The following is a 121,896-nucleotide window of genomic DNA, read 5'->3' as shown; positions in this document are numbered from 1 at the left end:
ACTGCGACCTGGCCAAGATAAAGCAAAGCAGTGCGACCAAAACAACATGGAGTTACACATGGGATAAACAAACGTACAGTCAATAACACAATAGAAAAATCTATTTTAATGTGTGTGCAAATGTAGTAAGGTTAGGGAGGTAAGGCAATAAATAGGCCATAGTGGTGAAATAATTACAATTTAGCATTAACACTGGAGTGATAGATGTGCACATGATGATGTGCAAGTAGAGATACTGGGGTGCAAAAGAGCAAAAAAATAACAGTATGGGGATGAGGTAGTTGGGTATGCTATTTACAGATGGGTTGTGTACAGGTACAGTGATGGGTAAGTCTGTTTAATAATACCCTTCCTCGAGCTATTGTCTCATTCACCCATCATAATGACCAACTTTCCTGCCCACCGGTACAGTAAGTTTTTAAATGGAATTGTATTTAACGTCTAGCTTCCCGGGGACTGTTTTTGTGCAAACTATTACAATTGGGAGCAATGCTAGTGTATTTAAAAACACCCGTGTTGCTAAAATCAGCTAATCCAAGACATGTTTTAGTACAACTTCACAACACATGTTCGCTCCTGTCCTTTTTCTTAACCACAAATGAATATCCTCTGACAATTACCAGTTAGTTGAAGTACAAACATGTTTTATAAAACATGTTTATTTTTGTGTGTGGCGTATTGAATAAATATATACACATTACAATTTCAAATATTTTACTGAGTTACAGTTCATATGAGGAAATCAGTCAATTGAAATAAATTCATTAGGCTGTAATCTATGGATTTCACATGGCTGGGAATATAGATATGTGTCTGTTGTTCAGACCCCCCCCCCCCCAAATAAAAATACAAGCATATCACTACACTAGTATTAACATATGCTAACCATGTGTATGTGACCAATGCATTTTTATTATCTGAATTGAAAAGAGGGGCATGGCTCAGAAATCCAGTCAGTATCTGGTGTGACCACCATTTGCCTCATGCAGCGCGACACATCTCCTTTGCATAGAGTTGATCAGGCTGTTGATTGTGGAATGTTGTCCCACTCTTCAATGTATCTGCGAAATATAGTGGCGGGAACTGGAACATGCTGTTTATCCAGAGCGTCCCAAACATGCTCAATGGGTGACATGTCTGGTGAGTATGCAGGGCATGGTAAAACTTTGACATTTTCAGCTTCCAGGAATTGTGTACAGATCCTTGCGACATGGGGCCGTGCTTTATCATGCTGAAATATGAGGTGATGGTGGCGGATGAATGGCGTAACAATGGTCCTCAGGATCTCGTCACGGTATCTATGTGCATTCAAATTGCTATCGACAAAATGCATTTGTGCTCGTCCGTTGCTAATGCCTGCCCATAACATAATCCCATGCCAACATGGGGCACTGTTCACAACGTTGACATCTGTAAACCGCTTGCCAACAAGATGCCAAACACGTGGTCTGCGGTTGTGAGGCTGGTTGGACGTACTGCCAAATTCTCTAAAATGACATTGGAGGCGGCTTATGCTAGAGAAATTAACATTCAATTGCTGCAGTCAGCATGCCAATTGCATGGTCCCTCAAAACTTGAGACATCTGTGGCATTGTGTCGTGACAAAACTGCACATTAATGGCCTTTTATTATCCCCAGCACAAGTTGCACCTGTGTAATGATCATGCTGTTTAATCAGCTTCTTGATATGCCACACCTGTCAGGTGGATGGATTATCTTGGCATTAGGTGGATGCGTTATCTTTGTGCATAGAACATTTCTGGAATATTTTATTTCATCTCATGAAACATGGGCCCAACACTTTACATGTGGCATTTTTATTTTGGTTCAGTGTAGTATTAAACATTTCCCTTCTATTCCTAATTATTGTGTGTACAGTATTTGGCCATTTGCACTTGCAATTAGTTGACATATTGCATATTAATTGAACTAAAATGTGCATGCATAAAGAACAGAAACCATTCAACAGAGGTTATCTTCAAACTGACAATCAGATACCCAGTAATTCTAATTCAGAACTCTTGAAGTTTTAGATAACAGTATATAGGCCCTTGTAGATAGTCCTTGTGTGAGGTGTGAGGTGGCCAAGCCTTCACAGAGCCCCCTTTTGTCTAACCTCGCCCTCTACTCTCTGACAGGACATGACTCAGCGTGAGGGGCGGGGGGCAGCCCTCATAATCGTGGATGTTAGGGTTTTTCACTGGAGGAGTTCTGGACACACACACAGTGAGAGCTGCCCGAGCCAGGAAAGAACAGTACCCTCGGTACGCCGGCCGAGTCTCTCTGCACTCCACCACCGAGTAGAGAAAAGGACAGTCAAATCAGAGCTACATGCTTAAAAACACACTTCCCTAGTAATGCTTCCAGAGCATAGACTGATCTCTATGATGGCTGTGAATGCTTCATTTCATTTACATTTAAGTCATTTAGCAGACGCTCTTATCCAGAGCGACTTACAAATTGGTACTTCTATCCATACTAGTTGATATGAGGCAACAATTAATGTTATTTAAGCTTGAGTTAGCGCCCCCTAGTGTATGATATCCTTCAGCATGTTAGGGCCTGTACACATTGCCACCATCAACCTAAGGCTAGTAAATACAATGGCCGTGGTCGAGAACATCAAATCCATGGTATATTGTTGATTGTTACTGACTTATCTACAAATAATAAAAGAGTAGTTATGATTCAGGGTGATTTGTAGATCAATCAGTCGGTAGTCGTCTGCACTGCCGACTGCAATGTCAAACATGCACAAAGTTTTTCTGTGCACCATGATGTCAGTACCTCTTGGTGGAGCAACAGACCCGTCCTCTCCTGGCAGCACTCCACTCTGAGTTGCAGGCTGGGAGGTGTTACTTCTCAGCCTCAGCCTGGGCTTGGTCCTTGAGGGCTGCCTCCACCTGCAGCAGGGCCTCTGTGGGCCCTCCACCGTCACTGTAGAACTGCCCCCATCAGTCTGCCTGCAGCATATCACAGAGGGAGGACTTGAATCTCACAACTGTCAAAGGATTCTCTGCATATTCTTGTCCTTTTGGGTTAACACATGGTTTTCCAAACTCGGTTCTCGGGTTGTATGCGAGGGCCTTTGAACCTTATTTTCACGTATGTAATGAACTAGCCTGGGTACCCATCTGTTCAATAAGTATCATTGCACTCCACTGCTTGCAAATGCATCACAATTCCATAAGGAGTTGGCAAGACTGCATTAACAGACTGGTACCCAGGCTAGTATTGAGTGCAATAATATCAACTGTGCTAGTATCAATGACAAAAGTTCCTTGGTCAAATGGACCCTTGTATGAAGATACGATGGCCTACAGGCATTGATACCCACCCATAGGCTTGTAGTCCTTGTGATAGAAGGTCAGCCAGTCTTACAGGGACACCACCTGAGCAGAGGTCAGACTGGACACATCATCAGTCACACTGGTATCTGTAAAGTCCCCAGTGACAAAGGCCAGAGATGCAGCAGAAAATGAATTCACAAGTCTGCCAAAATCTGTGTGTATCTTTCGAAGTGTATTTGTTATATAATCTTGTACATGTTTTTATGTACATTTAATGCTTGTTCTCACTGCAGGCCTTAAAGCTCAAATCATTTTTTTAATCCGTTTTGGAATACTAACTGTCCAAAACAGCAAGAGACAAGTAACAAATTGGATTTGCATGTGTTCAGACAGCAGTCAGTTGTCATAGTAACAACGGGTGTGTGCTCAGTGGTGTAGACTGATTGCTGGTGGTGCTCAGGGTTCCTATCACGAAAAGTTATGTTGCAAGCTAAGGTGACAACAATGCCTGCCACGGATGCGTCGCAGTTGCTTTGAATGTTCAAAAATCAGTGTAAGAACATTTTTAAAGCCTTAAAGGATAAGATGATGCAACTTTCAAATGGAGTCCTTTTTGGCTAGCCAATGCAGTCAACTATGTTAGCTAGCTCGGTAGAGAAAATCACCTCTAAAGAAATTATAACCACCGCTAGGTCCATAGTGCTTCATCCCTTTTTCTACATCGAACACCTGTCCTAGGATCAAATCAAAGTGTATTGGTCACATACACATGTTTTGCAGATGTTATTGTGGGTGTAGCGAAATGCTTGTGTTTCTAGCTCCAACAGTGCAGCAATATCTAACAAGTAAGATCTAACAATTAAACATCAATACATACACATTTCAAGTAAAGGAATGGAGTTTAGAATATATACATATTTGGACGAGCAATGTCGGAGCGGCATAGACTAAAATACAGTAGAATATAATATAGTATATAGATATGAAATGAGTTGTGCAAAATATGTAAACATTATAGGATGGACAGGTAAAGGCCCTTGCTGTTCTCTCCGCTGTACAGAGATAACTCCTCTTTGGTTATGCGCTGCACAGGTGGTGCATCGTCAGTGATGTGGGCCCAGTCCTGGTGTAGTAATAGTAAAGATCCTCTCATTGTTCTATCGGTGGTATTAGTATTGCCACTAATACACAAATAAATGAAATGTTAAACCCTAGCATTATGCCGATGCCTTCGCACCTCAGCTATTCCTTGTCATGTGCCGTTACATTTTGTCAATTATTTAAACATGTTTAAAAAATAATCGCCGTTTCTGTATTTTCATTTCCGGGTATGCGTTTAATCCACAGCGCATGCTCACATCAGTGCAGATTTACAAACCATCTGCTTATATAGCTCCCTGGTTTGACTTGGTGTCCGCACGTTCAGCAATGCACGGTATAATAGGGAATATGAGAGATTTGTACTGCAGCTATATCATGAATAGTTGTATATAAGAATAGGCCTACATCAAATATTGTTTTCTATATGCATTTACGCTATTTCATGATCCGGGCCTAGAACGTACACCTCCGCCCATTGGGTCCAAAGTTTCTGATGACGTAGCGAGCGAACTAGTAGGGCACGTACCGAACGTCAATGCGGTAGTGGAACGAAACGGAAGAACACAGGTTGGAAAGGGCTGTGGATTTTTCAATCCCGTTTACAAAACTGTCTCCAAGCGGACCTCTACGAATTTTAGGAAAGCCAGAGGCCGCTATACATCATGGGAAACGCAGAGAGCGGCTGCGGAGGTGGTAGTGGGGACGAGGAGGATGTCGAAGCCGAAAGCCCCGGGTTCGCAGAAGGCAGTCCGGCCTCTGCGGCCACGGGCGTCGGCGTTGCAAACAGTGGAGGCTCTGGTTCTGGAAGGAGTGGAAGGGGATCGAATAACCCTCCAGTGCCGGGCTGCGGACCTCCTACCCCCGGGGTGCTTTTAGAGCAAGTCAAACTGAGGGAGGCGGCGGCCCGCATTAGCGACTCGGGGGTCGCCATTCCTGAGTCGGTCCTGGCCGGGAATGAGGGCGTCCTGGTGCGGTGGCTCGAGGACCGGTTGAGCCGGGGAGAGGAGTCTGTAAATGTGGAACAGTTTTGCGAGATGCTCGAGAGCCGAGACGCTCCGCGAGATGAGTGCGAGGAGGTACAGTATTTCCGCGATAACTACCATAATATAAAGCCCACAATATTTCTTATACCTCAATGTTATCATAGAAAGAGCGAGTGTCCACCATTATGTGATTCACAGCTGAGTGGCTGAAAGTGGTTTGTTTACATTGTAGGCCTGGTTACATGTCCTCTGACTAACCCATGCCAAGCAATAAGTGTGTCACGACACCTCGAGCCATAAAGGGACATTATGTGTTGTCAGACCCTTACGTTTGTCAGTGACCATTGATATTTTGATGCCAAACCTTCCTCTTTTCTGCTCTATCTACAACAAGCGGCATTGTTCTTTTTGTAGAACTTTTAGCTACGTTTTCTGTCACGAGTTGATATACGAATAGGACCTGCTCTGTAATGAATAGCTTTGCCTTTATCTCTGTCAAGGTAGGACATTGTATGCCTGTGGCAGGGAAGGCATGCTTCAGAATGCAATGGAATCCTGACTCAGTAACATCCACAATCCATAGAAACAGTATACCTGTCTGGTTTGACAGAGAGAGATAAAACATTATAGTGTAATCTCATAACAGATTATCAGCATAGGCAGATATCAAATAGCTCCATGTTTTGGTTCTAGGGTCAATGTCACTTTTATCCAGAGCTGACAGTTGTCAGGCCTTTACTAGGAGGATTGTTGTAAAGGCCAGGGGGGTCAAGGCATTGGTAATGTGTCCACCTCAGGTCAGTGTGTCAAAAATATTAGCTTCTCTCCTAACCCCGTCACCCAGGTGACGTCCTAGTGTAGACTGAAGCAGAGGTGAAAAACCTACGAAGTTGAATGTCTATGTCCCTATGAATTTGAGTGTTTTTCTCATGTTTCTCTGTCCCTGCTCTAGGCCTTTGGTCAGTTTGATGCAGAGGGAGATGGAGTGGTGGACGTTGAGAACATGCTGATGGCTCTGAAGAACTCCAATGGGGCCAATCTACAGGGAGAGCTGAGTCACGTGATCAGACAACTCCAGGCATGCACCCTAACCCCAGGTAGGAACAGACCCAATGTGATACTGATGTATGTTATAGGTTAATGGGGAGTTTATATGGTGGTGGGTATTCTGTACATTGTGGAGAGTTGTGACAGGAAGATTGGGGAAAGGATAGGGGCAGAGGGCATAGAGGAGAGAGGGATAGGCAAAGATGTAGTAAAAGGGATGTGTTCACTAACAGCATGATAAATCTTATACGTTTATCTTCTCTCTTTATTTTAGGATTCGTTGACATATTCTCCAAGTCCAAAGACAGGTTGGGAGCGCATGCCTCAAAGATCCTGAAGTTCCTCCACAGGAACCGTATTCCTAGTAGTGCCATTCCTTTCCCTGTTCTAGAGGGATACAACAGCATTTGTACCATGAGGTCTACCGTGGTGCAGGACTTCCTAGAGTTCCTCCTTCAGAAGGAGAAAGGTAAAAGTATTATAAAATATCGATAGAATACAGTCTTGGAACATGAATGTTGTTAAATTAGCACAAGGAGATTGCCTTGTACTAACAATTACACACATCTTCAGATCATGAATGTCATGTAATACTAGTTTACTCTTTATTCACAATGAAACAACACCTCAGTCTGTCTCATTGAGCCTCTCTGGTTCTCCTCTCTCCCTCCTCCCAGACTTAGACATCCAGTACAGGGCAGAGTTGAACCGGGACCCAGAGGTGGATAAAGTGAAGGTGGTCACACAGTGCTACAACTTCATAGAAGCTTCATCCAATGCTGCGGACATCCACAAGATGACCAACGGAGAGACTGTGACCTTCTGGCAGTCAGACGGCAGTGCACGCTCACACTGGATAAGGTGAGAGACAACAGCTAATAAGCATGGCTTTTTAATCAGGGTTAGATCCAAGCGTTCACATACAGTTTGAAAGGGAGCTGTGGCTGCTTTCTAATGTACCTCTGTAGTTTAATTTCTTTAAAAATTTTAAACAGTAAGTAGATATGTAACGTTTTCCTTTTTTGTTCGGCTCCTTTTTTTTATCCAGCTTCTGTGCAATGTTTGATTTGCATGAGGAGTACACTATTATCTTTGAGTTCAAATGTTGTTTGATTTCCTTGTGTCCAGGAAAGTGTCATGTTTAGGGCAATGAGTTTGATCTGATCAAGTCACATTCTCAGGTTAAACTCAGGGCCCTACTTTTAATTTTACCTTATCGTCGTATTTTCAGGTTGAAGATGAAGCCGGACGTGGTGCTGCGTCGCCTGGCCATCGCAGTGGCGTCCAACGACCACAGCTACATGCCCCAGCTGGTGTCGGTGGCTGTGGGCAAGAACCGGCGCTCGCTGCAGGAGATCAAGGATGTCCGCATCCCCTCCAACGTCACAGGTTACGTGGCCCTGCTGGAGAACGCCAACATCACTCACCCCTGTGAGTCAGTCGCTGTCTGCCTGCCTACATGTCTTCTCTGCCTGTCTGCTTGTCTGTCTGGACCTAACTTTTCACCTCTGTGAGTCAGTCACTAGGGCCTTTCACTCCAGAAAAGAATGATGCAGATCGATGTGGGTGCAATCCACCCGGATCATGAGTCTAATGTGAAAGCTCCTACTGTATTACACACTACTCAATTCATCTAGTTCCTCCAGGTAGTCTTTTGGGGAGGCTAGAAGTCTGCTTCTCTGGTTAAGCTTCTGTTTGAAATCGATTCTCCCTGGAATTTGAATACGGTATACATCAGGGATCAGCAAACTTTTTGGCTCAAGGGCCACATCGGGATTTTGAAATTCATTGGTGAAAAATAGCAGTTATTTCAAAACGTATATCCTTGATAATTTCTGCATACTTTCTATCTAGTTTTAGATGTGTTTATTTATTTTATTACTAAATTCATCAGGCCGTAGACCACCCCTGGTGACCGATTAGTGACAGAGTTTTTAGTTTAATATGTTTTTGTTCAGTGTGCCAACTAAAGACATGTACCCTCCGGGATTAGTAAAGTATTTCTGTCCGATCCTATCCTACGCCATTCAAATCATTCCACTCTGTGGCCTCCAGACATCCAGATCAACATCAAGCGGTGCCTGAGTGATGGTTGTGACACGCGGATCCACGGGCTGAAGACCCTGGGCTACCAGATCACCAAGAGTAAAGAGGTGTCTGTGTCTGATGCCTCGGCTATCTGGTACCTGTCACTGCTCACATCCCTGGTCACAGCCTCAATGGAGACCAACCCTGTCCTGGCACAGACTGTCCTACAGAGCACACAGTGAGTACCAACTAGAGACAGGGTTATGGAAGGGTGCTATGTCATGCTTATTTAGGGGTCTGGGCCCATAGCCACAAAGTGTCTCAGAGTAGGAGTGCTGATCTAGGATCAGGTCCCCCCACCTGTCCCTATATATTTTTATTCCTTATGATCTAAAAGGTGAAACTTCTACTCTGAGAGGCTTTGTGGATACGGGCTCTGATGTTATGAATGGGTCTATTGCATGCACATCATTAATGCTAGGAGTTTTTTTCTGACCACTTGACCTAACCAGGAACAACTCCTAGTTGTCATGATTATGAAGATGTTCTACAGTATTTCACTTTTGTCAACAGTAATTGAATGCTTTGACTTGACTTTTTGTTGTGGCACTGTGTCTAAGAGCTTGGTATCTTCTGTTCCCGCCTCATAGAAAAGCCTTAAAGCACATGCCACCACTGTCCTTAACGCCGTCGTCCACTGAGTTCCCCAAGTTCTTCTCCATGAACATCCTTGAGGAGGTGGACGGGTTCCTGCTCAGAATAGCAGAGTAAGTCTATAGTAGTAATAACTATATAATGAGTATGACTGACAATAAAAACATTGAAATGAGAAGAGCTGAATAATTCATAGATCCTGTGATTACACTGACCTCACTATGCTGATAATCTCAGAGCCCAGAGAGACTACTATGCTTACATGATTATGTTGACATTTTGTATTTTACTTATTATGGATCTCCATTAGCTGCTGCCAAGGCAGCAACTACTCTTCCTGGGGTCCAGCAACATCAAGGCAGTTATATACAATTACAAATATTACATAACATTACATTTCATAACACTTTTCACAACACGTTAAGTGTGTTCCCTCAGGCCTCTACCATCACATACTTTATCTACTATACAAAATCCATGTGTATGTGTCTTAGCATGTGTATGAGTGTGTCTGTACAGATATCAGCACATTGATTGAGTGGTGATATTCTCTGTATTACCTTGACTCTTTGAATACTCTCTCACTATCTATTTCTCGCATGTAGACATGCACACATGCACATCCTCTCTCTCTTCTCTCTCCCTCACACACTATCTCACACCCGCTTACTCTTTCTCTCACACACTCTATCTTACGTATATCTCACACCCACTCACCATCTTTCTGTTTGTCTTACACTCAATCACTCTCAACCTCACACCATTTTTTTCCTCTTTCTCTCTTCACCCCCCTGTAGTTGCTGTGTGACCCCTGATGCGGAACTGACCCTGTTAGCCTTTGCCCTGGCCCGGGGCAGTGTGGCTAAGATCCTCCAATCCCTGTCTGGTATCAGTGAGCACCTGGAGGCAGAGTACAGAGCCTCGTCCCTCATCTCCTCCATGGCCTCAGTGAGACTGCGCCTGCTCTACCGCAACGGTAACCTCAACCAACCCCACTTACAGTATCCTTGTCCCAGTCTTCAGCCAACCCCACTTACCTTATCTACTATGTCCCTCATGCAGGTGTTAAGTGGTCATTTTCATCCATACCATTAGGAGTGGAAGCAGTATGGCCGTAGTAGTTGAGACAATGGGCTGCTAACCAGACAATTCTGGCTATAGTGCTGTGATTATGCTTTAGAACAGTGTTTCCAATATGCTGGGCCAGGATCAAGCCTGATTCTTTTTGAATCGCGTGTAGACGCTAGTTCCTGAATAGAAACGTATTTGTGGGACACAAGAAAACTTAAGGGTTGCAGAATTTGAGGATTCTGGATTTTCTGGTTGGAGGATTCTGAATTTATCGTAGATTCCCTCCTGATTCCGGGAATCTTCCAACCAGGATTTCTAGAAAACCTGTGAATTTGGGGAATTTTGCAACCCTAGTTAGATTACAAATGGTTTGCGACCATCGCCTTTAGATATGGCTGTTCTGAAGTGATTGTGTGTCTTGTGCCCTACTCTAGGGAAGAACCTTCAGTTGCACCTGCAGGCCTGTGATGTGAAGGGCAAAGAGGAGAAGTCGGGACCAGAGAACATGCTGACTGAATCCGCCGCCACTGGAGACGGTATAGTTACTGCAGTCTCTCTCTCCTCTGTCTCTTTCTCTCTCTCGTTCACGCTCTCCAAGTATGTGCATGTTTGAGTTTGCATGCTTAATCAGTTGCTCTAATGTTCTGTACAGGGTTTCTTACAGAAAGTGGTAAGAAGAGAGCTAGCGTGATCCTGTCTACAGAAGACCAGAGCAACTTCCAGGTCACTCAGATGAAGATTAAAGTGAGTGTGTGTAGTGTTCAAATCTTGCAATAGTGCATTGGTGTTCACAGCAATGGGGTTCTCATGGAGTATTAAGCATTTTCTATCAGTGTATTTGTGGTATAGTGTGTGTTAGCACTCAAGCAAGGGTTTGCACTTTTGCTCCCTACCATTTGCTGTTTGCTTCAATCTACCTGTGTTTTTCAACAGGTCCGTAAAGGTGCCATTGGAGCAAAGTGTGGCCTGGTGTTTGCCTACAGTGAAGGAGACACCTTTGATGCAGAAAAACACTTCAAGAGGTTTAAGAAGTATGACTCCTGGAACTACAAGGACTACAAGGAGTTTGTGCAAGACAAGTAAGGACCTCCCTGGAGTGGTACCTGTTGAACCCTGATGAACTGCCTATTTATTTTCTTCTGGATTTAACTCGGTAGTAAGTCAGTAGTACAGTAGTCTCATGCACCAGACATCCTACCCATGTTCGTAAGGTTTGGTATAAAACGAGGCCTTGAACTACAGTCAGTATAGTGACCTGTTCCATATGAATGAATTAATGAATGAATGAATGAGACAGTTCCATATGACTGTCTGACCCCTGGTTTGTCATGTGACCTACCTTGCAGTCTGAGGATTCCACTGCAGGCGGAGGATGAGCCCATTGGCTGGTTTGAGCTGGAGGATGACTGGAACGATGTGGAGATCAAACTGCAGACGTGTCGCGTTGCAAAGGTACTCAACACTCTTTCGCGCACTCTATCTCTCATTTCTTTCTAGTTTTACTATTACTCTCTGCCCTGTCCATATTATTGTTTCTCCTTCCTCATTCAACCACTCCTCAATACTCTCTCTCTCTGACACTCAACACCCCTCAATCCCCTGCTCCTCCCTCTCCTCCCCATCTACCAATCAAATAAGAGTATCTATGTGCAGAAATCAGATATTACTATGTGTCCCAATATGTAATGTTAATTGTGTGAATCAATCAATTAGCCTGTTGAGGACAGACGTTCCGCTAGCGGAACGCCTCGCCAAATAGCCAATGGTAGAGCGTGGCGCGAAATACAAATACCTCAAAAATGCTATAACTTCAATTTCTCAAACATATGACTATTTTACACCATTTGAAAGATAAGACTCTCGTTAATCCAACCACATTTTCCGATTTCAAAAAGGCTTTACAGCGAAAGCAAAACATTAGATTATGTCAGGAGCGTACCCAGCCAAAAATAATCACACAGCCATTTTCAAAGCAAGCATATATGTCACAAAAACCCAAACCACAGCTAAATGCAGCACTAACCTTTGATGATCTTCATCAGATGACACTCCTAGGACATTATGTTATACAATAAATGCATGTTTTGTTCAATCAAGTTCATATTTATATCAAAAACCAGCTTTTTACATTAGCATGTGATGTTCAGAACTAGCATACCCACCGCAAACTTCCGGTGAATTTACTAAATTACTCATGATAAACGTTGACAAAATACATAATTATTTTAAGAATTATAGATACAGAACTCCTTTATGCAAACGCTATGTCAGATTTTAAAATAGCTTTTTGGCGAAAGCACATTTTGCAATATTCTGAGTACATAGCTCAGCCATCACAGGCTAGCTATTCAGACACCCGCCAACGTCGGGGCAACCTAAACTCAGAATTACTATTAGAAAAATTGGATTACCTTTGCTGTTCTTCGTCAGAATGCACTCCCAGGACTTCTACTTCAACAACAAATGTTGTTTTGGTTCCAAATAATCCATAGTTATATCCAAATACCTCCGTTTTGTTCGTGCATTCAGGTCACTATCCAAAGGGTAACGCGCAAGCGCATTTCGTGACCAAGAAATTTCAAAATATTCCATTACCGTACTTAGAAGCATGTCAAACGCTGTTTAAAATCAATTTTTATGCTATTTTTCTCGTAAAATAGTGATAATATTCCAACCGGACAACGTTGTATTCATTCAAAGAGGTGAAGAAAAAAATGGCGAGGTCTCATGAACGCGCATCTCTAGTCTCTCTGTCCCCAGGCAGACCACTTACAAACTCTGCTCCTGTTATCTGCCCAGAGACAGGAGACGGTCATTCCACTTTCTGAAGGCTTTAGAGAGCCAATGGAAGCCTTAGAAAGTGTCACGTAACAGCACAGATGCTGTAATTTTGATAGACATGCAACAGAAGGACTTCAAATTGTCAGACAGGCCACTTCCTGCATGGAATCTTCTCAGGTTTTTGCCTGCCATATGAGTTCTGTTATACTCACAGACACCATTCAAACAGTTTTAGAAACTTTAGAGTGTTTTCTATCCAAATCTACTAATTATATGCATATTCTAGTTTCTGGGCAAGAGTAGTAACCAGATTAAATCGGGTACGTTTTTTATCCGGCCGTGAAAATACTGCCCCCTATCCACAACGGGTTTTTAACAGTGTAAGAATAGTCCCACCATTCACATTTATATAACACTCACACTGACAACTGTGAAGTGACTCTCTTCCCCCCCCCTCCCCAGTTCCTGATGGTGAAGTTCCTGTGTGCGCGGCAGGACAGTGCAGAGCGTCTGGGGGTCCAGTCCCTGTCCTTCAGTGGGTACCTGTGTCCCGGGGCCGAGAGGCTGGATGATCTGGACGACCTGAGTCCACAGGGAGATGGCTCAGAGGGGGACATGGTCACTGGACTCACCCTGCTCAAGAAGACCCTCTTCTTCATCCAGCAGCTCACACGAGACATGGTACCCACTGTCAGTAGTTCCCTCAGTCATTACACTGTAAGATTAGATTTATTTTATTATTAAAGTGTTATGCTTAGGGATTTTACGTTGACTGTATTACCACCACACCGGCAGTCACAAGTTATGACCGCAGAAAAATTACATTTGACCCTTGATTCACGATAACTGGTCTTCTCCAAAACTGTGATGCCACTGATAGTCATTAGTAGCCTACCAAACTTGCTAACAGCTAGCGCTCTATTGTCCCTCTAATCATTCTGACATCAATGCAAAAATCAATCGATAATCTAATCAAACACTTCATGAGAGCCCTGGCATTCAGAGTTTGACCGGGATAGGTTCACCTTTTGCACAGCGAGAAACAGCTCCTTGTAGCTGGTTGAATCATGGAATGAAATAAGTGTTCCTATAAGCTCATGTTGCACAACATTTCTATTAGAGGTCGACCAATTATGATTTTTCACCGCCGATACCAATGCCGATTATTGGGGGCCCAAAAACCCCGATGCCGATTAATCTGCCGATTTTTAATAAATAAAAAAAAGTTTAATTTCTTTTTTGTAATAATGACAATTACAACAATACTGAATGAACACTTATTTTAACTTAATATAATGCATCAATAAAATCAATTTAGCCTCAAATAACTAATGAACCATGTTCAATTTGGTTTAAATAATGCAAAAACAAAGTGTTGGAGAAAGTAAAAGTGCAATATGTGCCATGTAAAAAAGCTAACGTTTAAGTTCCTTGCTCAGAACATGAGAACATATGAAAGCTGGTGGTTCCTTTTAACATGAGTCTTCAATATTCCCAGGTAAGATGTTTTAGGATATAGGACTATTTCTCTCTATACGATTTGTATTTCATATACCTTTTGACTATTGGATGTTCTTATAGGCACTTTAGTATTGCCAGTGTAACAGTATAGCTTCCGTCCCTCTCCTTGCTCTTACCTGGGCTTGAACCAGGAACACATCGACAAAAGCCACCCTCGAAGCAGCGTTACCCATGTAGAGCAAGGGGAAACAACTACTCCAAGTCTCAGAGCGAGTGACGTTTGAAACGCTATTAGCACGCACCCGGCTAACTAGCTAGCCATTTCATATCGGTTACACCAGCCTCATCTTGGGAGTTGACAGGCTTGAAGTCATAAACAGCGCAATGCATTGCGAAGGGCTGCTGGAAAAACGCACAAAAGTGCTATTTGGAATGAATGCTTACGAGCCTGCTGCTGCCTACCACCGCTCAGTCAGACTGCTCTATCAAATCATAGACTTAATTATAACATAATAACACACAGAAACACGAGCCTTAGGTTGTTAATATGGTTCAATCCGGAAACTATCATCTCGAAAGCAAAACGTTATTCCTGTTACATTGCACAACCTTCAGTGTTATGTCATAATTATGTAAAATTCTGGCAAATTAGTTCGCAACGAGCCAGGCGGCCCAAACTGCTGCATATACCCTGACTCTGTTTGCAAGACACATTTTCCCTAGTTAAAAGAAATTCATGTTAGCAGGCAATATTAACTAAATATGCAGGTTTAAAAATATATACTTGTGTATTGATTTTAAGAAAGGCATTGATGTTTATGGTTGGAGCAACGTGTACCTAGCGACAGGCTAGATAAACTAGTAATATCATAAACCATGTGTAGTTAACTAGTGATTATGATTGATTGTTTTTTATAAGACAAGTTTAATGCTAGCTAGCAACTTACCTTGGCTTCTTACTGCATTCGCGTAACCTTGTGGAGTGCAATGTAAAGCAGGTAGTTAGAGCGTTGGACTAGTTAACCGTAAGGTTGCAAGATTGAATCCCCGAGCTGACAAGGTAAAAATCTGTCATTCTGCCCCTAAACAAGGCAGTTAACCCACCGTTCCTAGGCCGTCATTGACAATAAGAATGTGTTCTTAACTGACTTGCCTAGTTAAATCGGCGTCCAAAAATACCGATTTCCGATTGTTATGAAACCTTGAAATCGGCCCTAATTAATCGGCCATTCCGATTAATCGGTCGACCTCTAATTTCTATAGACTATGCAATTGTGTAAGATTACGGAGTTTTGATGGGATCCTCCTCTTTTTAATAGAGGCCATCAGCTTTCTATAGGCTTGCTATATTTATATATATTTAACTTCAGAGTAGCCTACCTGGCTGGCATGAAAATTAACCACAGAAAAAGCATCCGCCATTCAAGTGCATACGGATTACATGTCTTTTTTTTCTTTTTTTAATCTGCTCTTTCCATGATAGACTGACCAGGTGAATGGGCAATACAAAATATTTAAGTGGCTGTGAACGGGGTATGGTAGTAGGTGCCAGGCGAACCGGTTTGAGTGTGTCAAGGACTGCAGTGCTCCTGGGTTTTTCACACTCAACAGTTTCCTGTGTGTATCAAGAATGGGCCACCACCAAAAGGACATCCAGCCAACTTGACACAACTGTGGGAAGCATTAGTCAACATGGGCTAGCATCCCTGTGCAACACTTTCAACACCTTGTAGAGTCCATGCCCTGACGAATTGAGGCTGCTCTGAGAGCAAAAGGGGTTCAACTCAATATTAGGAAGGTGTTCCTGATGTTCTGTACACTCAGTGTACAGTGGCAAGAAAAAGTATGTGAACCCTTTGGAATTACCTGGATTTCTGCATAAATTGGTCATAAAATGTGATCTGATCTTCGGTTAAGTCACAACAATAGACAAACAGTCTGCTTAAACTAATACACACACGCATTGATATGTTTTCATGTCTTTATTGAGCACACTGTGTAAATATTCACAGTGCAGGGTGGAAAAAGTATGTGAACCCTTAGAATTAATAATTGGTTGACCCTCCTTTGGCAGCAATAACCTCAACCAAATGTTTTCTGTAGTTGCGGATCAGACATGCACAACGGTCAGGAGGAATTTTGGACCGTTCCTCTTAACAAAACTGTTTCAGTTCAGCAATATTCTTGGGATGTCTGGTGTGAACCGTTTTCTTGAGGTCATGCCACAGCATCTCAAATCGAGTTGAGGTCACCCCAAAAGGTAAATTGTTTTCTGTTGAAGCATTTCTGTTGTTGATTTACTTCTGTGTTTTGGGTCGTTGTCCTGTTGCATAACCAAACTTCTGTTGAGCTTCAATTGGCGAACAGATAGCCTTACTTACACTCCTGCAAGATGTCTTGATAAACTTCCAATTACATTTTTCTGTCGACGATAGCAAGCTGTCCAGGCCCTTAGGCAGCAAAGCAGCCCAAACCATGATGCTCCCTCCGTCATACTTTACAGTTGGGATGAGGTTTTGATGTTGGTGTGCTGTGCCTTTTTCTCTCCACACATATTGTTGTGTGTTCCTTCCAAACATCTCAACTTTAGTTTAATCTGTCCACAGAATATTTTGCCAGTAGCGCTGTGGAACATTCAGGTGCTCTTTTGCGAACTTCAGACGTGCAGCAATGTTTTTTTGGACAGCGGCGGCTTCTTCCATGGTGTCCTCCCATGAACACCATTCTTATTTAGTGTTTTAGTGTTTTACGTAATCTCGTCAGAGATTTTACCATGTTCCAGAGATTTCTGTCAGTCTTTAGCTGACACTCTAGGATTGTTCTTAACCATTGAGCATTTTGCACTGTGCTCTTGCAGTCATCTTTTCAGGACGGCCACTCTTACGGAGAGTAGCAACAGTGCTGAACTTAATCCGTTTATAGACAATTTGTCTTACGGTGGACTGATGAATGTCAAGGCTTTTAGAACTACTTTTGTAGCCCTTTACAGCTTTATGCAAGTCAACAATTTTTAATCTTAGGTCTTCTGAGATCTCGTTTGTTCGAGGAATGGTTCACATCAGGCAATGCTTCTTGTGAATAGTGTTTTTATAGGGCAGGGCAGCTCTAACCAACATCACCTGTCTCATTGATTGGACTCCAGGTTACCTGACTCCAATTAACTTTTGGCAAAGTCATTAGCCTAGGGGTTCACATACTTTTTCCAACCTACACTGTGAATGTTTAAATTATGTATTCAATATAGACAAGAACAATACAATACTTTGTGTGTTATTTGTTTAAGCACACTTTGTCAATTGTTGTGACTTAGATGAAGATCAGATCAAATTTTATGACCACTTTATGCAGAAGTCTAGGTAATTCCAAAGGGTTCACATACTTTTTCTTGCAACTGTATATTATTTAATATATGTAAAGACCAGATTAAATTGAGAATAGTCTGATGGGTGAGAGTATTATCAAGTGCTGGTCAAATTGTGAATGAGAGACTGATGAAGTGTGTGCAGCCTGCTCAAGAAACAGAGCAGAGCGATTGCCTTTCATGCGACTTTTTTCAAATCATTCTTAGTCGCATCATGCAGGCTTAGAATGTATTAAAAATCAAAACATATAGCCTAAGCTTTGTATTACAACTAAAGTTATATAAATAAGTCAATTTGGCATGCAGGAGTACCTGTTTCTTTGTTAACCGCTCAACACAGAATAGCCACACTCCCTCAAATTGTTTGGAGAAAATATCCTTTCTCTTTTATTAACCTATGTTCAATTGTATTGGTTTTACTATAAAATAATACCACTGGAATTATAACTACTATAGCCCACCTCCATATGACATAGCCAGATCAGGGCCTAACATAAGGATGACTCAGAATAGGCTATTCTGTTCTTTTCAAATAGGCAACTTTTTTTTCATGTCATAATGTTTATTTATAAATATTGGATTTTATTGTGATGGTGTAGGCTATATTAAATGTATTTATTATACTTTTTTTAATGTTCTAAAGGTCTGCATCAGTGGCTTGTAGGCTATGCGTGGAAGCCGGAGATGCTAAACGTGTTTGTTAATTGTTGGCGGAAAATGACAGAGATCTGCAGTTAATTGCATGACAATCACTGGCTGTAACAATGTCATGACCGCAACAGTCATAGTCATGCGTCTTTATTGGTGCCCAGCCTAAATGGGCTTATAAGATACTATTTGCTGTAGCAAAATAAAATAATCATTATATTTTCCCACTTATACACTATGTATGTCAGTGTGGTCTGTACATGTTGATTGTCTTTTAAATCCAAGCTCAAGATGGGAGACAAATGAATAAGGCCAATTAAGTGAACTAAACTGAACTTAATTTAAGTCTGTCTGTTCTCAATACAGCTGTTGTATTCGTTTTTAGCTCTCAGATTTTAAGTGGGGTAGACGAATAACATTGCTTTGACAATGATGTTATTTGATGATCATGTTGATTGTCTATGCATCAAATGGCTAGATAAAGACGTGATATATCTCCTCTGTATCTAACTCTGTAGGATGTGTCCCTGTTCAAGCAGAAGTTTCTACTGGATTTCAGTGGCCTCAACCTCATCCTGTTCTGGAGCTTCTACAACAAACTCCGGGAGATGTGAGTACAGAGAGACGTTATACACTAGATATGAGTCATGATTACCTATTCTGTCCATGGCCTTTTCTGTATAGATAAAGTGAACGTTTGTGTTGGTTTAATTATGGCGTGGTCAGTGAATAGGTCACTGTTGCCTTTGACCCCCTCATTGTGGTTCGGGATGAAGACATCTAATCACACGGTCACACATGGGACTGCTGCGTTTGTGGTCCGTGATATCGGAGTATGGTCGGCGTATGACATCTGTCTAACCAACCTTCTGTCGCTCTGTCTTCCCAGTGAGGGAGAGGAGGTGATGAAGAGCAGAGTGCTGGTGCTCCAGCTGCTCCAGAACTGTTTCGCCGTGCTGCCCAGCCCCAGCCCCCTGGAATTCAAGGGCCTAGAGGAGAGCAGGGGGACCGAGGATGGAGCAGTAACCTCAGCATCAGCCACAGCATCCCCGTCCACATCCACCAGTAGCGAGCCAGACTCTGCCAGGGCAGTGTGGGAGCTCTACACCCACCTCTGTCAAAGTAAAGGCCTTGTACATCTATTAGACACACAGTGGTACCGGTGTATCAGTAGTTTCAGTGTTACTTTTCGTAAAATGCAATGTGCTCTTGGAAGCCAAGGTAAAATATAGAAAACGATATAAAAGCTACTGGAGACTGGTATAAAGAGTATTGGAAGTGGAGAAGGTTTAAAGTTGTTGTTGTGTTGAGCAGTAGTAGATGGTCCAGAGGCTGAGGGGACAGTGGACAAAGCCCTGAGGAAGGAGGCAGTGAAAGCCGTTCTGAGCGGAGCAGCCATCTTCTTCCCAGACAAACAAAGCAGAAGAGACAAACTCTTCCACATGATGGTGAGTGACTGGGAAATGGCTCCATCTGCTGCTGACAGACCATTGGCATTGGGGGAACTTTGTGCTGTTTCTGTTGAAGTTGCTGTTAACAGCTATACACAATATTCTCTTTTTTAATTGTTTCAGAAAAACATCACAGAGGAGGATCAGCCAGAGTCTGTGAAGTTGACGTTTGAATCGCTTTGTAATTACTTCAGGTAATAATTTGTACACACACACACACACACACACACACACACATACACACACAATTGGTGAATTAGAGCTCAGTTGTCTTCCCTTTCTCTGCTACAGTGACCAGGATCCCAGTGGCCTTCTCCTGCTCCCTCCTAAAGGAGCTCCTTCAGACTTTGACATCAGCCCCATCCTCAGTGTCATGGAGACCCTGCTACTGGTGGCCACTCGGGAAGTGAGTCGTCATTCCCACCCCACTTCCTTTTTTCTTTCATCTCGTACAGTTATACACAAACTGAGATGACTTTACTTACTTAACCATAATCCCTTTTAGCCCCAGGTGGAGCAAATGGCCTAAACAGTGCACCTGTTTTGGGCAGTTTCCTTGACCTCGTTCCAAACTGTAATGACAATGTTGTGTTAATGTAGGTAATCTCGTCTGTATCTCTCTCTCTCTCTCTCTCTCTCTCTCTCTCTCTCTCTCTCTCTGTCTCTGTCTCTGTCTCTGTCTCTCTGTCTCTCTGTCAGTGTGAGGTGATGATGGTGGATGTCAGTGGCGGGGCCAGCAGGAAGGTGCTACTGTCTCTGTTCTGGGCTCTGCAGGGCAGCCTGCTCTCCTGGTGTTACCTGCAACTCAAAGGAGGGACTGCTGCAGCCCCCACCGCTGCAGACCTGGCCAGAGATATCCTCCTCAAATGTAAGTGTCTCACCAATATGTCTGACTTTCAATATCCCCTTTGTACAGGCTCTCCTAGTTAGTTAGTTGAAGAGGAATAAATGAACAGCATGTCATTGATTTGTTGTTACATAGGACAATGCTGTCAATGGATGCTAGAGTGGGTCAATGAATTAAAGGTCTGATGAACTTTCTTTAACCAAATCAACGTAAATAGCTTTTTACAGTAGGGTCCAAACACTTTTTTTTGCAATTTAACTTGGTTTGGGGAAACTTATACTACCTGCAATAGACTTCCTCATTGCTTGTTCTGCAGTATGGGAGCCACAGATAAACATAAACAAAGGCTCCAAAAGCACCCAAATGCTTCCACGTGGAAATGCAACGCTGAAGTCCATCAAAACGGAATATAACTTTGCGGATAATTTCATGTGTGCAGCATCTAAAGACCTGCTAAGAGCTTTGCAGTTTCTAAAAAATAAATAAAAAATAATAATAATTTAAAAAAACCGTTTGGGGGTATTTTTGGATGTTTATCCGTAGTTCCCATACTGCAGAACAAGCAATGAGGAAGTCTATTGCGGAAAGGTAAAGTTTCTCAAAACCAAGTCAATTCCTCCAAAAAGTGTCTCTAACATGCCATTTTCTTAAACAATAGGGATTTTGGGAGGGAAAAAAAGTGAACCACTCCTTTAATTACACTTTGTGAGGTTGAAGGGCATCTGTAAATGAATTAAATTAGAGATCCACAGCGAATAAATAGTGTCTCTCTTCTCTCTCCCTGTAGATGTGGATCAGTTCCTGGGCAGCACTAAGACAGTGCTGGGAGGCCTGCTGCAGAGATACAGTGGAGCTGAAATCACTGACAAACTCAATGGATCCATCCTGGCCATGGCCACCAGACAGATGGTACACTCACATTGTTTCTATCACTGTGGAAAAACTCCCCTGCCTCTTATCACTTACTGGGTGCTATGTCACTCATTCAATAGTCAGTTCTGTGAATCTGGACATGTAGTAGTGACCCAGTGGTTTGTAAAATCCACCTGTTGCATGTCTGGCCTTTATGTTCTACCTAAACTGAGCTAGCTAACCGTACCATCACACTGAACCAGAGAGATGCTCATGCTAACCTTCTTGTCTGTCAGATGTTAATGCTAATACCAACCCTCTGGGTCTGTCTGTCTCTGTCAGATGATCTTCTTGTTGGAGCTGTGTTTCCTGGACATCCCTCACTGTATTCTGCTCACCAGTTTCTCGTCTCTGGTTGAGCTGCTTAAAAACCTCTCCAGTGAAACGGGAGACATCTTCTCTAAGGTCAGTCAACCTTCATACTACCGTAGAGGACTGGGACTGTTTGATGTCATGAAGAACTGGATGGTTTATGTAAAAGGAACCTAATAAACCCATATGCTGTCTTTGTCTGATTTGATTACGGTTGCAACATTCCGGCAACTGTCCCAATATGAGAGAATATGGAGAAAATCTGGGAATCCTCCAACCAGGATTTCTGGAAAACCACAGAATTTTAGGAAAGTTACTGCAAGTTTGCAACCCTAGATGTGATGTTAATGTGATATGTGTTGTGTCCCTGCCAGGTGGACCTGGAGAGCTGCCAGCAGCCCCAGCAGCCGGTGGTCCTGAGGACCTGGAACATGGAGTCTCCTCATAACTACGAGAACAGCAGACACGAGACCACCATCTTCGCCTGCCCCGGGGCCACTTCCTTCGAGGTGGAGTTTGACGAACGCAGTGAGACAGAGAAGAGGTGAGCGTAAGATCCACACACCATTCTGTCTCTCTTTATCTCTGTTTTTCTCTCTTTTCTTCCTCTCTCTCTATATTCTGTTTTTTTCATTGAAGATTATGCCTTATCAGATACACTTATTCTTAGCATATCTGACCAACTGTTTGCATGCATGTAATTATTTGAATTCCTCTTCATGTGACATAATATCATCAAGAGATTAAGGAAATCTCTTTACATTTCCATTACCTCATGTAGCGTTCTCTTGAATCCTGGCAGATACGACTACCTAGAGTTCACAGACGCCAGAGGAGGGAAGGTCCGCTACGACATGAAGGTCGGGACTGAGAAATGGCCAAAGGTAGGTAACCACAGCTGAGATCAGGGCAGTGGGAAGGTAGGCCCCTAAATGGCAGGTAATCCAAGATAAAGGACCAGCAGGCGGCCAGTACTTTGCAATAAACTTTTAGTGAACAATAAACATAAAATATTTACCAAAGAATACCTATAGGAGCAGCTCAGCATTGTACTTGAGGACGCACGACTGCAGGGCGTTTCGACTGCTAGAGTCTTCCTCAGGCAGCATTGTGGACCGAAGCTGACGTGTCTCTAGAAATAGAGGCGGGGACAAGTGAATGTCACATGACAGGAAAATAAACTATATACAAAACACATATGCTACATTTTCACATCACAAGATGAAAAATGACACACGGGAATATATTCGAAGGAAGAGCGTAAAGAACAGTACAGGCACTGGTGCGTAAAACACGTTCTATAAAAAAGAGACTATAGCGATTATTAAAAACTCAAGATAAACAAGGAAAATCCACAAGGCTATACTAGTCCGTCTATGTATACTAGAAAAATGTTTAGTTCTAGTTGTTTAGTCCGTGGGGAGTAACTGTATATTTTTGTAGTAGGAAACGGTCAAAATCAGCCCCTCTCATTCCTCTGCATTTTCTCTATTGCCCAGAACTTTAGTTCATTGACTGTGTTGGTGCAGGGTAAAGTGGGCTGCTAGAGGGTAGTTGTCATCCTTGCGTCTAATAGAGCTTTTGTGTTCTGTGATCCGTGTTCTCAGTGTGCGTGTGGTCTTCCCGATGTATAGGGCGCTGGATATCCTTGATGACTCCTTCAGAGGAGCAAGTAGTCAGGCTCTTCAGGGTGATTTGCTTGTTGGGTTTTGGATGCGGAAATTGTTTCAGTTTTTGTGATTGTGCGCACCAGGAACAGTGTGCGCAGGTAACCACGGCTACCCGAGACATTACAGAAAGTACTAGGTGTTTACTAAGAAAACACATGGTGAATTGATAATTGGACAGTAATAACCAACGAATTACTTGTCTGTTTCTTTGGCATCTTCTCCCCTGTCTGTGGTAATGACAGTTCTCCATCGTGTTTGCTCCGCAGAAGGTGACGTTTGAGGCTGGACCTCAGCTGCAGTTCCTGTTCCACTCAGACAGCAGCAACAACGAGTGGGGCTATAAGTTCACAGTGACGGCCCACGGCCTGCCTGATATCACCGTGTCCTGGATGTCAGACCTACAGCTCCTGGTGGCCCGACTCATGGGCCGCCTGGCCTCCAGGACCATGGCCCTCAAATCACCCCACGGTGAGAGGGAGGGATGGGGAGAGGGATTTAGAGGGGGTGGAGGGAAGAAGGAAAGGGGTTTAGAGCGCAATGGAGACAGATATATTGAGAGAGAGAGAAATCTCCCCATTTCTGTTCTGTCTCCTAATTCACACTAAGGCCTGCACCCAAAAGTATTACCCTCCCTCGTCCCTGGTATATGTGGTTTTTGATCATATGTGATATGTTGTCATCAGAGATCCGCAGTGTGAAGGAGCTTCCTGCTGGGAAAATGGCCCACGTCCTGTCCTCTCCTCTGTGGAAGCCTGTCTTCAGACACGGACTCATTGAAACTCCCCACGTCCACACAGATGAGGTATGGTGTACGAGCACTGAGTCAGTGTTTATATTTGTATATACCTCTCACTCCATAGCTGAATGCCAATGCATAAATGCATGTCACGTCATATTGTTGCAGCCACAGAATTAAATAGAAAAGTATTTGATTGTATATGTATGGTTACGGCACTTTCTAATATTCTCTCTTGCTCTGTGAATCAGGTGAAGACATGCCAGCCAGGTTGTTCTGATTGTTTCATGAGATTCTGTGACGACTTTGGTCACTGGAACCCGACAGAGGAGCCACTAGACGGCAGGACTCAGTTGATGAAAAGCCTCATGCTGGCCTGCAAGAAGCAGCCAATTAGGAACGAGATAGTTGCGGGGTGGAAGGCTGACATGGCGGTGAATGCCATCTTTGCAGCCATGATTTACCACACGCCAGCCCTTAACCACGCTCTCAGGATCTATGGTAATTGAATAATTGGATTGAGTGATTCATTTAATTTATTTGATCATTACAAAAATGGCACCCTGTTAACCTCAACCCTATTCACGTTTTCTAAAGCAGGATGCCTTTTCACATTTTCACATTCTCCGCATGTGCTACACAAAAACCTTACGCAAAATGTGCTGTGGCATTCGAACATCTCAGTTGCGTTATGTTTCTTTCAGTGAGCATTTCCTTTTAGTCTCAATACTGTTTAACAGACTATCACAGAACTTGATTGATAAATCCATGACTCTGCGAACGACGCAGTATCTGCAGTGAGAAACTGTCAAGGGCTTGAGGTGCTCAACTTCAGATTTTATGCTGGTGTTAAGGCCCCCATTAATCTGAGATTGATCCATTATTTGAAGAATCTCACTCAAATGATGCACAAAAGTATTACAGGTCTGACATCCAGGACACGGTGATATCAGGCAGGCCGTGGGCCGTCACTGTGAACTTATAGCCCCACTCGTTGTTGCTGCTGTCTGAGTGGAACAGGAAATGCAGCTGAGGTCCAGCCTCAAACGTCACCTTGTGTGGAGCAAACAACACGATGGAGAACTGTCATTACCACAGACAGGGGAGAAGATGCCAAAGAAACAGACAAGTAATTCATAGGTTATTACTGTCCAATTATCAATTCACCATGTGTTTTCTTAGTAAACACCTAGTACTTTTCAACATTTTCTTTGTGACACACAGAAGAGTCCTGTCACATGGCTGAAAATACTTTCTTTGTGACGCTTTCAGATCGCAGAGCAGTTCTGTTGCTGGATAAATCTGGAACGGTTGGAATGATATCACTATTATGGACTTTACATTTAAGTGACTTGAGGTTCCTAAACCTAATGACTAACAAGATCTTTCAGATTACAGAGAACAGTTTCTTTGGGCTGCAAAGGTTAGAGACCCTAACGTTGGAAAGTAATCCAATTATAAACATGGAAGATTCTGCATTCATCCATCTCACCTCCCTGAAGAACAGCCAGGGGACAGAGTTATGTCCACGTCATCTTTTGGCTTAACAGGGAGTTGGCGATGACGTGCAAAAATGAAAATGGTGGGCCTTCCGAGTGGCGCAGCGGTCTAAGGCACTGCATCGCAGTGCTTGAGGCGTCACTACAGACCCGGGTTCGATCCTGGGCTGTGTCGCAGACGGACGCGACATTTAGAGTTTTCTTTCCTCTCGACTGAGTTCCTTCCTCCTACATAACTAACTTTATTACAAGAGGAGTATTCAATATTTACAGACCTGGGGTGAAAAAAAGTCATTTTTATTTTACATTTTGTTCCGTGCTATGCTCTTCTATGGATGTTTAGAAAACGTGAAAAGGCGTACTGGTGGCCAGTGAGAATAGGACTCTAATCCCTATCATGGTTGTTATGTGTTCAGCGCTGTTGTTGATATCCACTGTTTTAACTAGATTCACATTTGTTAAATTTGGATAATGAATTGACTTATACGTTCCTTCACCCCCCCCCCCCCCCCCCTTTCTGTACGAGTAGCCAGCCAGGGTGGTCAGGCGAGTCTGAGTGAAGACTTTGTGCAGGTCTTCTCACTGGCTGAGAGCATCAAAACATGGATGGTGAGTGTCTTTTGAATGAGTCATTAAACTCAAATGATCCCTTTTGATTCATTCATTTGCTATACAATTTAATACGACACAATTTAATTATCTTTCTAGTGGAAATGAACCTAGGAACTGCGTACATACACACAGCCACACAGAAGACAAAAGAAAGAATCACAAATAACACACAATCAAAGGCCCCTATCAGTGGTGTGAGTGTGTTGTGTTTTCTTCTGTTGTTTTCAGTTGGAGATGAAGCAGCGGTATCTGGTGGGCAAAATGAATGTCTCGGAGGAGGAGGAGAAGGAGGGCCGCTGTGAAGTAACCATGGATGGTCTCGGTGAGCACTACAACCCTTTTGATTTGTATTTTAAACGTACTGATACAAATATCTTAACTAGAATCATGCATATTTATGAACAAATGCTTCAAATCTTTCCCTTCTGCCACTTCCTTCTCTAGCTGAGATGGTCCTTGGGAAGGCCTATCTTTTGTTGAGATTCCCCCCCAGTGGTGCTTCTTCTCGCTTGGACACCGACTCCTCCAGGGCAGCAGAGGGCAGCGCTGTCCTACAGCCTCGACTCCTCCGCTCCACCTCCATATCAGAGGGGGACTTTCAGCCCAGCACCTCGTTGGTAGCCCATTCCTCCCAGGCAGCAGGCTCTGAGGTGGGGGGCTGTGAGGCAAGGTCTGGAGCTGTGGGCCCAGCGCCTGCACCAGGCTGCCCTCATTCTTTCAGGGTCCATCCCCAAGGTTCGACAGCTTCTGACCCAGGGTCGGGCCCATCCAGCAAGGGACTTCTGGGGTCCACAGAGAGCCTGTCCTACCAGCCAGGGGCAGCAGAGCCTGCCTCCCCATCCACCTTCCCCCGGAAGGCTCCCTCCTTCAGCCGGGGCCGCCTCCGCCTCCTCTCCTTGCGCTCCGTGGAAGAGCCTCGCTCTGCCCCCTCTATCAAGGAACGCTACCCTCTCCTAAAACACATCATCAACTTCATGAAGGACCAGACACTGACTACTGTCAGGTATGTGTCACTGTCATCCACACACTGGAAGGGTTCATTGTTTGGCTTTGTTGATTAGGAAGCAGTGATTTCCTTTAACTCATTTATAGATGTGTTATTATATTGTCGATCTTAAACTGTTAGATTGAACAGAATTGCTCTCTAGATCCAATGTTGTGATTTATGTTTTGCTAAGCCTTTGTTTTTGTGTGTGTATTTATATTTATCTACCTGTGCAGTGTCCGGCAGACGCTGTCCTTGAACAAGGCCCAGGCTCAGAGTGTGTGTAAGGTACTGGAGACGGTGCAGCAGTGTTTACTGTCCCTGGGGAAGCCACACCTCTTCCAGGCCCCCTGCATTCTGTTCTTACAGGAACTGCTGGCCTGCCAGAAAGACTTCACCAGGTCCGTCTGACCCTATCAAGACTGATTTTATAATGTGTAATGTAGCTGTCATAAAGGCTTCATGATTGCATACATAACGGTCTGATTGAGATCCACTGATTTGTATTGATATAATGATCTATTTCCACCTAATATTCCTGTTAAGACACTCATTCAGGGTTTGTTTGTTTGTTTTCCCTGGGCAGTTATTTCTCCCAGTTGTCTGGCAGTGGGCAGGAGCTGAGAGAGAAGGTGAGGCGGTCCTACCATCGACTAGTCCTCATGCTGGTGGAGGCAGTACAAGGCTTCAGCAGTCTCAACGAGAAGTATGTATTCATTAATCCCTGTTCAGTTGAAAATCTCCTGCATAGAGAGACATAACGTGTTATAAGCCTGTGTTATAAGATTTATACTGGTCGGCTGTGTTGCTGTGCCAGTTATTACACAGCGTTTGTGAGTATAGAGAAAGTAAGTGAAACCCATTTTGCTCTCTCCTCCCGTCTCCCATTAAATGTGCTGATTGATAACTAATTTGTGTTCTTCCCTTCCCCTCCCCAGGGTCCTGCTGCCTGCCCTTTCCTGTGTTCAGACATGCCTGCTGCATCTCCTGGACATGAGCTGGGAGGTGCAGGACCTCCCCCTGTTCCTCCAGATTAAACTACCTGACCTCCTCCTCACCATGTCCCAGGAGAACATCAGCGTGCACGACATTGCCATCAGGTACTGCCTGAGGAGAGACAGAGGAATGGTGCCAACTAGTGGTGTGGATTGGTGGCGCTGTTTAGTAGCATTTCACCAAGGGTTCAACTACTCTATCTTCATAATATCTGCCACATAACGTACATTTTTTTTGCATTAGACACAACATTCTTCTTCATGCGATACAAGAGTGAGTGTTGTGGCCTGTAAAAAATATCTATCAGTTTTTATTTGAAGACCATGCTCGTTAGATATTAGCCAGACCAAAAGGGTAGGATATCACCTGAAGGTAACATGCTACCTAAATGTGAGAAAATGGCCGTCTCATCTTTCACCCTGTCTGATTTTGTCCCCAGTCAGTGGACGGAGGAGGATGAGATAGCAGACTACAAGAAGAACCGGGACTGGATGGACGAGTGTGTGGACGGGATGTTTGAGAAGTGGTATGACAAGATTGACGAGGAGGGTTCCATGGAGGACAGGAGAAAGGTAGAGTGGACTCAGACCTTTTTAATCCCTAATACTCAATCCCTAGTCCTTACCCCCTCGGCACTTGTGTAGATCTGAGAGGTTGGATAAAGGGTCGTTCCATTTGATTTCAATCACTTTTTGACCGCTCCGCTTTGGATTTGAACTAAACTTTTTATACGTATTTGGCAATGGTAGATGTTGTCAGAAAGTGACTTTCTGGAACTGAATGACAAAACATTTAAAAGATAAACGGTTGAGTTAGATATAATTTAAAATCCTCGAAACAGGGTTGTCAAACAGGGTGGGTGTCATGTGGGATAAATAAGATGCATGACTAACGTAAATACAGACGGGTCAATTCAATTCCACTAAATTATGCAAATTAACCTATAGACTGATAAGCATGACTGGTCAAATTTAACTGTTAACATCCCTACTGCGTGGTCATGTGCTAAGTTACTTATTTTAGTCAAATAAAAACAGACAACCCCTTCTGCCATAACCTCCCATGATATTTGAGTGAGTCAGTATTTTAAGGCAGCAGCTGATCCTGAAAGACATCCAGGATCTCTGCAGTTTGAATAATTCTTTGGCAAACCTTTACTCAGTCTTCTTCTGAGAACCATCTCCTAATCTCTGATATATTATGTGGTCACTTGTAAAATAGCAAGGGAAAGTTGCCATGTAAATAATACGTTGCTGGTGTACACACTTATCCTGAACAGGGTTCTTTCAGGACCTCAGAGATACAGAATGGCCATGATGAGGAAGTTAGGAATTTAACATAAATGTAAATTCTAATTACAATTTTGTCATTGAAATGCATTGAGGACAATTGGAATTAGAATTTCAGTTTACCTCTTGAATTGAAATGTAATTGACCCCAACCGTGTCCATGATATTGTCCAAAATGCTGAGGTAGTTAACCCCTTCCTGTCCTCAGATGCACATGTTCATAGCTCGTTATTGTGACCTGCTCAACGTGGTGATCTCCTGTGATGGCTGTGAGAGGATGGCCCCCTGGCACCGGTACCGCTGTCTGCAGTGTATGGACATGGACCTGTGCAAGACCTGCTTCCTCAGTGAGTACACACACACTCTCATTGCACATGCGCACACACACACACCCTACCTGTGTAGAGCTGGACCTGAAGTGTCTTGTTTAAGCTTCAACGTGAGAACGTGAAACAGTTGCATCTTTCCTCAAAACCACCTTGACCGTCTGTGTGTATCTAGGTGGTGCCAAACCCGAGGGTCACGAGGACGACCATGAGATGGTGAACATGGAGTATGCGTGTGACCACTGCCAGGGCCTCATTGTGGGCAGCAGGATCAACTGTAATGTCTGTGAAGACTTTGACCTCTGCTTCGGCTGCTACAATGCTAAGAAATACCCCGACAGGTAACATACTAAGACATTTTTGTTTCAGAAACACTTTAGGTAAAAGCGTGTATGAGGTTTTATAATGTCTTGTAATAAGGCTTATTATATGTTATGTCTCTATCTAATCTGTAAAACCTGCTAAAGCTGATACATCTTCCTCAGTAGAATTGACTGTGGTGGTAATGCACAGGTACTGCAACAGCTTACTATCTCTCACCCTGTCTCTTGTTTTTCCTTCATGTCGTCCTCCAGTCACCTCCCGACCCATCGGATCACCGTCTGTCCCATGGTGACCATCAGGATCAGTGACCGCCACCGTCTCATCCAGCCCTACATCCACAATTACTCCTGGCTGCTGTTTGCTGCCTTGGCCCTGTACACCTCAGGTAAATGTGCTCAACTCTTATCCTCTGGCATAAAAAAAGTCAATAGTCTGTCACATAACAATGACAAAATGGGACCAGCACTCAACTTGATGGAGTTGTAATTGTCATTGAAAAGTATTTGTTTCTTTTCTTTACACCTCAGACCTGAGCAGCGAGAGACAGCAGGAGGGGGAGCCTCTGGGGCCAGACACCCTGACCCAGGCCTCCGCCCTGCAGACACGCTGCTCACAGCTCATTACCGAGTGCCTGCTCAAGGGACAGACTGGCAAAGGTAGGCCTCACAGCACCTGCATATCTTATGGGGATGGGGGGAAATTATACAGTTACATATCGCAACTTGTTAGGGTTTCTGTTGAATCATTCCATCCCTGTGTGTGTGCAGGTCTGCGGTCCTCTGCCCTGCTGTCTCTGCTGGCCTCTAATGAGTCAGAGAGTGAGCTGTGTCCTGAGTCACCCTCCCAGGAGCTCAGCATCAACACCACCACAGAAGACACCTCCTCTCTGTCTGGCTCCACCACTGCTATCTGCTCACCACTGCCGTCTAGGGACAAGGTGAGTTACTAGACCCTGGGCTGGAGCCAGGCCTCGGCTTCCATATTGTGTCACTACTCTTCGTAAAATGTCTGTTTTTACCCATATGATTCTGCTTCAAAATCAATTTCCCCCTGCAGCTGTTCACTTCTACTGCTCCAATACACCACCGCACACTGACGATCCTTCTTCTGTTTGTCCATCAGAGTAAAGCCCAGGGGAAGGAGAAAGGGAAGGAGAAGGAGGTGCAGTCTCCCCCTGCTGCCCTGGAGGTGTGCTCCACGTCAGAGGGAGGAGGAGGACAGGTGAAGGGGAAGAAGAAGCTGGTGAAACAGGACACCCTAGACTCGTCCAGCCTCAGCCAGACCCCGTCTCTGTCCAGCGAGGGAACACTCTCTCCTGTGGTCAGAGGTGAGGAGGGAAGGACCAGCCTTGTGCTTTTCTAATCGCCCCCCGCATGGAATTTAGTAGTCGCTTTGAATTCCATTCAATTGAATGCGTGTCAGACCATTGTTAGTTTTCATCACCAATTGGTGAAATGGTACAAGAATGTTGCGCATATCTTATAGCTGAATTGAATGTTGGTTAAGTCATCCTGTCCACCGACCTGTTTGAATGAGTGTGTCAGTCTGTATCATAGCATCCATCCATCCATCTTTGTCCATGACTGTTGCGCCTAGTCTAGTCTGGAGATGAAGCTAAGTTAACCTTTGCCTTCACCTTTGCCTGTTTCCCTGTATCCCCCAGCTCCAGAGTCGGGCTCAGAGACCATCACCTCTCCAACGCCTGAGGACATAGAAGAGATGAGAGAGATGATGAAGGAGAGGGATGAGAAGATGGAGAAGATGGCCAAGGTGCCCATCCAGGAGCATGTGTTTGCAGAGTGCTCCAGAGAGAGGATCCTGGGACTGTTAGCTGCCATGCTGCCTCCAGCCAAACCGGTAAGATGGTTGTACTACAAGAGAGCAGGAGAAGCTAGGAAGTCCATACTGAGTCTATGAAGTGCCTTCAGTTGTATTGTTCTGAATAGCCAAGGGGGCTCAGAGCCAATACACCGTTTTTTAAGTTCAAGCGGTCACTTAAGTTGCCCTATGTAACTACACAGTAATAACTAACAACGGTTACTATGCAACTACATGTTAATGCAATATTGTTACTACAGTTATTACTGTGTAGTTACCGCTGTAACTATTTATCCATTGACATCTGACCTCTTGCATCTCCCCCCTCCCCCAGGGCTCCACCCTTGCTCTGTCCAGCCTGAGCCCCATCCTGCCACAGCTCTTCAGGGTGGTCATCTCCAATGCCGGGTGTCTGAACGAGACCTACCACCTGACCCTGGGTCTGCTGGGGCAGCTGCTGCTGAGGATACCACCCCTGGAGGCGGACGCGGCCGTCAGAGAGGCCCTAGCCGATAAGTACGAGCTGCTCACCCCTGGAGAGGGGGCTGCCTCCGGGGCTGACACACAGGGCTGGAAGACCACCCAGCTACTTTTCAGCCTGGGGGCTGTCTGTCTGGACAGGTAAACAATGGCACCATAGACATGCATTCACTGTTTGTGTTTATATATGAGTTGTAAACCACAGTGAACCGGAGAGTGGAACAGGACATCCAGTAGATCTAGATGTGCGTTCAATGAGGGAAATGGTTTGCAAACGTTAGCTAATGTTGGCTAACATATTCCATTTGTTTTGTGTTACCCACCAACATTCGCTAGCATTAGCAAACAGTATAGCAGGTAGTGTGTGGCGAATGTAAATGTTTGTTTCGGTCTAAACTGAAGCTGTAAATAATCAGGTGGCCATGTAGGATGTCTGTTATATGTACTAGGAATGGCAAGGTCCTAGAATATTGCCACAAAGAAGCCACAGCAATCCTTACAAAAAGGAGTTATTTTGCAGCTCATAGTAACATTTTGGATTGTGCATTCAAATCGTTCAACTGAAATGTTCTAACGCCATTCTTTGTCAAATAGGACATATCTAAAGAGGTTGCTTGACAGTCATTGTTATGATGAAGTCACTAGATATATTTTCTCTCTCTTTTGAAATATAGTCGTATAGGTCTGGACTGGGCGTGTTCGGTGGCTGATATCCTGCGGAGCCTGAACGCCTGTCCCCAGTGGAGTGTTGTCATAGCAGCCTTCACTGACCACTGTGTCCGGCAACTACCACACACGCTCAAACGCACCAACCTCTTCACCCTGCTGGTGCTGGTCGGCTTCCCTGAGGTACTGACTAATTCAGTTACTATTTTTATGGAATAGGTTAGGTAGTTTAGACAGCACACTACAGCTCACTATAGCGTCCACATTCCATTCCCACGGGGGGCAGCAGCAACCTTGTCCAGGTGCTGAGCCTGGTTGATAAGCACATCAGGTGCTGCCAATTAGGGTGATCGTCTGTCAGTGTCCCAGCTTGCAAGCCGTGAGGCTGCTGGTTTTGTTTGTTGGCTATGAGGCATTTTATTAGCCTGTTTTGTAGTTTTCCTGTTTGCATATATTTGTTTCCGTCACCATCTGACCATAATAATCTGCTTGGGCTCGCCGACTCAAAAGAGTCAAGACAATGCTGTCCCCGGACCTAACGTAAGGTTGCTGTCTCCCTGGGCACATGTGCATCCAACACAGTCCTCAAATGCTGATTTCTCACATGAATTCAAAAATGTATTCAGGTTACAGACCAGTTAACTAGGCCTAAGACTCCTAGACATAGCCAAGTGCAACAATATTAGCAGGCTAGTTAATCGGTTTTGTAAGACTTTTGGGATAACATAGGCCAAAACAAACTGCAAATGCATCCAATGAGTTTGTAGTCACAAGCTTCATGTAGTAGTTACGTGAGAGGAATATGGTACCAATGTAGGGTGTAATCATTAGTCCAACAGTTGCAAACATTAGTTTCTATTGGACAAATTCAGGTATGTTTATCCCTGTTTCGTTCCGTTTGCTTCTGTATAAGAAACGTTTTTCAACAGAATCGCCTGATCAAACACAGTTGACTTTCATAGCAGCCACATACAAACAGCATGATCCCTTTGACTTGTATAATTCCTTCTCGCATCTATTCTCCTCTCACCTTTTCCCTTCACTTGTGGACTTCAGTTTACCACACATCAGCTGTCTGTGACCAGGCGCAAAACCTTTCCAAGCCAAACCTTCATCATAATCGCTACACACAGCCTACATTGTTGTCACCCTATTACAGTCATTGTCAACATACCTACTAGAACTAACGCGTTAGCAAACCCGCTACAATCATGCAGTACCGTGTACTGTCAGCAGCAAGCAGTTTAACAGCTACAGCAGGGACCCCCGGTGGCAATAAATTCATAAAACCCAAAGCTTACCTTAACTTGGAAGAGTTCCAGTGTTGGATAGCCATATCCCGCTAAGTAACATAACATTCCTCTCTGTTTGAGTCGAGTGTTTGAGTAGGCTGAACTAGCTTGCTGCATTCGCTAGCTAATTGAAATTGTGAAAAATACAACAAAATACAGCTAACTCAATTGCTTCTCCTTAATTTTTGAAGAATTTCATTTGTTAACTGTTCAACTATCTTTCAACTACTCACCATTTTTTGCACTGTAGTGCTAGCTAGTTGTAGGCTGTAGCTTATGCTTTCAGTACTAGATTCATTCTCTGATCCTTTGATTGGGTGGACAACATGTCAGTTCATGCTGCAAGAACTCTGATAGGTTGGAGGACATCCTCCAGAAATTGTCATAATTACTGTGTAAGTCTATAGAAGGGGGTGAGAATCACGAGCCTCCTAGGTTTTGTATTAAGTCAATGTGCCCAGAGGAGGACGGAAACTAGCTGTCCTCCGGCTACACCATGGTGCTACCCTACAGAGTGCTGTTGAAGCTACTGTAGACCTTCATTGCAAACAGTGTGTTTGAATCAATTATTTGGTGGCTTAAATAAAACTATATATCTCTAAAAAGGATAACTTTTTATGTTTCACTATTCTCATTTTTATTTGGTCCTCCTCTGTGGAGCATCCAATGCTATATACCTACATACTATTGACAATAATTTACTGGAACTCAATCTAGAATCTAATTTTATTCCTTGAATGCTTTGTAAACAACAGGTGTAGACTAACAGTGAAATGCTTACTTACGGGCCCTTCCCAACAATGCAGAGAGAAAGAAACTTGAGAAATTATAGAAAAGTAATAATAAATACACAATGAGTAACAATAACTTTGCTATATACACAGGGTATCAGTACCGAGTCTATGTGCAGGGGTACAAGGTAATTGAATTAGATACGTACATATAACTAGAAATAGAGTGACTAGGCAACAGGATCGATAATAAACAGTAGCAGCAGCAAACAGTGTATTCGGGAAGTATTCAGACCACTTGCCTTTTTCCACATTTAGTTATTCTAAAATGGATTAAATAAAAACAAATCCTCATCAATCTACACACAATACCCCATATTAACAAAGTGAAAACAGGTTTTAGAATTTTTTGCAAATTTCTTAAAAATAAAAAACAGAACTTATTTACACAAGTATTCAGACCCTTTGCTATGAGACTCGAAATTGAGCTCAGGTGCATCCTGTTTCCATTGATCATCCTTGAGATGTTTCTACAACTTGGTTGGAGGCCACCTGTAAATTCAATTGATTGGACATGATTTGGAAAGGCACACAGCTGTCTATGTAAGGTCCCACAGTTTACAGTGCATGTCAGTGCAAAAACCAAGCCGTGAGGTTGAAGGAATTGTCCGTAGAGCTCCGAGACAGGATTGTGTTGAGGGACAGATCTGGGGAAGGGCACCAAATCATTTCTGCAGCATTGTAGGTCCCCAAGAACACAGTGGAAGATGGAAGAAGTTTGGAACCACCAAGAGTCTTCCTAGATCTGGCCGCCCGGCCAAACTGAGCAATCGGGGGAGTAGGACCTTGGTCAGTGAGTGACCAAGAACCAGATGGTCACTCTGACAGAGCTCCTCTGTGGAGATGGTTGTCTTTCTGGAAGGTTCTCCCATCTCTGAGCACTGCACCAATCAGGCCTTTATGGTAGAGTGGCCAGACAGAAGCCACTCCTCAGTAAAAGGCACATGACCGCCTGCTTGGAGTTTGCCAAAAGGCACCTAAAGGAAACTCGGACCATGAGAAACAAGATTCTCTGGTCAGATGAAACCAAGATTGAACTCTTTGGCCTGAATTACCACGTCTCGGGGAAAATTGTCACCATCCCTACGGTGAAGCATGGTGGTGGCAGCATCATGCTGTGGGGATGTTTTTCAGTGGCAGGGACTGGGAGACTAGTCAGGATCGAGGGAAGAACGATGAACGGAGCAAAGTACAGAGCGATCCAGAGTGCTCAGGACCTCAGACTGGGACAAATGTTCACCTTCCAACAGGACAACAACTCTAAGCACACAGCCAAGACAACACAGGATTGGCTTCGGGACAAGTCTCTAAATGTCCTTGAGTGACCAGCCAGAGCCTGGACTTGAACTCGATCTGCAGAGAAGAATGGGAGAAACTCCCCAAATACAGGTGTGCCAAGCTTGTATTGTCATACCCAAGAAGAGTCAAGGCTATAATCGCTGCCAAAGGTCTTCAACAAAGTACTGAGTAAAGGGTCTGAATACTTATGTAAACGTGATATTTCCCAAAACTTCTAAGAACATGTTTTTGCTTTGTAATTATGGGGTATTGTGTGTAGATTGAGGGGGGGCTATTTCATCCTTTTTAGAATAAGGCTGTAATGTAACAAAATGTGGAAAAACTCAAGGGGTCTGAATACTTTCCAAATACACTGTATGTGATGGGTAAACTATTTAATTATTTAGCAGACGTATGGCTTGGGGGTAGAAGCTGTTCAGGGTCCTGTTGGTTCTAGACTTAGTGCATCGGTACTGCTTGCTGTGTGGTGTCAGAGAGAACAGTCTGTGACATGGGTTGGATGGCAGGGAGCTCGGCCCCAGTGATATACTGGGCTGTAAGCAATACCCTCTGTAGCGCCTTGCGGTCAGATGCCAAGTAGTTGCCATACCAATCGGTGAGGCAGCCAGTCAAGATGCTCACAAATGGTGAAGCTGTAGAACTTTTAATGGATCTGAGGGCCCGTGCCAAAGAATTTTCAGCCTCCTGAGGGAGAAAAAGCGTGCCCTCTTCACAACTGTGTTGGCTTGTGTGAACCATGATACCATAGATCTTTTAGTGATGTTGACACCGAGGAACTTGAAGCTCCCGACCCGTGCTCGGACCTCCGGTTCCTGTAGTCCACGATCATCGCGATTGTCTGGCTGACATTGAGGGAGGGATTGTTGTCCTGGTACCACACTGCTAGGTCTCTGACCTCCCTATAGGCTGTCTCAGCGTAGTCAGTGATCAGGCCTACCACCGTTGTCTTCAGCAAACTTGATGATGGTGTTGGTGTCTTCATACTGCATCACTCAACCTGCTGCTGTCTCCTCCAGTAGTCCAACATTCAAGGGGCTTGTAGACCTGCCCTGCACTGTTGTGCCCTCTGTCTGACCCTGGCTGTTTCTGCTATCCTAGGTGCTGTGTATGGGCACCCAGTCAGTGTTCATAGACAATGCCAACGAGCAGCATCATATGATCCTACTCAAGCACTTCACCGAGAAGAACCACGCTGCTGTGGTGGATGTCAAGACCCGCAAGAGAAAGACAGGTGAGAGGACGGACTGTCACAGTTAATTTCTTACATTTTGCTCATGGTGCACATAGTAGAGCTGTATTTTAAACCCTCACACATTTGTGTGTATGTTTTTATGTTTTTATACTGCTGCAACCAAATTGCCCAGCAACGGGGCAATAAAGATTTTCTGAATCTGTATGCCACCCCTCTCCTGTCCTTACAGTGAAGGACTACCAGCTGATCCAGCCGCAGGACTCCAGTGCTACAGGCTCCCACAGCCCAGGGTCCCAGGTCCAGGGCGTAGGTCAGGGTCAGGGACCCCCCCAGGCCCAGCTAACCCGCTACCTCAGTAACTTCACCTCCATCATCAGCCACCTGCTGCAGAGCAGTCAGGACAGCAGCACCCCCGACGCTGTGGAGGCCTCATGGGTCGTCTCACTGGCCCTCAAGGGCCTCTACAACACACTCAAGGTACCTCAGAAACAAAGCCACCTTTTGGTTATCATCACTCAACTTCTACAGTATGTCCCTTTCTCTCTCTTTTTAAATGACATTTTATGTTAATCACCAGTGCTGTGTTTTTCTTCTCAATTTTTCTTCTTTTTATTGAATGTCCATTTCCGTCTTCTAGTGGTTGACCTTGAAGACTTTGTCTAACATTTCCTGTTGTGTTCCTTCCCTGTAGAAGCACGGCGTTGCCGAGGCCCAGGAGGCCATCCAACAATCCGGTCTGACCCAGCTTCTGGTGAGGAAGTGCAGTAAGGGGACAGGCTTCAGTAAGCTGTGGCTGCTCCGAGACCTGGAGATCCTCTCCATAATGCTCTACTCCTCCAAGAGAGAGATCCACAGCATGGCCCAGGGCCAGGACGGGGAGAGGGAGGAGAAGGAGCAAGACAAGGAGCATGACTCGGACCACTCTAGTTGTTGTGCTGATGACCCCGACCCCAACCGGCCTGACCCATTGGAGGGGCTCGACGAAGAGACTAAGATTTGCTTCCAGGTCAGCAGGGATGCCCACATCCTCATTGTACTGTTTTAGTTTTTTTTAAATCCTACTTCTGACACTAATGTATCGAAGGGCAACATCCCCTTGGATCTCCGGTCTCAAACCCGGGTTTCCAGTCTGTAGGCAAACTTGTTAACCACTGCTTTAATAGCACTAAACCACTTGGATGAGAAAGTAACGATCTATCTCTCTCTGAATTGTAACAATCTCTCTGAATTGTGTCTGTTTCAGATTACCCATGATGCCTTAAACGCGCCCCTGCACATCCTGCGCGCCATGTACGAGCTGCAGATGAAGAGAACGGACTCCTTCTTTCTGGAGGTGCAAAAGAGGTGAGAATTAGATCACATTCCTGTCATACATTCTTCCATACAAATCAAATCACAATTGAGTTAAAGTGCATTTAACAGTCACAACACACTTTACAGAAATAAAAAAATATATGCTTCATAAAGAATGTGTTTTGAATACCATTGCACCAATGTCATTTTCATGCCTGACTTGTGTAGCTTTCATCCATCCCAGACAATGTTTTGCTATGACGTTGCGTGGTGGTGGCTGACTTGGTTGACGACCCGCAGGTTTGATGGAGACGTGATAAAGACGGACGAGACGATTAGGACACTGGCTCAGAAGTGGCAGCCCACCAAGAGACCTCGCTCTGAGGAGAGGAGCACCAAGGCTGTGGACACTGACATGATCGTCGTGCCCTGTGTGGTGAGCACTGCATTACATATGACGTAGTTTGAAGAATTGGTGTCAGTAAGATAATAGAACAAGTGGATAAATAACCCACTCCCCTTCCTCTCCCAGTCCAAGCCCAGTCACTGTGAGAAGGCTACGGAGGAGACCACGGTGGTGACTCAAAAGCTGATCACCAACACGGAGACTGACCTCCAGCTGAGCTACGCCAAGCAGCGCCGCACCAAGTCCTCCGCCCTGCTACACAAGGAACTTGACGCACGCAGCAACCGCTCTGTTAGACAGTACCTAGTCAAGGTAGGTGGAGGTGGAGGTCCTGTCTGTCTGGTTCAGTTGGTACTGTAAGAGCATGGCATTAGCTAGCAATGCCAGTGTTATGGGTTCGATTCCTGCAAGGATCACGTTTACTAAACAGGCTTGTATCCCGGACACATATTAAGCCATTGAACATGCTTTTTTAGGCCAGGACCTGTCTTAATCTGTACCTTCTCAAGATGTATGCAGTCACTGTACTGCAAGTGGATTTGGATAAAATGGTCTTCTAAATGATATGATGATATCATTATGTTCAGGTGAACCAGGCCATCGCCACCCTGTATGCCCGCCACGTGCTGGCGTCGCTGCTGGCTGACTGGCCCCAGGGGGCGCCACTGAGTGAGGAGGCTCTGGAGCTAAGTGGGGCATCACACATGGCCTACATCCTGGACATGCTGATGCAGCTGGAAGAGAGACCACTCTGGGAGAGGGTAAGTGTGTGTGTGTGTGTGTGTGTGATGTTTCACACTGGGAGTTATTGAGCTTCCACTCTGGAAATGGGTGAGAGGGGGTGCACAAATTTGTGTGTGAGTGAGTGGTATGGAAGTGTGTAGGGTGTCTACATGTTGATGTGGGTTAACTCATTCCTCTGGTCACCAGATTCTACAGAAAGTGCTGGTTGGCTGCAGCCAGAGCATGCTGGGTAGTTTGTCTCTGACAGCGTGTCAGTTCATGGAGGAGCCTGGCATGGCCGTGCAAGTCAGGGAGTCCAAACACCCCTACGACAACAACACTAATTTTGAGGTAGGTACCACATAGATCTAATTCCCCACTGAGAACTCTTAGCACATCTCACTTTCTACAGGCACACTAGAAAGTCAACAAGTTTCTCAATATAGGATATACAGTTGAAGTTGGAAGTTTAGAAACACTTAGGTAGGAGTCATTAAAACTCGTTTTTCAACCACTCCACAAATTTCTTCATAAATTTCTTAAGGCTAGGGGGGCACTATTTTCACGTCCGGATGAAAAGCGTGCCCAAAGTAAACTGCCAGCTACTCAGGCCCAGAGGCTAGGATATGCATATAATTGGTGGATTTGGATAGAAAACACTCTAAAGTTTCTAAAACGGTTAAAATTATGTCTGTGAGTATAACAGAACTTATTTGGCAGGCGAAACCCTGAGGACAAACCATCCAGGAAAAAAACAATTTGAGGTCACTCTCCTTTCAATGGGTTTTCTATGTGGATCTAGATTTCTAAGGCACTTGCTTGCAGTTCCTATCGCTTCCACTAGATGTCAACAGTCTTTAGATATATGGCTGTTCAGAACGAGGGTCAAGTCAAGTGTACTGTTGTGGTTGGGGCGCGCGACCTGAAAGCTCGCTCCACTTTGTTTTCGTCCTGTATTGAACACAGTTTCTTCTGGCTTAAATTTGATCGATTATTTACGTTTAAAAATACCTAAAGCTGGATTAGGAAAGTTGTTTGAAATGTTTGGATCAAGTTTACAGGTAACTATATTAGATACTTTGTAGTCATGTTGCGTGAGTTGGAACCGGTGTATTTTCTCAATCAAACGCGGCAAATAAATTTACATTTTGGGGCTATAAAGAGAATTTATTGAACAAAAGGACCATTTATGATGTTTATGGGACATATTGGAGTGCCAACAGAAGAAGATCTTCAAAGGTAAGGCATGAATTATTGTTATTTCTGAGTTTTGTGTCGCGCCTGGCGGGTTGAATTATGAATGTCATGTGTTTGTTTGATGGGGTGCTGTCCTCAGATAAAAGCATGATTTGCTTTCGCCGTAAAGCCTTTTTGAAATCTGACACTGTGGCTGGATTAACAAGAAGTTCATCTTTAAACCGAAGTATTACACTTGTATGATTTATGAATTATTATTATGAGTATTTCTGTTTTTGAATTTGGCGCGCTGCTATTTCACTGGATGTTGTCAAATCGCGAAGGTTAACAAACTATAGTTTTGGCAAGTCGGTTAGTAATTTTTTTTTTTTTTCAACAATTGTTTACATTATTTCACTTATAATTCACTGTATGACAATTCCAGTGGGTCAGTAGTTTACATACACTAAGTTGACTGTGCCTTTAAACAGCTTGGAAAATTCCAGAAAATGATCATGGCTTTAGAAGCTTCTGATAGGCCTTGAAATGCATCCACAGGTACACCTCCAATTGACTCAAATGATGTCAATTAGCCTAACTTCAACCTCAGTGCCTCTTTGCTTGACATCATGGGAAAATCAAAAGAAATCATCCAAGGCCTATCGAAATAACCTGAAAGGTCACTCAGCAAGGAAGAAGCCACTGCTCCAAAACCGCCATAAAATAGCCAGACTACGGTTTGCAACTGCACATGGGGACAAAGATCGTACTTTTTGGAGAAATGTCCTCTGGTCTGATGAAACAAGAATAGAACTGTTTGTCCATAATGTCCATCGTTATGTTTGGAGGAAAAAGGGTGAGGTTTGTAAGCTGAAGAACACCATCCCAACCGTGAAGCATGGGGGTTGCAGCGTCATGTTGTGGGGGTGCTTTGCTGCAGGAGGGACTGGTGCACTTCACAAAATAGATGGCATCATGAGGGAGGAAAATTATGTGGATATATTGAAGTGACATCTCAAGACATCAGTCAGGAAGTTAAAGCTTGGTTGCAAATGGGTCTTCCAAATGGACAATGACCCCAAGCATAATTCCAAAGTTGTTGCAAAATGGCTTAAGGACAACAAAGTCAAGGTATTGGAGTGGCCATCACAAAGCCCTGACCTCAATCCTATAGAAAATTTGTGGGCAGAACTGAAGAAGCGTGTGCGAGCAAGGAGGCCTACAAACCTGACTCAGTTACACCAGTTCAGCCAGGAGGAATGGGCCAAAATTCACCCAACTTTATTGTGGGAAGCTTGTGGAAGGCTACCCAAAACATTTGACCCAAGTTAAACAATTTAAAGGCAATGCTACCAAATACTAATTGAGTGTATGTAAACTTCTGACCCACTGGGAATGTGATGAAAGAAATAAAAGCTGAAATAAATCATTCTCTCTACTATTATTCTGACATTTCACATTCTTAAAATGAAGTGGTGATCCTAACTGATTTAAGATAGGGAATCTTTACTCAGATTAAATGTCAGGAATTGTGAAAAACTGAGTTTAAATGTATTTGGCTAAGGTGTATGTAAACTTCCAACTTCAACTGTATATCAGTATCAATGAGCATTTGCAAGAAAATGATACATAACTTCAAATATAAGCATGTGGAAGTGGTTTTCATTCTTTTGATATTAAGATAATTCCACACCAGATATGTACTGTGGCCTACTGGAGGAAGCTTGCGTTGGACTGACTGTTCTGCAGCCGAGCAATGACGTTGTAGAGCTTCTCTCTCTCTCTCTCTCTCTCTCTCTCTGTCTCTGTCTCTGTCTGTAGGACAAGGTGCACATCCCGGGGGCCATCTACCTATCTGTGAAGTTTGACTCCCGCTGTTACACTGAGGAGGGCTGTGATGAACTTATCATGGGCAGCAGCTCTGACTTTCTCCAGGACCTGCACAACTTCAGCGGCTCCCCACAGAAATGGACTGACTTCGAGATCCCTGGTGAGGGGACAGGGGCATGGACAGAGGGGGCTGGGACAGGGACAAAGGGCAGGGAGAGAGAGAGGGGTCTGGAAGAGAGGTGGCGGGGAGACTAGGAGAGGGGCTGGGAGAGGGGGGTCTGGGCGAGGGAGAGTGGACTAGGAGTAAGTATGCCACCCAATTAAGTGAATCGCTTCGGGGTTGGTATTAAAGATGTTTCCACAATGTGGTTTCTATCTACATAGTTTCACCGTGTGTGTGTGTGTGTGTGTGTGTGTGTGTGTGTGTGTGTGTGTGTGTGTGTGTGTGTGTGTGTGTGTGTGTGTGTGTAGTCTCATGATCTGTTGATTACTGATATGTGTTCTGTGTTTTCTCCACAGGGGATACTCTGCACTACAGGTTCATATCAGACATGAGCAACACAGAGTGGGGATACAAATTCACTGTCACCGGGGGACACAGGGGCCGCTTCCAGACAGGTCGGTCTACACACACGCATGTACGCACACTTGCATACACACACTGCAGCGGTATTGGGAGAGTGAGACTGATGAACGAAGTGGGCCGGGGATAGCATCAGCTGAGGACCTGTCACATGTGGTTAAGCTTTTATAATGGGAGTCTAATGCAGCTGACTGAACACAGACACACACAGACACACGAGAAAAAGAGCTACTGAGTGCTCTGTCTGATCATAGAGGGAAATAGAAACTATCCTTTCACGTCTAAATCTCTCTTTGTCTCTTCCTCAAACAGGTTTTGAGATCCTAAAACAAATGTTGGCTGACGACCAAGTGCTCAGCCACCTCCCATTGGCTGACATCTGGGAGTGGCAGGTGGGCGTGGCCTGCCGCCAGACCGGGAACCAAAGACTGAAGGCCATCCACCTGTTGCTCCGCCTCCTGCAGTGTCAATCACAGAGGTGAGACTCCGCCCAGTGTCCCTGTCCCTCGCATCCATCTTGAACGCATACACACACACACACACACACACACACACACACACACACACACACACACTGTATATCCACACAGTATGCACACACACACACCTCATTCTGTCACCTGCTCAAGGCTTTCAGGGACTTCAGGCACTACCTAGCCTAGTTTAGGATCAGGTACGTAAAGTAACAAGCAGGATTCACACTCCCAAACACACGACTCAACCGCACTCTTTGCCTACTAGAACCATAAAGCAAACTTGTCCCAAATATTGGGGTACACTATTATACTTGAAACGTTGGTAAAACCTACTGATTAGCAGCTGAAACCATTTAATCGTTTCCTAGGATGATATTCTGGTGACCCTTTTTGTACCCAATTTCAAGGCTCAGTATGAAGATTACGAACACATCTACATCCTCTGCGTCTGTGTTTCCCCCTAGAGAGAGAATATCCTCTGCGTCTGTGTTTCCCCTAGAGCTAGAGAAAACAGTTTTTACTTAAGAGTATTCCAGAGAAGCCTAATGTCCTGATAGTTGCCATGGAGATGAGGTCACATATCTATTGGAGGATTTGCATATTTTCCATGCCGCTGGCCCCGTCTGGCCGTAGTGACATCACCCTGACAAAATAGAATACACAATGTGTTATAATAATAATAATAATAATAATAATAATAATAATACATGTGATTTAGCAGACGCTTTTATCCAGAGCGACTTCCAGACAGGCGTGTATACGTTTTACGAATGGGTAATCCCAGGAACCGAACCCACTATCCTACAGATGTATGATGTCGTCTAATGGTGACAACTAACGGAGCTTAACTTGACCCAACTTGCAGGTTCACATCTCACTGGAAAAACACTGAACAAGTGTGTGTGTGTGTGTGTGTGTGTGTGTTGGCACTCGTGCGTGTTTGAGTGTGTGCTAGTCTCTAACTCTTATATCTCTGTGTGTGTGTGTGTGTGTAGGGGCTGTGAGCTGACCCTGCTGAGGCCTCTATGGCAGCTGTTCATGACCATGGAGAGTGGTCTGAGTCAGGACCCCACCAGTATCACTGTACTGCTGCCCCTACACAGAGCACTCACTGAGCTCTTCTTCATCGCTGAAGCCAGGGCCATGGTGAGAAGCATACACACACAGACACACTTGCTGCTGTCCAAGGACATAACGTTCTATGACATGAGGGTAGTAAGTAAAAGGTTGTACAGGTTCATACGTAGTTTACTAATACCGAAGGAGCTCGTCCTTTTTTATCAGACATGTCAATGTGAAGAACCAGTTACCAGTCTATGGATAGTGCTGGCACTCTAGTTGTGTTAATGCTCTTCTCAATATATATATGTGTGTGTGTGTGTGTGTGTGTGTGTGTGTGTGTGTTAACATGTGATAATCTGTGTTGTCAGCTAGCCTGCCTGTCTCCACCTAGGAAGGTTAATATAGCACTGTCACATAGCCCTGACCCCTCAGTGTGTTATTCAGCCCACCTGTTCACCTGCTGGGCCCAGTCCAGGCCCAAGGCAGAGAGCAGCAGGTCTGCCATCTGTCACACAACACAGCCCCTGGCACCTGCTACCTGGCTGGCACACCACTATTTATTATCTCTCTAGCTTGATGGTGGAGAGAGAGGGATGGAGCCTGGGAGGGGGAGAGAAAGAAAGAGAGGGGGAGGGAGGGAGGGAGGGAGGGAGGGAGGGGTGAGTGAGTGAGTGAGTGAGTGAGTGAGTGGTGAGTGAGTGAGTGAGTGAGTGAGTGAGTGAGTGAGTGAGTGAGTGAGTGAGTGAGTGAGTGAGTGAGTGAGTGAGTGAGTGAGTGAGTGAGTGAGTGAGTGAGTGAGTGAGTGAGTGAGTGAGTGAGTGAGTGAGTGAGTGAGTGAGTGAGTGGAGGAAGAGGGAGCGAGAGGAGAGATGGCGAGGATGACGCGCGAGAGAGCTGCCCACCTGAAACCTTCAATAGGTGCGTGGGTGACCAGTCGCTCTTTAATCTGCCTTGAATTCTGAATGAAGGAGTGCATGTGTTTTGCAGTCCAGCAGGAAATGATCCTTCCAGCTTGGTGTCCCTTAAATTGAGCCAGTCACATCTACATTGTCTTCTGACAGGTGGAGACATTTTTTTTCTTAAAATGAGCTAGTGCAGACGGAGCCGTCACGTCTACTTATTTAAAAATAGATACCCATTCAACCTGACTGGCTATAAAGGCTCTCGACTAGACCAGTTCCCTCTCCTCTCCCCACTGAATGAATGAGGCTGAAGCTGCCAGTCCAACAGTGAAATTACTGAAATGAGTGATCTGTTTACTTGTCACAGAGATGGATCTCCACCGCTGGCTGTTGGGGAGATGAGAGGAAATGAGTATGTCTGGGTGTCTGTCTGTCTGGTTTGGGCTAATGCCTATGGTGGATGTGTTGCTGTTGTTTTTGTTGTTGACGTGTGGTGTGTGTGTGTGTGTGTGTGTGTGTGTGTGTGTGTGGGCTTCAAACTAAGGTTGATTGTTTTCATGTGGGAGTGTTATGTGGTTCTACCAGCAGGGGGCAGTAGGAGTTCTCACTAGCACTCACGCAGTTACACTGGGTACCATAGTGATGGCCTGAGATCGACACGCAGTCCAGACACTGATTCACCTAAGAGGAATCCATCCTATCTATCTATCTAACTATATACACTACATGACCAAAAGTATGTGCACACCTGCTCATCGAACGTCGCAACTGAGCGCAGACGATTTTTATGCGCTTAAGCACTCAGCGGGCCATGAGCTTGTGTGGCCTACCATTTCGCAGCTGAGCCGTTGTTGCGCCTAAACGGTTCCACTTCACAATAACAGTACTTCCAGTTGACTGGGGCAGCTCTAGCAGGGCAGACATTTGACCAACTGACTTGTTGGATATACTGTGTGTGTGTATATATAGAGTACCAGTCAAAAGTTTTAGAACACCTACTCATTCAAGTGTTTTTATTTTGACTATTTTCTACATTGTAGAATAATAGTGAAGACATCAAAACTATCAAATAACACATATCGAATCATGTAGTAGCCAAAAACGTGTTAAACAAATCAAAATATATTTGAGATTCTTCAAAGTAGCCAGCTTCAAATTAGCCACCCTTTGCCTTGATGACAGCTTTGCACACTCTTGGCATTCTCTCAACCAGCTTCATGAGGAATGCTTTTCCAACACTCTTGAAGGAGTTCCAACATATGCAGAGCACTTGTTGGCTGCTTTTCCTTCACTCTGTGGTCCAACTCATCCCAAACCATCTCAATTTGGTTGAGGTCAGGGGATTGTGGAGGCCAGGTCATCTGATGCAGCACTTCATCACTGTCCTTCTTGGTCAAATAACCCTTACACAGCCTGGTGGTGTGTTTTGGGTCAATGTCCTGTTGAAAAACAAATAATATTCCCACTAAGTGCAAACCAGATAGGATGGTGTATCGCTGCAAAATGCTGTGGTAGCCATGCTGGTTAAGTGTGCCTTGAATTCTAAATAAATCACAGTCAGTGTCACCAGCAAAGCACCATCACACCACCTCCTCCATGCTTCATCCGTTCACTTACTCTGCGTCTCACAAAGATACGGCGGTTGGAACCAAAAATCTCAAATTTGGACTCATCAGACCAAAGGACAGATTTCACCTGGTCTAATGTCCATTGCTTGTGTTTCTTGGCCCAAGCAAGTCTCTTCTTCTTGTTGGTGTCCTTTAGTAATGGTTTCTTTGCAGCAATTTGACCATGAAGGCCTGATTCACGCAGTCTCCTCTGAACAGTTGATGTTGAGATGTGTGTTACTTGAACTCTGTGAGGCATTTATTTGGGCTGCAATCTGAGGTGCATTTAACACTAATGAACTTATCCTCTGCAGCAGAGGTAACTCTGGGTCTGCCTTTCCTGTGGCGGTCCTCATGAAAGCCAGTTTCATCATTGCGCTTGATGGTTTTTGCGACTGCACTTGAAGAAACTTTCTTCAAAAAGTTCTTGAAATGTTCCGTATTGACTGACCTTCATGCCTTAAAGTAATGATGGACTGTCATTTCTATTTGCTTATTTGAGCTGTTCTTTCCATAATATGGACTTGGTCTATTTCCAAATAGGGCTGTCTTCTGTATACCACCTCTACCTTCTCACAACACAACTGATTGGCTCAAATGCATAAAATAATAAAAAATCCACAAATGAACTTTTAACAAGGCACACCAGTTCATTGAAATGCATTCCAGGTGACTGCTGCATAAAGCTGGTTGAGAGTATGCCATGAGTGTGCAAAGCTGTCAAGGCAATGGGTGGCAACTTTGAAGAATCTCAAATATAAAATATATTTTAATTTGTTTAACATCTTTTTGTTTACAACATGATTCCATGTGTGTTATTTCATAGTTTTGATGTCTTCACTATTATTCTACAATGTAGAAAATAGTAAAAAATAATAAAAACCCTTGAACGAGTAGGTGTGTCCAAACTTTTGACTGGTACTGTATATAATTCATCTCTCTCTGTATAATCAACCCACAGAAAAATACTTGCTTTTTTACAAACACTCTCACAAACACCTAAATGTGTTTGTTTGCTGCAAAGCCTATTTACTGCTGACTCACTCTCCATATCTGAACTGGTGGGTAGTGAAGTGTTGTGTTCTGCGAAAGAACAGAGGAGGAGGGGAATACCAGAGGTGTGCAGGGCCTTGTCATACATATAGCACACTCTTGTGTGTCCCAAATGACCCCCACTACCCTTGCCACCACCACTGAAAAAATCAGAGGGGAAACACTGACCATAGCCTCAGCATTCACTAGTCTGTGTTTTGTGTGTGTGTGTCTAAACCTTAGACATTATCACGATGGACTTCATGAACTCTGTCCTATGACACACACGCGCACACACACACAAAGAGAGAGATCGACACACACACACACACACACACCCTGACAATATATTATACAGATGTCTATGCTCAGACCAGACTACAGGAGTTGTGAAGGTGTAATAGATACGTCGTCACCTTTGTCCTAAAAATAATTATGAGCATTGAATCTGCTTTGTCAGTGTGTTGACGAATGGGGCAGTTCCCAGTAAGGTGATGACATTCAGCGTAGTTCACAGTTCCATGTTGACACTGATGCAGCGAGCATGGCGTGCTGTTGAACATGTTGACGCGTCAGGTTTCAGAGCCTTTACTTTATTAGGTTTTCAAAAAAACAAACAAGGAGGACCCAAGTACATTATGTAAGCCTCCCAAATAGCACGCTCCTCATATTTGAGGTTAATTTGACAGAAACAATAGACCTGAATCAACATGTCTGTTAATGTGCCAAATAAAGCCAGCTTGACTAGTTGTCAACTGTAGCCTGTCTGGTCTATCTGGTGCAGGACTTTATCATCCAGAACCAGTAGACATACTGTATGAACTGCCAAGGCTCAGTGGTTAATATACAGTCACTTCTGCTGCATCCCCAAACAGTGTCTTATGTAGTGTCACGTGACAGAGCTGGCTGGCGTGCATGGGAGATTTGGGTCTGGGTTCCCAACTTCCGAAACGTTTGTTCTATGTGCATGAGAGCACCTTGGGAAGATGTTAATCTCTAAGACAAAGGCTGCATCCCAAATAGCACCCTTTTTCCTGTATAGTGCACTAATTTTGCTTTTCAAAAGCAGTTCACTATGTAGTGAGTAGGGTGCTATTTGGTACACACACACAATGTACTTCAGACAGGAAGTGACTTGTATAAAGGCTTTTCGAACATCATCAAATGGATCCTTTAGTTATATTCGCCTATATCTCCTGAAGTATACATGTCAGGGATTGTCGTGCACTGTCAGCTGTACAAATAGTCCAAGATGTTACCTTGGTATAAACAGCAGGCTGGGATAGGGAGAGTGAGGATATGTCCCAAAATACACCCTAGTCCCTATATAGTGCACTACTTTTGACCAGAGCCTTATGGACCCTTGTCAAAAGTAGTGCACTAAATTGGGAATAGGGTCACATTTAGCAGCTTGCGAGACTGAGGGATGGAGGTATGAGGGCCTGGATTGTGTCTCCCTCTCCTACTAGCTACACCATAAAAGCTCAATTTGGCCAGTCACAGTCTTATCTATGTTCTGGAACTCTTCTCTCTCTCTCTCCACGGTTACATAATAACAGTAACACCAGACCTGCCTGGGTTCAAATAGGATTAGTTTTTTTGTCTAATTCCAGAGTGTGGTTGAGCCTGTCTGGAGTGCCAGGTGGGCGAGGTTTGGAGTTGCACTTCTGGGGAAGATTACATGAGTTCCATTGCGCCAGACATGCTCAATTAAGCGCAGCTGAAGTATCTGACAGAAAACTAATACTATTTGAACCCAGGTCTTCATGACAGAGTTATTCTTTCTCAGAATTGGCTTCTTCTGCTGGAAGCTCTATTTTATTTGTTAGTAATTTTGAAGGATTTTCCTACGCTAAATTCTACATACCACAGAAAACTGTTCTCAGTACTCTTGAGTTAAGTGGTCAGAAACTCTCCCAGTGACAAATGAGATTGTCTCTGGAATGTTTCATGAACTCTTTCCAGTGAATGTGTACTGTAGGTTGTATGGGCACTTTTGGCAGAAATCAATGATTTGAAAGCCATAGTATATTCACTGTTTGTATCTCAGTTTTATTACTCAATGTATGTCCTGTGAGTGGAAGTCACAGTGTAGCAAGCATGTAAGGACGGATGAGCAAGGTCTTATTGAGAAGGACTACAAACCATTGTCTTTGTTTTCCAGGAGGAAGGCATTCTCCAGGAGTACCTATTAGCCCTGACCACCAATGAGCAGCTCCTAGCCCGCACAGCACTGGTAAGAACTTAGTTAGACTTGCACCACTTTGTACTTGGTAATGTTGAAGACAGGGATTGACCACCAGAATCATGATGCTAGCAATGTAGAAAGCGACATTCTTTTTTCATCTCATATAAAGATTTAGAGCTGTAACTACATATTCTACTCACCCAGGATGGTATTGCTTAGAAACTATTATTTCAAATATCTTCTAAGTACTTACACTTTGCCTAGGACTACTCTGTGACCTAGATGGTTATCAATATCATGAATGATGCATTTTGGAATGTGGGCTCAAACATATAGGTTAGTTGACATTCTCACTGTGCCTCCAGACCCAGATCTCCATAATATTCCAAAACATACTCCATCCATGCTATACAAATGACGTTGACATACCACTTTTAAGACTGCTGTCAATACGGAAGTGGTCAGATGACGCGGATGCTACGCTACAGGACTGTTTTACGAGCACAAACTGGAATATGTTCTGGGATTCACCCAATGGCATTGAGGACTATACCACATCAGTCAACGGCGCTTCATCAATAAGTGCATCGGCGACATCATCCCCACAGTGACTGTACATTTCCCAACCAGAAGCCATGGATTACAGGCAACATCTGCACCGAGCTAAAGGCTAGAGCGGCCGCTTTCAAGGAGCGGGACACTAATCTGGACGCTTAGAAGAAATCCCGCTATGCCCTCAGGCGAACCATCAAACAGGCAAAGCGTCAATACAGAACTAAGATTGGATCCTACTACACCAGCTCTGACGCTCGTTGGATCTGGCAGGGCTTGCAAACTATTACAGACTACAAAGGGAAACCCAGCCGCGAGCTGCCCAGAGACGCGAGCCTACCAGACAGGCTAAATGCCTTTTATGCTCACTTCGTGGCAAGCAACACTGACGCATGCATGAGAGCACCAGCTGTTCCGGACGACTGCGTGATCACTCTCTCCGTAACCAATGTGAGCAAGACCTTTAAACAGGTCAACATTCACAAGGCCGCGGGACCAGATGGATTACCATGACGTATACTCAAAGCATGCGTGGACCAACTGGCAAGTGTCTTCACTGACATTTTCAACCTCTCCCTGACCAAGTCTGTAATACCTGACATGTTTCAAGCAAACCACCATAGTCCCTGTGCCCAAGAACACTAAGGTAACCTGCCTAAATGACTTCCGCTCGTACCACTCACGTCGGTAGCCATGAAGTGCTTTGAAAGGCTGGTCATGGCTCACATCAACACCATCATCCCGGAAACCTTTGACTCACTCCAATTACTCTTCCGCCCCAAAAGATCCACAGATGCAATCGCACTCACCACTGCCCTTTCCTACATGGACAAACGGAACACGTGAGAATTCTGTTCATTGACTACAGCTCAGCGTTCAACACCATAGTGATGAGCTTTGTGGGCACTAAGCTAAGGACCCCTGGAACTAAACACCTCCCTCTGCAACTGGATCCTGGACTTCATGACAGGCTGCCCCCAGGTGGTAAGGGTTTGTAACAAGACATCTGTACGTTGATCCTCAACACGGGGGCCCCTCAGGGGTGCATGTCGAGTCCCCTCCTGTACTCCCTGTTCACCCACGACTGCGTGGCCATGCATGACTCCAACACCATAATTTAAGTTTGCTGACGACACAACAGTGGTAGGCCTGATCTCTCTCAACATGAGCAAGACTAAGGAGATGATCGTGGACTACAGGAAAAGGATGGCCGAACACGCCCCCATTCACATCAACGGGGTTGTAGTGGAGCAGGTCGAGAGATTCAAGTTCCTTGGTGTCCACATTACCAACAAACTATCATGGTCCAAACATACCGAGAAAGTCGTAAAGAGGGAATGACAACGCCTTTTCCCCCTCAAGAGACTGAAAAGATTTGGCATGTGCCCCCAGATCCTCAAAAAGTTATACAGCGGCATCATCGAGAGCATCCTGACTGGTTGCATCACCGCCTGTTATGGCAACTGCTCGGCATTCGAACGTAAGGCGCTACAGAGGGTAGCGCTACAGACCAGTACATCACTGGGGCCAAGCTTCCTGACATCCAGGACCTATATACTAGGCGGTGTCAGAGGAAGGCCCAAAAATATTTCAAAAACCAGTCACCCAGGTCATAGACTGTTCTCTCTGCTACCGCACGGCAAGTGGTGCCGGCGCACCAATTCTAGGTCCAAAAGGCTCCTGAACATCTTCTAGCCACAAGACGACTGAACAATTAATCAAATGGCCACCCAGACTATTTACATTGACACCCCCCCCCCACCCCCCCTTTGTTTTTATGCTGCTGCTACTTGCTGTTTATTATCTACTCGCTGTTTATTATCTATGCATAGTCACTTTACCCCTACCTACATGTACAAATTACCTCGACTAACCTGTATCCCCGCACATTGACTCTGTACCGCTACCCCCTGTATATAGCCTTGTTATTTTGTGTAACTTTTTTTATTTTATTTTTTACTTTAGTTTATTTAGTAAATATTTTCTTAACTCTATTTCTTGAACTGCATTGTTGGTTAAGGGCTTGTAAGTAAGCATTTCACAGTAATGTCTACACCTGTTGTATTCGGCGCATGTGACAAATAATTTGATTTGATCTGTTTTCCCATTTGTCAATCAGGGTGTGATGAGTCCCAGAGTGAGAATACCGGTGGTCTTTAGTTATGATATTCATCTGTTCCTCATTTCCTCCTCTAATGGTGAATCATAATGCTAGTGACACATAGCAGGCTGCACACACACAAACCCCTTCCGGTGCTCTGTATGTGGGCTGCTGCTGCATTCTGTACTAATGTATCTGGTAATTACCTCTCATTATCATGCGTGGCTTAGCGAACATCATCTCCGCCCCGCTATGCTGTGATCCCGAACAGGGCAGAGGTGCAAGGGGGCAGCAGGCAAGCAGTGTGAAGGGAGGGGGGATTCTGGGGGTGGGAGATGCACGATTAAAATTATAATGTCTGATTGTCAGAGCTGAGAAGGGTTTACCTGTCTAAAGATGACTAAAACCTCATTGATCTTAGTCTATTATCGGCATTGGTTGAAGCTCAGTGTTCAATTCAAATCTCCCTACCATCATATCTATTCCAATATGACACCAATCTTGATTAAAATTCGCAAATCAACTTGATTGGAGGTACACGATACACTCCCGTCTCTCGTCATGAACCGTCCGGCCATTACCGAGAACCACATACCAGATTTTTTTTGACAGGGCCGTTAGCAATTCATTTTTAAGAGTATTTCTTGTGCCTACCTAGCTCAAATTTTAGACATCGGATTGAAACAAGACTATAGCCTCCTTAAAGTGACAATTGGACTTAAATGCCGGAATGACTACATTTGTAGGTGCAACAGTTTTTATTACATTTATCATTTATTGCTCTCACGTGCTCATTTATGTCCATTAAAAACCAATTATGTGCAGCTGCTAGCACCATGAATTCAAGCTGAGGTTAATCAATAAATGCAAATATATATTTGGATTAGCTAGGTAGGTACACTGGAAGGTTATACAGTGCATTCGGAAAGTATTCAGACCCCTTGACTTTTTCCACATTTTGTTACATTACAGACATATTCTAAAATGTATTAAATAGTTTTTTCCCCTCATCAATCTACACACAATACCCCATAATGACAAAGCAAAAACAGATTTGTATACATTTTTGCAAGTTTATTCAAAATAGAAAACTGAAATCACATTTACATAAGTATTAAGACCCCTTTACTCAGCACTTTGTTGAAGCATCTTTGGCAGTGATTACGCCTTGAGTCTTCTTGGGTATGATGCTATAAGCTTGGCACACCTGTATTTGGGGAGTTTCTCCCATTCTTCTCTGCAGATCCTCTCAAGCTATGTCACGTTGGATGGGGAGCGTCGCTGCACAGCTATTTTCAGGTCTCTCCAGAGATGTTCAATCGGGTTCAAGTCTGGGCTCTGGCTAGGCCACTCAAGGACATTCAGAGACTTGTCCCAAAGCCACTCCTGTGTTGTCTTGGCTGTGTGCTTAGGGTCGTTGTCCTGTTGGAAGATGAACCTTTGACCCAGTCTGAGGTCCTGAGCGCTCTGGAGCAGGTTTTCATCAAGGATCTCTCTGTACTTTGCTCTGTTCATCTTTCCCTCGATCCTGACTAGTCTCCCAGTCCCTGCCGATGGGGAAAAACATCCCCACAGCATGACACTGCCACTACCACGCTTCACTGTAGGGATGGTGCCAGGTTTCCTCCAGACCTGATGCTTGGTGTTCAGGCCAAAAAGTTCATCAGACCAGAGAATCTTGTTTCTCATGGTCTGAGAGTCTTTAAGTGCCTTTTGGCAAACTCCAAGCGGGCTGTCTTGTGCCTTTTACAGAGGAGTGGCTTCTGTCTGGCCACTCTATCATAAAGACCTGATTGGTGGAGTGTTGCAGAGATGGTTGTCCTTCTGGAAGGTTCTCCCATCTCCACAGGGGACCTTTGGAGCTCTGTCAGAGTGACCATCGGGTTCTTGGTAACCTCCCTGACCAAGGCCTTTCTCCCCCGATTCCTCAGTTTGGCCGGGCGGCCAGCTCTAGGAAGACTCTTGGTGGTTCCAAACTTCTTCCATTTTAGAATGATGGAGGCCACTGTGTTCTTGGGGACCTTCATTGCTGCGGACATATTTTGGTACCCTTCCCCAGATCTGTGCCTCGACACAATCCTGTCTCGGAGCTCTACGGCAATTCCTTCGACCTCATGGCTTGGTTTTTGCTCTGACATGCACTATCAACCTTGGGGCCTTGGAATGGCACACACCAGTCTATACAAGTCATGTCCAATCAACTGAATTTACCGCAGGTGGACTCCAAGTTGTAGAAACATCTCAAGGATGCTCAATGGAAACAGGATGCACCTGTGCTCAATTTCAAGTCACATAGCAAAGGGTCTGAATACTTATGTAAATAAGGTATTTGGGGTTTTTTTGCAAAAAATTCTAAAAACCTGTTTTCGCTTTGTCATTATGGGGTGACGTGTGTAAATTGATGAATCAATTTAATACATTTTAGAATAAGGCTGTAACGTCACAAAAATGTGGAAAAAGTCAAGGGGTCTGAATACTTTCCGAATGCACTGTTACTCTTCTCTCCTTGCTCAACTCCTCCCCTCTCACTCTCTCTCTCTCTCACTTCCACATCCCCTCCTCTCTCACTCACTTGCTCATTCACTCACTCTCCTCTCTTTTTTTTTTATTATCTCACAGGCTCTGAAGAACATCGCAGCCATCAGTCTGGCTATCAATTACCCCAATAAATCCACCAAGCTGCTCAATACATCCCCCTGAGAATGGAGAGAGAGAGAGACGGAACAGTGGAGAGAGAGAGGAGAAAATGAAAGCTAGCGACTTGGAGGGGTGGATATCCTCACATCCTGTCTCTGCCAGCTCTGAAAGAGGGATGAAGGGGATGGAGAGAAAGGAAGAAACACCCTCTGAATGTCTTCCTACAACAGCAGAACTGTAAAAGGGATTCACTCCTTCCTTCCCTGCTTCTATTCTCTCTCAATCCCCATTTCTATCCTCTCTCAATCCCCCTGTTTTCCCTCTCCATCTCTTTGTACTATTTCTACTGACTGGGGAGAAGGGGGGCTAACTCGACAACAACACATCACTCTATCACAATCCTTTTTGCCTTAGGTGAATACAATGTATCAGCATCGTGTGGGTTTCAGAGAAAGAAGATGGCCTAGCTGTGTCTCTTTGTTTAGGATTAAGATGCTGTGCTAAAGCAAATTAAGTGTGCCAAATTTGTCACCTTTCTGTGGAGAAATAGAAGTTTATTTTCTGTTTATTTTCTGTTTATTCTTTTTTATTTTTAAACAAAAGCCACCTTGGTTTTAGAAAATCGGTCGCTCATGGAGAAAGCGGGTCACCTTGCCTAGCTCCTCGAAGCCCTGTCTCTCTGTGGACAATGTAGAGCAGAACTAAAAATACAGCTACAACCCAGAACAGGAGAGAACATTTCTGTTTAGGCTCCTGAGCCTCAGATTTGTCACCATGGGGATAGAGAACTGAGCTCCGACCTAACATCTCCACTGTGTTTTCTCCACAGCTTCCTCCTTTTTGTGAACATAGAGGACAACTGTTTTTGGCCCCAGTGTCATCTGTCTATATCACAGTACTTCATTTAGAGGGTCATACAGGTTACTCTGGAAACAGTCTCATGTTGTCATACTTCCTAGTCTCATTCACTCGGAAACAGAATGTGAGAAGTTGCAATCTAGATTCCTCTATATATTGGATTTCAGTATTTTCACGCAGCGACGTAATGGGAGAAATTGTAATCTAGGTTCCACTATATATTGGATTTCAGTATATTCCAAGGTATATTGGATTTCAGTATATTCACACAGACTATAGGTATATGCACCTGTTGACATGGTAAAATGACACAGTGCATGGACATGGCACCAATGGTTAACAGGGGAACTCACTTTTGTCGACAGTCACTGGTGTTGGCTAATTATGACACGAGTGAAATGCTCGACCACCACGCACCACTGTAGAGTTGTCTGCATGACACTGGTCATGTATTGATGGGGTTATATTATATATTCACACTCTGGCTTTATACTGTACTGTAGCTTATAAGGACACACATGAGGGAAAAGTGTGTTCCTGACATTTCTGTTCAAAGCTAAGGGAGAACAGGGTCAGTCAGCTGTGTGATATGAAGCCCATTGTACAGCAAACACACGCACACACACACACCGTATAATGTGGCTAGTTTATTATAGTAGCCTGGCGGTCCATGCTTAATGTGCCATAACCAACCTCTAGCTTGTGTTCCTTCATTGTCATGCTAAAACTACTTGAGAATTGGCTATAACACATGCAGTATGTGGACCTCTCTATTAAATAGTGAGTATTTGACCTGAATGACATGCCAGATTGAGATATTGATGCGGGGATGTGATTGGTTGTGGTCAGATAGGTGTGTGAGCTTTCTGGAGTGTGATTGGTTCTTATCAGAAACATATGAACTTCTAATGTTTCATGATCACATTTAGAATTAAATTGTTTTTGTTTTAGTTCTTTAGATCTTTTGTTTTTTTTATTTTTATTTTTTATTCCTTTTTTCCTTTTGATAAATTCTCCTGATCAAATAGATTAAAAGACGAAAGCCCTTTATTTTAAAACAGCTTCCTTGAGGTGAATTGGATCGACGATTCTATTGCAGTGTTATTTAGTATGGTGATGGAAATTCATTGCAATATTCAGAGTTCTATTTTTGTTTTTGTTTTATGTGTGTGGCATAATTTAATAGGGAAGACGACGGATGCCAAAGAATACCCTTTTTGTCAAATCATTAAATGTGTCTGATAGGATATCTCTTCCAACCAGAGCACTTTATGGATGTGTTGTCACATAACTGCTCTATATTGTGTGGAAATATGGGAAAGGAAGGAAAACTATAAGAGATGTGTTCTTTTATTTTGGAGGTCCTGTACTGTTATTGAGAACAGGTTAGAGAGGGTTAGCTGGGTGCTAGCTGACGATGACACAGGCTGTATGGTCTCCAGTGTTTTTGTTTACATGAGCGTCAGCCAGTGTTGAGCATCTAAAAATGGCCATCACATGGCCACCAAGATGACCGCCGACATGGGCGTCTCTTCCCTCCCAGAGAATCCAGTTCAACAGCGCCTCACGTACACTCCCCGACATCTTTATTTGGACAGGGAAGCTAAAAGTTTAATTTGTCTCTATATTCCCAAATTTTGGATTTGAGATCAAATGTTTTGAGGCGACAGTACAGAATATCACCTTCTATTTGAGATTATTTTCATACGTATCTGTTTCACCGTTTAGAAATGAAAGCACTTAATGTATCTCATCCGCACCATTTGAAAGTACCATACAAATTAGGCCAAATTCACTTAGTGTATTAAAGTAGTCCGAAGTTTAGTACTTTGGTCCCATATTCCTAGCACTCAATGACTACATCGAGCTTGTGACTCTACAAACGTGTTGGATGCGTTTACAATTTGTTTAGGTTGTTTCTGTTGTGTACAATGGAAATGAATGCTAAATAATGAATTATTATATGAGTAATGAATTCACTTTAATTGTAAATAAGAATAGAGTAGGTTTCTGAACACACTAATGATGGATTACAGATAATCGTGAATGAATCATGAATAATGATGAGTGAGAAATTAGAGGCACCAATATTATATTCCCCCAAAAATACTAACTCCCCTTTTATTGGTAATGGTGAGAGGTTAGCATGTTTTGCTGGTATGATGTTTGTTCCTCTGTAACTTTTGTCGCTCATCATTATTAACGATTTAATTTATAATTATCTGTAATCATAGTCACATTCACATTAATGTAGAAGTGTTCAGAAACATTTTATATTCTTTTTTTACAATAAGTGATTCCAAAATCACAGTTCATTATTTACATGAATTTCTCTTGGTCACAACCTTAACTGAAACACAACCAAAACAAACTGCAAATGCATCAAAGAAGTTTGTAGTCACTAGCTTGATGTGGTCATCGCATGCTAGTAATATGGGACCAAATACTAAGACAAGAAATGACTGATAATACTTTAACATTACTTATTTTATTCATTTCCCATCGTTTTATACACTATAAATACAAAAGCATGTGGACACCTCTTAAAATGTGTGGATTCGGCTATTTCAGCCACACCCGTTGCTGACAGGTGTATACAATTGAGCACACAGCCATGCAAACGTAGACAAACATTGGCAGTAGAATGGCCTCACTGAATAGCTCCGTGACATTCAACGTAGCACCGTCATAGGATGCCACCTTTCGAACCACTAGGTTCGTCAAATTTCTGCCCTGCTAGAGCTGCCCCGGGCAACTGTAAGTGCTGTTATTGTGAAGTGAACACATCTAGGAGCAACAATGGCTCGTCTGCGACGTGTTAGGCCACACAAACTCACAGAACAGGACCGCCGAGTGTTGAAGGGCATAGCGCTTAAAAATCATCTGTCCTCAGTTTTAACACTCACTACCGAGTTCCAAACTTCCTCTGGAATCAATGTCAGCACAAGTACTGGTTGTCTCGAGCTTCATGAAATGGGTTTCCATGGCTGAGCAGCCACACACAAGCCTAAGATCACCATGCGCAATGCCAAGCGTCAGCTGGAGTGGTGTAAAGCTCGCCGCCATTGGACTGTGGAGCAGTGGAAACGCGTTCTCTGGAGTGATGAATCACGCTTCACCATCTGGTAGTCTGGGTTTGGCAGATGCCAGTAGAACACTACTTGCCCGAATGCATAGTGCCAACTGTAAAGTTTGGTGGAGGAGGAATAATGGCCTGGGGCTGTTTTTCATGGTTCGGGCTAGGCCCCTTAGTTTCACTGATGGGAAATCTTAATGCTTCAGTGTACAATGACGTTGTAGACAATTCTGTGCTTGCAGCTTTGTAGGGAAGGCCCTTTCCTGTTTCAGCATGACAATGCCCCCGTGCACAAAGCGAGGTCCATACAGAAATGGTTGGTTGAGATCGGTGTGGAAGAACTTGACTGGCCTGCACAAAGCCCTGACCTCAACCCCATCGAACACCTTTGGGATGAATTGGAACGCCCACTGTTACCCAGGCCTAAACGCTCAACGTCAGTGCCCGACCTCACTTGCTCACGACACAGACATGACACGGACAACGCTGGATTCCTATCGAGCAGATGGTTGTAAATAATATTTTGATTACGTTGAATTGGCTCTCCTGTTAAGTAGTGATGCGTGACATATGCCTAGTTGAAATTAGTCATATATATATATATGATAAAGAATGCGACTTACACACTTCCTTAAACCTAAAATGAGTTACACTGTTTTTTTTATGTCGAAGACCGACACAAAGCACATCAGTAGAACCAATAAAAATGCCTTTTTGCAGAGAATCTCCCCTTGTTGATACGGAGGACGCGTGCCGTTTAAATGGCCAAAATGTTGGTATGACATCACTAATGTCACAATATTTTGGGTAAAGTAATAAAGGTGAAATATTTTGGGTAGATGTTCCTAAAACTGATTAACTATGTATAGACGGATTATAAAGTATGAACATTTTTATTCATTGACATGTCATGAATTTACTGTGATATCATCATATTTGTATATGGCTTATTATACTTTTATGTACTACTAGATCGTATGGGTTGAAAAGTTTTAAAAAAAAAAAAAAAAAAAAAAAGCCAAAGGCCATAGCTTTCTGGGTCGTCTTACTAGATTGATGAATACAGCCATAGTAAAACAGTGCAAAGCGGTTGTCAGCTAAAGAGTACCCTGTAAGTGAATTTTTCCAAATACTTATGTCACCTTCAAATGGGGGCACTGGATACATAAAGTGCTTTCATTTATAAACTGTAAAACAGATATGTAGGATAATACTTTCAAAACGGTGACGTGGCCTCATAACATTTAATCTCAAATCCAAAATGCTGGAGTATAGAGCCAAATTAAACGTTTTTAGCTTCAATGTCAAAATACATATGTAGGGGAGTATATCTACAATGTGCCTACAGTAAAATAAAAATGAAGAAATCATAATTGAACTCTCATATTATTGTAAATGTCTTCAATTATATTTTTAAAGATAAATATATTGTTTAATTTTAGCTTTTTTCTATCTTTTTACTTTTAAAGGTTTTTGTTGGGTTTTTTTGTTGGTGAAGTTTATTTGAAACTGACTTAGGTTTGAATGTACATAGTTGTGAATATTGTTAATTGCACATAGTAATAATAATGCAGGGGAAAAAGAGGAAAGTATTTCATATCAACCCCCATACAAAGAAGAATTATAATATATTCTATTGTTCTCTGAAGACTAGACACTTTGATTCTTTTGGTTTTGTATGAGTGGCACATTGGAGGGGGGGGGGGGGAGTACTGCTTGGATTGAATTGTTATCCGTTTTTAATTAAAACACAATTTTGATGCGGGACGTGTTTGTCTCTGTCTTTTTTTCTGTCTTAGATGCTCCTACTCAATAGGGACTTATTTTGAAACTAAACTTTGAAATATTTTCTGAGACAAGTCAGACTCGGCAGCATTAAATTGGAGCTGTCATACCACATTATTACAGCCTTCGTGTCACTGGATTTTTTTTATTTTGTATTATTTTATTTAACTAGATAAGTCAGTTAAGAACAAATTCTTATTTACAATAACGGCCTACCAAAAGGCCTCCTGCGGGGACGGGGGATAAAAAAATATATATACACTACCGTTAAAAAGTTTGGGGTCACTTACCAGGCCAAAGACCCCTCAGAGACACCAATACTCCTTAGCCGGAATGTTCTACTGTATCAAAAGCTTTTGCCAAGTCAATAAAAATAGCAGCACAACATTGCTTAGAATCAAGGGCAATGGTGACATCATTGAGGACCTTCTTAAGGTTGCAGTGACACATCCAAAACCTAAGCTGAAATATAACCTAAGCATATCAGAGAGAATACCTTAGACATCAAGAAAGCCAGTCAGTGAATTATTGAGAGGTTCAAAAGGTTGGAGATAGGCTTGGCCATGATAGGGGCAGCAACCTTAAAGAAGAAAGGGCCTAAACCATCTGACCCAGATGTTTTTTGGGGGGTCAAGTTTCAGCAACACCTTTAGCACCTCGGACTCAGTGAATGCCTGCAGGGCGAAACTTTGTAGCGGGACAGTGGAAAAAGAGGGAGGAGCATCAGGGATAGTCGCATTAGAAGAGGTGGGAGATGAGGAAATGTTGGACGGGCAAGGAGGCGTCAAATAGGAATCCTTACTTAAAGAACTCAGCCATGTGCTTCTTGTCAGTAACAACCAGATCACCAACATTAAGGGACATGGGCAGCTGTGAGGAGGGTTTGTTCTCCAGATCTTTTACCATTTTCCCGGACTTCTTGGGGTTAGATCCACAGAGAGAGAACTGCTCCTTTTTCTTTAACTAGGCAAGTTGGTTAAGAACAAATTCTTATTTGCAATGACGGCCTAGGAACAGTGGGTTTAACTCCCTTGTTCAGGGGCAGAAAGACATTTTTACCTTGTCAGCTCAGGGATTCGATCTAGCAACCTTTCGGTTGCTGACCCTGACCTGCCACTCCCTAAAGTAACTAACTTTGGCCTTCCAGATAGCCTGAGTGCACTTATTTCTCATTTTCCTGAACAAGAGCCAGTCAGCCTGAGTATACGTGTGCCGAGCATTTCGCCAAATGCAATTCTTGAGGTAGAGTAACGCTGCAAGATCACAATCGAACCATGGGCTGAACCTGTTTTTAATTTTAATTTTCTTTATGTGGGCGTGTTTGTTAACAATACCACTGAAAATATAAAAAGAAGGTCCAAGCGTCTTCGACAGAGGGGATCAAGCTGATTCTATACCATTTTACAGAGGCCAGTTCATGCTCATTCAATTTTTTTAGCAAGCGTCTATGACAAATCAGGACAGGTCATTTCACTGAGCAGCCATTATGAACACAAGCTGTAAAACAGTGATCACTAAGGTCATTACAGAAAACACCTGACTGATACCTGTCAGGATTGTTTGTGAGGATAACATTGAGGAGAGTAGCCTTTTCTGGGTGTTTGGAGTCATACCTTGTGGGATTGGTAATAACCTGAGAAAGATTTAGGGAGTCCCATTGCTTTAGGACTTCAGGTCAGGTGGATTAAGCATGTCCCAGTTTGTCACCTAGCAGGACAAATTCAGACTTAGTGTAAGGGGCCAGGAGAGAGCTTAGGGCAGGTAGGGTACAGGCTGGTGCTGATGGAGGACAATAGCACCCAGCAACAGTCAACAAAGAGCTATTTGAAAGTTTCATGCTTAAAACCAGCAAATCAAATTGTTTGGGGATTCAAAACACTCTTCCTTAACTTCTTGCGGATTAGTGGGATGCTAGAGGAGCACCAAATTCAAATTAAATTACTATAAATATAAAACTTTAATGAAATCACAAGTGCAATACATCAAAATAAAGCTTAACTTGTTGTTAATCCAGCCGCCGTGTCAGATTTCAAAAAGGCTTTACGGCGAAAGCAAACAATGCGATTATCTGAGGACAGTACCCAGCACACAAAAGCATAACAAATCATTTTCAACCAGGGAGTTGCGACACGAAAGTCAGAAATAGCGATATAATATATGCCTTACCTTTGAAGATCTTCTGTTGGCACTCCAAAAGGTTACATTACAAATAGTTATTTTGTTCGATTGTCCTTCTTTATATCCATAAAAACTCAGTTTAGCAGGCGCGCTTCAGTCAATAATCCACTCGGTTTCCCTCCTTCAAAATGCATACAAAATGAATCCCAAACGTTACCAATAAACTTATCCAAACAAGTCGATCAACGTTTATAATCAAACCTTAGGTACCCTAATACGCAAATAAACTATACAATTTAAGACGGAGAATCGTTATTGTCTTTACCGGAGAAAAATACCAAAGAACGCGCCCTCATTCACGCGCTTGGAAACACTACAGCCAAAATGGGAGCCACCTAGAAAAACTACAATTTCTGGCTCATTTTTCCAAAAACCTACCTGAAACTCTTTCTAAAGACTGTTGACATCTAGTGGAAGCCCTAGGAACTGCAATGGGGCACGATTTCGCCCTATTATAAAAGTGCCAGCAATTGAAATCAGTGGTAGGATGATTTTTTGGGGGGGGATGGTTTGTCCTCGGGGTTTCGCCTGCCATTTCAGTTCTGTTTTACTCACAGACATTATTTTAACAGTTTTAGAAACTTTAGAGGGTTGTCTATCCAAATATACCAATTATATGCATATCCTAGCTTCTGGGCCTGAGTAGCAGGCAGTTTACTTTGGGCACGTTTTTCATCCGGACGTCAAAATACTGCCCCCTATCCCAAAGAAGTTAACCACGTCTCAGTAATGACCAATACATCTGGATTGGACCTGTGAACCCACACTTTCAAATGATCCATTTTAGGTAATACGTTTTTTGTGTTAACGTGCAGAAAACCCAGGCTTTTATGAGAGCAGAAATCAGTGAAGCAGATATCAGAGCACAAGTCAGAATTGGGGCTAGCAACTGTAGATGGGCCAGCGTGTACATGCACATTTCCAGATATCATCAACAGTAATACAATGCACAGAATAAAACAGGTAGAGCTCTGCAGTGCTGATTTATGACACCTGAATGCGCATCAGATGGCAACAAGATCATATTGTACAGCAATTTCATCAGGTAACAAAGCTGCGAGAGGTGGTTAGAATAGGATGGGAGGCCAAAAATGTTAAATGCATACATTTTTCAATCGCAAGTAACTGTGAAAAAAGGACTAACAGGTAGACTCGATATGTTGTAGATGTAAAAAGTAAACAGCATAGTGGGTCAATTTCCACAACAACTAAGAGCGTTGAAGCGCAAGGCTCAACTTCTCCGCTGTTTTAGTGGCCTGGCTACCATGCTTTGAACCACGTGAAGCAAACCCATGCACATGTGCATATACTATGTGAGGCAGTGTTGCCAACTTAGTGACTTTGTCGCTATATTTAGCGAGTATTCAGACCCCTCTAGCGACACATTTTCAAAAAATTGACTAGCGGCTTATCTAGCGACTTTTTCTGATGTTATTGGAGATTTTTGGAGACTGACGTGAAAGCACGTATCGTTCTTACTCTTCTCAACAAGCAGTGGGTGCGGCCGTGGGCCCCACCCCTGTCCCAAAGCACTCACAGGCGGCCCTGTCCCTCCCAGCTGCAGTCAGAGCAGGAGATGTTCACCCCTCCGTGTCCAGACTGAAAATGAATCGCGCATGCGGGAAGCCGCCGCTGGCTGATCCCGCCCTGGCTTACATTCAGGGCGGGATGTAAATGTAAAATGTTCTTTGTCTGAAATAAATCACTGCATTTGACTCACACAGTCTGTCACTTACTCACCTTGTCCACTGTGTGTGTGCCTCTCTGTGACGTAAGCTAAACATCTAGCTGGCTAGCTCATCATGTCTCAGTCTAAACTGTATACTTAAAAATACAGAAAGGAGTGGGAATCAAACCCTGAATTCAAAGGCTGGTTGAAGCCGTTTATTGGAGATGATACACAAGCATACTGCCTGTATTGTAAGGCTGATTTCTACGCCAAACTTAGTGATGTAAAAAAACACATGACAACTCAAAACATACTCAAAAGGCAAAGCCTCACCCAAAACAAGCTGCATTTTACATTTACATTTTAGTCATTTAGCAGACGCTCTTATCCAGAGCGACTTACAGTAGTGAATGCATACATTTCATACCATTTATGGTTAAGAAAGTTGACTCTGCAAAAAACGCTAAGGCCACCATGGCATTAGCTATATGCTGGCATGTGATCACATTGGAGAAGCATGTAGAGCTGCTTTCTCAGACTCCACTGCTGCTACCCACTTCAAAATGCACAGGACAAAGTGCACAGAAATGATTAATGGTGTTCTAGCAGATGGTCGTATATGGTTGGTTGCAGATGTGGGTGACCAGCGTTTCAGCCTCCTCCTCGATGAGTCCATGGATGTAAGTGTTTCTAAGTACCTGGGGGTTGTGATAAGGTACTTTAGTGACACCAAGCAGACAATTGTATCAACATTTCTGGGGCTTGTTGAGTTGGAGGGAGGAGATGCCAAATCTATAGCCCGTGCTGTTGTGGCTTTCCTCGAGAAGTGTTGTCTTAAAAAAGAGAAACTCCTGGGGATAGGGACTGACAATGCCTCTGTTATGACGGAGATTAACAATGGGGTCCATAAAGTGCTGAAGGAGGAGTATGGCCTCAAATATCTGGTTTTTATTCGCTGTGTGTGCCACTCTCTGCAGCTTGCTCATTTGTAGTTCTAAACATATTTAGGGTGTTTTTTACTCACTTTTTGTCTCTCCCACGACGATATTCCTCTCTTCTTCAGCGTCCATCACAATTACATGGCCAATTATGTAAATTAGGCGATGACGTCATTTAGCAACTTCTAGCGACTTTTAGGACAGCCAATAGCTACTTTCCTTTACTGAGGAGTTGGCAACACCAACACTGTTAAAGAGGGCATCTATTTTAAATGATACATTATTCAAAACATATTGCAACAGTCTTCTTGAACTGGAGATGTCCTCTATAACAGCGTTTATCAAACTTTTTTTGTGCCAGGGACCGGCTAGCTAGGCAATCGCTTTATTATTCAAAGCACTTTTCTGGGTGTTTTCTCCAACCGTTCAAAAGCTAGAGCCACATTCGTAGGAGGAAAATAGAAACTGCTCTGTTTGTCCCAACCGCTAGCAAATATTTAAGGTTACTCCGTTAACCGCAGTTCTATGAACTAAGCAGTGCATTCAGTGAATTGTGATGAATCCAGTGCAGTCTGTTGGACTTTTTCATTAGGGATATGCCGCGGGAAGAAATTGTGCATGTCAGCAGTACATTTTCAAGATTAAGCACTTTCAGTAAAGCTAAAATGTTCCTTGATGCAGCTCCCTAGTCCATAGAGTTTAGTAACCCCATTTTGGGGCGGCAGGTAGCCTAGTGGTTAGAGCGTTGGGCCAGTAACCGAAAGGTTGCTCGATCGAATCCCAGAGCTGACAAGTTATGAATCTGTCGTTCTGCTGCTGAACAAGGCAATTTACCCACTGTTCCTAGGCCATCATTGTAAATAAGAATGTGTTCTTAACAAACTTGCCAAGTAAAAAAAAAAAACATATACAGAAGGATCGCTAGTACTTAGTGTGAGACTATGGACCAGGAACTTGAATAGATTTTGTTAGTTTATACTCTTTTATTAATCTTTTTTAATTTTTTTCCAATTCATTTTTTGTTGTTGACTTTTACATTCCCTATGAAAACACAATACTTTTATATTTAAATTTGACAAATACATTCCCTTATAATTGAATTTCCTCTACTTGTCACTATCAAAAAATTTGACTGAAAACATTTAATTATTTGGATTTATTATTTTATTAAAGAACTACAGGTGTTTCTGTGGATTTGAGGAACTTCTGAACACACTCAATTTTTATGGTTCTAGATACAATACTACTGCCTCCTAGTAGTACCAGAGATTATTTTGAGGAGATGGTAAACTCCATTGAAATCGTATTAACGCCCATTGTGTACATTATGTACGTTGCCATGTGTCGTCAATGTGCCGCACATTGCATTCTGTGCAATTCTGTGACAAGGCGAACTCTTCTTCAAAGAGTGAATTGGAGACAATTTAGCGCTAGCTGAAAAACCCATCATTAGCATGAATTTCGTGAATAAGAGGTACAACATTACACATCTTGTGTAATACATGTGTAATGCACGTCTTTGTTTTGCATGTTCTCGAATCCCATCCCCACTGCTCTTCCTCTGTCCCGTCTAATTCCACTTGTCTGTCTGTCAGTCTATTCAATCAAAATTACAAGAGTGGTAATTTTCAGACAGACCCAGGCCAGGTCCCTTGGTGCATCACACCACGGATCTCTTGATGTAGCCGGCCAGGTCGGTGCCCTTGAGCCGGAGCTTGGTGGTGTCATAGATGCTTTGTGGATACGGGCCCTGATCTCGCTGTGTTTCTCCAGGCAGCTGGGACCAAAGCAGTGCTCACATGGCTTCAGCTTGGATTTGGCAGCACTTTTATCATACGTTTCAACCAGAAGCGGTGCCACCTCTCCAAAAGATTGGCTGCTTCATGGGCATAGGCGTGAAGCTATTTAAGTAAGTAAATACATGTTCACATTAAAAAGAAACTGTATTATTGGCTAACTACAGCAGACTACTACTGTGTGTAGGCTAATAAGCTGCTTGTTAGCTACATACTATAACTAGCTGATGATATTTCACTTAGCTAACTTCATGTTAGCTTGTTATCTTGATATAGGCCTATTTATCATTGTAAATTAAAAACGGATGCTCCAAATGCATTTGTAGGAATCAGCAATGGAGGAGGGTGAAAGGATTTCCTGCTCCAGCTGTCAAAAAAGGGAGTAGGTGTCCTGGTTAATATAGGGCAGGAATCGAACCCACAACCCTGGCATTGCAAACACCATGCTCAACCAACTGAGCCACACGGGACTATGGAGAGCTGTGAAAGCCTGTCTGCAGATTAGGTCCCAGGGAATGCCCCAAGAGACTGCTGGCACATCCTTGTATGCCATGGGTTGTACAGTATGTGTACTTATGTTAGCAAATGTTTTGTACAACAATACCGTTTTAAAGTCACACACAATGTAGGCTACAAATGTATTACAACTGTAGCAGGCAAATCCTTCTCCTGGATGTATATGCTGAGTGTGCAGGATTCTATTCCAGCCCAGCACTAACAATGTATGTGACTATTAAAACCTGGATGTGGCAGGGTCTACACACAATCACAGCAGGCGAAGTAGGTGTTTAGCTTGTCCGGGAGGCAAGATGTTGGTGTCCACAACGTGGCTGGTTTTTCCTTTGTAGTCTGTGATTGTCTGTAGACCCTGCCACATACAGGTTTTAATAGTCACAGTGGGTACCACATCTCCTAAACACTTCCTATACACCGTATCAGTATATTCGTCTATATTGTTCTCGGAGGCTACCTGGAACTTATCACAGTCTGCGTGATAAAAACAATCTTGAAGCATGGATTCCAATTGGTCAGACCAGCGTTGAATAGTTTTTAGAACAGGTACTTCCTGTTTGAGTTTCTGCCTATAGGAAGGGAGGAGCAAAATTGAGCCGTAATCAGATTTCCCAAAGGGAGGGCCTTGTAGGCATCCCGGAAGTTGGAGTAGCAGTAGTGGAGTGTTTTGGCAGTGCGAGTACTACAGTCAATGTGTTGATAAAACTTTGGTACCATTTTCCTCAAATTTGCATTGTTAAAATCCCCAGCTACAATAAATGCGACCTCAGGATATGTGGTTTCCAGTTTGCATAAAGTCCAGTGAAGTCCTTTGAGGGCCGTCGTGGTATCGGCTTGAGGGGGAATATACACGGCTGTGACTATAACCGAAGAGAATTCTCTTGGGAGGTAATACGGTCGTCATTGGATTGTGAGGTATTCTAGGTCGGGTGAACAAAAGGACTTGAGTTCCTCTATGTTATCACAATTACACCATGAGTAGTTAATCATGAAACATACACCCCCGCCCTTCTTCTTCCCGGAGAGATATTTATTCCTGTCTGCGCGATGAACTGAGAACCCAACTGGCTGAACGGACTCAGACAGTATATCCCGAGAGAGCCATGTTTTTGTGAAACGGATTATGTTACAATCCCTGATGTCTCTCTGGAATGAAGTCCTTGCCCTGAGCTCATCAACTTTATTATCCATAGACTGAACATTAGCGAGTAATATACTCGGAAGTGGTGGGTTGTGTGCGCGCCTCCTGAGTCGGACTTATAGTCAGCTCCGAGTGCCTCTTTTCTGCCGGATGAGTTTTAGAACAGCCTCTGCGATCAGTTCAATTGCCCTGGGGGATACGAACATAGGTTCGGGAAAGTCCTATTCCTGGTTGTAATGCTGGAAATGCTAGTGAGTTACCGCCGCTCTGATATCCAAAAGTTCTTCCCAACTGTATGTAATAACACAAAAAAAATCCTTGGCCAATAATGTAAGAAATAATACAGAAAAAAATACTAAATACTGCAAAGTTTCCTAAGAGCTCGAAGCACGGCAGCCCTATCTGTCGGCACCATTTTACCTGCAAAGCACCTTTTTGGGCTCCTTGGCTATCGAAGGTTGTAGCTCAGCCTCTGAATGTCTAAGAAACTAAACAAATATCCCCATTTGCTTCTGGGTATTTTACAGGTGGTTTCTAGCATAAAGTATCGTTGACCAAAGTGCTGTGATTGACCACTTTATATTATCGGATCCATTTTCTGTTCTTTAAAATCTTAAGCTAACAAGGGGTAGGCCTGTGCTTTTTTGAAATGTTCTTTAATAAAACGTAGGCCTATGGCATACCCTCTCTTACACCCTCAATTCTAGTCTTGGTTTTAACTTAACAGCCCTTCATTGACAGAGGTAGGCTATTTAAAGAGTGCATTGTGGGTGGAGGAATTGACTAACAAATCTATGGATATAGCAGCCTATAGCCTAATTTCATCTGTAAAACAGGTTGGCGTACCTATTATTTCTTAAATAGGAAGAAATAGGCTCCAACACAAAGCCCTCTTGTTGTTAAAGTCTAATTAAAATGTAGACGGTTGAAATGAATTATGCCTACTCGAATTTGCCTACTTTCAGCAACACAAGCTGTCCATTTCCAATTGATTGTGCTGCGGCTGCTGCTTCAAGTTTCAGCGCCACAATGTAAGTTACTCGAATCTGTCTTACTCTGATAAATACATCATGGGCAAGAAACATAGTAGTAGCAAGCTATCAAAGTTGACCTCCGGTCCTTCTTCTCATCTTCGCACTCTCCTCAAACTTAACAGAACATAGGTTATAGGCTAGACCGCGCAACATTTTTTGGACTAGGCCTAATCAAACAAAAAATATGGAAGAAGCCTTTGACTCTCCTACTGAACTGCCACTGTAGGTCTACACAGCACAGCCATTGGTTAGGCAGCAGACAAAAACGTTGTTGATTAGCAAGAGCAGAGCAGACCGGGGCTCAGGGTTGGAATATCCATTGCCGTGTGTAATGCAGCCTAGTTGTATTTACACCATCCCAGCAGCTATCTTAGACTATAACTTTGCTCTGTGCTTCTCTGAGCATGCACTTTGTAGCCTATAGGCTATGGATAATTTGATTGAAACCACACTAAATAGCCTGTAGGCACACTTGATATTGCACGACCAGCGGAGAATCAAACACTGAGAAATGTAGGAATGTCATAATTTACAAATTACATGACTAGATTTAAAAAATACTAAACCCTCCCCTTAACTGAAATTGAAAAAGCATGACCTTCCCCCATTTTCCTCCAAGTAACCATTCTTTGATTTTTCTGGAATCTGGAGCCCTATCTTGCCATTCCATTTCTAGAAATCTGCTGTCCTTTTTCTTTGTGTCTTGGCAGGACATGCAACTTCCTAACATTAATTAAACTCATTTCTCAGCCTTTAAAGTGAAGGAAGAAGGTCATTACCTCGTTCAGTATTACCTCAGCTGCTCCCCTCCTCTCTCTCTTTATCTCTCCCTCTTGCTCCCTCTTTCTATACATCTCTCTTTTCTCTTTCTCTCTCCCCCTCTCCCTCTTTTTTCCCATGCCTCTCTTTCGCTTCTGTCCACAGGTCAGCTGCTCCCCTCTTACTTTCTCTCTACCTCTCTCTCTCTCTCCCTTCCTCTACCTCTCGCTCTCTTCCTCTCTCTTTCGCTTCTGTCTGCACGATTCACAATTTCAGGGACACCGGTGATGATGGGAATGATGATCGTCCGGGCGATAATGACATAAAATGGAGGAAATATTCAATAATGGTTCCAGAGAGGTGATTCACTGCCCTTTTGCAAAACACACACACACACACACACACACACACACACACACACACACACACACACACACACACACACACACACACACACACACACACACACACACACACACACACACAATATAGCCCCACACTAGGGGTGAATCAGTGCTCTGGCACCATCTCCCCCCTCCTCATCCCAACTCTCTCACCCACTGTTCACCCAAGAGAGAGGAGGGGGCGGAGAGAGAGAGATTTTGGAAGAAGAATAGGGAGAGAGAGATGGTGGTGATGGTGATGTCATCACATGGGGACACATCCTGCAGTCTGTGGGCTTATAAATAACCTGTGACACTCTGATGGTGCGTAGCCCATTACAGATGCCTACGCACGCCGGATATCAGCACCGCACCACTGTAAAAACACTAGAACAATGGTCAATTTAGACTGAGGTAGAAAGAGAAGAGGGGGCTGCAGAGAAAATTGAGGGCTTGATATTATTTTCCAGGAACAATCAAGCCAAGGTCTACCTACCTGGTCTGGCTGGTCAGACCTGGCAGCCAGTTCACAGTTGGCATGACGTCACTGGGAGAGGTCCAATTCAATCTTTTATGGTGGGACTCCCACTAAATACGATTTGCTTTAATTCAATTTGGGGAAACTTTATTTTATAAGCCCACATGTACTTTCAAGGACTTTGTTTCTCTTCCAAGATCTTCCAGAACTATGTTGCCCCATAACTGATTTTAAACTATATATAGACATAATGTTACTTCTTTAGACTGTGTGTAAGAACATCACATTACATACACATAAGTCTGAGGAATGGGCAGTCCTGTCCAATGCTGAAGATTAGCGGCTCCTTCAGTGACGCCACTGGAAGTATGCCACTGCCACCCTCCCACCCATGTCCCTCCCTTCTTAAACCGCCATTAAAACATTATTTGTGTCACAAGCCATGTTTTTGTGTGATTTTCTATTAGATCAAACTGACTCAATTTATAACGTTCACTAAATTGGCATCATCAAAGCTGGATTCATCTCTCTCTTTCTTTATTGTGGTGCTATTCCCAAACTCAAACTATGCAGATGTATGCCATAGTTATAGTTAAATTATTTCAAAAACATACCATGAAATGTCAGTGGCCTATATATAAGCTTACAGCTCTCCCTCCCTCTCCCTCTCTTTCAGTATTCCGGGTGCGTGTGTGTTTGTCTTTCGGTTCATTGGATGAAAAATAAGTAACTGGGCTGATGCCATGGAATCCTTTATTATGCTGTCTCAACAGAATCTATGCTCTTGTTTTCAAGTCTTCACAACAAGCACTTGTACCTTGACCCAGTCAAAGTTTATGGCATCTAGCAATAGCCTGGTCCCAGATCTGTTTGTGCTCTCTTGCTAACTCCTATGATCATTGTTGGCATGACAATGACCATAAGAGTTGGCAAGACAGCACAAACAGATCTAAGACCAGGCTAATAACACAGGGCTTTGCAGCATCCATAAGAAACAGATGGTCAAGCCTATGGTGGGATGATGTGATGTCATTGTCTCCACTGCCCTTGGCTCCACAACTTCTTCCTCCGTTCCCAGGCAGCCTGATTGGTCGTCATAATGAGACCTACTTCATGGTGCCCACTGGAGACAGGAAGGGCAGTGGTGGGTCACCTCCCACGAGGATTGCGTGTAATTGAGTATTTTAAATAACCTGGCAGGAATCAGACACAGGTATTGAACTCAATACTCAACCCATAGAGATATCCCTCCACCCATATTTAGCTGCTACTTCAGATCACACCACCAGCTATTGTCTCTGATTGCATGGGGAGAGAAACAGGCCATGTTTTTTATGTAATTTGTCTTATCTCATTTCTCTTCATTCTAGACTAGAGACTTTTCTGTCAGCCCAGCAGGACCCACCTGTGGTATCAGGTCGAGGCTTGCCTCGATTCTAGGCTTCCTCCTCACAGCCCAGTGATGAACACGACTTGGGAGTGTGGCAACGTGAGAACAGGGGAGGCATAGTGATGATAGGTAGCTGTGACCTCAGACATGGCAGCCATGCTAAGCATGTTAATTTGATTTGTTTAGCTCCTCAGGGCTCTGAGTGACAGGAGGGACACCAGAGTGCAGTGAGGTAGAGCAGAGTTGGGTCTCGATGGTCTGCCTTGTTTATGTCTGGCTTGCCCTGTCCTTCTGAAGGCAGTGGGGTGGAGCAGAGTTGGGGCTGTCAGGGCTTGCCCTGTCCCCGTGGCTGTTTAAATATGAGCCTGGGTGTGTTGGGTGTTTGTGCCTTAACCAGGTAGGCGTGGAGGCCAGGCAACACTGAGCACTGACAGATCTCTCCTGCCTCTCTCTCTCAATTTCCCCCCCTCTCTCTCTTTATCTCACTTTCTTTCTTTCTTCCTCCCTCTCTTCCCCCCTTCTCTCCCTCTCTCTCTCTCGCTCTCCCTTTCCCTCTCATCTTTCTCCATCTCTTTTCTCTTTCTTCTCTCTCTATTCTCTCTTTTCATACTTCAGAATGCACAGACAGCACCTGGCTGGCCCCATAGAGATCAAACAGGGCTGGCTGGCTTTCACTTCAGAATAGGACAGAGAGGCACTGAGTCAGGGCCTAGACTGTTCTCCATAGAGCCGTTTCATTGACAGATAATGTATGTGGGTTAGGCTTCTCTGTGACAGATATGTGAGGGTTACTGTAGGCTTTTCTGTGACAGATATTAGATACTAGATATGAGGTAGTCTGTAGGGCAGGGGTATTGAAATCTTACCCTACGAGGTCCATTACACTGCTTTTTTCCTGTTCTACCTAATAATTAATTGCACTCACCTGGTGTCGCATGTCTTTTAAAAAAAGTAGTGGAACTGGCTTCAAGGTCCAGATTTGAATTTGAGGGGTGTTTTGGTGGCAGATAAATGCTGCAAACTAAGATCAGCAGGACATTTTCTGAGATTGATTCCTTTTTATTTGCACTAACTGCTAATGATGGTGTAGCCTACTGAGGCAATAGACAGATAATTACCTTGAATTTCAACAAAGTTTACTTTATTTCATACTTTTATTATGCTTCCTCCTTACTCAAGTTGATGCTGGTCGTGGAAAACATCTCTAGGCAGCGTTTGGTTCAAACTCAGCCAAGGTTAAAAGAGAGGTAGAGGTTTTTCTATTCTCTTCTCGTCCTCCTATCCTCAGGCAGTGAGCAGCGAGTCTCTCCGACTCCTTCTCTCTTTTCCATCCCTCCCTATCCCTCTCTCTCTTTGATTTATCCTGTCTTCCGGAGCGCAGGGAGTGTTGTGTTGCTTTTTCTTGTAGGAGGCAGACGGGAGCCAGGAGACAGGCGAAGCGAGAGAGAAGTCGTAAAACTCCCATCAGTCCCAGCTGCGTGGCTCAGTCTGTGGCTCTCCTCTCCCCTCACTGCTGCCGCTCCAGCTGCCCACGGGTCACTAATGGACTGGGGCTGCAGGTGAGCCTGGAGGATACCATGGATACCACTCTCTCTTCCCCTCTCGCTCTCTTTTTCTTTCTTTTTTTCTTTCTTTCTCTATCTCCTCTTCTCTTTTCTTCAGTTTCTTTCTCCCCCTCTTTTCTCTCTCTCTCTCTCTCTTTCCTTCCCTCGCTTATTTTTCCCTCCTTTTTTTGCCCTTTTTCTGTCTCTCTAATCTCTGAACAACTCTGCACAGCCACCACCAGATAAACCAGGAGATCAGGTTGCATAAGATAAGTGATGGAAAAAAACATTTTATCTAATTCTGTGTTCAGACGAGGCCCGGCTGCTTAGTGGTTTAGTTTGAATAAGGTCACAGGTGCCTTATTAAATATATTTGTCTATTTGTCTCAGTCTTATTACACTATTAGCTATGTGCTCCTACTGTGTGTCCTAATCATACCTAATCAGGATGAATAAGGATTCTATTGTAGGCCACACATGTACTACGAACACACACACACATACACACGCACACACACACACGCACACACAATCTAGGTCTGGGACATGATAGGATCACCTTATTGATCTTACTGGGGAGATGCAGAAGTTAAAGGGGGACATCCAGTGAACATGTTATGAGTCAAATGGTGTAATAATGTGAGCCTAACTTAAGTGCCTTAATTCATTATGGTCTGAATACGCACACCCCCACAAATGACATTATGCTGCCCAACTGCACCATGTCCTCTATTTTACAATTACTGAACCATCCCTGAGTTGTGGGATGTGGCCTATGTGAACAGAACTCGTTATGTTTTGGAAAGCGAGAGAGAGAAAGAGGTTGGGTGGGAGGGAGGGGAAGTTAAATGTCAGGATTCTCTCAGGGAGAAATCCCTCAATTAGGGGTGTATTTGTCAGAGACACAGGGCGTTGGCTGAGAGCCCACCAACCAACCAACCACACACCATGCACCGGCCCTTATCAGGATGGAGATAAGACAGAGAGGGGGAGAGTATAAACAATGAGGTATTGAAGTGGGGAGAAAGGGAGACAGGTTAAGAGAGAGACAGAGAGAGAGAGAGAGGGATGGAGACAGAGAGATAGAAAGAGGGAAAGGGGGATGGTTGAGAGGAATACGCATGGCGTGTGATGCAGTGTCCCATCCTGGCCAGGAAAGCATCAGACCTGCAAGGTCACCGCTGTTCTGTTCTGAATACAGGAACTACTGCAGTCAGGTCCCTACGCCAACACCTGACTGAGAGACTACACACAGACGCACACACGCAGGCATGCACGCACACATACACATATGCATGCACAGATGCACACACGAACACACACAGCTCCAACAGTGAACTCCATTGGCACAGACAGAGGAACCAGAGGTAGAGAGAGGAGGGACAAAGTTGGATTGAAAGACTGCAAAGTGAAAGAGACTACAAAGAAACGCACAACCCCAACACTAAGCTCCTATGGCACAGTTAGAGCGGGAATAGAGGAAAAGAAGGACAAAGACAGGCAGAAATAAAGATGCAGACTTTTATAAAACCCTTTTTTCAAAGACAAAATCTCTTTTGGAGATTTCATTTTGGCCAACTAGATATGGAGGTTGCATAAGACATTCCTGGTGTTAGGATGTGCAGCTAATAGTAAGTCATGATTCTAATTCGGATACTTGGTTGTGCTTGGTGGCATCCCTGACCTTGGCTGTGTCTCAGCACTGTGCTGTCATCATACATACCACAGACACACAACAGACTGGTATACATACAGTGCATTCGGAATGTATTCAGAACCCTTGACTTTTTCCACATTTTGTTACATTACAGCCTTATTCTAAGAACACAGTGGCATCCATCATTCTTAAATGGAAGAAGTTTGGAACCACCAAGACTCTTCCTAGAGCTGGCCGCCCGGCCAAACTGAGCAATCGGGGGAGAAGAGCCTTGGTCAGGAAGGTGACCAAGAACCCGATGGACTCCTAAAGACTCTCAGACCATGAGAAACAAGATTCTCCGGTCAGATGAAACCAAGATTGAACACTTTGGCCTGAATGCCAAGTGTCACATCTGGAGGAAACCTGGCAGCATCCCTATGGTGAAGCATGGTGGTGGCAGCATTATGCTGTGGTGATGTTTTTCAGGAGCAGGGACTGGGACTAGACAGGACCGAGGGAACGATGAACGGAGCAAAGTAGAGAAAGATCCTTGTTGAAAACCTGCTCCAGAGCACTCAGGACCTCAGACTGGGGCAAAAGTTCACCTTCCAACAGGACAACGACCATAAACACACAACCAAGACAACGCAGGAGGCCAGAGGCCGGACTTGAACCCGATCAAACATCTCTGGAGAGACCTGAAAATAGCTATGCAGCAATGCTCCCCATCCAACCTGACAGAGCTTGAGAGGATCTGCAGAGAAGAATAGGAGAAACTCCCCAAATACAGGTGTACCAAGCTTGTAGCGTCATACCCAAGAAGACTCAAGGCTGTAATCCCTGCCAAAGATGCTTCAACAAAGTGCTGAGTAAAGGGTCTGAATACTTATGTAAATGGGACTCTGTACGCCTATGTAGATATTCCATAAAGAATCAGCCATTTCCAGCTACAATAGTCATTTACAACATTAACAATGTCTACACTGTATTTCTGATCAATTTGATGTTATTTTAATGTACAAAAAAATTGCTTTTCTTTCAAAAACAAGGACATTTATAAGTGACCCCAAACTTTAGAACGGTAGTGTATATATTTTAATACATTTTTCAATAGTCATTCCATAAAACATGAATACAAGGCTGATCTGCTGAGGGTGATTTTTATTTTTCATCTCCCTTTCCATTTGTTCTACATTCCCCCCCTGGATTCAGGTCACACTTGGCTGAGCAGAACAGAAATGGGCTGCAGAGCAGCGGTGCTGTACAGTACTTTATCATGGAGGTGCGTAGCTGGAGAAATGTACTTTATCATCATGAGACAGTGTAACTCTATTAGATGGCACCCTATTCCCAATATAGTGCACTGCTTTTGACCAGAGCCCTATAGTGCCCTGTAGTGCACTATATAGGGAATAGGGTATATGGGCCAGGGTCAAAAATGGTGTACTATATAGGGAATAGGGTGCCATTTGGGACACAGAGAGTGTAACAATATCAGATGTCACCCTGTGGCTCTGTGTCTGTGCTGTAGTATGGTCATCTAATAGTCTTTCTTGGTACATACCATAGACACACAACAGACAGACCACAGACACACTATATGATGGTCAAAGTCCGAAGATGAAAAGAAAGACGACGCTGAGAGATTTTAATTTGGTATTTTTTCCAGCCCCGTACAGCTATCAGTGTTGTTTCCATTCATCAGAACTTGGGAGACAATGCAGCCGTCACACTAATGAACTGGAGCTGGTTAATACTTAATGACCCTGTCTATAACTGTGTTAACTTGAGCGTGTAGTCTGTACCGACGAGGGGATATACTACTAATACACAGGGTGTGGAACAGTGCCAAATCAAATCCAATTGTATTTGTCACATCCTTTGTAAACAGCAAGTGTAGACTAACAGTGAAATAGTGGTGGTTAAAGTATCCAAGCATCATACTTGAGTAAAAGTAAAAATACCTTAATAGAAAATTCACAAGTAAAAGTGAAAGTCACCCAATAAAATACTACTGGAGTATAAGTCTAAAAGTATTTGGTTTTAAATATACTTAAATATCAAAAGCAAATGTAATTGCTAAAATATACTTAAGTATCAAAAGTAAATGTATAAATAATTTCAAATTTCTTATATTAAGCAAACCAGACAGCACCATTTTCATTTTTTTTTTCTTTTTTTAAGGGTAGTCAGGGGCACACTCCAACACTCAGACATAAATTACAAACGAAGCATGTGTGTTTAGTGAGTCTGCCAGATCCGAGGCAGTAGGAATGACCAGGGATGTTCTCTTGATAAGTGCGTGAATTGGACAATTTTCCTGTCCTACTAAGCATTCAAAACGTAACAAGTACTTTTGAGTGTCAGGGAAAATGTATGGAGTAAAAAGTACATTATTTTCTTAAGGAATGTTGTGGAGTAAATGAAGGAAAATAGAGAAAAAATAGAAGTGTAAAACACATAATAATAAAAGTAATAGAAAGTACACAAGGAGTGATGTACTGGGCCGTACGCACTGCCCTCTCTAGTGCCTTGCGGTCGGATGCCAAGCAGTTGCCATACCAAGCGGTGATGGATCGGAGGGCCCATGCCAAGACTTTTCAACCTCCTGAGGGGAAGAGGCGTTGTCGTGCTCTCTTCAGAACTGTGTTGGTGTGTGTCGACCATGATAGACTCTTAGTGATGTGAACACAGAGGAATTTGAAGCTCTCGACCCCCTCCACTACAGCCCTGCTGATATGAATGGGGGCGTGCTCGGCCCTCCGTTTCCTGTAGTCCACCATCAGCTCCTTTGTCTTATTGGCGTTGAGGGAGAGGTTGTTGTCCTGGCACCACAATGACAGGTCTCTGACCTCCTCCCTATAAGCTGTCTTATCATCATCGGTGATCAGGCCTGCAACTGTTGTGTCATCGGCAAACTTAATGATGGCGTTGGAGTCATGTGCAGACACGAAGTTGTGGGTGAACAGGGAGTGCAGGAGGGAACTAAGCACGGACCCCCGAGGGGCCCCCGTGTTGAGGGTCAGCGGGGCGGATGTGTTGTTGCTGACCCTCACCACCTGGGGATGGCCCGTCAGGAAGTCCAGGATCCAGTTGCTGAGGGAGGTGTTCAGTCCCAGGGTCCTTAGCTTAGTGATGAGTTTGGAGGGCACTATGGTCATTGAACAGTCAATGAATTAAAAATAACATCTAATTAGATTTTTCATATGCTTCGTAAACAACAGGTGTAGAATAACAGGGAAATTCATGCTTACGGCCCTTCTCAACAATGCAGAGAGAAAAAGATAAATAATAGAGAAATAATAACACTAGGAATAAATACAGAATGAGTAATGATATATACAAGGGTACCAGTATTGAGTCAATGAGTAACGATAACTTGGCTATATACAAGGGTACCAGTATTGAGTCAATGAGTAACGATAACTTGGCTATATACAAGGGTACCAGTATTGAGTCAATGAGTAATGATAACTTGGCTATATACACGTGATACCAGTACTGAGTCGATGTGCAGGAGTACGAGGTAGTTGAGGTAGACATGTACATATAGGTAGGGATTAAGTTACTAGGCAACAGGACAGATAATAAACAGTAACATCAGCGTATGTGATGACTCAAATGAGTTAGTGCAAAAAGGATCTTGTCCAGGTAGGAAAGGGCAGTGTGGAGTGCAATAGAGATTGTCATCTGTGGATCTGTTGTGGGATGATGGTGTAGATGTGAGCCATGACCAGCCTTTCAAAGCATTTCATGGCTACAGATGTGAGTGCTACAGGGGGATAGTCATTTAGACAGGTTACCTTGGCGTTCTCGGGGCACAGGGTCTGCTTGAGACATGTAGGTGTTACAGACTGGGTCAGGGAGAGGTTGAAAATGTCAGTTAAGACACTTACCAGCTGGTCAGTGCATGCTCTGAGTACCTGTCCTGGTAATCCGTCTGGCCCTGCGGCCTTGTGAATGTTAACCTGTTTAAAGGTCTTACTCACATTGACTACGGCGAGAGTGGTCACCACTATCCCAGAAACCACTCCAATTTGCATACCGCACCAACAGATCCACAGATGATGCTATCTCTATTGCACTCAACACTGCCCTTTCCCACCTGGACAAAAGGAACACGTATGTGAGAATGCTATTCATTGACTACAGCTCAGCTTTCAACTCCATAGTTTCCTCAAAACTCATCACTAAGCTAAGGACCCTGGGACTAAACAGCACCCTTTGCATCTGCATCCTAGACTTCCTGACAGGCCGCCCCCAGGTGGTAAGGGTAGGTAACAACACATCCACCACGCTGATCCTCAACACGGGGGCCCCTCAGGGGTGCGTGCTCAGTCCCCTCCTGTACTCCCTGTTCACTCATTACTGCACGGCCAGGCACAACTCCAACACCATCATTAAGTTTGCTGATGACACAATAGTGGTAGGCCTGATCACCAACAACGATGAGACAGCCTATAGGGAGGAGGTCAGAGACCTGACCATGTGGTGCAAGAACAACAACCTCTCCCTCAACGTGATCAAGACAAAGGAGTTGATAGTGGACTACAGGAAAAAGAGGACCAAGCACGCCCCCATTCTCATCGACGGGGCTGTAGTGGAGCAGGTTGAGAGCTTCAAGTTCCTTGGCGTCCACATCAATAACAAACGAACATGGTCCAAGCACAGCAAGACAGTGAAGAGGGCACGACAAAACCTATTCCCCCTCAGGAGACTGAAAAGATTTGGCATGTGTTCTCAGATCCTCAAAAGATTTTACAGCTGCACCATCGAGAGCATCCTGACGGGTTGCATCACTGCCTGGTATGGCAACTGCTCGGCCTCCGAACGCAAAGCACTACAGAGGGTAGTGCGTATGGCCCAGTACCCTACCTGCATGTACATAATTATCTCAATTACCTCGATACCGGTGCCCCCGCACTTTGACACATTGACTCTGCTCTGCTCTTTTATTATTTGTTTTTCTTAACTCTTACTTTTTTTTATACTTCTATATTTTAGGTATTTTCTTAAAACTGCATCGTTGGTTAAAGGCTTGTAAGTAATCATGTCACTATAAGATCTACACCTGTATTTGGCGCATGTGACAAATAAAATTGGATTTGATTTGATGTTGAATAATAATTACTGTACAAATAAACATACACAATGTAATAATGTATGTCAAATATGTAAGTTGACATCCTAACGACTCATTTATGTTTGCAGGGCATCACCTGTGAAATCTCATGAGATATATTCACATTAAATATTTATTTGTGAAAAGTTATGTGATCATGTGAAAATCCACGTGAAACTTCATGTGAAATATCATTACGTGAAGTATTCCAAAACCACATGGTTTCACCTGATTTCACATATGAAATTTCACGTGTAACAAAATGTTACATGAAAAACATGGTAATTTCACATGTGAAAGCTGTGTGTGTGTGTGTGTGTGTGTGTGTGTGTGTGTGTGTGTGTGTGTGTGTGTGTGTGTGTGTGTGTGTGTGTGTGTGTGTGTGTTTGTGCATATGTATGTGTAAAACCAAAACAAGACGAGTCTAGTCGAAGGGTTGATTGTGCATATGGAAGACAGCTTTCTGCTTAAAACCTCTTAGATGTAAAGTCCCCTGTTTAGGGGACTTGCTTGGTTCTGGTACTGGAACCTCGTCGACAAGACGAGTCTAGTCGAAGGGTTGATTGTGCATATGGAAGACAGCTTTCTGCTTAAAACCTCTTAGATGTAAAGTCCCCTGTTTAGGGGACTTGCTTGGTTCTGGTACTGGAACCTACCATTTTAGTGTAGAAATCGATCTGTGGACACTGTAGAACGAAATGGCTTACATTGAGCGATAGCCCTGGTTCCCACAGACACAGTAGTATATGTTCTGAGCCTGTGTGATGTAGGATGTGAAATCTGAAACCACTTGAAGCTGGGATGTCCCTCCTACCATTTAATTTGCTCTTCTGACTGTCCATCAACTCCTGGCTGAACCCTAAGTCACAGCCACTGACAAAGCACATACCTGCAATCCTTACCTTGTTGCGCAGCAGGAGAGAGCTACTTTAGCACATTCAGATACCAATTTATAGCCATTCATCTAAAATAATTAATACATTTTAAACAAAAAACACTTTCTGTTTGTCATAGACGGACAATATTAATATGAGATGAAAGGTGAGTTCCTAAAGAGTTCAGGAAGCCAAGCTAGAGCTCTGTGTTTACAGTGATGGGGGGCAGATGTTTTGATCAAGAGATACCTTTGGAAAATATGCACATTTTCTCTAACACTAAACATACAAATATGTATTTTACAGTTATAAGGAAGTTGAAACCTTGTAGTTTGTCATTTTATAAGTAGATTTTACTATATTTAGAAAGCATATAAGTCATTTCAAGACTTATTCGTACAGTTTTGTTGAATAGGAAATACATCATATAAAATATTGTATCATATTTGTACTGTGTACATGAACTTGTGTCCTCAAGTGACTACACCTCAGCAATGTTTAACTATTTTTACCAGCAAGGTGGGATTTGAACCTTTCTTAGAGTATGCAGCATTACTAGTTAATGTTTATGGCCCTCTCATGATAAATAATTACTTTTGGGGATCATGTAGATTAGATTTTCGATTACATTTAGTTACATTTAACTGGTTAATTTTTTATTTATTTTTTATTTCACCTTTATTTAACCAGGATGGCAGTTGAGAACAAGTTCTCATTTACAACTATGACCTGGCCAAGATAAAGCACAGCAGTGCGACAAAAAAACAACAACACAGAGTTATACATGGGATAACCAAAAGTACAGTCAATAACACAATAGAAAAATCTATATACAGTGTGTGCAAATGGAGTAAGGAGGTAAGGCAATAAATAGGCCAATAGTAGTGAAGTAATTACAATTTAGCAAATTAACACTGGAGTGATAGATGTGCAGATGATGATGTGCAAGAAGAAAAACTGGTGTCCAAAAGAGCAAAAAAAGTAAATAAAAACAATATGGGGATGAGGTAGGTAGTTGGATGGGCTATTTACAGATGGGCTGTGTACAGCTGCAGCAATCGGTAAGCTGCTCAGATAGCTGATACTTAAAGTTAGTGAGGGAGATATAAGTCTCCAACTTCAGCGATTTTTGCAATTTGTTCCAGTCATTGGCAGCAGAGAACTGGAAGCAACGGCGGCCAAATGAGGTATTGACTTTGGGGATGACCAGTGAGATATACCTGCTGGAGCGCGTGCTACGGGTGGGTGTTGTTATGGTGACCAGTGAGCTGAGATAAGGCGGAGCTTTACCTAGCAAAGACTTAAAGATGACCTGGAGCCAGTGGGTCTGGCGACAAATATGTAGCGAGGGCCAGCCGACGAGAGCATACAGATCGCAGTGGTGGGTGGTATATGGGGCTTTGGTGACAAAACGGATGGCACTGTGATAGATTGTATCCAGTTTGCTGACTAGAATGTTGGAGGCTATTTTGTAAATGACATCGCCAAAGTCAAGGATCGGTAGGATAGTCAGTTTTATGAGGGTATGTTTGGCAGCGTGAATGAAGGATGCTTTGTTGTGAAATAGGAAGCTGATTCTAGATGTAATTTTGGATTGGACATGCTTAATATGAGTCTGGAAGGAGAGTTTACAGTCTAACCAGACACCTAGGTATTTGTAGTTGTCCACATATTCTAAGTCAGAACCGTCCAGAGTAGTGATGCTAGTCGGTCGGGTGGGTGAGGGCATCGATCGGGTTGAAGAGCATGCATTTAGTTTTACTAGCATTTAAGAACAGTTGGAAGCCACGGAAGGATTGTTGTATGACATTGAAGCTCGTTTGGAGGTTAGTTAACAGAGTGTCCAAAGAAGGGCCAAATGTATACAGAATGGTATAGTCGGCGTAGAGGTGTTTCAAGGAATCACCTGCAGCAAGAGCGACATCATTGATATATACAGAGAAAAGAGTCGGTGCTCTCTGTTTATCATAGACGCTTCAAACAACTTTATAAAGATCGTTGACATCTAGTGGAAGCCGTAGGAGTTGCGAAATGAATCCTTTCTCACTATGGTATCTATAAAACAATGACACTAAATAGTACAGTCACAAAATTCACATTTTTTTAAATCTATTTTTTACAGGTTTTTGCCTGCAATATGAGTTTTGTTATACTTACAGACACCATTCAAACTGTTTTAGAAAATTCAGAGTGTTTTCTATCCGAATGTGTTAATAATATGCATATCCTAGCTTCTGAGTTGGTGTAGGAGGCAGTTAATAATGGGCACATATTTTTTTCAAAATTTCTCAATACTGCCCCCTAGCCCCAACAGGTTAAGGGTCTGCTGTCCCACGCACCTACACACACACACACACACACACACAAACTAGTGGTCTTTTGCCAAGAAGAATTATGCTCAAACAGACAATAGCAAGTGGCCAAATGTCAATATCTCTGCCTCACAATTGGGTGCTAATCACATAATCAAAGCAATTAGTTACTGTACAGCATTAACCTGGCATGCTCTTGAATACAAGACAGATAGCCTTTTTTATGTTATTTAACCATGATAGTCCACTCAGTAACAATTGGTACTGCTTTTCCTCAATGTAGGATCTGAGGGTGTGCTTGTTCTGCTTGTCTGTATTGAGAGAACAAAGATGTACAGTTAGCTGTTAAATGAGTTAACCTACTTGACCTTTCACTCTCTCAATTCAAGGGCTTTATAGGCATGGGAAACCTCTCTCTTTCTATCTCTCTCTCAAATGTCTCTCTCATATCTCTCTCATATCTCTGGCAGGGAGAGGTTGGTCCTAGCACACATTAGTGAAATGGAGCAATATTCACGTTGGATTCCAGGCAACCTTTCACCAACCACTCTCATCTCTCCCTCTCCTCTTTTGCATGGCCCTCCCAGTCTGCCATCGTTTGCCAGGCAAATATTATGCATCGATCTAACCAGTCAACCTTCTCCTCACCCCCTGTTACACAGGCAGTCAGTCTGCTCTAGAATGATGATTCACCCCAGCCTGGTCTCATAGACTAGACGTAACATAGTAAATGTAAATCCGGGACACTCAAATGAGTATGATATGTTATGTTTGGTATGGTTACATAAGACAGATGGTTACTTAAGGCAACCTCAAAGGTTGCGAGTTCGAATCTCATCACGTACAACTTCAGCATTTGAGCTAATTAGCAACTTTTTAACTACTTACTACTTTTTAGCTACTTTGTCCTTAACCCTTCCCCTAACCTTAACCATTTTAGATAACCATTCCCCTAACCTTTTAACATAACTCCTAAACTTAAACCTAACCTTAACCCTAACCCCTAGCCTAGCTAATGTTAGCCACCTAGCTAGAATCCATAAGCTATCATACATCATGCAAATTTGTAACATATAGAAAAAGTGTAAGATATTGTACATTTTGAAAATTCGTCACATATAATACGAATTGTAATTCATTACATATCATAAGAAATTGGTGACGGACATCCATACATGAATACATACTGCTTCCGGGTTTGGAGCGAGTAGTCGTGCTGCACCTCGCTCCGCAGGTAATATTACATTTCATTACATTACAACGGTTTGATTTGTTTGATCTGAGCAATTTTTTTAGCTAGCTACATAGCCGTCTTTGTATCAAAGATAATTGTGTAGTTTAGAATAATAATCGAGGTTAGCTAGCCAGCTATTTTCGTCCTCCGCGACGCGTTCTCCAAACTCAGTCAACACTGCTAGCCAACTTCTACCGACTAGCAGCACTGTAGAATCTAATACATTACAACGGAACGATTTGATTAGTGTAGTGTTAGCTAGCTACATAGCTGTCTTTGCTGTCTTTGTGTCTAAGATAATTGTGTAGTTTAGAGTAATCATCGAGGTTAGCTAGCCAGCTATTTTCGTCCGCCGCTACACGACCCCGTTCCCCAGACTCCAGACTTAGTCAACACACCTAGTCATCATCAAACCCACTGCTAGCTAGCCAACCTTTACCGACTAGCAGCACTGTAGAAACTAATACATTACAACAGAACGATTTGACTAGTGTAGTGTTAGCTAGCTACATAGTTGTCTTTGTCATAGTTTGATAATTGTGTAGTTTAGAGGAATTATCGAGGTTAGCTAGCCAGCTATTTTCGTCCCCCGCGACGCCATCTTCCAAACCTAGCCAACTATTACCGACGAGCAGCATTGTAGAAACTAAATACATTACAAAGGAACGTCTTGATTAGTGTTATGTTAGCTAGCTACATAGTTGCCTTTGTATCATGATAATGGTGTAGTACTGAAACTATCGAGGTTACCTAGCCAGCTACACTTTCAAACAAAGTCAACAACGCAGCCACTGCTAGCTAGCCTACTTCACCAGACAGCAGTACTGTATCATTTTAGTCTTTTTAGTCAATAAGATTTTTGCAACGTAAGCTTAACTTTCTGAACATTCGAGACGTGTAGTCCACTTGTCATTCCAATCTCCTTTGCATTAGCGTAGCCTCTTCTGTAGCTTGTCAACTATGTGTCTGTCTATCCCTGTTCTCTCCCCTCTGCACAGGCCATACAAACGCTTCACACCACGTGGCCGCTGCCACTCTAACCTGGTGGTCCCAGCACGCACAACCCACGTGGAGTTCCAGGTCTCCGGCAGTCTCTGGAACTGCCAATCTGCGGCCAACAAGGCAGAGTTCATCTAAGCCTATGCTACCCTCCAGTCCCTCGACTTCTTGGCGCTGACGGAAACATGGATTACCACAGATAACACTGCTACTCCTACTGCCCTCTCCTCATCTGCCCACGTGTTCTCGCATACCCCGAGAGCATCTGGCCAGCGGGGTGGTGGCACTGGAATCCTCATCTCTCCCAAGTGGACATTCTCTCTTTCTCCCCTGACCCATCTGTCTATCGCCTCCTTTGAATTCCATGCTGTCACAGTTACTAGCCCTTTCAAGCTTAACATCTCCAGGTTCCCTTGGAGAGTTCATCAATGAGCTTGACGCCTTGATAAGTTCCTTTCCTGAGGATGGCTCACCTCTCACAGTTCTGGGTGACTTTAACCTCCCCACGTCTACCTTTGACTCATTCCTCTCTGCCTCCTTCTTTCCACTCCTCTCCTCTTTCGACCTCACCCTCTCACCTCCCCCCCACTCACAAGGCAGGCAATACGCTTGACCTCATCTTTACTAGATGCTGTTCTTCCACTAATCTCATTGCAACTCCCCTCCAAGTCTCCGACCACTTCCTTGTATCCTTTTCCCTCTCGCTCTCTTCCAACACTTCTCACTCTGCCCCTACTCGGATGGTATTGCGCCGTCGCAACCTTCGCTCTCTCTCTCCCGCTACTCTCTCCTCTTCCATCCTATCATCTCTTCCCTCTGCTCAAACCTTCTCCAACCTATCTCCTGATTCTGCCTCCTCAACCCTCCTCTCCTCCCTTTCTGCATCCTTTGACTCTCTATGTCCCGTATCCTCCAGGCCGGCTCGGTCCTCCCCTCCTGCTCCGTGGCTCGACGACTCATTGCGAGCTCACAGAACAGGGCTCCGGGCAGCCGAGCGGAAATGGAGGAAAACTCGCCTCCCTGCAGACCTGTCATCCTTTCACTCCCTCCTCTCTATATTTTCCTCTTCTGTTTCTGCTGCTAAAGCCACTTTCTACCACTCTAAATTCCAAGCATCTGCCTCTAACCCTAGGAAGCTCTTTGCCACCTTCTCCTCCCTCCTGAATCCTCCTCCCCCTCCCCCCTCCTCCCCCTCCCCCCTCCTCCCTCTCTGCGGATGACTTCGTCAACCATTTTGAAAAGAAGGTCGACGACATCCGATCCTCGTTTGTCAAGTCAAACGACACCGCTGGTCCTGCTCACACTGCCCTACCCTGTGCTTTGACGTCTTTCTCCCCCCTCTCTCCAGATGAAATCTCGCGTCTTGTGACGGCCGGCCGCCCAACAACCTGCCCGCTTGACCCTATCCCCTCCTCTCTTCTCCAGACAATTTCCGGAGACCTTCTCCCTTACCTCACCTCGCTCATCAACTCATCCTTGACCGCTGGCTACGTCCCTTCCGTCTTCAAGAGAGCGAGAGTTGCACCCCTTCTGAAAAAACCTACACTCGATCCCTCCGATGTCAACAACTACAGACCAGTATCCCTTCTTTATTTTCTCTCCAAAACTCTTGAACGTGCCGTCCTTGGCCAGCTCTCTTGCTATCTCTCTCAGAATGACCTTCTTGATCCAAATCAGTCAGGTTTCAAGACTGGTCACTCAACTGAGACTGCTCTTCTCTGTGTCACGGAGGCTCTCCGCACTGCTAAAGCTAACTCTCTCTCCTCTGCTCTCAATCCTTCTAGACCTATCTGCTGCCTTTGATACTGTGAACCACCAGATCCTCCTCTCCACCCTCTCTGAGTTGGGCATCTCCGGCGCGGCCCACGCTTGGATTGCGTCCTACCTGACAGGTCGCTCCTACCAGGTGGCGTGGCAAGAATCTGTCTCCGCACCTCGTGCTCTCAAGACGGAGCTGCTTTTCCTCCCGGGGAAGGACTGCCCATTCCATGATCTCGCCATCACGGTTGACAACTCCATTGTGTCCTCCTCCCCGAGTGCTAAGAACCTTGGCGTGACCCTGGACAACACCCTGTCGTTCTCCACTAACATCAAGGCGGTGACCCGATCCTGTAGGTTCATGCTCTACAACATTCGCAGAGTACGACCCTGCCTCACACAGGAAGCGGTGCAGGTCCTAATCCAGGCACTTGTCATCTCCCGTCTGGATTACTGCAACTCGCTGTTGGCTGGGCTCCCTGCCTGTGCCATTAAACCCCTACAACTCATCCAGAACGCCGCAGCCCGTCTGGTGTTCAACCTTCCCAAGTTCTCTCACGTCACCCCGCTCCTCCGCTCTCTCCACTGGCTTCCAGTTGAAGCTCGCATCCGCTACAAGACCATGGTGCTTGCCTACGGAGCCGTGAGGGGAACGGCACCTCCGTACCTTCAGGCTCTGATCAGTCCCTACACCCAAACGAGGGCACTGCGCTCATCTACCTCTGGCCTGCTGGCCCCCCTACCTCTGAGGAAGCACAGTTCCCGCTCAGCCCAGTCAAAACTGTTCGCTGCTCTGGCACCCCTATGGTGGAACAAGCTCCCTCACGACGCCAGGACAGCGGAGTCAATCACCACCTTCCGGAGACACCTGAAACCCCACCTCTTTAAGGAATACCTGGGATAGGACAAAGTAATCCTTCTAAACCCCCCCCAAAAAAAAAAAGATTTAGATGCACTATTGTAAAGTGGTTGTTCCACTGGATATCATAAGGTGAATGCACCAATTTGTAAGGCGTTCTGGATAAGAGCGTCTGCTAAATGACTTAAATGTAAATGTAACATACCATACGAAACATAACATATCATACTAAATGGAGTGTACAGAATTTACGTACAGAATAAAACAAAATGTTCTGAGACCAGGTTGTTTGCTCCTATTCACAAAGGTCGGCTGTCAATGTTGTTGTTGTTTTTTAACCACCAACCAAGCAAGGTCATAGAAAGGTCAACTGTTGATGTAGAGCTACAAGAGTCTGTTCAACGAACAAAGGTGAGGCTTTGGTCCTTCTTACCCTGATTATACAGTACCAGTCAAAAGTTTGGACACACCTACTCAGGGTTTTCCTTAAAAAAAAATGTTTTTAAACAAATCTAAATATACTTTAGATTTGAGATTCTTCAAAGTAGCCATCCATTGCCTTAATGACAGCTTGCACACTCTTGGCATTCTCTCAACCAGCATCATGAGGTAGTCACCTAGAATGCATTTAAATTAACAGGTGTGCCTTGTTAAAAGTTATTTTCTGGAATTTCTTTCATTCTTAATGCATTTGAGCTAATCAGATGTGTTGTGACAAGTTAGGGGTGGTATACAGAAGATAGCCCTACTTAGTAAAAGACCAAGTCCATATTATGGCAAGAACAGCTCAAATAAGCAAAGAGAAATGACAGTCCATCATTACTTTAAGGCCCCCGGTAGTCAATGCACGGACGGAGGGTCTTGTCCTTCTTCTCAACAAAAGAGGAAGCTGGTGCCGGCGGGGGAGGCAGATGAAAGCATAATCCCTGCAGTGAGAGAGTGCTCAATGTACCCATCCATCACTTTGGTCTCCGGACCCGACAGGGAATGAAGTTGCCGAGGCGGTGCGGTGCCTAGGAGAAGGTCGATTTCACAGTCGTAAGGCCGATGTGGAGGACGAGATGTGGCGCGGGCAGAGTTGAAAACCTCCTGTAAGTCCTGGTACTCCATGGAAACAGCGGAGAGAGCCAAGCCCTCCGGGAGACCACCTGGGGAATGCAACGCCGACTTCAGACAATGATGGAACCCATAGCCCAGTCGATAAGGGGGTTGTGCCTATGGAGCCATGAAAACCCCAAAACCATGGGTACATGAGGAGACTCCAGGAGCAGAAACTGCATAACCTCTCTGTGGTTGCCTGACACTCACAGGTTAATAGGAACCGTATTGTGGGTGACTCTGCCAATAGAGCGCCCATCCAGCGTTCTGACATCCATCGGGATGGAAAGGTGTTGAATGGAGATACCCAGCTCTGACACCAGGGTAGTGTCCATAAAACTCTCATCGGCCCCAGAGTCAACAAGCACCCGGATGGATTTGGACTGGTCTCCCCACAACAGAGTAGCATAGAGGGGGTTACGAGTAGTGAGAGATTGGAAACTCCCCGTACGGCTCACCTGTGTACTCGTACCTACTGATGAGCCTGGTCTTTTATTTATTTAACCTTTATTTAACTAGGCAAGTCAATTAAGAACAACTTATTATTTACAATGACGGCCTACCCCGGCCAAACCCGGACGACGCTGGGCCAATTGTGTGCCGCCCTATGGGACTCCCAATCATGGCCGGATGTGATACAGCCTGGATTTGAACAAGTGACTGTGGTGATAAGATGCAGTGCCTTAGACCGCTGCACCACTCGGGACCAATGGTTAGGTAGATAAGAAATGTCCCGTAGCTCCACAAAACAGACAGCTCTTGGCATTCAGTCTACGTAAGCGCTCAGGAGGAGTAATTCTAGCCCTGCCCAGTTGCATGGGCTCCAGAGGAGGAGAGTCGGCAGCCCTCGTGATTTCCAAGGGAACTCGGATGACACCGGATTCTCTCGTAAATGTAGACTTCGGGGATTTCCCGGGATTCCTCGGAGGTGAGGTGGAATTCGAGGACGAGCGAGGGCGTTCCCGTAGCCGCCCATCGATCCGGATGGTCAAGGCTATGAGGGAGTCGAAGTCAATGGGCAGCACCTGGGCTGCAAACTCGTCTTTAATCACCTCCGATAATCCATGAAGGAACGTGTTGAACAGGCCTTCCAGGCACTCTCAGTCACCATCGTGCAAAAATCCACAGTGTAATCTGCCACACTACGGGAGTCGACATAGTTGGAGCAGCTTACGAGCAGCCTTTCTCCCGAACAACAGAGAATCTGAAAATTTTTAGGAGCACCGCCACAAACTCCTCCAGACTGAGGCAAACAGTTGACTGTTGCCCCCACACATTCATAGCCCAGACGAGGGCCCTCCTGGACATCGGCATTATCAAGTACGCTATCTTCGAGCAGTCCGAAGGGAATGAAAAGGCTGCAGCTCAAAGATGAGGGAGCACTGGCAGAGAAATGCCCAGCAGGTTCCAGAATCTCCAGCGAAGCGCTCCGGAGGAGGTAAGCAAGGTTCTTGGGACATCGGGGTTGGCTGGGAGGAAATGCCGCTGGTGGCAGGGTTGATGAGAGTCTGGGGGATTACTGTTGTGGGTTGCTGCCTAGTCAGGAATCTGCGGAATTACTCCAGAAATGTATTGAACACATGGTCATTGCGTTCTGACAGGGTATGGAGTTCCTCCATAAGGCTTTGCAGTAACTCCTCATGTCTTCCAATGGTGGCTCCTTAGGAGGAGACAGCGTTGCGGAGCTTGTCCGAGTCTGCTGGGTTAGTCATGGCCAGTTCGCACTATCACGGCTCAGGCTAAGACCCAGATGAAGACACAGGAGGTGGATAGTACGAGTCTCAGAGTTTATTAATAAGACATGAATGTCAGTCAATCCGGAAAATTTCAAGAACATTTAAAGTTTCTTCAATTGCTGCAAAGAAACCACTACTAGGACACCAATAATAAGAAGAGACTTGCTTGGGCCAAGAAACACGAGCAATGGACATTAGACCGGCGGAAATCTGTCCTTTGGTCTGATGAGTCCAAATTTGAGATTTTTGGTTCCAACCGCCGTGTCTTTGTGAGACGCAGAGTAAGTGAACGGATGATTTCCGCATGTGTGGTTCCCACCGTGAAGCATGGAGGAGGAGGTGTGATAGTGTGGGGGTGCTTTGCTGGTGACACTGTCAGTGATTTATTTAGAATTCAAGGCACACTTAACCAGCATGGCTACCACAGTATTCTGCAGCGATACGCTGGTTTGTGCATAATGGGACTATCATTTGTTTTTCAACAGGACAATGACCCAACACACCTCCAGGCTGTGTTATGGCTATTTCACCAAAAAGGGGAGTGATGGAGTGCTGCATAAGATGACCTGGCCTCAACAATCACCCGACCTCAACACAATTGAGATAGTTTGGGATGAGTTGGACCACAGAGTGAAGGAAAAGCAGCCAACAAGTGCTGTGGGAACTCCTTCAAGAGTGTTGGATAAGCATTCCTCATGAAGCTGGTTGAGAGAATGCCAAGAGTGTGCAAAGCTGTCATCAAGGTATCTGGATCAGGTGTGTCCAAACTTTTGACTGGTACTGTATATAACATGATTATAACAATACCAGCCACCCTCTTCCCACCACAACCCCCAGCCCACATGAACAACCATTACCACCCCCATAACCCACCCCCAGCCCCCACATGAACAACAATTACAACCCCGTAACCTCTCTATTACCCTCTCTCTGTCTCCCTCTCCGCATTGTGCTAGCTAGAGCACCTGTGGTTAGCTGGGCTGTGATGAATTTAGGCCAGCCTGCCGATAGTGCCTGTGTGTGTTTGTGTGTGTGTGTGTTTCTGTAAGACTGTAATCAGGACAGTGCTTTATTTAAAGTCTGTTATCGTGGGCGGCAGTCCTTTGGGGCTTCACAGTTTCACTGCACAGCCCTTATAGAGGTGACGACAGAGACCTTATAAAACTCACTGAGCGCTTTCACCATCTCAGCCCTTTTCTCTCTGCTAACTTTGGGCCTGATGTAAATCAGAGCTGTTGTGTTCAGGGCTTGGATTTGCGTTGCTTTGCTCTACAGTGTTTCTGCATCTTTATTTCTATACCACAGAATGATCATCGTTTGCGATCTCTTTTCCTGTTTGATTAAAACATTCAACGCCATTTACTCCAACCCCTTTAGTATAGTTACATGGCCAGATCAGTTATGATCCAGATCTCATACATATATTGGATATTGGTTTCATAACCACTACATACATAAATATCTCAGCAGCACGTAGGTAAACAGTCTGTCCTCCTCTCCCAAGCTGTCATTTGGCCGACTCTTGGATAAAAACCATGCTGTACGATTACTAACTGTTACTGCAAAACCCTTTACTCATCATATCAGCATCACTCTGCCTACTGTCAGATGACTGTGTGTGTGTGTGTGTGTGTGTGTGCGTGCACACGTGCGTGCGTGTGCGTGCGTGTGCCTGAGTGAAAAAGAGAGAAGGAAAGAGAAAGGAAGAGAGGGAAAGAGCAGTGAGCTGCTATCCTGGCCTGAGCAGTAGCCTGGCTGTCCTGGGGCTTGAATAAAGAGAAAGACATCTACTGTACTTTGTCTATGTTTGCATATAAATGCAGTTATGAAAACGTGTTGGAGTAAATATATGTGGGTGTGTACAGAGTCAGTGACTTTATTTGTTCATGTGCTCATAGCTTGTGGGTATGTGTGAATGTGTGTGAGTGTGAGTGTGAGAGTATGGATGTGTGCTCATGCATTTGTGCATACATGCACGTTTTGTGTGTGTGTGTGTGTGTGTGTGTGTGTGTGTGTGTGTGCTATCTGTGGGATGCTGGCAGCTCTGTGAATCACTGGCCCCTAATCGACAATGGACCCTCCAGAAGAGAGGGAAGGCCCACCCACCTAGCCACTGTAAAACAATAACAATACAAAACACCCCAGAAATGACCTCCAGACACTATGCGCAGGGGGAGGGAGGGAGGGATGTGTTAGAGAGTTTTTGAGGGAGGGAAGGCGGAATGGAGGGAGGGAGGGATGGAGCAAGGAGGGATGTGTAAGGGAGGACTGGACAAAAAAACAATGAGCCTATGTCTGTAGTGACACATGCTTAGAAGAGGGGCTCTGGCAGGATCATTTGATAATGGAGATAGATTGGCATTTTAGGCAGGTTTTGCAACTGTGTGTGTTTGTGTGTGTTGTAAGTTACAGGCCCTGCCTTCACACAACAGAAGGAGCCTGAAGGAGGTAGTGTCTTGATAACTGTGAGACGCATCATGAAGAGATGGAGAACATTCATTTGTCTCATAATCCACTTCTCTGAGATGGGATTGCCTCCAGCCAGCACTCTGTTCCATCACATGTATAATGTCTGTGTCTCAGTGTATTACACATTGTGGTGGAAAAGGACGAGATCTTTGGGTTTCTGCTTTTTAGTCTTTCCATTGATCCAATCAATAGTTCAACTAATGGTCCTACCTAATCATCAGCGATCACAACCACCTCAGCCACCCAGTGGGTGTTGGACTTTGGACTTGAAAGATGATCTGATGTGAAAGCTTCATGATCAGAAACGATTAGTTGGATGTAAATGCAGTGGTCAAATTGCAGTATAATAACTGGCATTGGCCTGTACTATGTTCAGTGGTCTCCATAATATCTGTTCTGTACCATGTTCAGTTCAGTGGGGGACCAGCGGACTGTCAGGAACCCTGATGATCTCTGATGAGTAGATCTACCCTGAGTATCACTGGGCTCCAGTTAATCAGACACGACTGCTTCCTGCTGTACTTCCCCTCGAGTGTCAACAGCCAACTAACGCTCTATAACTCTCCAGAGCCAGCCTAGTATCAGTTTATGTCTAACTTTTTTATGCTTTTGCAAAAAGACATGTATCACAGTTAGAACCACAGAACCAGCCTCTGCTCTCCAACACATCAACAGAGAACCAGCCAACATGTCAACAGTCTGTCAGCAGCCTCCCTCCCTCCGACTGGCTTTTTACAAACCAATCAACCAACCGCCTTTGGTCATTCGTGAACTGTTGCATAAATGTTGGCATTGGATAAGACCTTGCTTGAACATTGCTGCAAATTCCTCCCTCTGCATGGCAGCATATGCTGTGCATATGTGCTTCAGGTTATTGAAAACAACCCTAAAAATAAATATTAAAATCATTTTACAACCTGTTTGCAACCTGACCATGACCTCATGACCAAAATAAAGTCATTGCAGACAATTCTGCCAACTGGGAGTGTGTGTGTGTGTGTGTGTGTGTGTGTGTGTGTGTGTGTGTGTGTGTGTGTGTGTGTGTGTGTGTGTGTGTGTGTGTGTGTGTGTGTGTGTGTGTGTGTGTGTGTAAAAAATATGAGCCTGGTGACAAAAAGATACCCAAGTGCACAGGTTATGTAGGCCATCTGCGACTAGACTACTTTGCATGCTGTGTTTTGTTTGCCTTTCCATAAAGAATCCTGTTTGTGTAGGGAGACATCCTCATAGGCAGCGAGGGAGGGTTTGTGCGCTTTAGACTGTGTTGTATAATTGACTGAGCTCTTGTATTGAACATGATATCCACTTGGACTGTGTTAGGTGTGCCTAAACGACTTGCTCGCCTCTGGCGAATGTACTTGTATTCTCCAAGACTAATGTTCAAATTCAATTTTTCTCCCTGCTGTTTTGAAAAGTTGTGATGTACTGTGTCAGAAACGTGCTACTGTTCCTAGCTTTTTATCTATAATCTAGTCCCTTCCATTCCCATACATAACATGTATAATTTTCTTTAAAACATATATACTTATGTGCTTTGCATTACAACAGAAACAGTAAGGTACCTATCCACCCATACCCTGTAGAATACACGAGAATTGACTGTTACCATATATACACATACAGTGCATTCGGAAAGTATTTAGTCCCCTTGACATTTTCTACATTCTGTTACATTACAGCCAAATTCTGAAATGGATTCAATTGTTTTTCCCCCCTCATCAATCTACACACAATATCCCATAATAACAAAGAAAATGTGTTTTTTAGACATTTTTGCAAATGAATTAAAAATAAAAAACTGAAATATCACATTTACATAAGTGTTCAGACCCTTTACAGTGCCTTGCAAAAGTATTCATTCCCTTGGCATTTTTCCTATTTTGTTGCATTACAACCTGTTATTTAAATAGATTTTTATTTGTATTTCATGTAATGACATACACAAACTAGTCCAAAATGGTGAAGTGAAATGAAAAAAGAAACTTAAAAAAAAAAAATAAACAAAATAAACAGAAAAGTGGTGCGTGCATATGTATTCACTCCCTCTGCTATGAAGCCCCTAAATAAGATCTAGTGCAACCAATTACCTTCAGAAGTCACATAATTAGTTGAATAAAGTCCACCTGTGTGCAATCTAAGTGTCACATGATCTTTCACATGATCTCAGTATATATACACTTGTTCTGAAAGGCCCCAGAGTCTGCAACACCACTAAGCAAAGGGCACCACCAAGCAAGCAGCACCATGAAGACCAAGGAGCTCTCCAAACAGGTCAGGGACAAAGTTGTGGAGAAGTACAGATTAGGGTTGGATTATAAAAAAATATTTGAAACTTTGAACATCCCATGGAGCACCATTAAAAAAAAATGGCACCACAACAAACCTGCCAAGAGAGGGCCGCCCAGCAAAACTCACGGACCAGGCAAGGGGAGCATTAATCAGAGAGGCAACAAAGAGACCAAAGATAACCCTGAAGGAGCTGCAAAGCCCCACAGCGGAGACTGGAGCATCTGTCCATAGGACCACTGTAAGCCGTACACGCCACAGAGCTGGACTTTACAGAAGAGTGGCCAGAAAAAAGCCATTGCTTAAAGAATAAAGTATGCCTTTTGGTGTTCGCCAAAAGGCATGTGGGAGACTCCCCAAACATATGGAAGAAGGTACTCTGGTCAGATGAGACTAAAATTGAGCTTTTTGGCCATCAAGGAAAATGCTATGTCTGGCGCAAACCAAACACCTCTCATCACCCTGAGAACACCATCCCCAGAGGGATTGGGAAACTGTTCAGAATTGAGGGAATGATGGATGGAGCTAAATACAGGGAAATTCTTGAGGGAAATCTGTTTCAGTCTTCCAGAGATTTGAGACTGGAAAGGAGGTTCACCTTCCAGCAGGACAATGGCCCTAAGCATACTGCTAAAGCAACACTCAAGTGGTTTAAGGGGAAATATTTACATGTCTTGGAATGGCCTAGTCAAACCCCAGACCTCAATCCAATTGAGAATCTGTGGTATGACTTAAAGATTGCTGTACACCAGCAGAACCCATTCAACTTGAAGAAGCTGGAGCAGTTTTGCCTTGAAGAATGGGCAAAAATCCAAGTGGCTAGATGTGCCAAGTGTAACCGATGTGAAATGGCTAGTTAGTTAGCGGTGGTGTGCGCTAGTAGCATTTCAATCAATGACGTCACTCGCTCTGAGACTTGAAGTAGGGTTTCCCCTTGCATCGCAAGGGCCGCGGCTTTTGTGGCGCGATGGGTAACGATGCTTCGTGGGGTGTCAGTTGTTGATGTGTGCAAGGGTCCCTGGTTCGAGCCCGGGTTGGGGCGAAGAGAGGGGCGGAACCTACACTGTTACACAAGCTTATAGAGAAATACCCGAGACACTTGCAGCTGTAATTGATGCAAAAGGTGGCTCTACAAAGTATTGACTTTGGGGAGGGGGGGTGAATAAGTGCACGCTCAAGTTTTCAGTTTTTTTGGTCATATTTCTTGTTTGTTTCACAAGTAATATATTTTATATATTATATTAATATTTTGCATCTTCAAAGTGTTGTGTAAATCAAATGATTCAACCCCCCCAAAAAATCTATTTTAATTCCAGGTTGCAATGCAACCAAATAGGAAAAATGCCAAAGGGGTAAATATACTCCTCAAAAAAATAAAGGGAACACTAAAATAACACATCCTAGATCTGAATGAATGAAATAATCTTATTAAATACTTTTTTCTTTACATAGTTGAATGTGCTGACAACAAAATCACACAAAAATAATCAATGGAAATCCAATTTATCAACCCACGGAGGTCTGGATTTGGAGTCACAGTCAAAATTAAAGTGGAAAACCACACTACAGGCTGATCCAACTTTGATGTAATGTCCTTAAAACAAGTCAAAATGAGGCTCAGTCGTGTGTGTGGCCTCCACGTGCCTGTATGACCTCCCTACAATGCCTGGGCATGCTCCTGATGAGGTGGCGGATGGTCTCCTGAGGGATCTCCTCCCAGACCTGGACTAAAGCATCCGCCAACTCCTGGACAGTCTGTGGTGCAACGTGGCGTTGGTGGATGGAGTGAGACATGATGTCCCAGATGTGCTCAATTGGATTCAGGTCTGGGGAACGGGCGGGCCAGTCCATAGCATCAATGCCTTCCTCTTGCAGGAACTGCTGACACACTCCAGCCACATGAGGTCTAGCATTGTCTTGCATTAGGAGGAACCCAGGGCCAACCGCACCAGCATATGGTCTCACAAGGGGTCTGAGGATCTCATCTCGGTACCTAATGTCAGGCTACCTCTGGCGAGCACATGGAGGGCTGTGCGGCCCCTCAAAGAAAAGCCACCCCACACCATGACTGACCCACCGCCAAACCGGTCATGCTGGAGGATGTTGCAGGCTGCAGAATGTTCTCCACGGCGTCTCCAGACTCTGTCACATCTGTCACGTGCTCAGTGTGAACCTGCTTTCATCTGTGAAGAGCACAGGGCGCCAGTGGCGAATTTGCCAATCTTTGTGTTCTCTGGCAAATGCCAAACGTCCTGCACGGTGTTGGGCTGTAAGCACAACCCCCACCTGTGGACGTCGGGCCCTCATACCACCCTCATGGAGTCTGTTTCTGACCGTTTGAGCAGACACATACACATTTGTGGCCTGCTGGAGGTCATTTTGCAGGGCTCTGGCAGTGCTCCTCCTGCTCCTCCTTGCACAAAGGCAGAGGTAGCGGTCCTGCTGCTGGGTTGTTGCCCTCCTACGGCCTCCTCCACGTCTCCTGATGTACTGGCCTGTCTCCTGGTAGCGCCTCCATGCTCTGGACACTACGCTGACAGACACAGCAAACCTTCTTGCCACAGCTCGCATTGATGTGCCATCCTGGATGAGCTGCACTACCTGAGCCACTTGTATGGGTTGTAGACTCTGTCTCATGCTACCACTAGAGTAAAAGCACCGCCAGCATTCAAAAGTGACCAAAACATCAGCCAGGAAGCATAGGAACTGAGAAGTGGTCTGTGGTCCCCACCTACAGAACCACTCCTTTATTGGGGGTGTCTTGCCTATAATTTCCACCTGTTGTCTATTCCATTTGCACAACAGCATGTGAAATTTATTGTCAATCAGTGTTGCTTCCTAAGTGGACAGTTTGATTTCACAGAAGTGTGATTGACTTGGAGTTACATTGTGTTGTTTAAGTGTTCCCTTTATTTTTTTGAGCAGTGTACTTTCGCAAGCCACTGTACTCAGTACTTTGTTGAAGCACCTTTGGCAGCGATTACTCCCATTCTTCTCTGGAGAACCTCTCAAGATCTGTCAGGTTGGATGAGGAGCGTCGCTACACAGCTATTTTCAGGTCTCTCCAGAGATGTTCAATTGGGTTCAAGTCCAGGTTCTGGCTGGGCAACTCGAGGACATTCAGAGACTTGTCCCGAAGCCACTCCTGCGTTGTCTTGGCTGTGTGCTTAGGGTCGTTGTCCTGTTGGAAGGTGAACCTTCACCCCAGTCTGAGGTCCTGAGCGCACTGGAGCAGGTTTTCCTCAAGGATCTCTCTGTACCTTGCTCCGTTCATCTTTCCCTCAATCCTGACTAGTCTCCGAGTCCCTGCCACTGAAAAACATCCCCATAGCATGACACTGCCACCACCATAGGGATGGTGCCAGGTTTCCTCCAGACGTGCCATTTGGCATTCAGGCCAAAGAGTTCTATCTTGGTGTTATCAGACCAGAGAATCTTGTTTCTTATGGTCTGAGAGTCCTTTAGGTGCCTTTTGCCTTTACTGAGGAGTGGTTTCAGTCTGGCCACTCTACCATAAAGGCCTGATTGGTGGAGTGCTGCAGAGATGGTTGTCCTTCTGGAAGGTTCTCCCATCTCCACAGAGGAACTCCGGAGCTCTGTCAGAGTGACCATCGGGTTCTTCTCCCAAGGCCCTTCTCCCCTGAAACTTCTTCCATTTAAGAATGATGTAGGCCACTCTGTTCTTGGGGAACTTCAATGGTACCCTTACCCAGATCTGTGCCTCGACACAATCCTGTCTCAGAGCTCTACGGACAATTCCTTCGGCCTCATGGCTTGGGTTTTGCTCTGACATGCACTGTCAAATGTGGGAGCTTATATAGACAGGAGTGTGCCTTTCCAAATCATGTCCAATCAATTGAATTTACCACAGGTGGACTCCAATCAAGTTGTAGAAACATCTCAAGGATGATCAATGAAAACAGGATGCACCTGTTATAGCAAAGGGGCTGAACAATTATGTAAATAAGGTATTTCTGTTTTTTATTTTTAATGTATTTGCAAAATTTTCTGAAAACCTGTTTTCACTTCGTCATTATGGGGTATTGTTTGTAGATTGAGAATAAGGCTGGAATGTGGAAAAAGGGAAGGGGTCTGAATACTTTCCGAAGGCACTATTGATTCCATAAATACACAGTTCAATGCAATGCTCTGCCACAAACTGTACCGTAAATAAAGCACAATTAACCAGAAGAAGAATGGCATGCATAATGTCATTAAGACACACAAGAGAGCTGTAGTATTATAAAGCCTTTATGTTTGAGGGCTGCTGTGTGTTGGTACTGTATGCAGGCCCTCAACTGTGTCTATGAATGTCATTCAGACTCTCTCATGGCAGTTACTGTCTGATGATCACTGTCTAGCTGAGATAAAGGAAACAACACAGGGTTATAGAGCTCACCAGTTTGTAGTCCTAAAAACCGGAAATGAGTTACCTCTGGTTCATTCAGCCATTCCTATGGGGAAAATGAATAGGGAAAGATGAGGTTTTTGGGATAAAAGACTAAAATAAGGTCTGAGGTTAACACAGGCTTAGGAGATCTTATACATTTTGTTCTATGAGATATCAGTCAGTTAATGCTATTCATTTCCCCATAGGGTTTGTTCAATGAACCATTGTAGAGTTAGTGCCTACAAAAAGACGGCATTACTATTTTTCTCTATTCTATTCCCTCTCTCTCTCTCACAGTGCTCATTCTGCATAACTCTGGGTGTAAGTGTGAGCTGTATTAGAGCTGGGAGATGAGGCCTTCCCTGTGGCTCAGTTGGTAGAGCATGGTGTTTGCAACGCCAGCATGGTGTGTGCAACGCCAGGGTTGTGGGTTCGATTCCCACGGGGGGCCAGTACAAACAAATATATAAAGCATGAAATGAAATGTATGCCTTCACTACTGTAAGTTGCTCTGGATAAGAGCGTCTGCTAAATGACTAAAATGTAAAAATGTAGAGGAGAATAGAATAGAAAAGAAAGAGATGAGAAACAAAGAAAAGTGAGGAGAAGAGACACCTGTCTAGCTGTTCCATTGAACAGTGCTACCAGAGAGCCGTGAGCTAAACCCATCTCAGCTCTGCTCACTCATCTGGATCCAAACAAGATGCAGGCTGTTCCTGTACAGATGTAGGATCTTAATTTGATCACCCTGTTGCAGGACAACTTGTAGTGTATTTGAGATTTAAAAAGGCTTCCGAAGTTTGTAATTCCACTTTGAAATGTCCATTCATTATTGTCCACATAATAATTCACATTTCCTCTTGTGGCAGGATTTTTTTCCTGCTGTAGCAAACTGGCTCAAATAAAGATCCTACATCTGTTGTGTGTGTGGTGGACGGTGCTCTGGGGGATGTTTTTGTGTGTTTGTGTGCGTGTGTGTGTTAGATGTGTAACTTTCTGTGTGTGTCCTATTTGTATTCATGAGTGTAGAATAGATGACTGTTTCAATGCCCTCATTTGTGCCTGTTTTATAGATGTACAATATTTTGTAAAAATACATTCATTTTCATTTTTTGAAAAGACAATCCTTACATAACCAACGACCATACCACTGTTCCTCTTGTATACAATCTCTTAAGGTTTTCAACAATTGCCCTCTCAAATGCAGTGCAATAAAGACTGTTTATTTCTTACACCAGTAAGCTGTTGTCTGGCAGGGGAACAGAGTGCACTAATGGTACTGTATGACAGAGGGTTGGTGCATCGGTCGGGTACAGAGGTGTTTATTTTACTTGTCCTCTCCCTAACATACACACTATGTCAATGATGGTGAGACTGGAGTCCATTCAGAACCCTGCCTGCTTTCTGACACAAACATGAATTAATGTCAGACTGTACTACACTCCTTAACACTGATCTCTTTAGTCTAGATGGAGATCCATAGGTGTTTATGACACAAGGATGAAGGGGGCACCGGTCCGGACATAACCTGCTCTCAGATCTGTTTGTACTGTTTTGCCAACTCCTATAGTATAATCTTTTAATATATATGAGTTGGCAAGACAGCACAAACAGATCTGGGACCAGGTACAAACAGGCTACTGCATTCATGGTGAGTACTGCATATGTCGGCTGAATAGGAAATTACTTTGACATTTTTACGCGGATCTTCTGCGATACGGATTGAATCCAGCCCCAAAGCAGCCGTGGAACTAAAAACAGACCTAAGGACTAGAAACAGTGTGTCACAACGTGACACATCCCAGAAGACAACTGAATGCTCTCTTACGAATCCACATCTGCTGATCTCATCTCTGACTTCCGTCATCAGTATTTATTTGCCTCAGTATTTATTTTCCCTCTCTCATGACACAATCCCCGGTTCCTTCATCCAGTATATTCACAGGTTACATTATATGAACTTTAGCAGGAAAGAGGTGAAACATCAGATGTATAAAAGCTTGAGAGATTGTTCTAAAGGCTCTGTATCCCCACAAATGAGGACTAATTCTACTTTTCTTTGTTTACAGTACTTGCTGTCACGATCGTCGTTAGAAGCATATTCGGACCAAAGCGCAGCGTGATCTGGGTTCCACATGTTCATTAAATGAAACTACTATACCATAGAGAACCAAGGGCTCTCTATGGTCAGGGCGTGACAGTACCCCCCCAAAGGTGCGGACTCTGGCCGCAAAACCTGAAACCAACTGGGGAGGGTAGGGGGGGTGATTAGTATCGGTTGCGGCTCCGGTGCAGGTCGTAGCCCCCACCCAGACCACGGATCCGGCCATGGCACCGGGCTGAACGCCGTGCCTGGACTGGGCACCGGCGCAAAGGAAGGCTCCAGCCATGGAGAGGGACTGGACGTCGTGCCTGGACTGGGCATTGGCGCAGAGGAGGGCTCCGGCCTGTGGACCGTCGCAGGAGGCTCCGGACTGTGGGCCATCGCAGGAGGCTCCGGACTGTGGGCCGTCGCAGGAGGTCTGTCTGTAATATATTTTTTGTTACATGTCGGCTAATGGGGATCCTAATAAATCAAATCAAAGTACAGAGAAACCATCACAAGCAGGACATAAGAAATCAGACAGTCAAACACTACAGCATGATAAGGCAGCAGCAGAACCATCAATCTCAGAGACAGAATAGGCTGGATTTCAGAATAGAAATGACCTCTTGAATTTCCTTTCAAAAGACTTTCTCTCAGCTACAAGATGTAGAGAAAGGCAGAGACAGAAAGGGCAGTTGCCTGGTTTTCAGACATAACTCTTGCATTCAGGTCTTTCTTTGGGGTGTTTTGCCCCAGACATAACCATGCAGAGATTATGTTGACTTCAGGTCTGAGTGGGTGTGCTCTGCTGCTCTGCTGTGTTCAGACAGAGAAAGGGCACCAGAAAGGGTCCCCCTATCGCTCCTACATCACAGGTTGTCCTTTTGCAGCCTGTGTTCATTTCTGTTTCTTCAAAACATCCCTCCCTCCCTGAGAGTTCTGGCCAGAGGCTGTTATTTTCATCTTGATCCCCCAGACATCATGGTTGCGTCCCAAATGATACCCTATTCCCTAAGACGATCCTCACGCTGTTAGAATATAATAGGAAAGAAAGAATCACTGATGTGGTTTTTATTGTTGGGTTTGTTAACTTTCTATTGTACCAAGTGCTATGGTTCGCCACCATGGCCTATTTATTGCCTTAACTCACTTATCTTACCTCATTTGCACTCACTGTATATAGACTTTTTGTTTTCTTTTGTTCTACTGTATTATTGACTGTATGTTTTGTTTATTCCATGTGTAACTCTGTGTTGTTGTATGTGTCGAATTGCTATGCTTTATCTTGGCCAGGTCGCAGTTGCAAATGAGAACTTGTTCTCAACTAGCCTACCTGGTTAAATAAAGGTGAAATAAAAAAATAAAAAATTCCCCAATCTGAAGACATAAATGACAGCTGGATGAAAAAAAACACAGGCTATGCTTATTGTGCATCTCTCAAGCGGAACCCCTCTACCCCTACTCTGCTATCTACTGTTGCTATTGACACTTGCTACAAGGTAACACTACTGTTTGAAGACCGTCAAGTGAACATGAAGGTGTTTCCAAGCTTAACTGCTTTCTTTAAAGAACATTGTTCAGGTACAAGTTGAAAAGATAAGAGCCCCCTTATTCATCTTCCCTATTTCCACCCCTATTCACCTTTAAGAACACCTTCCTGATATTGAGTTGCACCTCCTTTTGCCCTCAGATCAGCCTCAATTCGTCGGGGCATGGGGATTCTACAAGGTGTCTAAAGCGTTTCACAGGGATGTTCTTTGGATGGTGGACCATTATTGATACACACAGGAAACTGTTGAGTGTGAAAATCCCAGCCACGTTGCAGTTCCTGACACAAACCGGTGCGCCTGGCACCTACTACCATACTCCGTTCAAAGGCAATTACATTTTTTGTCTTGCCCATTCACCCTCAATGGCACACATTCACAATCCATGTCTCAATTGTCACAAGGCTTAAAAATCCTGCTTTAACCTGTCTCCTCCCCTTATCTACACTATTGAAGTGAATTTAACAAGTGACATCAATAAGGATCACAGCTTTCACCTGGATTCACCTGGTCGGTCTGTCATTGAAAGAGCACATCAGTTGTATACTCTGTGTATGTCTCTGACCTTACCTACAGTATATTCACCTATTTCACTTTCTGATTGAAACTCACACATCTCAAGATGAGTATGACAGCTGCTTTAGAGTCTCCTCCTCTTTCCGTTGTTGCCTCAACGGTCGACTGCCTGTACAACTTAGAGTGACAGTACCCAACCCTCCCATAGCTGTGTTATAACAAACACCTCTGGGGTGCTTGAACAGATCCAATCACACAAGAAATAGGCCTACTATATGTCCTCTGGGAGAGCAGTTTGGCACTGTACTGCAATTGGCTAGGTGAACGTGAATAAATACTCCTTAAAGTGTACAACACAGGAGTACAGTATGATTCCCTGTAGTGCTGTTGATAAGCAACGGCTCCTTTAGACAGAGGGGAAGTCTGTCTCTATGGGTTCAAAAAGAGGAAGTGCTCCATACACAAAAACAAACGTATTCAAAAATATTAGTTTAGTCGGGCATTCTCTGGATTTATGGTGTTTTGAAGACAACTGGGGACTCTGAAAAAAACGAAGTAGAATCATGACGTCAGTGATCTTCAGGTCGGAGCTCTAGAAAGAGGCCTAAGTTCCCGACTTGGAATTTCAAGTTGAATAACCATTCAAAACATATTTTCACAGTCGGAGCAAATTTTTATCCGAGTTCCCATTTGTCTTGAACTCATTGAAGTCATGCTGGATTGACAGCATGACCAATGTATTCAACCTTTTCTTGCCCATTGTGTTGCGTGTGAATGTTTATCCTTTTAAGCTTGGAAAAGAGACCCTTAAACCCAGACTTGGACCACACACCCTCTCCACTGAATAGCAGGCAGGGCAAGCTAAATAGTGATTGCTTTATGGTGCCGGAGGAGATGGCTGCCGTTTTACGATCCCCTAACCAATTGTGATATTGTGTGTTTTTTCACATTATTTGTAACTTATTTTGTGCATAATGTTTCTGCCACCGTGTCTTATGACCGAAAAGAGCTTCTAGATATCAGGACAGCGATTACTCACCCCATACTGGAGGAATATTTTTTATTTAAGAAGTTGGACGGGAAGGATTTACTACAGACGCCCGACAAGGCCCACATCCCCGTCATTCGCAGGAGAAAGAAACAGAGATATCAGGGACAAAGGACTGGGTGCCTTGTAATGATCAGACGGCGAGTGAGTAATCTCCCTTTAACATTGGTCCTATTAGCTGTGGCAAACCTCTTCAAAGTTAGGAGCGTTTGTCACAAATTAAGTGGGAAACTGTCACCAAAGTCAGCCCAGAATGAAAGTTCTTTAGAACATGACAGTACCTGTGTGTTTGTTTCGCTGTCCTGGTCCACCCAGGCCGCAGGTAAGGTCAAGGATAGCAGGGTTCGGTACACAAATCTGGTTCTCGGGAGGTCCAGGTCTAAACGCCAACAGGTAAGTCCAAAACAGTCAAGCTCGTACACGGTAAATCCAGCCAATGTAGATTGTCTCTTTCTCTATGGTTCATAGATCCTTCCCGCCCTCTCTCTCTCTTCCTGGTTTTTCTTCACCTTTTATCTGTGGGTCGGCTCCACCTTCTGAGGGTTCCCCTTGCTTCTGGGAATTGTAGTTTTGGCAGTCGGCCATTTTGTGATCTGTAGTTCTGATCGGGGTGGCCATTTTAGTGATCGGGCAGAGCCCGTTTATTAGTTCTGCCCTCACATATCTGCCATTTATCACTCGACCCCCTTCTTTGCCACATAGCCTACATACAATCAATGGATAATAAAATAGACAAACTACGATCACGTACGTATATCCTACCAACGGGACATTAATAACGGTAATATCTAATGTTTCACCGAGTCGTGGCTGAATGATGACATAACAATAACATACAGCTGGTGGGTTTTATGCTTTTTCGGCAGGATAGAACAGCGGCCTCTGGTAAGACAAGGGGTGGTGGCCTATGTATAATTGTAAACAACAGCTGGTGCACGAAATCTAAGGAAATCTCAAGGTTTTGCTCGCCTGAGGTAGAGTATCTTATGATAAGCTGTAGACCACACAATTTACCAAGAGAGTTTTCATCTATATTCTTTGTAGCTGTCTAACAAACCGATGCTGGAACTAAGACCACACTCAATGAGCTGTATACGGCCATAAGCAAACAGGAAAACGCTCCTCGTTTTACCTAATTTCTACCAAAAGGTTAAATGTGCAACCAGAGGGAAAAAAACTCAAGACCACCTTACTCCACACACAGAGACTTATACAAAGCTCTCCCTCGCCCTCCATTTGGCAAATCTGACCATAATTCTATCCTCCTGATTCCTGCTCACAAGCAAAAACTAAAGCAGGAAGCACCAGTGACTCGGTCAATAAAAAAGTGGTCAGATGAAGCAGATGCTAAGCTACAGGACTGTTTTGCTAGCACAGACTGGAATATGTTCCGGGATTGTTCCGATGGCATTGAGGAGTAAACCACTTAAATCACTGGCTTCATCAATAAGTGCATCGATGACGTCGTCCCCACAGTGACCATAGGTACATACCCCAACCAGAAGCCATGGGTTACAGGCAACATCCGCACTGAGCTAAAGGGTAGAGCAGCCGCATTCAAGGAGCGGGACTCTAACACGGAAGCTTATAAGAAATCCCGCTATGCAAAGTGTCAATACAGGATCAAGATTGAATTGTACTACACCAGCGCTGACGCTCGTCGGATGTGGCAGGGCTTAGAACTATTACAGACTACAAAGGGAAGCACAGCCGTGAGCTGCCCAGTGACACGAGCCTACCAGATGAGCTGTATTACTTCTATGCTCGCTTCAAGGCAAGTAACACTGAAACATGCATGAGAGCATCAGCTGTTTCAGATGACTGTGTGGTCACGCTCTCCACAGCCGATGTGAGTAAGACCTTTAAACAGGTCAACATACACAAGGCCACAGGGCCAGACGGATTACCAAGATGTGTACTCTGTGCATGCGCTGACCAACTGGCAAGTGTCTTCACTGACATTTTCAACTGGTCCCTGACTGAGTCTGTAATACCAACATGTTTCAAGCAGACCACCATAGTGTCTGTGCCCAAGAACACTAAAGTAACCTGCCTAAATGACTACCGACCCGTAGCACTCACGTCTGTAGTCATGAAGTGCTTTGAAAGGCTGATGACGGCTCACATCAATTTGCATACCAGCCCAACAGATCCACAGATGATGCAATCTCTTTTGCACTCAACACTGCCCTTTCCCACCTGGACAAAAGGAACACCTATATGAGAATGCTATTCAATGACTACAGCTCAGCATTCAACCCCATTGGGCCCTCAAAGCTCATTACTAAGCAAAGGACCCTGGGACTAAACAACTCCCTCTGCAACTAGATCCTGGATTTCCTGACAGGCCGCCCCCAGGTGTTAAGGGTAGGTAACAACACATCCACCACGCTGATCCTCAACACAGAGCCCCTCAGGGGATGCGTGCTCAGTCCCCTCATGCATGGCCAGGCAGGACTCCAACACCATCATAACGTTTGCCTATGACACAACATTGGTAGGCCTGATCACCGACAACAATGAGACAGCCTATGAGGTGGATGTCAGAGACCTGGCCGTGTGGTGCAAGGACAACAACCTCTCCCTCAATGTAATCAAGACAAACGAGATGATTGTGGACTACAGGAAAAGGAGGACCGAGCACGCCCTCATTCTCAGGCTGTAGTGGAGCAGGTTGAGAGCTTCAAGTTCCTTGGTGTCCAAATCGCCAACAAACTATCATGGTCCAAACACACTAAGAGAGTCGTGAAGAGGGCACGAAAAAGCCTATTCCCCCTCAGGAGACTGAAAAGATTTGGCATGGGTCCTCAGATCCTCAAAAGGTTCTACAGCTGCATCATCGAGAGCATCCTGAGTGGTTGCATCGCTGTCTGGTATGGCAACTGCTCGGCCTCTGACCTCAAGGCACTACAGAGCATAGTGCGTACTGTCCAGTACATCACTGGGGCCAAGCTTCCTGCCATCCAGGACCTCTATACCAGGCGGTTTGTCAAAGACTCCAGCCACCCTAGTCATAGACTGTTCTCTCTGCTACCGCATGGCAAGCGGTACCGGAGCGCCAAGTCTAGGGCCAAAAGGCTTTTTAACAGCTTCTACTCCCAAGCCACAAGACTCCTGAACATTCAAAGGGCTACCCAGACCCCTATTTTACGCTGCTGCTACTCTGTTTATTATCTATTCATAGTCACTTTATCCTAACCTATATGTACATATTACTGGTTGTTATTTTACTGCTGCTGTTTAATTATTTGTTACTTTTATTTTCAATTTTTTACTTAACACTTATTTTTCTTAAAACTGCATTGTTGGTTTAGGGCTTGTAAGTAAGCATTTCACTGTAAGGTCTACCTGTTGTATTCGGCACATGTGACAAATAAAATTTGATTTGGTTTGCAACGCTTGCAGTTAGCCACTGATTCCTTCCAAACCACTCATTGTTGAATTTGTGATTTCCAACTTGCAATGTTTATGTCCAATGATCCATGAGCACCGATATGTTTTATCCATAATTTCTCTTCATATGACTAGGATTGAAAAGGATTTACCAGTAGCTTGTCAACGTGATTCATGATGACTGCTTGTCTAGCTTGCTAGCTAAGACTTTGGAAGTATGATGTTCAGTACAATCAAAGCTACGATAGACATGACGTGATTTGACGTAATTTTGTCTGTGGCCAATGACCTTGATCCTTCTTGGATGGGCACTTCTAATGTAAATCTATGGCAGCACCCAAGGGGGCTTGAACTTTCTCGTTCTCCCTGTAGATTTTGCGGTGACGTAGTGTCCCCATGAGTGACAACACTGAGCCAATCACAGAGCAACTAGAGAAGATTACCAACCCCTACTCTCTGTATTTTCCGCTGGCTGCCCCTCCACCACAGAAAGCACTGAGCTAGGCAGAAACACCTGCATTTTGGAGCTGCCTAACTCAATAAAGCAAAAAATAGACTGTTTGTACACGGCTGTCGTAGGGTGTAGACCAAAACGCAGCAGGAAAATGTATACTCATCTTTTTATTGAGTGAAGAAGGAAAACACATACAACGTATACAAAAACAAACGAACTAGACAGTCTCGTCAGGCATAACGCAAAACAAGAAACAATCTCCCACAAAATCCCATGCCAAACACATACGTATTTATAGGACCTTCAATCAGAGGCAACGATAGACAGCTGCCTCCAACTGAAGGCCCCAACACCAATTAACTAAACATAGAAATACAAACGACTAGACTGAACATAGAACTAAACTAACATAGAACAATAACCAAAACCCTGGACTAATAAATCAAATACCCCTCTACATACATAACCACCCCGAACCATAGAAACCAAATACCCCCTCTACATGAACACATACACAAACACACCCTGAAACAAATAAAACAAATACCCCCTGCCACGTCCTGACCAAACTATAAGAACAAATAACCCCTTTACTGGTCAGGACGTGACAGCGGCTTTATTCACTCAATTTCTATTTTTTACACGTTTGCAAACTGATATGTGGCACGTATTAATGACAAAATGTCATTCATTCTGCCCCACCTGCCCTGAATGACGGGTCGCCGCTGCTCATAAGATCATAACACAACACTATGTAACCAACTGTAGAGTTAGGCTGCAGTACTTGAGTTGGATCAATGCTCACTGGAGTACAGAGTTGTTGGATCCAAAATATGATGAGTACCGACACCTATACCAGCACCCAAAATGCAGTGGTGTAAAGTACTTAAGTAAAAATATACTGCTCAAAAAAATAAAGGGAACACTTAAACAACACATCCTAGATCTGAATGAAACAAATAATCTTATTAAATACTTTTTTCTTTACGTAGTTGAATGTGCTGACAACAAAATCACACAAAAATAATCAATGGAAATCCAATTTATCAACCCATAGAGGTCTGGATTTGGAGTCACACTCAAAATGAAAGTGGAAAACCACACTACAGGCTGATCCAACTTTGATGTAATGTAAAACAAGTCAAAATGAGGCTTAGTAGTGTGTGTGGCCTCCACGTGCCTGTGTGACCTCCCTATAACGCCTGGGCATGCTCCTGATGAGGTGGCGGATGGTCTCCTGAGGGATCTCCTCCCAGACCTGGACTAAAGCATCCGCCAACTCCTGGACAGTCTGTGGTGCAACATGTCGTTGGTGGATGGAGCGAGACATGATGTCCCAGATGTGCTCAATTGGATTCAGGTCTGGGGAACGGGCGGGCCAGTCCATAGCATCAATGCCTTCCTCTTGCAGGAACTACTGACACACTCCAGCCACATGAGGTCTAGCATTGTCTTGCATTAGGAGGAACCCAGGGCCAACCGCACCAGCATATGGTCTCACAAGGGGTTTGAGGATCTCATCTCGGTACATAATGGCAGTCAGGCTACCTCTGGCGAGCACATGGAGGGCTGTGCGGCCCCAAAAAGAAATGGCACCCCTCACCATGTCTGACCCACCGCCAAACCGGTCATGCTGGAGGATGTTACAGGCAGCAGAACGTTCTCCACGGCGTCTCCAGACTCTGTCACGTGCTCAGTGTGAACCTGCTTTCATCTGTGAAGAGCACAGGGCGCCAGTGGCGAATTTGCCAATCTTGGTGTTCTCTGGCAAATGCCAAACGTCCTGCACGGTGTTGGACTGTAAGCACAACCCCCACCTGTGGACGTCGGGCCCTCATACCACCCTCATGGAGTCTGTTTCTGACCGTTTGAGCAGACACATGAACATTTGTGGCCTGCTGGAGGTCATTTTGCAGGGCTCTGGCAGTGCTTCTCCTGCTCCTCCTTGCACAAAGGCGGAGGTAGCGGTCCTGCTGCTGGGTTGTTGCCCTCCTACGGCCTCCTCCACGTCTCCTGATGTACTGGCCTGTCTCCTGGTAGCGCCTCCATGCTCTGGACACTACGCTGACAGACACAGCAAACCTTCTTGCCACAGCTTGCATTGATGTGCCATCCTGGATGAGCTGCACTACCTGAGCCACTTGTGTGGGTTGTAGACTCCGTCTCATGCTACCACTAGAGTGAAAGCACCGCCAGCATTCAAAAGTGACCAAAACATCAGCCATGAAGCATAGGAACTGAGAAGTGGTCTGTGGTCCCCACCTGCAGAACCACTCCTTTATTGGGGGTGTCTTGCTAATTGCCTATACTTTCCACCTGTTGTCTATTCCATTTGCACAACAGCATGTGAAATGTATTGTCAATCAGTGTTGCTTCCTAAGTGGACAGTTTGATTTCACAGAAGTGTGATTGACTTGGAGTTACATTGTGTTGTTTAAGTGTTCCCTTTATTTTTTTGAGCAATGTACTTTCAAGTACTATTTAAGTCGTTTTTGGGGGTATTGTAACGCCCTGGCCATAGAGAGGGGTTTTTGTTCTTTATTTTGGTTAGGCCAGGGTGTTACATTGGGTGGGCGTTCTATGTTCCTTTTTCTATGTTTTTGTATTTCTTTGTTTTGGGCCGTGTGTGGCTCCCAATCAGGCACAGCTGAAGCTCGTTGTTGCTGATTGGGAGTCACACATAAGGAGCATGTTTTTCCTTTGGGTTTTGTGGGTAATTGTTTCTGTTAGTGTTTGCACCTGACAGGACTGTTTTGTCTGTCAGTTTTCTTGTTTTTGTAAAGTGTTCACGTTGGTCTATTAAATTCTTATGATGAACACTAACTCCGCTGCACCTTGGTCTCTCTCTTCAGACAGCCCTTACAGAATTACCCACCAAAAACGGACCAAGCAGCAGAGGAAGGAGAGGCACCCGGAGAAGGACTCATGGACTTTTGAGAAAATGGAGAGGATCGTTCAGGATTCCTGGAGATGGGAGGAATTACTGGACGAAGGTGGACCATGGGCTCAGGCTGGGGAGTATCGCCGCCCGCAGTGGGAGATCGAGGCGGCGATAGCTGAGAGGCGCTGGTGTGAAGAGAGGGAGCGCAACAGACACGAGAGGCAGCCCCAAAAAATGTTTTGGGGGGGGGCACACGGAGTGTGGCGGAACCAGGAAGGAATTCTGGGCCAACTCCCCGTGCTTACGGCAGGCAGCGCAGTACTGGTCAGGCACCGTGTTATGCGGTAAAGCGCACGGTGTCCCCAGTACGCGTTCATAGCCCGGTGCGCTATAGGCCAGCCCCCCCGCAAGTGCCATGTGAGTGCAGGCATCGAGCCAGGACGGGTTGTGCCAGTTCGCCCAATGCCTGCTCTCCGCCCGTGCCGGGCCAAAGTGGGCATTCAGCCTGGAGTAAGCATGTCGAGCGTACATACCAGAACTCCAGTGCTCCCCCACAGCCCGGTTTATCCTGTGCCTCCTCCTCGGTCCAGGCCTCCAGTGGGTCTCCCCATCCTGGTCCGTCCTGTGCCTCCTCCTAGGTCCAGGCCACCAGTGGGTCTCCCCATCCTGGTCTGTCCTGTGCCTCCTCCTAGGTTCAGGCCACCAGTGGGTCTCCCCATCCTGGTCCATCCTGTGCCTCCTCCTAGGACCAGGCAACCAGTGGGTCTCCCCATCCTGGTCCGTCCTGTGCCACCTCCCAGGACTAGGCCTCCAGTGGGACTCGTCTGCCCGGAGCTGCCCGCTTGTCAGGAGCTGCCAGAGTGGCCTGCTTGTCGGGAGCTGCCAGAGTGGCCCGCTTGTCGGGAGCTGCCAGAGTGGCCCGCTTGTCGGGAGCTGCCAGAGTGGCCCGCCTGTCGGGAGCTGCCAGAGTGGCCCGCCTGTCGGGAGCTGCCAGAGTGGCCCGCCTGTCGGGAGCTGCCAGAGTGGCCCGCCAGTCGGGAGCTGCCAGAGTGGCCCGCCAGTCGGGAGCTGCCAGAGTGGCCCGACAGTCGGGAGCTGACAGAGTGGCCCGCCAGTCGGGAGCTGCCATCGCCGCCCGCCAGCCGGGCGTAGCCATCGCCGCCCGCCAGCCGGGCGCAGCCATCGCCGCCCGCCAGCCGGGCGAAGTTAGGGTCGCCCACCAGACCTTCGGCGCGGCCAGGTGCGCCACCTAAGAGGGCGACGCCAAGGGTGGGGCAGAGGCCACGTCCCGCACCTGAGCCGCCACCGTAAGAAGGCCCACCCGGACCCTCCCGTTCAGTGTCAGGTTTTGCGGCCGGAGTCCGCACCTTGGGGGGGGGTACTGTAACGCCCTGGCCATAGAAGGGTTTTTGTTCTTTATTTTGGTTAGGCCAGGGTGTTACATTGGGTGGGCGTTCTATGTTCCTTTTTCTATGTTTTTGTATTTCTTTGTTTTGCGCCGTGTGTGGCTCCCAATCAGGCACAGCTGAAGCTCGTTGTTGCTGATTGGGAGTCACACATAAGGAGCATGTTTTTCCTTTGGGTTTTGTGGGTAATTGTTTCTGTTAGTGTTTGCACCTGACAGGACTGTTTTGGCTGTCAGTTTTCTTGTTTTTGTAAAGTGTTCACGTTGGTCTATTAAATTCTTATGATGAACACTAACTCCGCTGCACCTTGGTCTCTCTCTTCAGACAGCCCTTACAGGTAACTGTACTTAACTTTACTACTTACATTTTTGACAACTTTTATTTCTACTCCACTGCATTCCTAAATTGTGCAGTCTGGTTTGCCTAATATAAAGAATGTGAAATGATTTATACTTTTACTTTTGATACCTAAGTATATTTTAGCAATTACATTTACTTTTGATACTTAAATATATGTAAAACCAAATACATTTAGACTTTTACCCAAGTAGTATTTTGCTAGGTGACTTGAGTCATTTTCTATGAAGGTATCTTTACTTTTACTCAAGTATGACAATTGGGTACTTTTTCCACCACTGCCAAAATGAGTACTGACACCTATACTAGCACCCAAAATGAGAATTGACACCTATACCAGCACCCAAAATGAGTAAGGCCACCCAGTGTTGTAGTACTCGAGACCGGTCTCGAGTCCGGTCTTGAGACCACATATTGAGTGTCTCGGTCTTGTCTCTGTGATGGATACATTTGTGCTTGGTCTTGACCCAGTCTCTGACAGTGAGGACTCATAATTTCTTCCCGAGAACGGACCGAGACCTGCAGAGTAAAATAACTCATATTTATCAGCTTCCATTCAATCAGAGCATAAAATCACTTCGCCAGGCCAAATATATACATTTCAGTGGGCATTACGTACTTCTTAATCCCCACTGATGTGTATCATAGTAGCGTAGTGGAGGTATACAACTTATCAATTATGTAGGACAATAGAGAAATCATACACAAACTTGCCTAGTTTCAGCGGAATATCATCTGCAGGCAGCACAAGTTTGCAGCTCTCAACTGATTTTGGCAAGGAGCAGCTCACAGAAGAATGACATCGGTAGCCGGTAGGGTAGGAAAGACGTTTCAACTTATATCTACCAGTAAATGCTAACTAAGGCAACAATGGGTATGCAAACCAGCTATTGAAAAAGTTTTGTGTTGGTTAGTAGGCTATTTTTGATGAGTAATTGTCATCATGCATTGTTTCCATCAGGGGCGCAGACATAGATGGGCATGGGTGGACACAGGCCCACCAAATGGGGAGCAAGGCCCTGACAGGCCCACCCAATCAGATTGATGTGGTTTACCCATTGTTGTGAACTTAGAAAAAATACAAAAATGTGATGGTCTATATAAAAAAAGGTGAGATTTTGAGAGTGAAAAATGTATAAGAAAACTCGTTTAAAAAAACATAGGATTTTTCATACAGGTGGCTTTTGCTGGGAGGGCTGTTTGGGAACTTTTTGGCCAAATTATAGTATACCCACTTCTCCAGGCACCACTACACCGCTGCATAGGGCAGATGGGAAGACAGCAGTCACACATAGCATGATGTTAAAGGATACATAGTCCATTAAATCTGACATAATAAACCAGTAGGTCCCAATTATAAGACTACAAAAACACAACCATTAAGCATTTCCCAATCGAAATGTACAACTATTACTTCACGTTGCAAAAAAACATTTCACTTTTAGCAAGTAATCGGTGACCTAAAGTTTAAACAGGAACTGACAACATTTTAACTACTTTGCAGATAGTAGTTGTTCCCCAGTGTGTTTGGGTTAGTAATAATTTGTAGAGTGGCTCTATTTTTCCTCCTCATGCATTTTTTTCAACTATTCTGAATGTCTAAAGAATCCATACACTGTTCTGAAATATTAACACAGAAATTAATCATGGTCTTAAATTAAATTTCTTCTGGTCTTGACTCGGTCTTGGACACCTTGTCCCTCTCCCGGTCTCGGTCTTGCCCCCCATTTTGACTCTGACTCGCTTTAGGGGGTCTCGAACACAACACTGCCAAAACCTATACCAGCACCCAAAATGAGTACCTCCACCTATACCAGCACCCAAAATGAGTACCGGCACCTTTTTCAGATCAGTTGAAGCACTGAGTTAAGTGTGGATAGGGTGGAGCATTTTTCCTAAGGCCATTGATATAATACATTATATATTATACATAATATGTAACCATAGTGTGAATTATATTGTGACATATGGGCATGAACACAACCAGTCATGATGTTTTCATCTGATTGTCAAACAAATAACTTCCCAAAGTAGGCTACCTGGACAAGTTCATCCATTCCAAAATAATTCCAGCATCCAAAATCCAAACAGTGAACTGTGCACACGCCATTTGATGAATGGAAAGAGACATCTGTTACACAACACCAGAAAGTGACATTCGGCGATTGTCATTAGACCTAGACTCTTGTAGCCCAAATTAATTGATGTGTTTTGCTGACAAATTGACCTTTTGTAAAAAGAAAAGTCAAGACACTCTATTACAGAATCAATACATTTTCTAAAGGTACAAATACTTCTAAAAATAACAATCAATGTTACAACGTTACTACATAGTCTATGAAATTCTTAAAACACTGACACACTTTATGGCCAATCTTGACAAATTGTCAATAAAATACAAAACGTTAATTTCAGATATTAATTTCTGCTACAAAAGATAAACAAATAAGGAACACACAAATAAACAAAACCTTTAGAAGCACAATTCAAAATTTAAAAATCAAAGCAGCCCTACCAATCAAAGCTGAGGAAAGGGGCTGAAGAAAAGTTAACACTTTACCCTCTACTCCTTCAACCCCTACCAGGTATCAATTTTCAATAGGAATATATGTGAAACATAATATCTTCTGCTTCAGAGCCTGCCCATTCATGAATGCCAGGGATAAGAAGAGATTGTTCCCAAGAGTCAGAACAAAGGGTTCAAGTCTCTTGGTCTTTTGTTCGCCTAGCGTAGATATTCAGCCATATTGGTTCCAGCCTGGGGATTAAAGAACATGATTATAAAATGTTGAACAATAATAAAGACACTCATCACACTCTTGCACAAGCCTGTGCGCACATGCACACACACACATTGTGGACTTTCCCATTGTTCAGAACATGCCATACTCCTATACAGTCTATTGCTGTGTGCAGGATGTTATTCTGGATTGAGTTGAGTTGGGGACAGACAAAATGGATGAACATTTGAGAAACTACTTTCATTTCAATATGGTGTGGGAGAAGCACTCTAATGGCCATGCAGCCTCTAAAATCTGGGCTTTGGGGGACAAAGACATGACGTTAATACAGTTTAAGTGGAGAGTCAAGTAACTGTCTGCATCCAGACTGAGACTAGCTATCCAGCTAGCTAGCTAACTCAGAAACAATTAGGCTATAAAAACCTACAGTAACTGAACCACCATAAAAGTAGGAGCTAGCTACAACCATGTTAAATTAACTCAGAGACAGGCTATAGGGCTAGCTAATTTAGTATAATAAGGTGGTTAGGAATATAAAAAAAGCAAAAGCAGAGTTATTTCTTATAGTGATCAATGAAGTAAAAGGAAATGGCAAAATTATTTGTGAAAATCTCAACAAACTAACAGGGAGAGAGGAGCTGAAAAGTAAAAAAAAAACATCATGAATTATAGGTTAATGGGATTCTAATTCAAGACTCCAATTTCACATCCACCACCTTTAACAATTTTTTTTGTTGACTGTCAGGGAACTGGCTCAAAGATTTTCAACCAAGACCACAGTAATAAACCAATATTCAGATTTCCTGAAATCTCAGCGTCAGCAGTGGACAGTATTGTTAGCTTCTTCAGGAGCTCTAGAACAAAATATGTATTTGGTCAAGACACTGTATTCCTGAAGAGACACAAATATTCTCTGATTGCCCCTATTGTACATCTAGTTAATCTGTCCATGAAATATGGTTTCTTCCCCAATGCTTGGAAGTCTGCTGCAATGATACCTGGATTCAGAACTAACCATTCTACCGAAACAGCCAATTGCTATTTTCTGGAGTGCATTAAATCTAAACTGGACATAGGTGGTGACGTCGGCACAGTCTTTTTGGATCTTAAAAAGGCCTTTGATACTGTGAATCATGAGGTCCTCCTATCCAAGCTATTCTCCCTTAATGTATCCACTGAAGTCATTAGTTGGATGTATTCCTATCTGACAAACAGAAGTCAAAGGGTTTGTTTGGGGGACACTTAGTCGGAATCTCTTTACTATAACATTGGGGTCCCACAAGGGTCAATATTATCCCCCTTTCTGTTTACCATCTATATAAAGGATCTCCCACTTGCTTATCCACAAGTTAACATGTGTACACAAGTACATATGCAGACGATACAGTTCTGTATGTACACAAAATAAATAGACAATTGGTTGTTAACAAGTTAACTGAAGCTATGGTACATGTTTCTAAATGGATGACTAATTCTTGCCTGCATTTAAATATCAACAAGACTGTTTGTATGTACTTCTCTAAGAAATCCATTGATTCTTCCCAATGAGCTGTTCTTGTTAATGGGGAGAATCTGAAAGTTGTGTTTAACTTCAGGTATCTTGGTGTCATTTTGGACTCCAAATTGACATTTAATAAACATGTGAAGAAGGTGAACAGGGTTACGTTTGGATTATCCAACTTTAGGTTTATAAGTCCTTTCCTTCCCCTGGAGGCCGACAAACTATATATGCATGCTATGATCTTCTCACATCTGAGATATTGCCTCACATGCTGAACACAAGCAGGAGCTACTATTCTGAAACCAATTGAATCACTCTACAAACAAACACTTAAAATGTTTGATAACAAACCAAACAGTTACCACCATTGTCATATAATTTACAAGCATCATTTATTTAGTCTGTATAGCTTTAATCAGTATGTAGATGCAAGCCTTGTCTTTAAAATCCTGCATGGTCTTGCCCCTCCACCCCTATGCCGGCATATCATGCTCAAGGAAAGCACCTCAAGGATAACAAAGGCAGTAACTAGAGGGGATTGCATTGTCCCTTTTTGACACAGTAAAATCGGCCAGTCGGCCTTCTCTGTTAGAGCTGCAATATACTGGAATGCAATACCCATGGACTTGAGAAGATGCACTGATTATTGTACTTTTAAATTTGAATTGAAAACATGGCTAAAATCTATCCAAATCTGTACACAAGTTATCTGTGGTTCCTCATATGTAAGACGACAGTTGATGATAGTGTTGTTGTTGTTGTCATTAGAATGATATATTATTGTATGTAATGTATTTGTATTTTGTATCGTTTTAGTGAGTATTTGTATTGTGGTTGTGTAATTTTCCTTAGCTGCCCTGGGACTACAGGTGCAAATTAGCTTTTTGCTAACCACGGCACATTTACATGGATGTTGCATTATTGTAATATTGATGTTGATTATTGTGCATTGTCACCTATAAATAAATACAAATAATCTATAGATAACTAGCTGGTCTAGCTAGCCAAACAGGGGTAAAAACCTACTTAGTTTGCTACGTTAGCTAGCTAGCTACCTGAATTGAAACAATGCACCACACAGTAACGTTAACGTTAGGCTTACAGAAGACAAGCTTTCTACAGGCACTGACATAGCTAACTAGCTAAATTCCAGCTAC

At 44.1% G+C, this 121,896-nt stretch overlaps 2 protein-coding genes across 6 annotated transcripts; one reads left to right on the top strand and one right to left on the bottom strand.

Annotated features, from left to right (window-relative positions):
* Positions 1 to 855: 855 nt before the first annotated feature.
* On the bottom strand, positions 856 to 3,327 carry LOC123726158 (neuferricin). The gene is made up of 3 exons (XM_045692763.1): positions 3,322 to 3,327; positions 2,860 to 2,945; positions 856 to 2,305 (listed from the first exon to the last, which is right to left on the bottom strand). Exons 1-3 carry the CDS (start codon positions 3,325 to 3,327, stop codon positions 2,188 to 2,190), a joined length of 210 nt encoding a protein of 69 aa, XP_045548719.1. The 3' UTR covers positions 856 to 2,187.
* Positions 3,328 to 4,910: 1,583 nt separating this feature from the next.
* Positions 4,911 to 62,191, top strand: zzef1 (zinc finger, ZZ-type with EF hand domain 1). Of its 5 annotated transcripts, none has more exons than XM_014136615.2 (56): positions 4,911 to 5,467; positions 6,327 to 6,471; positions 6,696 to 6,890; positions 7,099 to 7,282; positions 7,653 to 7,852; positions 8,477 to 8,687; positions 9,100 to 9,216; positions 9,901 to 10,079; positions 10,609 to 10,710; positions 10,827 to 10,918; positions 11,108 to 11,253; positions 11,521 to 11,626; positions 13,418 to 13,636; positions 18,965 to 19,035; positions 19,315 to 19,547; positions 19,740 to 19,873; positions 20,000 to 20,070; positions 20,168 to 20,282; positions 20,576 to 20,744; positions 21,511 to 21,632; positions 21,918 to 22,040; positions 22,322 to 22,491; positions 22,729 to 22,831; positions 23,884 to 24,085; positions 24,301 to 24,419; positions 24,605 to 24,854; positions 26,382 to 26,461; positions 26,693 to 26,786; positions 26,909 to 27,467; positions 27,686 to 27,850; positions 28,036 to 28,155; positions 28,388 to 28,549; positions 28,885 to 29,017; positions 29,943 to 30,081; positions 30,236 to 30,401; positions 30,636 to 30,769; positions 30,912 to 31,040; positions 31,152 to 31,321; positions 31,507 to 31,711; positions 32,048 to 32,241; positions 32,537 to 32,823; positions 33,357 to 33,531; positions 37,829 to 37,961; positions 38,152 to 38,399; positions 38,614 to 38,928; positions 39,166 to 39,266; positions 39,516 to 39,651; positions 39,748 to 39,933; positions 40,209 to 40,382; positions 40,552 to 40,695; positions 43,342 to 43,510; positions 43,870 to 43,968; positions 44,246 to 44,411; positions 45,405 to 45,555; positions 51,177 to 51,248; positions 56,473 to 62,191. In XM_014136615.2, exons 1-56 carry the CDS (start codon positions 5,054 to 5,056, stop codon positions 56,551 to 56,553), a joined length of 9,279 nt encoding a protein of 3,092 aa, XP_013992090.1. In that variant the 5' UTR covers positions 4,911 to 5,053; the 3' UTR covers positions 56,554 to 62,191. The 5 variants fall into 5 exon arrangements, with proteins under 5 accessions (XP_013992090.1, XP_013992087.1, XP_013992089.1 ...); XM_014136612.2 differs by having other exon boundaries at positions 18,944 to 19,035; XM_014136614.2 differs by having other exon boundaries at positions 13,418 to 13,645.
* The last annotated feature ends 59,705 nt before the right edge of the window (positions 62,192 to 121,896 follow it).

Source organism: Salmo salar, chromosome ssa13 (genome assembly GCF_905237065.1).
Source record: "Salmo salar chromosome ssa13, Ssal_v3.1, whole genome shotgun sequence".
NCBI lineage: Eukaryota > Metazoa > Chordata > Actinopteri > Salmoniformes > Salmonidae > Salmo > Salmo salar.
The sequence above is the reverse complement of the archived record's forward strand: the minus strand, read 5'-3'. Positions and strand labels throughout refer to the sequence as shown.

Coding starts and splice junctions, on each gene's coding strand:
- LOC123726158 (XM_045692763.1), bottom strand. Junction 2,306..2,859: donor GCCCAGGCTGAGGCTGAGAA/GTAACACCTCCC, acceptor ACTGTCCTTTTC/TCTACTCGGTGGTGGAGTGC.
- zzef1 (XM_014136611.2), top strand. CDS start 5,054: ATGGGAAACGCAGAGAGCGGCTGCGGAGGTGGTAGTGGGGACGAGGAG. Junction 24,420..24,604: donor CCCACGTCCACACAGATGAG/GTATGGTGTACG, acceptor TCTGTGAATCAG/GTGAAGACATGCCAGCCAGG. Junction 37,962..38,151: donor GACCCGCAAGAGAAAGACAG/GTGAGAGGACGG, acceptor CTGTCCTTACAG/TGAAGGACTACCAGCTGATC.